Raw genomic sequence first — 144179 nt, forward strand, 5'->3', positions numbered from 1 at the left:
GTCCAGGGTTCAGTGTTCTCAGACCTCAGTGTTGCATAAGACTCACCTGGGTAGCTTGTGAAAAATGCTGATTCCTGATTCCATTCCAGCTCTCCTGATTTGGATCTGGGGTAGGGCCAGCTCTATCTCCAGGATTCTATGAAGTGTAGGGCTTAGGGGAGGCCATCTGGTTGGAAGAGGAAGCTGGGAGCTTTGCCACGAGGCTATGTTTGCAAAGCAAGCACACTCTTTTTAACTTAGTGTGTATGTTACAGAGCAATATCGATATTAAAGTTTCCCAAATACACTTCTAGTCACACTTTACATAAGAATGATTAAATTGGCCATATTAAAAATAATATTTGAATGGAGGGAGCTGATGGAGATCAAGGCAGCCACAGCCGAAGGTACTAGCAATGAATGGAGCCCAGGCATCTGAGTAGAGCCCAGGCATCTGCCTTTCTAGTCATCACCATGGAAGAGTCTTGTTTATTGATTAATTCATTCAACAAAATATTTACTGAATTACCAGTATGTACCAGGTATTGTTCTAGGTAAATTACTGGGATATAGTGATAAAAGTAATTAATAATAATGATTACTAAAAGTCCTTCCTTATGGATTATATTTTAATCAGGGAAACTAGGCAATAAACAATAAATATAAAATGTCAGATATTGCATGGTATATTAAAAGATATTTCTCATCTTTGAGAAACCTTAGCAAGTAACACATTTCTCAGTGAGACACCCCACCTCCTCATATATATACTTAGATCATTACTAGAGCATTTCCCTAGGAGGCCAAATTACTAGAACTACAGGCAAACAAAATGTGTCTCCCCAAGCTTCAAAATGACAAATACTAAGTGTGTGTGGTTTTGGAGGGGAGCATATGTGTGGGGGCGATAGGTGTAAGCTTGAACACCTTGTGGCGAACTATCAAATCTTACCTATATCTCTTTAGATTACAAATCCCACACCCTTTGCACTATACAATGCTGCCTTTCCAAGAAGTGAAGCAAGCCTTGTGGAATATTTGAAGGGACAATTATGAACTGAAGCAGTCCCAAGCCTAAACATTTATGCAGTTAACAATCACACACATACAATTGATGTAAGTATAAAGTAGCTCAATAATTCCTTTTTCTACAAAAAAAAAAGATGCGAAATTCATTTAGAAAGTTAAAGAGAAATCAATTGACTTTATACTAATTTCCTTAAATTAATCAGACCAAATGTCAGGACAATGTCATTTAAAGCCCTTTAATGATTTTAAAACAAATGGTCCCTGTAGCATGAAAAGAGTTAAACTAACATTGCTAAAATTAATTTAATTTCTTTGGAATTGAAATATTAAATGAACCCATTCGATCCCATTTACTTTTCAAATAGCGCCAGAAAATACCTGAGGACCTCTCAGCAAAAAATCTAACAGGATCCTTCAGTCTGTTCATCAGTTCAGTGGAACTGTAATTGTATGGGAATTTGGTCGTCAGTCAGTTCTATTTGGTACATAGGAAAGAGTCTATTATCACTATGTATGTCTCTCTACAACCTTCCTTTGTGAAAATTCCAGGCTCAATTTATCAACAGCAGAAACTTACTTAGCACGGTTGTGTATTCTATATATATTTTTTCCAACGTTAATGTGAGTCATCATAGCATATCTCCTTAACCATATGTGCTAGAGCTAAGGACAGACAGTTATTTTAATATTCCTGGCCTAGAATCCTTCCCACAACAAACACATTTGATGCTCATACATGGTCCCCTTCTTGCCGACACTCACGCCTGTCAAAATGGCATGGTGCCTACTCAACATATGGACTGCTAGCTTTTCGCACTGGGGCACAGTTGCCAAGGAAAGATGGGTTAAGCTGGGCGCCCTGTGCAGCAAAGCAGGTGGCAGCTCTCCCGTCCTCTGTCATGTAGCTGCAACTGCTCTAGCCACATGCCGCTCTCTAACCCCTCTTTCACGGTGAGGAGAAAAGGAGAGGGATCTTGAACAGTAGCAACCTCTTTCAGACAATTTCTACTTACTGCCTTTGGTCTCACTACCTTTTATTCAAAGTGAGGAGTCTCTCCTCTGCCAAAAACATGCTAAAATTTCAAAATCATTTGGAAGCACAAAGTTGTAAGAAAACTTGATAGCCAGCAAAGGCTCTAAGTAGATGTGTGTGCATGTATGCAGGCTCACACACACACACACACACACACACACACACACAGGAAATGTGTGTGCTTTCTTTCCCCCCTGTTTTTCATTTTCCACCTAGAAGAGAACAGAGCTGGGCAGCAATAGCATCACTAAATATTAAAGAAAGAACTGGGCGATTGTTTAAGTCTTGCACAAATAGAGCCTATCTAATTACGTTAATCCAGTGAATCATTTCCTCCTGAACCAGACTACATCCTGTTTGGTTTGCAATTTTTGTTTTAAAATTTCCAAATCAATTTTTATTTGTCCAAATGAGTTTGTCTTGGCAAAAACAGAAAAGTATCAAGTTTCCCCAAACAAAGGCTTTTCCTTCATGTGCCTTCGTCATTCCACAGGAAACCCAAATAAGGTATTTGATCTGAGCCCGACTTCTGAGGCCAGAGACCACAGGAACTTTTACCAGACAAGTCCATCTGGACTTAAAGATACCCGATTTAAATTGTAGCCTGGAGTTGGTGGCCATGGATTAGCCAATTAATAATCTTTAATGACTATTCTAATGTCAGGCACTTTTATAGGAACGATTTCATCTGTCCGTGTCCACATCTCTGCAAGGTAGGAGTCATTTTTTCCATTTTAGAGATGTATAGAAATCTGATCGATATTCTCTACATGGAAGCTGTTCGGCACTGTTCTCTAATAATAAAAATAGCCAACATTCATTAAAGTCTTACTGTGCACTGTTCTAGAAACCTTCTGTATATCAGCTCATCTACAAAGTTATGAAGTAATCCCTGTCAATGTCCATAATTTATAGATGAGGAAAAGACAGCAGTAAGAAGTTAACTGATTTATGCAAGGTTACAGCTAGTAAGCGGTGATGCCAGATTTCAAATTCAGTTAGTATTACTCTGGAATTATCGTTCTTAACCACTGCTCTAATTGTATTGGTGATACTAATATACATTCCTGACCATTCTTTAGTTTTGTGCCTTGTTAATATTTTAAGGTCTAAGGCTAATGTTTCCTTTCTTTAAAGTATAGATTTAATCTTGCTTCTCCGATCAGAACCTCCTATGGCTCTGTATCCCCCCCCAAAATAAAATCCAGATTGGCACCTTGGCATTCACAGGACTTCAAATATACCCTGGGCCCTCTGACACCCTCCACAATGAATTTTCCAATTTGGCTATATATGCTTTATTCTTGACAATTTTACACATTTACTCATGGGATTTGTTTTGTTCCTTAATCCAAGATGTCCTTGCTATTCCTCTCTATCCATGCAAAGCCTACTTTTCAAACCCTTTCAGGTTCACTTCCACGCTGAGTACCTCCCCTGTCCCTTCAGCCCACAGCAATTTCTCCAACCACTAACTGTCTGGGTTACTGGCCAATGGACCACTTATTCAGAATGCTTAGCCACAATGTCATCACAAGGCTAGCTCAGAATATTCATCACATACCACGTACTGTTTTTAGGTGTATATATGCAATCTCCCCAATTAGTACAAGGACTCTTCGAGGAGACGACTCATGTCTTGTATCTTAACAGTATGTTATAACGCCTACCATATCTCTTAAGTAACCTCCATTTTGATCAGTTTCCAATAATTCTTTTTTCTTTTGTCATTAGTATATTTTGTACTCCTTGTGAGTGACTCTTAAGACTGCAGACATGTAAGGTCCCATTACAGAGTTGGATGTGATTACCTTACAAAAGGTTGCCTTCTAACCAGTACCATTTGCATCACTGTGAAAGGTCAGTACCCACGTGAAGATAAAAGAATTCCATCACAATAAAAGATCTCTCAAAGGTGAATTCCTCCCAAACGTTTTGTTTTACAGAAGATGAAAAGTTGCTTTAATTTCTTAAGAGTTCAGTAACTTATGCCGGGAAATGGAAGACCATTATTAAACTTATTTCATCTTTTAATATTATAGTGCCTGTCATTTGCATGAATAAATACATCACCAAAAATGAAAACTTGCATTATTTTAAGCAGTTAAGATTGCACATTCAATGTTCAACTTTTAATAGCCAATTGTTGCTTAGAATCAATCTAAAAGTTGACTCAGTCATGTGTGAGTAAATGTTAGTGGTATTCCTGGACTGGCTTTTCTGCAATCCTGCCAAGAGTCCAGAAAATTGACTAGTTGACTTCTCAAGTCTGTTTCAACTGATTCTGGGAATCCAGGATTCTTTGCCTGTCTACCCGTTTCTGGTTAAAGGCAACCACTTTGGTCTCATTCTCTCTCAAACACTTTGGAAGGTCTCCAAGTGTAAAATGGTACAACATATGTAGCCTGCAAGCAGGGCAGGCATAAGAAACACCATAAGGATACACTGAAGCAAACTTCAAGCTGTGGGATGCTGGGAAACAATCACAGGCAATACACCAACTTGGCATAAAACAATCAGAGAATGAGGTGGCTCTTTTTGAGCAAAAGCATAATACTGGCTAAGATGCAAAGAAGACCACACAGATAGAAATATTGTACTGAGCCATCCATCCTGCCAGTTAAGGGTAATCTTTGGAGGTACTCAATGCCAAAGGCTGATGGTCATTCTTTCTTTCCATTGGCATTCACATGCCTGAAAACACTGCCCCAAGAGCAGCCTTTTTGACTATAACCACACATCCCTCCAACTAAATGAAACTTGTTCTCCTTTTTCAAGCTTTTTCCCTCTAGTAAATTTCTACTCATCCTTAAGAATGTAGCTCAAAAGCCAATCCCTCAGTAACTCCTGTCTACCCTCAGAAGAGTTAAAGCTCTGTATTCTGCAGTCTTTCAATATTTTATGTCATTTCATTTATTTCAATAGCATGTTAGGGCTTCCCAGGTCATGCTGTGATAAAGTATCCACCTGCCAATGCAGGAGACACAATAGATGCGATTCCTGGGTCAGGAGGATCTCCTGGAGGAGGAAATGGCAACCCACTCCAGTATTCTTGCCTGGAAAATCCTATGGACAGAGGAGCCTGGTGGGCTATAGTCCGTGGAATCACAAAAAGTCAGATGCAACTGAGCATGCACACATATCATTATGCAGTTTTTACTTATATGCTATATTTATATACTTATGCTATATTTATTGATGGACCTATCTTCTTGGATATACTGCACACTCCTTTAGAGCAGAATTCATGTCATTTTTCTCTATCATATCCCAGATAACCACTATGATAACTTGCACACAGAAAATACTGCCTAAATATTATTAGATGAACAAAGGAAATTACTTATTTTTCCATTCGTCATTTATTCAGTCAATAAATATTCGTCAAGTGCCTCCTCTGTGTGTCACTCCAGATAATAAAGACAGCAGCGAGTAAGAAGCACACACTCTTCCACCCTTGAGATTATATTATATTGGAAGAAGACAGAAAATATATATGAAAAATAGGAAGATGTTGATATTATATCACAATAAATACTGAGAGAAACAAAACAAGTAATGGGATAAGGAATTTAGAGAAAGGTTGTAACTTAAATAGGTTGATTAGAAGTGACTCACAGAGAGTATGTCATTTAGGTAAAAACTCAAGGAGATGAGGGATGGGGTCGTAAGAATATTAGAGAAAAGCAAAGCATAGAGGAAAGCATATGTGCAAAGGCCCTGGGGCAGGAAGCTTTATAAGCTCTTAATGTCTGTAAATCGTTCCTAGGATATGTATTCAGTCGCTTCAGTCATTGTCCGACTCTGCAACCCTATGGACTTTGCCCACCATGCTCCTCTCTCAATGGGACTTCCCAGGCAAGAATACTGGAGTGGCTTGCCATTTCGTTCTCCAGTGGATCTTCCCAACCCAGCAATCAAACACTCGGCTCCCGCAGCTCCTGCACTGCAGGCAAATTTTTTACCACTGAGCCACCATATACAAAGACTTGATCTAAAAGAGACTCAAACAAGAAAAATATTGGCATAATTTCGAATAAAGTCTCAAGAAATTCTGTGATTACATTTAAGGTAATTGTTAGAAAACGCCGCGGGAAGAAAGAGCCACCTCTAAGGACCGGTGGTAAAAGGCCTTTATTGGGCGGGCGCTCTCGGGCAGATCTCCCGGGGAGGGGCGGGTGAGCGAGGAGACAAAGGGAGTCTGCGAGGAAGGAGAGGTGGGGAGAGGTTTTATAGCCCGGGCCGGCGCCCAGGCCAGGTCTTTCTATATAAGGAAGAAAGCGCGGGCTACAGCGGCGGTGGGTGTCCAAGGGCTCTGTGTCGGTTCCTGATCGGACCAGACTGCAGGGGGGTCGGTCCCCGGAAGTTTAGCCAGCCTCCGGAACTTGTCTGCGGCACTTTTCCCGGGGCATGCCTCAACATACCCGACCTTTCAGTAATACAATTCCTAAGCATTTTCTATTTACCAATTTGGTCAAATCTAAATTCTGTGTTGCCTGGGTAAATGCAACAATCTCTCTCATGGCTGATACATGTATTCATAGTGGGGAGAATTTCTTTAACCTCAATCAGACCAAATAGGGAAGCCCTAGTTTTCTTCTCAGACAGACCTATCTCTGAACCAGTCTTCAGCATGATTTGGCTAATAGGACCCTTTCCAGGTCATGAGCTTTTTCCTAGTTCCAGATCTGTATAGGACTTTCCTTCCACTTTCCCATTTCTGACCTCAATGCCCTCAAATCTTGTGGCCCACCTATATCTTTACTACTATGGCAAATGTTCTCAACGGATCTTCAGAAATGCATAAGACTTGCAGCCCAGGTTCCAAACATCAAATTCTGAAATCCACCCTATGGTTTACAGAATTCTCTTGCCATTGTCCCTGACTCAGCCACCCACAAAGGTTGAAGCAGTCAATCATAATAGGGGAAAACTGCCACACATTTTGCTTAGTGTTACTGTTTTCTTAAGTCTGTTCTTTTAAGCTGTCTCGGACACACATCTATCATTTCAAGTTATGGGGGGAAAGTAGGCTTCACTTTATATATAAGTTAATAGGAATAATTTCCCTGGGACTTCACTGATGGCCCAGGGGCTAAGACCCTATGCTCCCAGTGCAGCAGGCCCAGGTTTGATCCCTGGTCAGAAAACCAGATCCCACCTGCTTCAATTAAGATGTGGTGTGGCCAAAAGCAATAATAGTAATTTTCCTATGAAGGGGTGTAAAAGAAGTTTTTATACTATAATCATACTAGAGGAAAGATCTTAACTTTAGTATTATTTGGTAAATAGTTGTATTTTCTAGGAGAGAGAGCCTATAGTTTTCATAAAATTCTCAAGAGTATCAATTATGTATTTTTTAATATTAAGAATAAAAAAAAGACATTTCCACATGTCAAAAATAACAGACCTATAAAATGATATTTGGAGGTGGAAGGCAATGTGTATGTGCCCAAGTTATAGGCAATGTTACAAAAGAGATTGTGTACAACATGAAGAATATAGACAACATTTTATGATAACTATAAATGGAATATAGGGCTTCCCAGGTGGCTCAGTAGTAACAAATCTGCCTAGCAATGTAAGAGATGCAGGAATGCAAGTTTAATCCTTGGGTCAGGAAGACCCCTTGGAGGAGAAAACGGCAACCCACTCCAGATTCTTGCTTGAAAAGTCCCATGGACAGAGGAGCCTGGTGGGTTACAGTCTGTGGGGTCCCAGAATCAGAAACAACTTAGCTACTAAGAATGAACAACAGAGTACAACCCTTAAGAATTGTTAATCACAGTATTATACACCTGTAACTTATACAATATTGTATAGAAACTATACTTCAACTTTCAAAAAGAGAGATCATTATTCTTACATTTTAGTCATTTAGTAAGATTACATTCTTACATTTTAGTCAGTGATCTGTCTCATTAAAATATCTAAAAATGCCAATTAGAGAAACAAAGATGCATTCCCATTCTTTTTTTTGAGAAATTATTTATTGGTTTATGACCAATTTATATCAATATATTATTTGATTTGTACATAAGTTTTGTTAGTAAATTATACAATATTTATCCCACACTAGGAGTTCAGTCATTCTTGACTAATCTAATATCTCTTTTTAATTTTATACTGGAGTACAGTTGATTAACTATGTTGTGTTAGTTTCAGGTGTATAGAAAAGTGATTAAGTTACACATATGTATGTATCTATTCTTTCTCAAAGTCTTTTCCCATCTTGGTTATTACAGAATATGAAGCAGAGTTCTCTGTGCTATACAGTAGGTCCTTGTTGCTAATCTATTTTAAATATAGCAGTGTGTACATTCTTGACAGTATAGTTCTTTGTGAAAAGTTATCTAAAGGGGGGGAATTTTGGACATATGTAATTTACATGGAAGCTACAACTAATGGCTTTCACGGATCGTAGCATATTATATTATTTTTAGAACTCCTGAATACACACATAAGATATAAGTGTATCCTCCAGTTGTGGCAATTATAAATATTAAAAGCTCCAAAGCAGTTTTTTCAGAACATGGGAGCTTGGGAAAATGCTCATATTTTCTTTTTCTACTTTTGTCTTGGGCTCACTTCACTGAATCTCAGGAAGACATCTTAGTCCTTTTAGATCCCTTTTCTCCCTATAACCTCTTGCAAATTATTTACTCAAGTCTATTCAGAGCAAATTTTTAATCTCAAGCTGGTTTTCTATTACTACTCAAGATATTCTATTAACTGCCCGACAAGTGTATACCCCATCAGGAGATATAAATTATTTTCAATATTATCTTAAGGACTGCTCAGTGAAGTCAAAGAATAAATCAGCAAGTCACACAATATATGTGTTATAAAAATGAAGTCACTCAGTCATATCCGACTCTTTGAGACCCCATGGACTGTAGCCTACCAGGCTCCTCTGTCCATGGGATTTTCCAGGCAAGAATACTGGAGTGAGTTGCCATTTCCTTCTCCAGGAGATCTTCCCAACCCAGGGACTGAACCCGGGTCTTCCGCATTGTAGGCAGATGCTTTACTGTCTGAGCCACCCGGGAAGCCCATAGACAGATATAAAATAATTTAAAATTATATTTTGTTTTAGTAACAATCTCATTAATGTTGTCTGCTAGAATAAGGCAATATTCAACAAAGGTGATGCACGAACCCCAGGATGTTTTTCAGTACAGTCTATTAGGTTTGGAAGGAAAAAAATCAGCCTTGTATTTATACTTACATTTTGTTTCTTATCATGCTCTTTGTTTTCTATATTTTGTGTACATAATAGAATATAAGGTGAACTGCAATATTTTATAATGTACTAGACACTAATTTGTATTAGGACTAGTTTTTAATATACTGTGCTAATGTTACCATTAATACATTATTGCTGTTGCTTTTGTGGCTCAGTGACTAAGTTCTGTCCGACTCTTTGCAACCCCGTGAGCTGTAGCATGGCAGGCTCCTCTGTCCTCTCATATCTCCAGGAGTTTCTCAAATTCAAATGCAAAGTCGGTGGTGCTATCTAACCACCTCATCTTCAGCCACCTCCCTTCTCCTTTTGCCTTCAATTTATCCTCTCATCAGGGTCTTTCCCTCTGAGTCACCTCTTCAAATCAGGTGGGTGAAATATTGGAGCTTCAGCTTCAGCAACAGTCCTTTCAGTGAATTTTCAGATTTGTTATTAATATAACATATACTATATTTTAAAGATAATATCAAATTTATAGTATAGTTCTATACACATATAAATTATCTACGAAATATATAAATATGCATAGTGTGTAAATGCATGTTCAAAAGCATGAATTTATTACTGATGGGGTAAAAAATTGAAATAATTTTAGAGACCACTGGTGCTGTAACGTGATGCCTAAGCATTCATTCAAAACACAAGCAAAAATCTAAATATATATAAAAAAAATCTAAATGTGGAGAAGCACAGTGGGTGAGGATAACGGTTGTTGCCATCACTGTTGACACCTGTGAAGTGGAATTTTAACAAAGCATATTGCAGGATGGTTAACACAGAGGATTATGCTGGAGGAAGCATATGGGGGAAAGATGTTTCTTTGAAAAGAGCATGGAACACTTGAATGTGTCTGGTTGAGAACGTGTCTGAACAGCAGAGATGTGTACACATCTCCCAGTGCCTTGTTGGCCTGCATCTCGGGAAGTCTATGATTAAGAGCCACAAGTTTCCAGTGAGCAAGGTAAAATGGATGGAAATTGGGACTGGGAAGCAAGCACGAAGAAACTATACATGAAATTCAACACAGTGCCTCTCGTTCTACAATGAGAAGGCAACATGAAAAAGAAAAAAGAAACAAACGGACTGGCAGACTAGTGAGATCTCCAGGACAGGACTTGCTACACACTGACCTTGACAATGGAGATTTGAAAGCCACTGCACCTTGTTCCCATCTCAGATATTTTTCAGAAAATAAATCAGAGGCATGACTAAAATACAAGCAGAAAACTATGCTGATGAAGCTACAAATATGCAAGTTATTCTTGAGTTGAAATAGAACAAAAATTTTAGTTTGTGTCTTAGAGGTCAAAGTGGTTAGGTTCAACAAATTTTAGTTGAGAAGGTAAACCATCTTGTGTCCACATCTGAGAAGCAATCTAACAGCTCAGTACTCTCCCAGTCACCCAAGATTGTAATAGAACATAGCAGAGAAAGACAGTGTCTACAAAGGACCCGGTGTTCCATGGCAGACAGGCACTGCTTGAATCCTGGTACTCCCTGACCCATGTTCCTGTTATTGCACTAATGTTCCAAAACTACAGCATTCCAAAAGGGGACAGGCATAATCAGGCCCAAGAACGATCTGAAACATAAATGTGGCTCGATATTTAGAAGATATCAGACGTGGAAATTAAGAGTTCTTTAGCTGTCTTCAACTTCCTGGAATTTTTAAAAATCTGAGTATTTGCTGGTGAGTCAGTCTGCACACTGCTCCTTGGCTCCCCACCCCTATGCTTCTTCAGAGGCTCTGGGGTGCTCTCTGATGCACGGTGACACCCCAGGAGATGTTTCCGGCTTGCCTTCATGCTTTTCCTCTCTCCTTCAGCTGTCATTCCTTCTCAGTTTATCATCATCATCGATAAAACCTAGAGGTAGCTTGTCTGCCATAAATACCTATCTTATAAAGAAGGGAAAAAGCCTTTTGGAACACATAAGTGGCCTGTCTTGCCCATTATTTGCCTGGGGAAGTGAGAATTTGTAATCCCTATTGCTAGAGATTTCTGGTCATTTTGAAGCACTATTAAAATGATTATCAAAGCTTTAAATTCAGCAGTGGAACACATGATTCTCTTAATGACAAGGTCAACTTAACTGGGTGTCCGTCCTATGTGAAATATTGCTCATAACTTGCATCCCCCAATGAAGTTTAATACAAAATAATTTAAGTTGGAAATTTTAAAAAATCAGTGGATAGGAAACGAAACTGAAGAATACACATCCAGGTCTGAGTTTTATAGCAGAGATTACATGAAAACATAACCAATCAACAATCTTGATCAATTAAGCATATTTTAATTAGTCCTGTGCTAATAGGGAGATCTGATTCATATCATTTCCAGTCCCATCTTTTAAGAAAGACTTGTTTAAAATTTGTTGACTTGATTTCTCATTTATTCTCATTATTAGTAAGGTGAAGCACAAGGTGAAGGCCTCTTCTTCTTTACTTTGTCCCTGTGTCCTTGCCTAGAATCACAGATAAAAGCTCAATTCTTGTGATTATATTTACCGATAAAATGTTAATGTCTTACCAAATTCTCAGCCCAGTCAGTGCATTCAATGCCCACTTGAGCTTCCCTGGTAGCTCAGCTGGTAAAGAATCCACCTGCAATGCAGGAGACCCCAGTTCGATTCCTGGGACAGGAAGATCTGATGGAGAAGGGAATGGCTACCTGCTTCAGTATTCTGGCCTGGAGAATTCCATGGACTGTATAGTCCATGGGGTCGCAAAGAGTTGGACATGACTGAGCAAATTTCACTTCACCTCAATGCTAACTTACAGATGTGCATTCATTTGTACCTAGTCCTAATTATTTTCCAGTACTCACTGGGCTAGAAAAATTTTAAATTGCTTAATGTGAAACCACATTTCCACCTACTCTTTTCCTAAAAATTGTAAATACATGGCACAGTGGAAGCCCTCACTCTATGACCTCAGGGAAACTGCATTAAACAGCACTTGGCACTGAGCATTCAATGTGTATAATAATTATGGCAGGCAGTGTGCCAATCCCAGTAATACACAACCCTCAGCATACAAGGAGCAACAAGTATGGCAGGCACCCCATTGAAGAATGAGTTAGTGGGCCTCCTAGCCTTATCAGATTGGTCAGTAATTAGCCTCTAACAAACTTCATGAGATTTTAGAAGAAAATGCCGTTTGAATTGATGTCACTGGTTTCAATTCATTATGTAAAATCTACCAGTGGCTACAATTTTATGTAGGACTTGAACGATGCCTCAGTGGGTGGTAAACTATTAATGTCATGTTCTCCTGCCTGTCACAGAAAACTAATCAAACTGATTGCATGGATCATAGTCTTGTCTAACTCAATGAAACTATGAGCCATGCCATGTAGGGCCACCAAAGACAGACAGGTCATGGTGGACAGTTCTGACAAAATGTGGTCTGCTGGAGAAGGGAATGGCAAACCACTTTAGTATTTTTGCCTTGAGAACCCCATAAACAGTATGAAAAGGCAAAAAGATAGGCCACTGAAAGTTGAACTCCTCAGGTCGGTAGATGGCCATTATGCTACTGGAGATCAGAGGAGAAATAACTCCAAAAAGAATGAAGAGATGGAGCCAAAGCAAAAACAACACCCATGTGGATGTGACTGGTGATGGAAGTACAGTCTGATGCTGTAAAGAGCAATACTGCATAGGAACCTGGAATGTTAGGTCCACAAATCAGGGCAAATGGAAGGGGTCAAACAGGAGATGGCAAGAGTGAACATCGACATTTTAGGAATCAGCAAACTAAAATGGACTGAAATGTGTGAATTTAACGCAGATGACCATTATATCTACTACTGTGGGCAAGAATCCCTTAGAAAAAATGGAGTAGCCATCATAGTCAACAAAAGAGTCCGAAATGCAGTACTTGGATGCAATCTCAAAAATGACGGAATGATCTCTGTTCATTTCCAAGGCAAACCATTCAATATCACAGTAATCCCAGCCTATGCCCAACCAGTAATGCTGAAGAAGCTGAAATTGAACGGTTCTATGAAGACCTACAAGACCTTCTAGAACTAACACCCAAAAAAGATGTCCTTTTCATTACAGGCCACTGAAATGCAAAAGTACGAAGTCAAGAAACACCTGGAGTAACAGGCAAATTTGACCTTGGAGTACAGAATGAAGTTGGGCAAAGACTGACAGAGTTTGCCAAGAGAAGTCACTGGTCATAGCAAACACCCTTTTCCAACTACACAAGAGAGGACTCTACACATGCACATCACCAGATGGTCAATACTTAAATCAGATTGATTATGTTCTTTGCAGCCAAAGATGGAGAAGTTTTATACAGTCAGCAAAACAAGACCTGGAGCTAACTGTGGCTCAGATCATGAACTCCTTATTGCCAAATTCAGACATAAATTGAACCATAAATTAGACCATTCAGGTATGGCCTAAATCAAATCCCTTAAGATTATACAGTGGACGTGACAAATAGATTTAAAGGATTGGATCTGATAAACAGAGTGCCTAAAGAACTATAGACAGAGGTTCATGATCTTGTTTGTACAGGAGGCAGTGATCAAGACCATTTCCAAGAAAAAGAAATGCAAAAAGGCAAAATGGTTGTCGGACGAGGCCTTAAAAATAGCTGAAAAAAGAAAGCTAAAGGCAAAGGAGAAAAGGAAAGATATAACCATTTTGAATGCAGAGTTCCATAGAACGGCAAGGAGAAATAAGAAAGCCTTCCTCAGTGATCAATGCAAAGAAATAGAAGAAAACTGTAGAATGGGAAAGACTAGAGATCTCTTCAAGAAGATTAGAGACACCGAGGGAACATTTCAATCAAAGATGGACACAATAAAGGACTGAAATGGCATGAACCTAACAGAAGTAAACGACATTAAGAAGATGTGGCAAGAATACACAGAAGAACTATACAAAAAAGATCGTCATTACCCAGATAACCACAAGGGTGTTATCATTCACCTAGAGCCAGACATCCTGGACTGTGATGTCAAGTGGGCCTTAGGAAGCATCACTAGGAACAAAGCTAGTGGAGGTGATGGAACTCCAGTTGAGCTATTTCAAGTCCTGAAAGATCATGCTGTGAAAGTGCTGCACTCATTATGCCAGCAGATTTGGAAAACTCAACAATGGCCACAGGACTGCAAAAGATTAGTTTTCATTCCAATCCCAACGAAAGGCAATGCCAAAGAATGCTCAAACTACCACACAATTGCACTCATCTCACATGCTAGGAAAGTAATGCTCAAAATTCTCCAAGCCAGGCTTCAGCAGTAGGTGAACTGTGATATTTCAGATGTTCAACCTGGATTAAGAAAAGGCAGAGGAACCAGAAATCAAATTGCCAACATCTGCTGTATCATTGAAAAAGCAAGAGAGCTCCAGAAAAACAACTACTTCTGCTTTATTGACTACACCAAAGCCTTTGACTGTGTGGATCACAACAGACTATAGAAAATTCTGAAAGAGAGGGGAATACCAGACCACCTGACCTGCCTCCTGAGAAATCTGTATGCAGGTCAGAAAGCAGCAGTTAGAACTGGACATGGAAAAACAGACTGGTTCCAAATAGGGAAAGGAGTACATCAAAGCTGTATATTGTTACCCTGCTTGTTTAACTTATATGCAGAGTACATCATGCAAAATGCTGGCTAGATGAAGCACAAGCTGGAATCAAGATTGCCAGGAGAAATATCAATAACCTCAAATATGCAGATGGCACCAGGCTTATGGCAGAAAGTGAAGAAGAACTAAAGAGCCTCTTGATGAAGGTAAAAGAGGAGAGTGAAACAGTTGGCTTAAGACTCAATATTCAGAAAACTAAGATCATGGCATCTGGTCCCATCACTTCATGGCAAATAGATGGGGAAATAATGGAAAAGTGAAAGACTTTATTTTGGGGGACTCCAAAATCACTACAGATGGTGATTGCAGCCATGAAATTAAAAGACTCCTTGGAAGGAAAGTTATGACCAACCTAGACAGCATATTAAAAAGCAGAGACATTACTTTGCCAACAAAAGTCCATCTAGTCAAAGCTATGGTTTTTCCAGTAGTCAAGTATGGATGTGAGAGCTGGACTATAAAGCTGAGCGCCCAAGAATTGATGATTTTGAACTGTGGAGAAGACTCTTGAGCATCGCTTAGACTGCAAGGAGATCCAACCGGTCCATCCTAAAGGAAATTGGTCCTGAATATTCATTGGAAGGACTGATGTTGAAACTGAAACTCCAATACTTTGGCCACCTGATGCAAAGAACTGACTCATTGGAACAGACTCTGATGCTGGGAAACATTGAAGGTGGAAGGAGAAGGGAACAGAGGATGAGGTGGTTAGATGGTATCACTGACTCAATGGACATGAGTTTGAGTAAACTCTGAGAGTTGGTGATGGACAGGGATCCCTGGCATGCTGCAGTCCACGGGGTTGCTAAGAATTGGACACAACTGAGCAACTGAACTGAACTCAACTCCTGCCTGTAGGCAACCCCAGTCATACCAACTTCTTCATCTTATCCCAGATACTAAGGGTAGTTTTTTTTTCTTTGACCTTAATCCCGGTACCACACTTTTGTGCCCAAGTGTTGGATTTATTCAACATACTGACCCCCCTTTTCAGTGTGATTTTAATCCTGTCTGTAACTTCAAATGCAAGAACTGTTCCTTATCATCTCTCCCCAGTCCTGACTCTGGAAGAGATTTCATACATGTTGTTTGTGAACACCTAAGGACTAGGCATTGGTCAAGTGATAATGCTTTGTCAAGTGATAATGCTTGAGACAGCATATTAAAAAACAGAGACATTACTTTGCCAACAAAGGTCCGTCTAGTCAAGGCTATGGTTTTTCCAGTAGTCTTGTATGGTTGTGAGAGTTGGACTATAAAGAAAGCTGAGTGCCAAAGAATTGATGATTTTGAACTGTGATGTTGGAGAAGACTCTTGGGAGTCCCTTGGACTGCAAGGAGATCCAACCAGTCCATCCTAAAGGAGATCAGTCCTGGGTGTTCATTGGAAGGATTGATGCTGAAGCTGAAACTCCAATACCTTGGCCCCCTGATGCAAAGAGCTGACTCATTTGAAAAGACCCTTATGCTAGAAAAGATTGAACAGGCAGGAGGAGAAGGGGACGACATAGGATGAGATGGTTGGATGGCATCACCGACTCAATGGACAGGAGTTTAAGTAAATTCTGGGAGTTGGTGATGGACAGTGAGGCCTGCCGTGCTGCAGTCTATGTGGTCGCAAAGAGTCAGACACGACTGATCAACTGAACTGAACTGAATGCTTGAGAACTAGATGACTGATAACTGGTTAATCTACCTAAGGTGGAGTCTGTGGGAAGGACTACCTGGACTTATTTCCTCTTCCGAGTTTTAAACTATAATAAGAAATGCAGTTCAACACCTTCCCCGATAGTAGGCTTCCATAAGTCTTACAAACCAGGAACTGAGCTACTTGAAGTGACTTAAGGGAGAAAAGTAAAAGCCAAGTATAGTTAGGACACTCTTTGATTTGAGAGAAAAACATTCAAAATACAGTAAGTTCAGGTGGTCTCATAGCTCAGAGTCACAGCAGAGCGTCATGGAATTGAGAACTGTAGGGGTGAGCTGGAGGTGGTACTGTACTCAGGATCACTCTCTTGCGCTCACAGGCACTTGAGCAGAAGACTGCAGTGTGGCATCCGTGGAAATCTGGCAGCATGTAGATCTTCCTTTCTCAACTTTGACAGAACAGTGAGTGTGGACCACTGGGAAGAGGAAAATCATCAGAGTTATTTTTGCCTCAGCAATGTGTGCCAAAGAATCCTTTTGTTCCCTCAAGTAGCTAGGCGTGGAAGGTCCCTGTCACTGATCTGTTAACCTGAGTATTTCATGCACTTCAGATATTACTGACCTGAGATGGAAGCAGATAACTTGTCAAGTTTCCTTGACTAACTTTCCTACAAAACATCCCTTTTTCACTGACAAGAGTGTGCTGATTGTTCGATCCTCTCTTAGGAGTAAAGACTTCAGGAAATAATGTACTCAAGACAGTGATAGTCACCCAGTCATCAGATGAAAGTAATCCCTGAGTCGGGAGTTGAAACTGTGTCGTCTCTCCTCCACTTTTAGATGACTAAGGACTTTTTATTCCTACACAGGAACCACATGCTTCAATACAATCTTAATATATAGCAACAGAAAAACCTGTCTCAACCCTCCACCCTGGGGAACAGGTAAATCAGTTGCTCAGTAGAGGCGGTCTTTAACAAAAGGTCAAACAAAATTGTTCTGGAGACTTTGGGAGACTTTAAGTAGCTGCTTAAGACAGGGAGCCACTTGCAAAGGTGAGTCCTTTATGCATTGATCTCCCTTCTGCTTCTATGTACGTTAGGTAACCCCACATTCTCCTCATTTGCCTGCCCTCTGCTTCAACCCAAACCCCACTCACACACAAAGCCTTGAAAGAAGTTGAGGTAAGCAAGAGGTTATCAATTTAGTGAAATTTTGTTTAAAAACATAAAATAATAATTCTTGATTAAAAAAAAAAAAGGACTATGCTTCACAGAATTGGCATTCATTTTTCTGTTCTGCCCCTGGGATCAAGCAAAAAGGTAGTCAGGTGGAACCAGGACCTTTTAAATGTTTTGAGGTTGAAATTTGAAGTTAAGTTGCAACTATGGTCCTGGATAAAACTCTGAATTGTTTTTATAATGGTAACTTGTTTCCTGAATGCTTCATGAAAAAAATTGGGTTGCAATAGCCCCCAAAACCCTGCCAGGTTGGTAGATGACGATTCTTTGCTCCAAAATAATTTGCTCCAGTGGCTTACATTTTAAATGGCAAGATATAGTAAAACTATGATATACTTGATCTTTATGAAAATCTCTTAAGGCAGGAAATCTAAAAGAAGGTTAGCAGATTAAAAGGGAAAAAGTGAGCAAAGCATTTCACAAAAAGAAAAAAAGTCTTTGCAGAAAGGTTTCTGTTAACAAAAAAACAGTTGGAAAATCAAGAGACAATATACAAAGAATGCTTTTTTTCAACTAAGAGACTGAATGAAGAATATTTACAGGCTTTTCAGCTTCCAGATCTTAAGATGGACATGATTGTCATGGGGAAGGAATAAACTCAATTTGGTACAAGCCGAGAAATCCTTTTAGAATAAAAAAAGCCAATGAAGAATGGAACAATGGCATCCATGCCAAAAAAAAAGTAAGACATCTTGTATATAAAACACAACAAGTTTATATTTAGAGGTCTCTTTTTACCTTCTTGCTTTCGAACCCAAACACAATAAGAGAACCACTTAATAAAACTGGCATTTCACAAACTCCTGTTTCAGCATCTTAATAAATAGGTCTATGACATGTTAGAGATTACATAATATACAGATGTTGGTTACGGGAAGGGACTCTCCTCAGTTTTGAAGAGAAGTAACAAACACTGAGTCACAAACCCTGCTTAAGAACAGAGAAAATGGATTGTCCCTGAGGATTAAAAAAATGCTTTTCATTTTCACCCTCGTATTAATATTTCTTACCCAAGGGTATGGGAAGGAGTGTGCTGTGGAAATGATAACAAGTGCTTTGAACTTTAATGATTCTTATAAAATTAAAGTCTTTTGTCAACAATTTTAAAGTTATTTCTGTGTTCTCAATGGACTTATAGAATACAAAAGCACCATCTTGTGGCTAAAAAGGAAAAGTACTTCAACACAAGCCAATGAATCACATTTTTTTTCACACATACTTTTTATGAAATATTTGTCAAGTTTAATTTTAAGCGCTTGGTAACTTTTTTCTAAAACAGATGGCTAACTGACTTAATACAATTTAGAAACGAATGTATCTTTAATACATTTGTATATGGATATGATTCAAGATAACAAATCCCAGTATGTGATAACCATATGAGATTGAAATTCCTTAGTCAAATTGAAACAAAAATAGAATTTAGGTTTAATAAACAGAAAATTTAGTCTTTGTGTTTTATTAATGAAACTTTTAATTGATAATTTTAACTTAGACGTATAGTCAGTTGTTTGTCCAGCAGGAAGTAGAAATTGCTCTCCCAGAATTATTACAAATAAAAAATTCTTAAATGTTAGCATTTGTATATGGTAAATTTCTTTCATAGGGAGAAGAAAAGTGATGAATAAGAAAGATTGAAACGGCAATAGATATTCTGACAGAATTTGACATAATCTGAGGTACAAAACCAGAGGATATTTTTTGTCTTTTAGCAATACTGAATATCATGTCTTCTTATACATTGCAATTTCATTACTATTTTACCACTGCTCTCACTTTAGAACTGGAATAGCCAAAGTACAGACAGATCAAGTGAACTGCCCAAGTTCCTAGTGCCAGGAAAAAGCAGGAGCAGAACTTGAATCAGTACCCCAGGATTCCCGTCTTCATTTTTCTAGTTCCCAAACCCTGTTCCTCAGTTGTGGCTGGACTGGCTGCACCAAAACCATCAGGAATGTTTTTCCAATTCTTAGAAATTCTGATTTAGTAGATAAGAACCTGAAGTCCAAATTTAAAAAATTCCCTGTAATTCTAGTGAGAAAAAGCTAAAAATAACAGGCAAGATAAATATTAAGCAAAGAAGGACAAAATTGAACATCAGTGAATTCTCTTCATTTTAGTTATGTCTTAGAGCATCGGGATTCATAATGCCACTTTCAAAATCTACCAAAAAAACACCTACTTTAAAAGTTTTTCCAGAGAAGTTGAACTCCTTTTGTCGATTACTCCTTTGTTCCATAGACATGCTTAAAAGTAACATCAACAACTACTACCTATTTAGAAGATATTAGGCTGGATGTTTTAGTTTATCACCTTTAAATAATGATAAAATATATAATAATCTTTATTACAAATCCCATAGCCAACTGATTCTCATAGAATACTTTTGTTGATTTTTGTCCATCTCTTTATCTGTAGCCAACCTATGATTGCATATGAGAAACAACTGTAGCGTCTGAATGTAAGTTGATAATTCTATTTAGGTTATTAAATAAGATAAAAGTGAAAAAAAGAAGACATGTGTTGGACTTCATTCATTCATTAATGAATGAGTGACTATTTTGCTGAATTGAATAACTGTTTTCAAATATTAGAAGACTATGTCCTCCGTTTTTTGTGCTATTGACAATGTGACAATTAAAAGCATGACACTTCTATATTTAATCCTTTAATATAACATGCATCATCATTTCCTTGAATATAGAAATCAACCAAAGGATAAATTAATCCCTAATTTATATGGTCAGCATTTGTGTACAGTATATACTATTGTATGTTATTTTCACCCTATGAATGTCATTGACATGCTGCTGCTGCTGCTGCTGCTGCTTCTAAGTCACTTCAGTCGTGTCCGACTCTGTGAGACCCCATAGACGGCAGCCCACCCTGCTCCCCCGTCCCTGGGATTCTCCAGGCAAGAACACTGGAGTGGGTTGCCACTTCCTTCTCCAATGCATGAAAGTGAAAAGTGAAAGTGAAGTCACTCAGTCGTGTCCAACTCTTAGTGACCTCACTGACTGCAGCCTACCAGGCTCCTCCGTCCATGGGATTTTCCAGACAAGAGTACTGGAGTGGGGTGCCATTGCCTTCTCTGATCATTGACATAATTAACTTCAAAAACATGTAATACTAAGGTGTAGCAAAATAATTAGGAGGTCATGAATTTTGAGTATATGTTACCTTTGATTGTAACATAATTTATTTAATTGAAAGTTTATATAATTTAATTTTTAATAATAACAATGTTTAATAATCAGATTTCCAAATCCCCGAAAATTTAGCAATTGGCTCTTGCAAGCCAGTGAGAGTAGATTCTAGCATACTTCTAACTATTCACACTTTATAGATGAGAAAACTAGGTAATCCAAGTGTGATCCATCCTATGTCTTAAAAACTATAAAACACAGATCATGATTAAAAACTCAGATCTCTTCAATTCCAGTTGGGACTTTTGCCCCGTCTCTGTACTATCTACCTACACGGTCCACCTGTACAACATTAGTCAGCTCTTGCTTATAGATTGCTTTAAAATATTTTCAAACATTTTTATGTGTGAATTTTTATTCTTGTAATTTGAATTTTGTGTCCTTTTTCTTCTAAAATCTCCCATCAAAATTTGATATATTTTTAGTGTCAGTAAACTCTCAAAATTTTGTTACTTGACAATTAAAATTCAACTATAAATTAATTTAAAGCTACCTGTTGTCAAATTTCAAGATAGCCTTTAGAAATTAAAGTTAGCATTAGGTCTAATACAGAATACTGTCTTCTTTTGGGAAGCATTTTATTTCTAGATTTCTTTTTTTTGAGTTATGTATTAACTGCTTTTCTTAAAGATCAGGACGCTTAAGAAATCTAGGACAGAAGTCACTTATAAAAAAATAGGGCCTATCATTACAAAATTCATTCCAGCAACGAGAGAGGTAAATAAGATAGTAAGAAAGATGATTTTTAAAGAAATCGATGTAAAAGAAAATTCGATTTTTTTCTCTATTGAGAATTTAATTTAAATGTTTCTAAAGTCCATGTAAATTTTAAATATAGTAATTTTTCAATAAAGGAGCATTTAAATTTTGTTTATATAACTTTGTTTCTTCCTTTCTCACTTATATGAAATGGAAAATAGAAACTTTCTGAATGTAATGCTAAGTGTAAAATTCTGTCTGCACTTTTAACTCACTGAGGAAAGTTACCTTGGTAAACATGTTGTACTTTGAAGTTAAAAGTTAATAATCAATATTTTGGCAGCTACTTTGGAGGAAACTAACCCAAAGTGATCCTCATCAATTTTTGATGAATAACAAAAGGAACACAGCAATATAACCACATGGATTATTTGAACTGTAATTTGATTATGTCTTACCCTTAAGATTTAAAATAATAATGGCTAAGCATTGATGTGAAAAATGACCCTAAATATTAGAAGATTAGGCTATATGTGATATTATGTGAGGAACACTAAGAGTTTTCCAGTCACTGTTTAAAATAGCCCTAGTCATCATTGGTCTGCTATGGCTGCCTAAGTTCCCATATTACTCTTTCAGATATTTCAAAAAGACAAGGCATGCAAACCAAGTTGTTACCAACCATTAACATCTCCACAGAAATTATACTGTCATATTAGCTAGTCACTCTGAAGAAACTACTCAGGAAAATCAAGTTGTGAAGTAACTGGAGTAAAGAAAATGGATGTCTATGAAGGTAAACATATAGAAATTTTCCAACACCTGCGAAAGGCCGCAGTGAGGGGAGATGGTTCTGCTACCCCTGGAACCATAATAAAGCGTCCAAATAGAAAAAAGGGCAACACGGAAATAGTGTTAAATTGCTAAAATACATAAGTTGGGAAGAAACAAATAAGAGGAAATAAAATTTTAGGTCTTTTATGCTTTATATTTTATTCAACTTAATTCATAAGCCAATTGATTAAGATTTTATTATTTCACTAGAAGTTATTTTATTTTTCTTAAATTTTGTTTTGCTAAACAAACCAAAGTCATTGTGTTTATAAAGAAATAGGTAAAACATTCCATCTGTCTTTTAAAGTAATAAAATGGGAATCAGTAATTCCTTTTGGTTTCAGCTTAATGATTAGCTACTCTTGATCTCAAGAGATAAGCTCATAAGCCTTTTGTCCCAACAGAAAAAAGATTTGTCCCAACAGAAAATGAACCTAAGATACATACTATTCTTCTCTCCCGCCCTTCTGGAATATCATAGGCAAATCCCACGCATAGTTTCACTTTCTTCGTAAATACTTCAGCATATGTTTCTAAAAAACAAGTTCTCAACATTGTCAAATATCCAGTTAATATATAAATTTCCCCTATTGTCTCATAATTTGTTTATAGTTTAGTTTTTCAAATTGAAATTCAATCAAGGACCACAGACTGCAATAGCTATTAAGTCCTTTTGAATCTATGCATTTCCCCCCTCTAGCTTCTTTATTGTCTTTTCCTGCAATGTACTCACTGAAGAAGCAGAGTTTTTGTTACTAGTATTTTTCACACTCTGGCTTTTGCTAATGGTATCCCCTTGTAGTCAACTAATAGTTTCTCCGTCTCCTCTTATATGAGTTGGTAGCAAGATCTTGAGGCTTGATAAGAATAATGTTCAATGTTTGGCAAGACTGCCTCACAGGTGGTGATGTGTGTCCCTTACCTCCTACTACACACAGTGTTTTGAGTGTTTTGGCTGTTAAGATTGATAAGAGTGTCAATTTGGCTCATCCACCTAAAAATTCCCATCAGCATCAGTTTTCACCTGTTTTAACAAACTTCAGTAATCATTCTCCAAATACATTGTTTTATTAAGGAAAGCAAAATGATGATATTTTGATTTTGTTATAGGGTGGAGTGGTGGCTTCTAAGCTTTTTCAAGCTGAACCAGAAACAGAATTTAGAAAGTTTTTCTTTAAAGAAGGAGTCTGCTCACGTTTTGTTTAAACCGTTAACCCGCTTTTAGACTTTTCCGCCTTAAGAGATTTTCATAAAGATCAAGTATTTCATACTTTTACCATACCTTGCCTTAAAAATGTAAGACACTAGAGCAAATTATTTTGGAGAAACAATTCTGCTCCATAAAAAAAAACAACATCAAGAGAATGAGGGAACAAACTACAGACTGGAAGGAAATACTTATAAAACACATATCTGATGAAGGATGGTTATACAAAGTACTCTTAAAACTCAATAATAAGAGAATGAACAACTCAAATAAAAACAGACAAGAAACCCTAAACAGATACCTCAACCTGAGATGTCATATATAAGTATATGGAAATATATTTAACACCACGTATTAAGGAAATGCAAATTGATAGTGAGACACCATAACATACCTATTAGAATGGCCAAAATGCAAAAAGGATATGGAGCAACAGGAACTCTCACTTCTTGCTGTAGGGAATACAAAATGATACAGCCACTTTGAAGATGGTTTGATAGTTTTCTTAGAAAACTAAACATACTCTTACCAAATGATCCATCAATCTTACTTCACATCTACCCAAAGTAGTTAAAAACTTGTGCACACACAAAAACCTGCACACAAATTTTTATAGTAATTTTATTCATAACTGCCAAACTTGAAGCAGCCAAGATGACTTTGGGTAGATAAATAAATTATGGTACATTTAATAAACAGTGAAATATTATTAAGCACTATAAGGAAATAAACTCTTAAGCAATGAGGAGACATGGAGGAAATTTAATTGCATATTACTAACTGAAAGAAGCCAATCTGAAAAGACCATACTGTATGATTCCAACTATGTGACATTTTGGAAAATGCAAAACTAGGGAGACAGTAAAAGATCAGTGATTGCCAGGGGCTAAAGGAGAAACAAGGATAAATGGGCAAAGAACAGAGGATTTTTTTAGGGCAATGAAAATTATTCTGTATAATACTACAATGCTGGTTATATGTCATTACACATTTGTCAAAACTCATAGACAGTACCATACCACGAGTGAACTCAAATGTAAACTGTGAACTTTGGGTGATGATGTGTCAATGTAGGTTCATCAATTGAAGTAAATGTACCCTGTGGTCTGGGATGCTGATAGTGGGGGAGGTTTGGGAGGGAGAGACAGGGTGGAGTGTAATGGGAATGCTGTACTTCCTGCTTAATTTTGTTGTGAGTCTAAAATTGCTCTAAAAATAATGTTTTTATTTTTTAAAAAGACACATATACAGAAAAAGAAAAACCTCCCTTTATCAACTATTCAGTTACCCTGAGATACAATTCATACAAAAAGTCAAGATAAACAAGCTATTTCCTGTTACTTATAAGAATAATGAGATATTCTCTTACATTTTCCAAACGTTCATAGATTTTTAAATACTTAAATAAAATAACTTGAATGATAGGAGAAATAATATATAATGTATATAGTCCATGTCTTTATTTGCAAACAGGCACATAAAACTTTTTCAAAGTCATACTTATCTTTCATTATTATATCTTTAGAAGAATTATGTATATTTGTTGCTATTCAATTGCTAAGTTGTGTCTGATTCTTTGTGACCCCATGGACTGCAGCATACTGGGCTCCTCTGTCCTCCATTACCTCCTAAAGTTTGCTCAAATTCATGTCCATTGAGTTGGTGATGCTATCTAACCATACAAAGCAGTTAATAGAAGTATACAGTGGATAGAACACATTAGGAGTCAAAACACCTGTAGTAAAAATGCTTAGTAATACCACCTGGTCAGGCAACCTTGAGACAATACCTTAAACTATCTTTACTTTACTTTCCCATACGTAAATAGGCATGATAATACCTAAGCATTACGAAGAGTAGACATAATGTATCTGAAATGTTGGTGCTTGACCAAAAAGAAAAAAAAAAGGATTATCAAAACAGACTTCCACTTATGAAATAAAAAGTCATGGGACAATCTACTTTATTTTCCCTGCCTCTTGAAAGACAACTTTTGGAACAACCTAAATAGGAAAACATCTATCTAATGTTAACAGAAAGTCAGGATGTCTAAATAAAACATTTTTGATAACCCTTGTCAAGTTAGATAGTTCTTAATTGGTTGGGAACATTCTATTATTATTATTAAATAGACCTAGACCATACTAGAACTTTACAGCAAAGAAAATTATCAGAGATCACTGATAAAGGGTTTTCAGCCTTGACCTAATGAGTACTATGAGCTTGATAGGTCTTTGCTTGGGGAGGGGACTTCACTAGTACGTTGTGCATGTGTGCAAAGTTCACTTCAGTCATGTTTGACTCTTTGGGACACTATGGACCTTAGCCTGCCAGGTTCCACCATGGGGATTCTCCAGGCAAGAATACTGGAGTGAATTGCCATGCCCTCCTCCAGGGGATCTTCCCCACCCAGGGATCTAACCCATGTCCCTTATGTCTCCTGCACTGGCAGGCAGGTTCTTTACTACTAGTGCCACCTGTGAAGCCCTTAGTACACTGTAGGATGTTTTTTCAACAACTTCAGATGGTAAATAATCTGTCTGCAATGCAGGAGACCTGGGTTCAATTCCTGGGTCAGGAAGATCCCCTGAGGCCCACTCCAGTATTCTTGCCTGGAGAGTTCCATGGACGGAAGAGCCTGGTGGGCTATAGTCCATGGGGTTCCAAAGAGTTGGACAGGACTGAGCAACTAACACTTTCACTTTCATCCCCTTTCTCTACCCACTAGATGCCGGTTACAAACCTCCCTACACATTTGTGACCACCGAGGAAGTCCTCCGGACATTGTCAACTGTCCCTAGGTGAGGGGAGGGGAGCTAAATCACTCCCAGCTGTAGAGTCATAGTGGCCTTCAGAATGTAAAAGATAAAACCATCTTGACCTTTTTCTAGAAAAATTGCCCTCATACTTTAAACTTTTCCTGCTTAAAGTATGACAGGCTTTTTTTTGACCAGAACTGTCTTTGTGGTTTTCCTCTGAAACTTACCCTAGTTTTCAATTGTATGGAAAGGCACGTAATAAAAGGCCAGGTATTAAATTCTTCTGAACCTTTATATTCACATTTAGTTTCACTATTGTTCTACTATTAGCAGTTTGCTATGGTGGTAGTGATACTGACTATGCAGAGTACACGCATGCTCTGCTGCCAGGCTGCATCTAATCTTCGTGGCTCCATGAACTGCAGCCCACCAGGTTCCTCTGTCTATGGGATTTTCCAGACAAGAATAATTGAGTGGGTTGTCATTTCCTCCTATGAGAGATCTTCCCCATCCAGGGATGTAGAGTAAGTATGTTCAAACAAATTCTCTCTCCACACATTGAATATAATCTTTAAAAATAAGATTATAAAATCTTTCAAAAAATCAGTTTAAATAGCAAATCATAAAGTTTTCATACTCTATTTTGACATATTTTCAATGGTAGTTGAAGATCACAAAAATTACTCCGTTTTCCATAAAAAATCAGCAAACATGCAGTCTTCAAACAAAGACTTTATAGGAGCCTTAAAAGTAAATACGCCCTTCTTTCAGTCTAACCTAGCCTCAAGACACCATGAAGACCTCTATCTATTGCCATCTCATGTACCAAGAATGACAAGCTTAGTCTGAATTAAAACTTGTTTTGATTAAGCCTACAGCAAGCTGTTCAGCAGAATTTCTAACAAATAAGCCCTTCTGTTCACTTGTTAGAGTCATAATCAACAAGAAGCCAAAATAAAAATGCTGTTAGTCCATTAGGTTCTTTAATCACTGAAAAAAGAAAGATTGAGAAGAATGAGTCACTGAGCTAGCAAAGAGTTAACCATTGGTTTAAGATGGGTCACATGACAAAAAACTAAAATATTTCTTCTCTAAAAGTCAATATTTAATACCATGCTATGTGGTTATACATTTTAATGTCCATGTTAAAGATAAACCTATTGTTCAAGACTTTCTCATAACAAAAGAATGACTTCTAGTGAGGAAAAAAACTATACATTTAAATTAGCATTCCCATAACTCTGCTTGTGAAACTTAGTATCCACTCCATAAAAATCAGTCCTTATTGACCAATTACAAGCCATCAAAGCAATATAAATCCATCCATTTGAGAAAATCTGGGAGAGGGAAGAAAAAACATGGAAAGAAGTAAAATTTCCTTTGACTCACTTTCCAGCGGCATCCCCCCACAAATGACTGTAGATAAAAAGGAGTAACAAGTTTAAGACTAAGTTCTAAGATAAATTTTCTCTTTTATCTTTGTGGGAAAAACTTAGATATTTGTAAATATTCCCTGTTAAAAAGATAAGGCTTTACAAGGGAGAAAATCCTTGAAGAGAATCATCTTGTATTAGCTGTCACTGTTAAAATAACTGCTAATAAAAGTAATAATTACAAAGATACCATAATTTGCACACATACTCTATGCTTTAAATATTTAATCTTCACCACAAACATGAATGTGGGATTACTATCTCTGTTTATAGTTAAGAAAAATGAATGCTATATTAAGCAAGAAATTTTTTTCAAAGACATGTAACCAGTATTATCCATTTGTTTTCCTTTCATAATTCACATTTTTATGCATATATGTGTGTCCTTCTGAGAAATCTCTTCCAAACATGAAGTAGAAAGATTTTTCCCTATGTTTTATTTTGGAAATTACTTTAGTTTTAGCTCTTACCTTTAGGTCTATAGTCCATTTTGAGTCTGATATGGGTTTTAAATTTCACTATTTTGCATCTAGATTCAAATTTTTCAATCTCATATGATCAATAAAAAATAATGAAAAAAAATACTATTCACTCTACATTAAATTACCTTGGCAACTTTATCAAAAATTAATTGACTGTATATGTGTAGGTCTGTTTCTAGACTTATTCTGTTCCATTGTTCAATGTATCTATCCTTAAATCAATACTACATTATTTAATTAGGATGACTTTATAAAAAGTTATGAAATTAGGTAGTGTGAGTCCCCTCCATTTTTGAATATTTTAAATTATTTTGGGTAATATAGGTCCCTTGGATTTCACAGTTTCTGTTAAAAAAACCCCACTGGAATTTTGATGAGAATTAACATTTTATCAATATTGAGTCTTCTAATCCATAAAAACATTATTTCTCCCAGTTATTTGCCTTCTTTGTTTTCTGTCAATAATATTCCATTGCTTCCAGTATAATGGTCTTTCATCTATATGTTTATATATACATTTAAAAAAAATTTTTACCAAGTATTTAATGGAAGATTATGCTATTATAAATGGTATTTTTAACTTCAATTTCCAGTGTTTTATAAATGGAAATGTAATTGATTCCTACATGTTGATTTTTATATGCTTTTCCATATGCATTATATAATGTTATGACCATTTCCTTATTTGGTCTTTTAACATAGAAAATTATAGTAACTGCTACTTAAATAATCAACCAACCTTGCATTCCTGGAATAAATCCAGGTTGGTAATTATGTGTTATTAGTTTTCTGTATTGATAGATTTAATTCATTAATTTTTTTGTTAATCATTTTTATGTCTTTACCTATGAGAAATACTGGTTTCTCATTTCTTATCTTGTAATGTCTTTGTCTAGTTTTTCTAACAAGTATCAGGGAAATACTAACCTGATGAGTTTAGAAGTCTGTCCTCTCTCTTGTTTTTCTGGCAAGAATTTGTAAAAAGTTGATAATGTACATCATTTCTTTCTTAAATGTTCAATAGAATTTACCAGTGAAGATAGTGGGATTGAAACTTTCTTTGTTGAAAGATTTCTAACTACAAATACTACAAATGTAATATCTTTAATAAATATAGGAGCTTTAGGTTATATGTTTCTTTTTCTCTTTTGTTTCAGTTTGAATGCTTTATATTGATCTAATTTTAAGTTAACCAACTCTTCCCACTGTTATATCCAGACTGCTGATAAGCCCATCAATTGAAATTTTCTTCTCTGTTAGCATGTTTTTCATTTCCAGCATTCTTATTGGATTCTTTTTTTATCTCCATATGCCTGCTGAAATTTCCCATCTGTTCATGCATGTGTTTCTCTTTTCCACTACACTCTTTAACATATTTAACATAGTTATTTCAAAGTACTTCATCTAATGTTCCATAATCAGGGTCACATCCTGATTTGATTCTGTTGATTGTCTCTTGCTAATGGGTTATTGTTGTTGCTGCTGCCACTTTTTTACTTATTATATAATATTTAATCAAATGCAGGCATTGTATATAAAAGAAAAATAGTGAGATAACTCTGCTCAATATTATGTAACAACCTAAATGGGAAAATAATTTGAAAAAGAATAGATATATGTATATGTATGACTGAAAAAGAAATGTATTACAATCCCAGGCAGGGAAATCATTGAATTGTACACTTTAAAATGGGAGAATTTTATGATATGTGAATTATATCTCAATAAAGCTGTTATTTTAAAAAGAAAAATAGAGAAATAGGTAAATTTAAAACAGCAAATGGACACATTTCTTTTTCTGCCAGTCCATGAGTGTGGAGGATGAGTCAATCTATACAACAGTGGAATTCGGTTTTTGTTGTTGCTCTAACTACCTTTGTGCCAAGTCACTTCAGTTGTGACTGACCCTTTGTGACCCCATGGACTGTAGCCCACCAGGTTCCTCTGTCCTTGGGATTTTCCAGGCAAGAATACTGGAATGGGTTGCCATTTCCTCCTCCCAGAAGATCTTCCTGACTCAGGGATTGAACCCAGGTCTCTTAGGTCTCCTGCATCAGCAGATGAGTTCTTTACCACTAGCGCCACCAGGGAAGCCCCTATTTACCTTTAGTTTACCATAGATTTCAAATTCCTCTGGTGGTATGCTGCTTCTACCTGGTGCTTAGCATGAGGACTATCTGCTGAAGGGTGCTTATCAATATTTCCATTCCATTCCCACCTTTCAACAGAGTCTGCATGCCCATCACAATGGAATCTCTCTCCAGAGTTTTCTCCCTCCCCAGAGATAGACCACCTGCTTTAGCTTGTTATTAAGTGCAAGGTTTATGTGAGTGCCTGGGAATTTTCAGTCTCTTGTTTAACCTTTTCAGGATTTCTTCTTCTCTCCCCATGGTAGCCCCAATATACCTTATATCAATGGAATATCTTATGCAAAGTTGAGTTGCATGGCCCTATCCTGTAACAGAACTCTGCTTGTTATCAGTGCAAGATCTTGGCCTCAACCAAGTTTTTCCACTCACTAGTGGCAGACAATTCTTTTCTTCTACTCCTAACTCAATGGCACCAAACTCTCCTTGCTATCAGGGCACATGGAGAGTTACCTACCCCTCCCCAGTGGCAGACATCTTTCGTTCATGGAAGAAAAGGATTCAGAAAAGCACCAGACGTTGTACCTTTCCATCGATAGCAGGCAGTCACCATCCACATGCTTGTACCACTGAAGAGTTCCTCTCAGGCTTCCTTGCTTGCCCCCAGTCCTGTTCATGAGCACCCAGGTGGGGCTCCTGGACAAGCATTGGTGAGCACCGGCAAGCTCCCTTTTGTGTGGGGTTTTTAAGGAATCTGAATTGTTATGCTCACTCAAATTTGACCTTTAAGAGTTTGTTAAATTTTTAGTTTGTATTAGTCACGGGTCTCCAGAGAAACAGACCAAACAGGATGTGTATGTGCATACACGCGCACGTGTGTGTGTGTGTGTGTATGTGTGTGTGTGTGTAAAGAATTTTATCATAAGGAATCGGCTTATATAATTAGAAGCTGAAAAGTCCAGATCCAAAGGAACTGATGGTATACTTCTAGCTTGGGTCTGAAGACCTGAGAAGCAAGAAATGATACAAGTTCCAGTCCAAATCTGAAGGCTGGAGAAGACCAATATCTGAGCTCCAAGTCAGGCAGAGAAAAAGAATACATTTTTATTCCGCCTTTTATTCTATGCAGGTCTTCACAAATTGGAAGAGGCCCACCCACATCAGGAAAGGTGACCTACTTTACTCAGTTTACCAATTCAAATACTAATCTCTCCAACTAATAAAATAAAATTAAAATAAATAAATAAATAAATAAAATAAAAAAATAAATACTAATCTCATTCAGAAACATCCTCACAGATACATTCAATAACAATGATAATAAAATCTAATGATAATAAACAATGTTTAATCAAGTATTTGGGCATCCAATGGCCCAGTCATGTTGACACAAAAAAATTAACATACACACACTGGTTTTCTTCTTATCTGATTTTATGGCTGACTCCTCTTTTTCACTGTATTCTATCAAAGGCAAATTTTGTGTGGCCCTTATCTCCTTGGGGGCTTTCCAGGAGGCTCAGCGGTAAAAAATCCACCTACCAAGGCAGACACAGGTTCTATCTCTGGGTTGGGAAGGTCCCCTGGTGAAGGAAATTGCAACCCACTCCAGTATTCTTGCCTGGAAAATCCCAAGGACAGAGAAGCCTTGGCAGGCTATAGTCCATGCAGTCACGAAAAAGTTGGACACAACTTAATGACTGAACAAAAATATCTCCTTGGAGGGGCTTTGTCATCCTTTGAAATTCAGTAACACTAATTGTCTCGAGTCTCTGATAAGCACAGACAAGTTATGACTTTGTAAATTATCCCATGTTTTTGTTGTTAGAGTAGGAGCAATTTATATTCAAAAATAGAAGTAGTATTCACTCCTAACATTCAGAGTAAAAAGCTTCTGAATCAAGACATGTTCATTGAACTCCTGTCAAGTTTTGTTTTTTATAACTGGAAAGATAAATAATAATGTAATGATTATTTATTACATAATAAATACGTATTCTCTACTCAATGCATCACTAACATAGTGCCTGAGAATGATGGGTGGTGTAACAACAAATAATACCAATATTAATAGTTCAGTGACAATAATTTAATAATAATATTCCTTACACTAAGAATCTAGGTCAGAGAAAATGGACCCATTTCTCACCATAAATATATTATTAAGAGCTCAGTAGAAAAAAAAAAAAAGCAATTAACTGTTTTATGAAATTGCTATTTGAAAATTGTTTTAGTTCCTCTGAGAATTATCCCAGAAATGTTCACTAAGAAGTAATAGCATCAAGGAAATTTTGTAGGCAGCAGCCAACTTCCACTTGCTTTTCTCCCCATTTTCCCTGTTACAGGCCATGGAAAGATGTCAGTGCAGTTGGAATCCTTAATAGAAAATTTTCACTGACTCTTAACAGTTTAGCCCACTCAGTGCAAAACAAACTAAGGGCCAGGGGTCAGTGCCAACAGTTCTTTGCTGTTAGTCTTGTTATTTTTTAAATATGATATATGACAACTGTCCCCTGAATTTCAGTTTCCTGAAGACAATATGATAAATTTATTTCAACTATTCTGATGCAGAAAGCTAATTAAGTAAACTAGTTTAGCAACTGATCACGTTTCACTAATTTCAACCATCTGCTTCAACATTTGTTCCTATGTGTACTAGCTTTCATAGCTTCTTTCCTCTAATAGCAATTAATGAAACTTTTAATAAGCTACATATATGATATGATGTGGCAACAATTTACCAAAGGATTACATTATGAGGCAAATTTGACAATTGTATAAAAATGACTCTGATTATCAAATGTTGTACAACAGCAACTAGTTTTCTTCTTAACTCATACTTCTCAATTAATCCTCTAATTAACACACATTTTATACATAATTCATAATTTTAAACTCATGGTCATATTTGCCACCCCTTTTTACATGCTAACTGCTAATATGAGACACATATTAATGAAACACAACCTCTGTGCAAATTCTGAGCCTTGATTTTGTTTTAATTCACTAAGCTTTTTCATAAGATTTCCTTTCAATTATTGTGGAATGCATAAAGAGGCAAGCTATGCCACTCTCCAGTTTCTATGCTATATTCAGAGAATAGTCTATGTACAAACATACACACACTTACATCATGATTTTAGTATTTTTAAAAGAGATTAACTTATAAAGACCTTGAAACATAAGTCCTATTGAACTACTTTAGCTTCCTACAATAGCTTGATACATTCAGTAACATTCATACTGATGAAAAATATGAAATACCATTAGGCTTTGCTAAGTATTTGGGCTTTATTTTCATGGCAATTTAAACAAATAAATATATTAACACCTCTTTAATATGTTTGCATGAAATACATGGTCAGTGCTAAAAGTTCGCTTCATCAATCCTGTCTCCCTCTTATTTTAGCCACTACTCTTGTCCAAATATAAGTGCCTATACAGTTGATCCTTGAACAACAGGAGTTTGAACTACTTGGGTCCACTTATACCAGGATTTTTTTCAATAGTTGATACTACAATACTACACAATGCATGATTGGTTGACTCTACAGAGGCAGAGGAACAATGCATATGGGGGAACCACTGATATGAAGGGCCAGCTATAAATTATATGCAGATCCAACTGCAGTAGGTTTCACCCCTAACCTTCTGGGTTGTTTATGGGTCAGCTGTGCATGCCCTCATCCATACTGAAAACTACTCCCTTCTCTCTGATGACCACCACCTTCTATTTCCATATCCTCAATCAAAATATTGTTATAGAGGGAGATAAAACTGGTTATTGTGAAATATTCAAAACATCTTTTCAAAGGTGCAAACTTTGTTTATAGATATGTATAGATGATCCTACACATTACTCTTCCAATAAGTTGTTTGGATAACAGACAAAAGTTAGGAATTTTTAAATGATTTTATCAATTTACAGTGAATGATATGAACAAGAAAATATATCTGAGATCACAATATAACAATGAAAATATATAACAAGTTTCCAAATGACTTGAAAATGCAATTTGGAGTCTCAATGAATCATAAAATGGATACAGTCATAGAATTATTCCCATCTTCCACCAAGCAGCGTTTATCCTATGACTCAGGTACATGAAGACTGGACACAACTGAAGGACTGATTAAGCAAATTTACAAAAATCTGTTTAAAAAAGGAGATTACAGCAACTCATTCTAAAGGAGGAGAGAAAAAGGCACCAATTTGGTTCAAGTTCAGAAACTCAGTATTGGTGAGGCCAAGCAAATGAGAAAATCCTCCATTCAGGGTATTGCTAGCTTAGTTCCATGAACATGTTTTTATCTCCTTTAACCCGTAAGGAGATTGAAGTTTAAAGAATTTTGGTCAACATCATAAAACTCAAAGTATAACCATTAAATTTATAGCAACTTGCCTAGAAACATAACTAGCATTAATCTGTATCCAGATCACTAATTATCCATCAATCATTCCCTTTTCCTCAATCAATTTGCAGATTATATTTGCCCTTCCCTGCCTAAAAAAATTAAAACCAAACTCTTGGGATCACCTATACATACTTCTCATAAAAAAACTTACTTCTCAGATTTTGCTTGATATTGTAATTTGTAGAGATAAGCAAGAATAGAGTATATTGATACCATTGCAGTTAAAGTAAGAATTGAAGAAATATAGTATGATACTAAGCAGTCTTGGTTCTCCTGTGTTTTACATGTTTTTGTATAATTTAGTGATTCTAATTTAAACTAATGCCATTTTACCATTGGTATATAGACATAATTTAAATAACTAAGAGAATAAAAATAATTCAAAACATAAGAACTACATCCTTAGAAGGAATTGGGAGCCATATTAGAAAGATTAAACTCAAAATGATAACATAGTCTGGTCTCCTTTCAATATGTCACTTTTTATGATGTAAGTAGCTTTCATTTTACAATGGATACTCCATGGCCTAATTAAAATAATCAGGTTGAAAATCCCCTGAAACAAAGAGGCAATAGAACTGAGAAACACTGTTTTCTTCAAATAGTGTGAGAAAAAACTGTTAATCTCTCAGTTGTGTCTGAATCTTTGTGACCCCATGGACTATAGCCCACCAGGCTCTTCTGTTCATGGAATTATCCAAACAAGAATACTGGAGTGGGTAACGATTCACTTCAGGGTATCTTCCCAACCCAGCAATCAAACCTGGATCTCCTGCTTTGCAGGCAGATTTCTTTACCATCTGAACCACCTGGGAAGCCCTGGTGTGAGAATAATAGGGAGAATAATTCCACCCCAATCTAGGATTTACTGAAATTGCTCAACAAAATGCTTCATCAGTTATGTCTATATCAGTTTCACCTCTTAAAAAGATTAAAGTCACAGTTTATATCTTATATTTCATCCTAAGCAACATTCACTCTTAAATCTAGTGTCCCCAATTTTGAGAGCACACTAATTATAATTCAACAGTTTCTCAGTAACTCAGGGACAGAACTAACATGTTATACTATGCCCCAGTGAAAAAGGAAGCTGTGCATGGACCATGAAAAAGAAAACGTCTTTTCCTTATATCAAAAGAAAAAAGGAAAGGAAGAGAGGGAGGAAAGAAAAAAAAAAATGTGTCATGATTACATAGTATGTACATATCACACCCTAAGTCATAAAACCCAATAAATCTGTATTTCACTAAGGACCAAGTCAATGATGAATGCGTGAGAAAATAAGTGTGCCCAGTTAAGGGCTTTGTCACCATAGATAAGGCATGACTGACTGTTATGACCCAGGGAAATTTGTTTTTTAATGGGTACAACTTGAGTGCCTTTTGATGTTTATTAAGCACCTATGAGAACTTCTAAGTTTCACTTGTCATTTTCTAACACTGTTTACAATCACAAATTTTCCATTGTCTGAAATATTCTACCCCTTTCTTTATTATTTTATAATTTTCTGACCTTTTTCCTTTCTATTCCAAGAAACCTAAGGAGTGGTTCAAGTTAGTTTTTTATCAATTTTACTATAGGAGCTGCATATCAGAAGACAAAGAACGAATTCATTAAGATCACAATAAAGAAAAAATAAACAATTTGGCAGAACCTGAAATAGTTATAATAAAACAAATGTGGTAAAATGTAGCTGCAATATTTAGGCACCAAATTTAATCTGTAAACCAATTTAAACTGAAGCCAAGGCCAAAAGAAGATTAAAATGTTGGTGTCTACTCCCCTAGCTATTCAGAGTCCTAAGAATGGAGCCTCCTGTCCCTACTGGTAAAGAACCCTCCTGACAAAGCAGGAGACATAAGAGACACAGGTTCAGTCCCTGGGTGGGGAAGATCCCCCGGAGGAGGGCATGGCAACCTACTCTAGTGTTTTTTTTTTTCATTTATTTTTATCCGTTGGAGGCTAATTACTTTACAATATTATAGTGGTTTTTGCCATACATTGACATGAATCAGCCATACCCTAGTGTTCATGCCTGGAGAATCCCGTGGACAGAGGAGCCTGGCAGGCTATCGTCCATGGGGTCGCAAAGAGTCAGACACGACAGAAGGGACTGAGCACTCAGCACATGGTGAGAAGCAGGATACAAGCGGCACCAGCAGCCACAGCAGAGGGCCCGACACAGCTCCTCTTCTAGGCAGAGACGCCTCCGGTCATCTCGCTCTGGCTCTGTTTCCCTTTCCTAAAATGACCTCTTAATCTCAAGGTTTGATAACCTTAAGATTTAATAACCTTAAGATTAAGGCTTATATTTTATAAGGTTATTTTATATTCATATATATATTTTATAAGGTTTATATATATATATTTTATAAGGTTTATATATATATATATTATAAGGTTATATTTATAAGGTTATTTTATAACCTTAAGATTTAATAACCTTAAGATTAATAACCTCTTAATCTTAATATGGAGGTTATGACCTCCATAACCTATGTGGTGGATAAAGATGGAGACACACACCACCAAACTGGACAAGTGTGCCCATTGGCGGGCAGTGGGAAAGCTGTTTCTAAAAGTTTCCTAGATCAGGGCTCTAACTCTGCAGGCTTTGAAGGAGGAAGCACTGAGACCACGCCTTCCCTTGACCACCGCTGCAAACACAGCCACTGGGCAGCCATAATTCATTGTGAGGGTGAGACAGAGGAGTTCCAAATTAACGGCTTTGTTCATTAATAATACGCCAATCATTTTCTATAATGAGCAAAAGCTAATATGTCTAGCAACGTCAGCAAAAGCAACTGTTTGGCCTTTTTTTTTTTTTTAACCATATAAGTGAAGCAAACTTTTAACAATGACATTTTTGAAAACTATCTTTTTGAGAATAGCATTTAACCTTCTGTAATGACAATTTCAGGGCTATCATTTTGATTATTAGTTACTGAATTGGGTATAGTAAAATAATACCCTAGGAAGACAGGTAGAGCTGCATAAATGATCCCCAGTCACTGTTCTTTTGCATGAAGAGTCTTGTGTCTTTCCTTTGAAACCTGCTATTATTTCTCATGACTGTCAATATGTTACCACTTTTCATCTGCTCCCTCACTCTCTATATGATTGTCTGGTAAGGTTTTGAAAGTGTGCCAACCTCTCCTCTGGAGTAAACTCTGGACTGTCATTTATCATTTAGAGAACTGTTTCACTTACTCCCTGGTTCACAATTTGATTTCAAATCATGGGCTAAAATCTGCCTTTTGGAGCCATTGAGGTTCACCATATTGTATATGTTATTGTTGTTTTCCCAGAGAGCATGATATGTTTAAACTAGATTGTCTCCTGCTACCATAAACAAGACATAAGAACTTGCCAAGAGTTTAATATATAGCCTAATAGCTCTAGAGAAATTCAGGGAACCTTGAAGTTTCATTCTCATAGGCGTCTTGGGTTTCCACCAAAAAATGTCACTTAAATAAGAAAAATATACCTATTTTCTTCATGGCTGGCTCTGGTTATTTAAATCAGCCCAACTCAAGTTATATATTTATATATATAAAACCTTAAAGCAAATCTTAAATATGCACCAACGTTTATAGCTTTCTTCATGAGCATCCTCTTACTTATTCCTAATATAGTCTTCTATTTCAACTTTACTGAACCCCAGTCTTCTGAATTTGTGACCCTTAACTTTTTTTCTTCTTCTGGCGTCTGAGCTTCAGGTTTTTTCAGTGACCCTGACTTGGATGTCCTTCTGGCTTTTGACTATGAATTACCTCTGGTAGAAATCTCTTGCTATAATAGCTCCAGGAAAGTAAGGAAGGAAGGAAGAGGAGGGAGGAAGAAAGGGAGAGAAAGAGGGAAAGAAAAGGAGGGAGGGAGAAAGAAGCAGCAAATAGATATCTAGTCACAGGAGCCTGGACATTCATCCTTTACGCTTTATATAGAGAGAGTATTTAGACTTCCAATTTCAAAGTCATTGTTAATTACAACAAGTTCAACTCCAGCTGATATTTTGTACAATAGGAAGCAAGTTACTTTCTATCTACCAACAATGTGAAAGACGCATGGAATAGGATAAATTATTTCATGACTTTTTTCTTTATAGTATGCATTTAACCACTTCATAGGATTAAGTGTGCATGTGAAAGATAGTGATTATTGAGCAAGAATATTTAACTCTTTTCAAAAACATGAAAATTGCCAGTCACAATTTCTAATAACTTGCTGACTTTTCTGTAAGGATTTCGAGGGGACTTTTCCTATTGTCTTAGAAATTCTGCTGAAGCTCCAATAATGAAAGTGGTAGGCAAGAAGTACATTTATCTTCTGAAAAATATACTACACACTGTGCTAGACCTAACTAAAAGATGGCAGAAACAATCTAATGATTTTATCTATTACAATGATCCACTTCCTACCTCTATAGAGTAGAAAATGAACTAGAAAGGGAAGTTGAAATGGTTCATCAAATAGCGTTGTGTCATTCATTTCCTTTGCCAACCTGTAAAGAAGAGAAAGAAATTACTTCCCAATCACAAGTGAAGAAAGTTTGGAGTGCCTACAATTCAAACAGGCATTTAACTTCCCGGTGAAATATTTGCTAAGCTAAGGAAATCTTGCAGAGCCAGAAGTAAATGAGATAATGATGTGATTGGAGAGTTTGTAAAGTGTCCCATGGAGACCAGCAACACAGTTGAATGAAGAGATTGACATCTACTTCCTGCTTAGAAAATGTTGAAGACAAAGGACCTGGAGAGATTGTCAGAGGAGACGATTCAGCTGCGAGATAAACCAGTCTTTTAAGCAGATGATGTGCTTAAAAAAAACATAAACCTCCTTATGTTAGGTTACTTAAAGTAGCTGGACTCAAGATAAGTCAATGGGATCTTTTCCAGGATGGCTGCCTTCTGGATTGAGGATCTCCAATGGAGTGGGGTGTTCCCCCGGAGTCACAAAGGACATCACACAGAACTCATTGTTATGTCAGGGAATGGGAGCAGGTTCTGAACAAACTAGGAGTTTGTTACACTATGAGCCTAATCTCCTGGCAAAATCATCATGTGTTTTGGACAATGGGCTAGTGGCCATTTGCCAAAGGAGTTTTAAAATTCCAAATAATAGTATGAATTAAAGATGATGGATTGGGACCAATTCTAAATTATGTCCTGAAAAAAATCTGTGATGGACTATGCTGCACAAACAGATCTGTGCTTAAAATGGCACCAAAAATCACATTAGAGCATTCTACCACATCTTGTACTATCAATATTCTACACCTGATGTGGCTCTAAAGGCTATGTAGTGAAAGAAAAGAACTATGAGAACAAAAGCCTGAAGTGGTTGTTAACTTAATGAAATAAGATGTTGATTTAACATTAAGTAGGGATATTTCAAGTAATAACTCGGACTTTTGTAAACAGATATTGAGGAGGTCTTCTAAAAAATAGTATGACAATACTCCCAAAGTGGTAGATTAGCACAACTTAAAAGGCAAAGTCCCAGCCCAAGTGGCTATGCTCATTCATCCACTGACAGGCAGGGAAAATCCTGGGATTTATGCCAGGGACAATCATAATACTACATGTGAATTTTACCCTCCTTTCTAAAAATAGCCCCCCAATTGCCTACAGTGAACCTAATGAATGAAATGACAGTCCAAATCTGACACTTTTAAACAAAAATTAAAGGCAATACTTCTGAAGCTAAAGTATGATTCAGTTCCAAATCTAAAAACAGGAAGAGATGATGTTTAGGAGAGGGGGAAGATTTTGGATTTAAATAAGTGATTTTGATCATGAGGTGAAATCTTTCATTGCGAACCACATACTTTCTATACTTTAAAAACCTATTGCTCCTTTTCTAGACACAATTCTGCCAAATTTTAGATCCTCCTCAAATGTCACAATTTTGATTTCTAAAATGATTTTGTTTTGATATGCCAAGTCACATCCTATTGTTTCCAAAGTCTTTTAAGTTTATTCAAACTACTAGAAATGACCTTTTGAAGGCAACACCTGGAATACCCAACAGGAAAAATCTCTAAATTTGAAATTCACCTTAAGTTCAACAATTTGGAAAAATTAAGAGGGAATAACTTGGAGTTTTTTTATTTTGTTTAACTCAAGGTTTAACTCAACTCAGGGGCTTTCCAAACACTAAATGTGGGGAGTTTTTTGCTCTTCTTCCTGGTAGAGTTTTTTTTTTTTAAGGAAACTTTTTATAATCATTCTCATTTTCTTATAGTTTTCATAAGTGTATTAAATATATAGAGGATTGCTAGGTAATTAAGATATCCTTATGTCTTTCTGAGTCCTAGAAGTCAGTTTCAAAATATTTCAGTTTTAGAGGTAAATAATGCCAAACACATTTTAAATTAATATAAGAGGAAATCAGGCTGCTCCAGTGACTCAGCAGTAAAGAGATGCAGGTTCGATCCCTGGGTTGGGAAAATCCCTTGGAGTAGAAAATGGTGAGCTATTCCAGTATTCCTGCCTGAAGAATCCTATGGACAGAGGAGCTGGCAGGTCAGAAAGAGTCAGACACAACTGAAGCGACTGAGCAAACATGCACAAAAGAGGGGAAGAAAGTGCTGTGTTAATAGATGAAGATTTCAGCCAGGCATCTTTTGTACCCCCTGCCCTTTTCGCTACTTTTAGTATATATATGGTAGGTCAGTGTGGCCCAGCTGTAGAAACATGTCGGGGCATGTGCAGACTTACTTGAGCTTCAGAATTTAAGGCTCCTATGATATCCTTCCTCTCCTGAGACCAGGCAGGACACATCGGGCAAGAGAGGGTTGGGAATAAGTGAACTCTCTCTCTGAATCCTTTGTAACTAAGGAATGACTGTTTTTCTAACATCATGTCCAAATGACAAAGAAAAAAACTCAAAAAAATAAAAAGTTTGCATCTGTTAGGTACCACCTACATCTGCCTACATATCTTCATGACGCAGACCAAGAACAACATGTGTATGTCACTAGAGAGGGGGCTGGAGTTCATAGCATGAATCCCATTGGCAAAGATGTATTTTGGTGGGTTGAATTACACCCATCTGATAAACAACATTTGGGTTCACCGCAGGGAGGGCTTGGAAAGAGAGAGGCTGCTCATGAGGAGATGCTGACACTTGGGAAGAAAGCAGGGAGGAAATGCAGCATAACAAAATCCCATTTAGCTACTGAGGATGACTTCTCCAGCATGAGAGTATGCTGATCATTACTATCTTGGAAGAAGTCACAGATATTGATATGCTCAACTTAAAAAAAATAAAAGGTTCGTTCTTCAAATAACTTCTTTTAGATGAAGTTATTTTCAAATAAATATACCTGTAGAATTATGCTGCAAAAAAAAAGACTATAAAAACCAAATATCAGAGAATTTTAAAGACATTTGTGAAAAATCCTCCCACAGATTCAAGTGGATTAAAACTAATTCCTCTTACCCTCCAACCTACTGAGAACTTGTGTATCCCCCAGCCTTGTCCTGCTCACTCCTCTCATAATAACCTATAATGGAAAAGAATCTAAAAAAGATATATACACACATGTATGTATATAATTGAATCACTTTGTTGTACACCTGAAAATAACACAATGTAAATCAACTATATTTCAATATAAATGAAACTAATTCCACTTCTGACTCTGTCTAAAATTTTGTGTTTGGCTAGGTGAGTTAGCGATCACTTATTTTTGAAGTTTATTTTTAGCTTTTAAAGTGTATATAGTGTGTAGTATATCTGAAAGCGATCAATATTTTTTCTATTGACCTCTTACATAGCAATGTTGCTAAATTGACTTAGAAATTCTAATGATTTAGTTATAGATGCTTCATAATTTTTTATGTAAGCAATCCTATTACCTGATATAAATACAATGACAATTCTATTTCTTTCTTCCCAATTCTCATAGCTCCATTTTCTTGACTCACCACACTGGTAGAGCCCTTCAAGAAAATGTTGAAAAACAGTGAATATTCAGTTAGATTTTTCAATTCCTTAAATCAAAAGTAAATCTTTCAGCATTCCTGGTTAAGGATAGTATTTCTGGATTTTTTTCCCTAGATATTCTTTATCAAATGGAGAGTCAATCCCTTTCTATTCACAGTTTGCTAAGACTTTTGATCATAAACAAGAAATTTATTCTATCACAAGCTTTTTCTCCATCTACTGAGATAGCCACATGTTTATTCCTTGTTAATTTGTAAATACATTGATTTTTTTTAATGGAAAACCAATTTTGCATTCCTTGAATAAACCCAGTTTAATCATGATGTATCATTTTTGGATATTGCTATATTGGGATTGCTGATACTTTGTTTAGGGTTTTTATATCTATTTTCATGAGTAAGGTTGGTCTGTACATTTTCTTTTGTATAATGCCCTCCTGAGGTTTTAGTGTCAAGGTTATATTTGCCACATAAAACAAGTTGATGAATGTTCCTTCTTTATTCTCTGGCAGCATTGATCTAAATTGATGCAGTTCCTTTAAACTGATAAAATTCATCAAAGATGACAAGTGGCTTGGGAATATTTTTTGTGGCAGAATTGGATTTTTTTCTCTTGGCTTAAGTTTATTTATCTTTTAAATTCAGGATTCAGTGTTTTTAATAGTCAAATTAATGTTCTTTTTGTGTTACTTTTGGTCAGTTTTATATTTTAGGGATCTTATCCATATTTAAATTTATTACTATGTAGTTCTTAATATCTTCTTTTAATATTTTTAATTGCTTAAAGATCTATAATGTCATTTCTTCCATTTTTATATTGATTATCTGTGCCTTTTAACTTTTTTTTCTTCATTCTTACCAAATGTTTATCTGTCTTAGTCTTTGCAAAAAACAAATTTTGGCTTTGTTTATCCCTATATTATGACTGATTTTATTATATTATTTTATGCTTTATTATTTACTTTCAGTGGATTTAACTTGCTTTGTTTAACTAAGTTGTTGAAATTGATGCTTGCTTTGTTGATGTTCAGTCATTCTTTTTTAACATATAGACATACAAATATATATCAGCTTCCTTGGTGGCTCAGATGGAAAAAGCCTGTAATGCAGGAGATCTGGGTTCAATCCCTGGGGGGGAAGATACCCTAGAGAAGAGAACAGCTACCCCCTCTAGTATTCTTGCTTGGGAAATCCCATGGACAGAGGAGTCTGGAGGGTTACAGTCCAGGGGGGTCATAGAGTCAGACACGACTGAATGACTAACATGTTCTTTCACTTTTTGTACATATATATATATATGTATGTATATATATATATATATCACAAGTTTGGATGTGTAGTGTTTTTGCAATCATTTATTTATACATTTTCCATTTTTTATTTTGATTTTTCCTTTGACTCATTGGTTACTTGGAAGTATGCTCCTTTAATTCCAAATACATGAGAATTTTATGGTTATCATGCTGACTAGTTTCTAGCTCAACTGCATTGTAGTCTAATAAGATACTCTGTTTTCATTCATTTAAAATATTTGAGACTTGATTTGCAGTCTAAAATAATGTGTCTCTTGTGAAGGGGTGGGGTGAAGATGGCAGAATGAAAAGATCTTGAAATCACTATCTCCCACAGATAGGGCAAAACTACCGCTATACCCAGGACAATTCTCTGAGAGCAACATGAAGACCAGCAGAACAGCCCTTCCACAATTAAGAATATTAAGGAAAAAACATGTTGAGATGGGGAGGAGGGGCAGAGATGCAACCTAGTCAGTATTCACACCCCCCACAGAGGACTCACAAGCAAAAGGGATATCACAAACTCCCAGTACTCCCTAAGGAGCAAGTGATTCAAGCCCCATACTAAGCACCCCCCAGGGCTGGGGTTTGGCACCAAGAAGATGAGCCCCCAGAACTGGCTTTGAGCATCAGCAAAACTTACCACCCAGAGAGGCAGAGGTTTGTAAGTAGCCAAGACTCTGCTCTTAAAAGACTCACACAAAAATTCACTGACTCTCAGAAAGAGAAAAACAAGTATCATGTACTAACATACATATATGGAATCTCGAAAAATGGTACCGTTGACTATATTTGCAGGATAGGAATGGGGACACAGACAGGGAACAACAGACTTGTGGACACACAGGGGAAAGAGAGGTTGGGTCAAATGGAGAGAGTAGCATTGGGGCATATACATTACAATGTGCAAAATGGATAGCTGGTGGGCATTTGGTGTATAACATGGAAAGCTCAACCCAGGGCTCTGTCACAACCTCGAGGGGTGGGGTGGGGTGGGCTGGGTGGTGGGAGAGAGGTTCAAGGTGGAGGAGATATATGCATACTTATGGCAGATTCACGTTGTATGGGAGAAACCAACACAGTATTGTAAAGTAATTATCTTCCAATTTAAAACAAAACAAAGCTCACTGACTCTGGATCAGTAGCCCTTACCTGACCTCCCCTGTGTTGACTCGCTCACAGTCTCCCGGCAGCCACAATGATCAGCCATTACAGTGGGCCGGATTCATCTAAAAGCCAACTCAGCATCTGCTGTTGGCCAGGCCCATCATCAATCCCTGAGAGAGAGAGGTGAAGACAGCAGAGATTTGTGAAATCATTGTTCAAACTTTCCATCAGTCACCAAGCTGAGTGTGGTATCTGCCTTAATATTGGTGAAGGGGCCCGAGACTTTATAGCAGTATGGAGACAGTGAGTTGATTGGTCTCCTGGAGGATTTATGGAAAAGGAGACTTTAGCAATGAGGAAAAGCTGGTGCCCTCTCACAGTAAGCAACACTAGGTCCTCCCATGTAGGGCTTGGCCTGCAGTAGCCTTGTGTCTGCCGGCTTCCAGAAAAGCCGATTGTGGGGCCATTTTGTCCTCATACTGGTCATATTGGCTTGGGCTGAGACCATTGCTAATCAGTAACCCAATCGAAAAACAACCTGGGTCACTGGTAAACCCATTACAGAGTTGCTGTGTGTGTGTGTGTGTGTGTGTGTGTGTGTGTGTGTTAGTTGCTCAGTCCTATCTGACTCTTTGCAACCCTATGGACCCAGGTTTCCTGCATTGCAGGCAGGTTCTAGACCATCAAGCCACCAGGGAAGCCCAAGAATTGCTGTTGAAACAAGCTTTTTTCCAGATTTGCAATGCACGAGACCTGGCTTCAACCCCTGGGTCAGGCCCTGGAGAAGGAAAAGGCAATCCAGTCCAGTATCCTTGCCTGGAGAATCCCATGGACAGAGGAGCGTGGTGGGCTACAGTCCATGGGTTCACAGACAGTTGGACACGACTGAGCAACTAACACAAACACAACCGCAAGAATACCTCTTAAATTGTATTAAATAAATAGTTGCAGCCTGATGAGTGTTGTAAATAGCTCTACTAAGTTGGGGGAAGCAAACCTCTATGTAGCAGATTGAAAAAGCATCTGACCTGCCAAGACTGCCCAGGCATGACTCTGGCCTTTACCCAACTTCAGCTTCAGCTCTCCCAGCAAAACTGCAGCCCTCAACATATACTCAAAAAATCACAGCTGTCCCTGGGCTCCAGGACACTCCAAGAAAAGCCTTGGTCTGTGCCCATGGCAATTTTAGCCCTACTACCAAATCTACCAAGCACACGCAGTCTGCACAAGGCCATGCTCCCAAGATGCACAAAGATAACTGTTCTAATTCACAGAAGTTCACAGAAAGTCAAACAAAATGAGAAGACAAAGGAGTTGATTCCAACTGAAAGAACAAAATATAACTCCAGAGGAAAACTCTAATGAGAAGTCATTTACCTAAAAAAGAATTTAAAGTAATAATCATAAGAATGCTCACCAAAGTTGGCAGAAGAACAGAGAAATACAATAAGAACTTCAGTAGAGTTAGAAAATATAAAATGAATGAATCAGAACTGAAGAATACAACAGCTCAAATGAAAAATACACTAGAGGGAATCTACAGCAAATTATTAATAGACGATCCAGAAGAACACATAAGCATTCCAGAAAATAAAATAATGGAAACCACCCCTCTTTCAGAGAACTTCCAGAGAGTTATTCCATTTTGATATTGCAAGCATTCAGCACCATACCAGGAAGATGGATACTGTGGATGAATAAATACAAAAAGAAGAAAAAGGAAGGACATTTCTCCAGATACTTGAGGATCATAAAAGGTTCTCCTGCTATGAAATTCTTTTCTTCTTGGGTGATGCAATACACCTGGACTAGAGGCTTCAAGCTATGTGCAGGATAACATCTGGAATATCCTGACAGTAAATAAAGTAGCTGCTGTTGTTCAGTTGTTAAGTCGTGTCTGACTCTTGACAATCTTATGGGACTGTAGCATTCCAGGCTCCTCTGTCCTCCACTATCATCAGGAATTTGCTCAAATTCAAGTCCATTGAATAAGTAATGCTCTCGTATCATCTCATCCTCTGTCACCCCCTTCTCCTCTTGCCTCAACCTTTCCCAGCATCAGGGTCTTTTCCAGTGGGTCAGCTCTTAACATCAGGTAGCCAAAGTATTAGAGTTTCTGCTTCAGCATCAGCCCTTCAAATGAATATTCAGAGTTGATTTCCTTTAGGATTGACTGGTTTGGTCTCATTGGTGTCCACAGGACTCTCAAGAGTCTTCTCCAGCACCACAATTCAAAAGCATCAATTCTTCAGTACTCATCTATTTTTATGGTCCAAATTTCACATTCGTACATGACTACTGAAAAAACCACAGTTTGGACTATATGGACCTTGGTTGGCAAAGTGATGTCTCTTGCTTTCTAACACTGTTTCTAACTTTGTCATACTTTTCCTTCCAAGGAGAAGGCATCTTTTAATTTCATGGCCACAATCACCATCCGCAATGATTTTGGCCCTCAAGGAAATAAAACTGTCACTGCTTCCACTTTTTCCCCTTCTATTTGCCATCTTGAAGTGATGGGACCAGATGCTATGATCTTAGTTTTTTGAATGTTGAGTTTTAAGCCAGCTTTTTCACTCTCTTCTTTCACCATTATCAAGAGGCTCTTTAGTTCCTCTTCACTTTCTGTCATTAGAGTAATATCATCTACATATCTGAGGTTGTTGATATTTTTACCTGCATTCTAGATTCCAGCTTGCAATTCGTCCATCCTGGCATTTCAAATAATGTACTCTTCATAGAAGCTACATAACCAGAGTGACAATATATAGCCTTGTATATTGTATATACATTCTTGTGTGCATGCGACATCGTTTCAGTCATGTCTGACTCTGTGCAACCCTATGGACTGTAGCCCACCAGGCTCCTCTGTCCATGGGATTCTCCAGGCAAGAATATGGGAGTGGATTGCCATGCTCTCCTCTAGGGGATCTTCCTGACTCAGGGATCAAACCCACATCCTTGTGGCTCCTGCATTGCCAGTGGATTCTTTACCTCTGAGCCACCAGGGACCTTTCCCAATTTTGAAGCACTATTTTGTTTCATGTCCAGTTCTAACTGTTGCTTCTTGACTAACATACAGGTTTCTCAGGAGACGGGTAAGATGGTCTGCTACTCCCATCTCTTTAAGAATTTTCCACAGTTTATTGTGATCCACAAAAAGGCTTTAGAGTAGTCAATGGAGCAGAAGTAGGTGTTTTTCTGAAATTCCAATATCTGGTTCCTCTGCCTCTTCAAAACCCAGATTGTACATCTGGAAGTTCTCAGTTCATTTACTGCTAAAGCTTAGTTTGAAGGATTTTTAGTATAACCTTGCTAGCTTGTGAAATGAGTGGAAATCTACAGTAGTTTGAACATTCTTTGGCATTGTCCTTCATTGGGATTGTAATGAAAATAAAGTAGATAATTCTATGTTAAAATGAAATAAGAAACTCTTTTTAAATAGAAGAGAAAAGAAAAAAAATCCTATTTCTTCCAATTATAAACAGATCTCTATGTTAAACTTTCAAAAGCAATTAGTTAACATGTCACTTTTTTTAATTAAAAAATTATCATTTTGAAAAAAGTAAAGGAAGGTAATTTTTTTAAAACAAAGTTTATTTGACAAAGCTCTGTTAGATAGCTGGTCATTCATAATTGCTCACCAGGAGTCCTGAAGACAACGCTTTATACTTTTAAATTTTCAGTTTTCGGCCTGAAGCCTGAAAATTATTTCTGTTAACATGACTAAACATTACCATGGCAAGCACTGTAGGCTGAATTTCTGAATAAAAGTTCCTGTCTTTTTGAACAGCATGTCCTTCCTTGAGAAAATAGTCACTGCTATGTAGATCAACTGATTAGTTAATTCCATACCACTCCAAATTTAAAATAGCATGAAGGGCTATATTTTCACACTCATCAGTAAGGAGTTTTTGATTTGTGTTGAGAGGTGCTTCAAAGTGTTAACAATAGCAGAATAAGACAAATCATTCTCTGTGACTAAGAAGCTTCTCTAGCTAATGACTGAGAGGAAATCAAAATGGTAACCCAATATTTTAGGGAACCTAAAGAGAACAAGCAAAGAGAGATCAAGGAAAGAGAGATCAGGTTTATCTGTTTGATAGTCTTGTGGTCTTTGGTGGTTATGCTAATAAACTACAAATGTCTGTGCACAACTTGTCTGACTGCAAAGAGGGTCTTTGAAAGACTTTAAAAGTAGCACAGGTAACTTCTATTCAAAACGTAAAATTTACTTTCGCCACAGAGTGGAAGCATGTAACCAGAACAAAATCATCAAAGAAGAAATAGTCACAGCACTCTCCACCCACCCAACTCAACCTCCTGGAAGCCAGCGTTGAGACTGGCCTTAGATCAAGAACAAGAAGCTCTCATTTTATTCTAATTAACATGGAGAAGATTATTGTGGTTTGTCAAAGAGAACTCTGAGCTGAACAAGGTGTGTAAGGGGATAGTGAAATGCACAGATTAAGGAAGATGGAGTAATAGTCAAGCCAAAAGTGTACTTACATGCAGTGTAAAGTTGCAGTATTACACAGCTCCAAGGGCACCGTTCTCAAAGAACAAATTACTGGTGGCTCCATAATCATGCAATTTATTTCCCCTAAGGACTTGGCCTGGTGAAGATACATGGAATCATGGTTGAGACAGTAAATGCTCCATCTGACAGGAGAAAGAGTGAATGGTGACAAAGTCAAGAGTTTAGTAACTACAGTTGCTGCTGTAGATAAACTTGAACATAGGAAGACTGCAGTAGGAGCTGCTGATTCTCCAGTGCAGTTGTGGCTCTTGTAATTCTTTTAAGTAAAGCCCAAAAGTCTAGAGCAAGCTCTGAAATTGAAGAGTGAGAAACACTAAATTTGAGTAAGGAAACTCCTTGATGTAACCAAATCAGGGGCCTCACTGGGCTGAATGATTTAAGGAGAGGCCAAAGGCCTGGTACACAATATGTCACCAAGGTCAGCCATTATATACCATTCCTCCTGTGTAGCCTATGTTCGGTTTTAACATTAAAGGGCCTTTGAAAGCTAAGGTACCCAGCAGCACCCTGAGTATCCCAATCATGCAACCGTGAAGATGACTGCTTGTTGGCTTTTCTTTCCAGGCTGGGCTCCCTCAGAGGCAGAAAGATAACAATTTAGTGAATGAAATTCTTCATAAAATCAAATTCTAGTAAGTGTTGAGATATACATGAGAGAAAAGAAATAATGTAAAATTTTGGTTTTACAGACCCTGAGTTCAGTTCAGTTAAGTTCAGTTGCTCAGTTGTGTCCAACTCTTTGTGACCCCATGGACTGCAGCACGTCAGGCCTCCCTGTCCATCACCAACGCCCGGAGTCCACCCAAACCCATGTCCATCGAGTCAGTGATGCCATCCAACCATCTCATCCTCTGTCGTCCCCTTCTCCTCCTGCCCTCAATCTTTCCCAGCATCAGGGTCTTTTCAAATGAGTCAACTCTTTGCAACAGGTGCCCCAAATATTGGAGTTTCAGCTTCAACATCAGTCCTTCTGATGAACACCCAGGACTGATCTCCTTTAGAACCCAATCTTAATCCCAAAAATATTTTGTAAGCACTTAATGTTCTTCACTGGTGGCTCAGATGGTAAAGAATCTGCCTGCAAACCTGCCTGTCCTAGGTTTGATACCTGGGTCTGGAAGATCCCCTGGAGAAGGGAATGGCTACCCACTCCAGTATTCTTGCCGGGAGAATTCCATGGACAGAGGAGCCTGTCTGAGTACAGTCCGTGGCGATGCAAGGAGTCACACATGACTGAGCAGCTATCACATAAACACACACAGAAAGCACTTAATGGACTTTACTTTTTAGGGAAATTTTATTTCCACACACAAAAAAAGAGGAAGTACAGAGAATTCCCACATATTCACTGCCCCACACATGCACAGCTTCCCCCACTATCAAGATCTTGCATCAGCGTGGTACATGGTGTACTCTTAACAAATTATAAGATATCTCCTCTTGATGAAAGTGAAAGTGAAAATGTTGGCTTAAAACTCAACATTCAGAAAACTAAGATCATGGCATCTGGTCCTATCACTTCATGGGAAATAGATGGGGAAATAGTGGAAACAGTGACAGACTTTATTTTGGGGGGTTCTAAAATCACTGCAGATTGTGACTGCAGCCATGAAATTAAAAGATACTTGCTCCTCGGAAGAAAAGTCATGACCAACCTAGACAGCGTATTAAAAAGCAGAGACATTACTTTGCCAACAAAGGTCTATCTAATCAAAGCTATGGTTTTTCCAGCAGTCTTGCATGGATGTGAGAGTTGGACTATAAAGAAAACTGAGCGCCCAAGAATTGATGCTTTTGAACTGTGGTGTTGGAGAAGACTCTTGAGCATCCTTTGGGCTGCAAGGAGATCTAACCAGTCCATCCTAAAGGAAACCAGTCCTGAATATTCACTGAAAGCACTGATGCTGAAGCTGAAATCCAGTACTTTGGCCACCTGATGTGAAGAACTGACTCATTTGAAAAGACCCTGATGCTTGGAACATGCCAAGGTTGATCATAAATGCATACATGAAAGGCAAGAAAAGTTGAACACTTCTCAGTACATATTCATAGAAAAATACAGTAGTCATATCATGAGGGAATAATACGATTCATTCCACATATTATCATATGTGCTTGTATTTCCCTTCAAAGAGTCAGTCAAAGTGGAAGAGAGATGGGACAAAATCATTGTAAGCAAATAGGAGACAATCAATTGAAAATGTTTATCATTCCAAAGTACACACTGTTATGAAGAATTTGATTGACTCTGTCTTCATAATACAGATCAAAAATGAAAAGTAATCAAATTAATGTCTGGGATTTTCTTAAAGCAATTTTTTGGCACTACAATGTTTTAATAGATTCTGCTTAATCAAGTGTGCCTTCTTAAATTGACTTTTAACAAAATTATCATAAAAATCCATGATTATAACCTTGGGATTAGTCAAATCTTGAAACACCTTCTGAGTCAGTCTTAAAAAGATAAAATAATCTTTAGTATCAGTGCAGGATTAAGAATGCTCTGTTGTATAAATCACAACATTTCCAACTTGAGGAATTGAAGAAAATTTTTTTCAAAATTCCATAGTCTTCTCATATAATGTAAATATATTTTTTGTATCCATTTATTGAGCAAATGCATAGGAACAAAATTCCTATGACTTTAAAGGAATTTTTTTATTTTGTTAATTACAATGCTATATTAGGAAAATGGTTGGGTATGTATTTACGTATATATGAAGAGGAGAAAGAAAGACAAAGTGGTGTTGTCATGTCAGTGCTTGCTGCACATATATCCATGGTGATACCATAGAAGCCTCACAACTTCAAAGGGTCCATAGGTCATACTTTTGTAAGTGTTGGTTCACTATGTTCTAGTTTCCTAAGAGCTAAAGTATATGGAAACTCTCATACATTCAACCTGTAAGATGAAGCCAAAAAGTCCATTCCCAGTCATTTCAGAGAAATCAAAATCATAGCTGACCCTTGTTGAATGTGTTTTATTGCCTATGCACCTCTAAGCACTCGAAATGTTAATTCATTTAATCTTCACAGCGGCACTGTGGGGAGGTGCTCTTACTACCCTTCATAATACAGATGAGGAAACAAAAATCCAGAGAGGTTAAACTGCCTGTCCCAGATCACAGAGCTAAAGAGGGTAGAACCAGAATTCAAACCCAGATTGTCTGTCTCCAAAATCTCCACCTCATCTACCTCAGTTGTGTAGATTTATTTGGGATGGCATAATTCTGGATCAGATGAGAGTGTTCCATACAGTGCAGGACATTCAGCTTTCTTTCCCTCCTCCCATTCAATGCCAGATACAGTCCCCAGTCATTGTGACAATCAAAAGTAGTTCCCAATCCCCAGCTCTTACAGGCATCCACTTGGAAGGGGACTCCTCTAGGTTAAAAATCAATAAGCCTTATTCTCTAGGCTCACTGAGGGTCTGCACACACACACACACACACACACACACACGCTACAGTATACATACATACATACATACATACATCAGTATGTTCACATACTGATACACAGCTAGGATCTTCCCTTCAGGGGAAAAAAAATTAACCAAGTTAAACACTTTCTTCCTCATGTTATTGTCTCAATGAACACTGCCTTCCTTCCATCTCTAATATCTAGAGGGTACAGGTAGGATGAAGGAAAGATAAGGAAAAGAGAACAGAAAACAAAAAACCTAAAAGCAAGAAAAAGAAGTATATGAAAACAGAAAGCAAATAGAAGACAGAAGAAATTGGTATGTGTAGTACCTATTGAGATTGGAGTTCACTGCTCATAAGTCACTGAATAAAATAAAAGCAGTCAGAAAACCAAAACCATTATCAGACTCAACTCCCCTTAAAAGGTGTTTATTCATACCCATAAAGGTATGAATATTTTAGAACCATTGAATTTCAGAATGGAGATGGCCCAGCAATAGCTACAGTGCAAACGCCTCACCAAATGGAAATATGCCCCCTGCAACTTCTGTAACAGATGGCCACGCAGCCTCTGCCACATGTCATTTCCAAGAGTAGGCAGATCATTATCTCCTTTTAGAAGGAATACATGTCTCTTTTGTGTAGTACTAATTGTTAGAAAGTTGTTCTCATTTAGAACAGAAATCTGCTACGCCTCGGCCTCATTTCTATCCTCTGGAACCATATGGAATGAGTTAAATCCTTCTTCCACATGCTATCTCTCCAAAATTTTGAAGCAGTTATTATGTTGCCCTGTGTCTCCTTTTACTCAAAATAAACATATGCACAACATAGAATCTGCCCTTCAAAAATCAGTATACCTGGTAGTATGACCAGTGTCCTCAAAAACCCTGTTTCATTTCCTTCTCAATAATAATCTTTTTTGGAGCACTCAAAATCAGCACATCTGGTGTGTATTTGTTTGGGAGTGCTCTGTGAACTCTGTACATACATATGTGTATAAATATGAATATGTACACACAAGCATAAACCACACATGGAGTTTGTGTGTTTGCACATAAATATATAGACACATATGTGTGCACACATGTAAAACATACACATTGCTCATCTTTCCTTTTCTCTCAAGTATTTCTTCTTTGCATGGCTCCCATCCAGTCCAAGTTCATGGACAGAGTTCACCTATTTCCAGGCTTATTTCATTCCCCTGGAAATAAGGTGGGGACTTTAGGGTTATATTTACATTCCTTAGTTCAACCACGAGCAGATGCTTGCATGTTCCTATCTCCTACGTGCCCAGCCTTGAGTAGCTAGCTAATCTTCAGCTTCCAAGGGGAAGGAAAACACTTAGAATTCTGTATCAGAGGAGCTGAGTAACTCTGAAGATGTGATCATGTAAACAAATTTCAGGTCCTGTGATAATTGCAAGCCTGACATTAATCTAAACCCACTTGTCTTTTCCTCTCTTAGTTTTATTTCCAGTTAAATATTTCTTCCTATCATTTCTGGTTAGTTCATCACTTGTCCATTACCTGTCCTATTTTCAGAAAGCAGAAAAATGAAATCCTCCTTCTTTGATATCAAGGAAAATGTCCAAAGGACCATGAGTTCAAATCGCTTTCATTCTTTGATATCAAGGAAAATGTCCAAAGGGCCATGAGTTCAAATCGCTTTCATTTCTCGTATTGTAATTTAAGTTTTACAGTTCAGTACTTCAGCAAACCTCCAATGCAAGGGTTGTTTCCAGGTTATGATAATGTAATTGGATCCAAAGTCATTGTCATCCTTTCATCCCACTGAAAGTTATTTTGATCTTGCTCCTGGGGGCAGAAATTGAGCTGGAGGTGGTGGGGAGAGATATGAAGAAGCCTCTAGCTCTTTTTCAAGGATTTCATTTCATCCTACTTCTTCACAGCACACGAAAACTGCCCTCAAGTGTCTGCCATAGCGCCTACCTTCTTCCCTCCCACAAGATTTCTGTCTCTACTCATTCTCCACTCTTCCTTCTCTACTCCTTGTTAAAATGGAGGCTACAGAGAGAACAGAATGGTTCCAGGGTGGCACAAATAAGAAGACAAAGTCAGGTGCTCACTTTGGCAGCTCATATACTGGAATTGGAATGATGCAGAGAAGATTAGCGTGGCCCCTGTGCAAGGATGACACGCAGATTCGTGAAGCATTCCATATTTTTAATACATGTGAACCCATGGCTGATTCATGTCAATGTATGACAAAAACCACTGCAATATTGTAGAGTAATTAGCCTCCAACTAATAAAAATAAATGGGAAAAAAAAAAAAAGACAAAGTCAGGACATATTCTGAGGGCATCTTTGGTACAGCACCTGGCATCGGGCAGAGGTGGTCCCAGCGGAGCACAGAGGGCTCCTCGGGGCTCAGCGCGGAGGGAGGGGACCACTCATTTCACTCCCCCTGACAGTTTTGCTCTGGCCAAGCCCTACAGAGACTCACCCAGGTCTTCGTTTCTTCAACTCAAGCCTTGCCTACGAGTCACTGAAACGTAAGTGGGTGATATCGGAGAGGAACTGAAGATGAATCCAATTTCTGCCAAAAGAGACAGAAGGGAAATTTTTAGATCATCAGTAACGTTTGTGATGGACAGGGAGGCCTGGCGTGCTGCGATTCATGGGGTCGCAAAGAGTCGGACACGACTGAGCGACTGAACTGAACTGAACTGAACAAGTGTTTGAAGGATAAAGTCCCTAACATGCCGGTGGTTATTAGAGAATATTTCCTTCCACCAAGAAAACAAAGAAACAGTCAACAAAACCCTATTATCTGTAGAAACTACTAATGCCTCAAGAGCCAACCCTTCCACCTCCTATTGGAAGCATCCCATGACATCCTCCTCGCCACCAAGCTGGTTAGACACCATCATTCCATAGCTGCTTCTCCATCACCCTTTGTCACTCTGTTCATGGACACTGTGGGACTGTCTACATCCCACTCAGTGTGTTTTCCCCTGGATTAGAGAGGCATTGGTTTAAAAGTCAGTGGGATGCTCAAAGCTCCCTGACTGTCGTTGCTCCTGTGGTGAGTTAGCTGCACTTCTCTCCCTTCCTAACAACTGATTCCAGCTTTCACCAAGTGCCTGGTACCCCGCCCACCAACTCCCAACTCCACTCTCTGTCTAGTGCTTATGTAAAATCACTGGAAGCCCATCGTGTACGAATTCCCTGAACTTTATTTCCTTCAAATCCTCTCATTTTTATCTGCCCTGGAACAGGTACAACTTCAAAATGAAACATGCCCCTAGTCATTTCTAAAATGAATTAAATAATCCACCTGTGTTCTTAACCCTATTTCCTGTCTCCTCTGGGACCTCACTTTAATCTGATAAGGCTTTACCTACTCTGTCTTCAACTTTCCCACTCTTATGCCCTAGTCTTCAAAAATATTCAAGTCTAGCTCATCTGAAAAATAAAAAGCAGTTCATCAAGCTACTTATTAAACCCCTTTTATTTCCCTATTGATAAAAATAATTATACTATAAATGCATTTATAAAATATATAATTTATTTATTAAAAAGTATTCTCTTATTTATAAAAAATTGTGTTACAAAAATTATGTGTTTAGAAGAGATATTACAGGGCAGGGTATGCAGTTTTCTCAATGAGGTGTTATCACCTTCAAGAGGCCAAAAATTAGTTCTTGGGGGATAAAAACATTCTACAATATTGCAATGGATTCTGGCCCTCCAAAGCTTAGGGTTAGGGTTAGGGTTAGAAATACAAAGTAGTATTTCCTGTATTTAAATTCTCTCTCTTTGGGGAGAGTTTTAAATTATTTTTTCTCCAAAGGAGTGGGCTCTGATAATGAGAAAGGGATTGAGAAACACTGATGCAGAGGATCTAGACCACATCCTGAGTTCACATCCTGAACCCACTACTACTTGGCTGGCTGTGTGACCTTTGACAGGTTCCTTAATCTCACTGTGTCTCAGTTTTCTTACCTATAAAGTGGAGATATCAGCACCTAAATCATAAAGTTGATTTTAAGTAGACTACGTGAGGTAATATAGGTAGTGCTATAAATGTAAGTCCACTCTTTCAACCAATTGAATCATACGCACAATAAATTAGCTAGGAAATCTGGACCCTGCCTACTTCTTCATCTCCTTCCACCCTCCTCACTCATTCTACTCTAGCTGCACTCACATTCTTATCAGTACCCAAAATGCCAGGCTTGCTTCCAATTTCAGATCTTGATTTTTGTTTTTACCATCTGGAATCTCTTCCCCCAGATTTTCTCATGGCTCACTCACTCTCTTACTTTATTCAGGTTACTGCTCAGATGTTACCTCTTAAAAGAGGTTTCCCTGATTTATATTTTCATTTTTCTTTCCCTATTTCCTTTCATTTTCTTTCTAGCATGCATGAGTACCTAAAATTACATATTTATGTCTGTTTACTTTGTTGTGTGTGAACTGCAAGATGATGGAACTTCTCTGGTTTAGTCACTTTTGTATTCTTGGTGCCCAGAACACTGTGAAAAGTAGTATTGATTGAGCAGCAGACTCTAAAGATACAGTGGTAAGTAAAAGAAATTCAGTCTTTGCTTTCATGGAACCTAAAATCTAGTGAGTGTCAGACATTAAACAAGAAAATGTACGTTAATGCTTAAAAAATAACCACAATTACACAAGAGCCTGCTTTCCCAGATAGTCCGAAGCAACACAGTACAAGTCATAGATTCTGCGTGACCCAGATGAGACCCTCTACCAGGACTGCAGATCCTTCTTAGGACAGAGAACTAGGACCTGATTTCTTGTAAAACTTCAGGCTATACTAATGGCTACTCCCATTTTTGTCCTATCTGAAGTGTTATGAAACTAAAATGCTTAACTTTTCTTGTTAAGAATTATTTTTATTCTTCATTTCTTAATGCTTTATAGAGATATAATAGACATACAGTGAAGTGCTTGTTTTAAGGTGTATGATTTGATAAGCTTTGATGTTGTGTTACACAGGAAACTATCACCAGGATCGCAATAATCTATCATCTTTAAAAGTGCCTTTGTGTCCCTAATAGATAGCAAAATTAAGTCATTAGAAATGGGCAAAAGGTATGAATAGGTCCATTATCAAAGAATTTATGCAGATGACCAACAAGCACATGAAGATTTGCTCGATATCATTAGTTATTGTTATTGTTATTTAGTGGCTAGGAAAACATAAATTTAAAACCACTAATTGATGCAACTGCATACCTAAAAGAAAGACAAAAGCCAAATGTTGAATTTGGAGCAACTGGACCTCTCATACAGTATTGATGGAAATATAAAACTGCTGATATAATTTTTTTGGAAAATATTTTGGCAGTTTCTTAAAAGTTAAACATACCCTAGGCTTTTAGAGATGGGGTAGAGGCATTCAGTTGGCTCAGTGGTAAAGAATCCACCCGTACATGCAGGAGACACAAGTGACACAGATTTGACCCCTGGATCAGGAAGATCCCCTAGAGTAGGAAATGGCAACCCACTCCAGTATTCTTGCCTGGAAAATTCCATGAACAGAGTGGCCTAGTGGGTTACAGTCCACGGGGTCACAAAGAATTAGACACAACTGAGCAACCGAGTGACTGAGATTACACACACATGCAGAGGCATTTATTGTGTGCTTTATCTGTATTTTAAGAGTTTGTGTATTTAATAAGGCCCATTCTTTTAATAGGAAATGATCCTGTGTATCTAGAAAAATATCTTTTAAACAGTCTAAACACCTACAATTAAAGTTTAGATTTTATTCCATGTCTGATTAGACTGATGGCAAGAAGGGCAGTGAAAGTGAATAGGGAGCATTCATTCTAACTAGGCTTTCAGCCCACACCTTACCTACTACCAATTCTCCATATAGCCACTAGTTTTCTATTAAAAAACATGAGTGTGTCACACTCCAACTTTAAAACAGCTCCAAATGCTTCTATTCCCTGAAAGAGAAAATTTCTAAACCCCAACTTAACCTAAGAGCATATCACAACCCAGGTGCAGCCAACAATCTGTGCCTCGTTGCTTGGCAATTCACTATAGAATCCAGTTATTTCAAACAGTTGTTCATCCCTGTCATTCTCAAGTATTTTTCCCTCAGTGCTTTGAGGCTGCTTTTTCCTCTGCTGGAATATTCTTCCTAAGTTTCCCCTTCACTATCTGTAAGGTGAATTCACACTCAATCATTACCACCAGGAAGCCTTCCTAACCACCCTGATAAATTATTAATAGCTGCTTGTTTCACCTTTCCCATTTTAATATAAATATTTTGCCTCTGCCACTGAACCAAGTGTAGGTTTTGATCCATTCATATCAAACTCATTTGATACCTAGTTAAGCATTTAGATTCCTGTGCCCTCTATCCAACCTCACAATTGTGAGAGTAGATGAGAATCTATATCCTTGACCATGAGATTTTTTGATGTGAAAAAAATTGAAAATAACTGCATTAAACTGTGAGTTTCAGCTTCTTAGTTTTCCTAGAGCCTAGTGCATGGTTGGTACTCAATAAATACTTGCTCACTATATACGTGGTTACATATTCCACATGCATTTCAATCCCAGCGTGTTACTATCTGAACTTCTTTTTTTTTTTCCAAACTATCATTGTTCTCCATACCTTTCCTGTCTGCATTAGTACAGCCTTTATCAGAGTCATCCTGAGCTATTTTCCTTTTTCCTCCAAATTTATAGTTAACCAATACCAATGGCTCTGTTAACTTAGTATTTGAGTTAAAAGTCTTGGGTTCATTCACAACCTGTTTCTTAGGCAATTTTTTCCCCTTCTGATAACTAGTACAGTTCTTTATCTAAGGTGGATACTTAATAGATGTCTTATTCTTAATTTATTAAATGTTTCTTAATCAAAATAAAATATTAAAAAATTAAAGTTGGTGACGGACCTATAAAGCACAAATGTTGGCTAGACTCCACTCTTCAAATATTAATGAAATCTAAGGTCTAAGCACAGTGTATTATCTTTCGATGGTGGAGGGCTTGCTTTCTTCAAACTCGGGCTAAATGGATTATGATTTACCATCACTAACATGGGAAAATTTTTCAAGGACATATGTTGGAGGGAAGATCACAGTAGTCTTCATTCTGTGGGCTTTAGACGGTGAGGCTGTTTGTTAACCAGCTTCCAAATCTTATAAAAAAGGATACATACACCAGTGCTTCTATGGCTGCCAGTTGTATTCATCCATCTTTACTGGAAGAATCAGTTAAATTGTAATAAATTTATCATTTTTATATTTATGTTATCTGTGGATTTTATAAAACTTCAGCTTTTAAATTATTATTTTCAACTTTCTATTTTTCATAAATTTTGTTCACAAGACCATATTATTTTTTTGAATACAATTTCTCTTTTTACCAAAAAAAAGAATTCTGAAGGAAAAAAATGATCATATTAAAATGAAAAAGCAAAATGATATTTAATATTTACTTAGGATTCCCATTCAAATTTCCCAAGTGAATAATTTCTTCATCCCATGTCTTTAACTGGAATCTCCAGATTTAAATCTAAATTCAAATTCAGTGATGCATCTGTAGATTCTCATTATTCTGTAAAGAATACACATTTAAATATATTTCCTTTTATATCTTTTATAATTAAGGGTAAGCAATTAAGTAAATATTATAAAAGTCTATAGCTATTGGTTATTCAGAATATACTTTACATAGTCAAAAAACTTCAAATATTCTGAGAGCATTACTTTAGATACAAGTCCAGGGAACTGAAACCAGCACTTCTAATATTCTGCATTCCAATTGGGGAAATTTGAGAAGAGAACTTTTTAAAAATGTTTATTGAACTCCTACTGATTATCAATAAAAATGATTCAGAGATATTCACCATGGAAGCAGAAGAAAGGTGCACAGATTCTACTCTAACTATGTGTAGAACTGTCCTGCTAAACAGTTCACAATTTGGTCTAGGAGAATCCAGTGTCAGGCACTCAGTAAATTCTCAATAAATGATAGCTATCAGCATGATAATTCCTATAGCAAACAAATAGAGTTTAAGGACAGATCCTTCTACTGATATACTCATTTTACAGAAGATGAAACTAAAATATGTATTTTTAATTTTTTACTACATAGGTGGACTCAAAATTAGAATTAGGGAACCCCCTTCAAAAGCCTCCCAAGGACCACTTCATAACCCTAGGGTTTTAGAATGATACCCACTTGAACTAAGTGTGTGCAGATCCTTATGAAATTTGAACAGGTAAGTCTACCATTGGGGATGACAACCAGGAGTACCTAACTCACCTATATATTTAGTTCTCTTCTGGTAATATGGAAATTATACAACTAAGCCAAAAAAGAATCTTTTATTTATATAAAAGTCCATCTGTTGGATAAACTCTATTTTGACTGCTCTTAAAGGTAAAAGTTGTTAATTTCTTTGTCTTCCATTCCTTTTTATTCCTACTTTGTTATTGCTGTGAACATCATGGGAGTCCAGCTGAAAGGGGAAGAAAAAGAGGAGAAATGTATAGGTGGTGGGGACCACCAGTAGAGATTTTTTATTTTTTTTTATTTTTTTATTTTTTATTTTTTATTTTTCAGTGGGTTTTGTCATACATTGATACGAATCAGCCATAGAGTGAGATTTTTTACTGAGTTCCTGAAAATACTTAGTATTGAGTCTATAGAGGGGCTTATAATCAACTTCTGTCATCCTTACACATTCTCACAGACTCACTGGACAAAAGATGTGGAAAATGCTGGGAATAAACCTTTAGAGAAGCTCTTTCAGGTGTGACATATCGGTGTTCATGTATATTAATGGTCAAATCAGTACTGGAGACAGGTCTATCATTCCACTCCTTCTTTTCTAGGAATTTTGGCAACATTTCTTTCCTCTCTTATATACTCTTCATGTCTTATCGTGAATTCTATGTCAGGAGGAGAGGAAGACTAAGCCACAGTTAATAAGGAGCTTTACTTAGGGTGGATAAGCCAAGAATTTCCTTTAATTTTCTTAACATTTTTCTCTCCTACTGCAAGTAATTTATGTTTCAATTAATATGGACAGACTAGAGAGAGAAAGAGGAATAAATCATTGTTCTTAGATCAAATGAATACAGAAGACATAGGATATTTTTTAAGCAGTGTTTTAAAGCTGTCAGACATAGTAAGGATGTAACAAGTGTTGACTTTTCAAATAGGAGTTTGAGCAATTCCAGCTTTCATTTGGGGTGGGGATATGGTTAGATAAGACTTAAATCTTGGAAAGTATTTTCAAAGCATTCTATATTCATAGTTTTTAAATATGTAATGCAAGCCACTTATCCATGACACTGAAAAAAAAAATTTCCTACTTTATTTGGGAAAGTGGATCCTAAAGAGCTGTGTTATGTTGCAAAGGTTCTATTCATGGTAGTTTTAAGGTCACTGGGGGCAGAAACAATGTCACCTCCTTCATGCTTTGAGCATGTAGAGAGTTAGTGAACAATTGTTTATTGATTCAATCCATAATAAAAGGAAAATAAGAACAGCAAGAAAAATAAAATAAAATGCTCAGATGTACTTCTTGTTCTATTGCCAAAGGCATGTTAGTCATCAGTCCCCTATTCAGTTTTTGTGAAGAACGGGTATGCTTTCTCCCACATGCACCCCACATTCCTATCACAACAAAGTATCAGCAACAGTATTAATTGAAGTGACTATCATTTAGAGAGTACATTCAAATGACAAGAACTTTAATTTTCTCTAGTCTTTGCATTCATCTGCAAAACAGAAATAATTTCCTTTTGTATAGCTAGGTAAACACATAAAATGAGCTACCTTGCAAGGTCATACAGCTAGAGAAGCAGTACTGGGTAGTATTTAAGCACAGGGACTGTAGCATCATATACTCATTCACTCCAAATCCAACTGCTGCCATTACTTTTTCACCTCTCTAAGTTTTTGTTTTTACTACAAAGTGATGACTAGAATCATATCTTTCCCATTGGATTGTTGTGAATATTGAATAAGATACTCAATGGAAAGAGCTTAGCAAAGAGTTTGGGGCATATGGGGTACACACATACACATAATCCTGATTTTCCAATCATGTTGTTGTTGTTTAGTCACTAAGACATGTCCAACTCTTTGCGACCCCATGGACTGTGGCCCACCAGGCTTCTCTGTCCATGGGATTATCCTCACAGGAATACTAGAGTGGGTTGCCATTCCCTTCTTCAGGGGATCTTCCCTACCTAGGGATCAAACCCATGTCTCCTGCACTACAGGCAGATTCTTTACCACTAAACCACCAGGGAAGCCCAATCATGTTGGTTCTTAGAAATGCATGCTTCCCATAAGTACTATGACCATAAGTACTCTCTCTTCACTTCTGTGTTTTTGCTAATTTATCTGTTTTTCACCATCCAGCTAATATTTCTTTTCCTGGAACACAATATGAACAGAGATAATTATGTTCGTATTTATCCTTCAAGTCTAAGGATAACTTTACCCAAAATCATCCCCAAAGAATCCAGGATATAGTTCTCTCATACAACTTATTCTGTGTTTCATGGTACTTATTACGTATCTGTCTATGTCCCCCACTAGACCATGAGAGCTCAAAGATAAGAACTAGATCGTTCTTACTCAATATCTTTCCACACCCAAAACAGGGCCTGAGTGATAGGACACACTCAACAAAATGTTGGAAGGATGGGTAAATGGAGGCATGGATGCATGGAGGAAATGACTAAGCCATCAACACTGCCATGGATGCATTCCAAACTGGAGGGTAGGCACTGAGTGAAAAGAAAAATTGGAGATTCAAGAAACACATTACCATGTGTGCATTTATCTGGGTTCCTTCCCATGGGGTAAAATACAAACTTATTTTGTCTATGAAAGACAATGTGTAAGTATAAAAAAATTCAAAATCTTTCCTTTCTGTAATCCCAAGTCTATGGGAGTCTAAGTATATCTCAAAGCAAGGACGCTATACTGCTACTAACACTGCAGTAATACGTGGCATCACTATCTGCGGATCACCCAGAGGCCCTTAGAGGACAGTGCTCCTGGGCAGTGCCTCTCAAATTTTAGGGACAGTATTTATTGCAGGTGAGGTTAAAATGCAGACTCTTGAAAAAGAACAGACATATGTATACGTAGAACTGAATCACTTCGCTGTATGCCTGAAACTAACCGAGCATTGTAAATCACCTGTACTCCAATATAAATCACCTATACTCTAATATAAAATATAAGTTAAACTTATAAAAAGGCAGATTCTGATTGAATGGTTCTGGGAATATATAGTTTTTATTAGGTTTTACTCTGTCTAGGAGAAAATTTCACAAAAATTATGGGCAGAGTTCAAAAACCCAAAAAACTACAGTGAGGCATTTTATTCTAGGGCATGGTAACCAGCTCCAGTAGTTTTTTCTGGAGAATCCCCAGGAACAGGGGAACCTGTCAGGCTATCGTCCATTGAGTCGCAAAGGGTCGGACCTGACTGAGTGACTAATCACAGCACGGCACAGTGTTTCTCAACTTTGGCTGTACTTTAGAAAGATGCGGGAAGCTTCTAAAAAGCATAGTGCAAACCAATGGTCATCTTTATTCCTTGCCCCCACCAATTGATCAGAATTTGGGAAGGTTTCTTCCATGAGATTCCGTTACAAAGCTGTGGGAACCAGGGTTCTACCTACCAGTCCTCCAGCGCCACTCAAGGGGCTGATCCAAATTTCTGATTAATGTTGCATCTGTGACAAGATAAGTACCCAAACCAAGTAAGAGTTTAGAAACTTTTACAGCAATGTGACAAATTAAGCTTCTGCTTACTGAATCTAGCAATAAAATAGATGAAATCATTTAAAACAAAAAGCTGACTTGCAAAGAAGCATTTTGATTACCCTGCCTCAAAGAGGCATTGTGAATAATCATACACCCATCTCTGGTATGGAGGATTGCCTGGACCCTTCTGTAAGCTGTTACCTCTCAAAGCTGAAGCATCGAGGCCCATAACTGCAGGGGCAAATTACTTGGAGACATGGGCACAAGAGGGTTAATAAACAGGACTGTGGTAGGTGGGGTTACAAACCAGGAACACATGCCCTCCGAGTTAGATAGCTTTCTTTAATTGCTCTGAAAACAAACACACTCTCACATAGCACGGAAGGTGAGAGCTGAATGAAGTTTTCTGGGTAATGGCTTGAAATGTTTTCCTTATGAGAAGTGGTGTTGAGTTACAGTGTGCAGACCGAGAACTGGGAGGAGAGAAGCCGCAGCCCCAGCCGGGCCCCCACCTTTCCTGGGGCTTGTAGGAAGGTGGACATGGGCTCGTGGAGATGAGATGAGTGATCTGCTGAACTGTCTGGTGGCTGGAATCGACTGCTCCCCGAGTGGCCATAGGGCAGTATCGAGCAGGGCTTCTCCAGGGGCCAGCTGAGCAGGCACGGATGCTCTGCCGTGGAATGCCACGCAGGCAGAGACTGACAAGCGGTAGGAGCTGAGCTCTCCCCTTGGACGGCTGCTTCCTGCTGTGTTCACGGGAGGGGGGCGCTTTCTGGCAACTCGGCTGCCGCCGCCGCTGCTACTGCTACTCCTTCAGCTCCCTCTCCACTCAAGGTAAGCAGGCGCAGAGGGAGGGCAGGCTGCAAGGGAAGCCTTTGTACCATGAACAAGATCCGCAAGTTTTTCCGAGGAAGTGGGCGAGTCCTGGCATTTATATTCGCAGCTTCTGTCATCTGGCTGCTCTTTGACATGGCAGCTCTCCGCCTCTCATTCAGCGAGACCAACACTCAGATCCTGAAGGCAGATGTTGTTCTGAGGGAGCGGGCAGGGTTCAGAGTTCAGTCAGACCAGGTGAAGAGCCTGGACAGCAGCAGGAGCGTGATGAAGGCCCCGCCGAAGGGACACGGGAAGGCCGTGTGGGGCAGAGAGAACTTTAGGAAGACTGAGGAGAGGAAGCTCAAGGTCGAGGACGATTTGGACCAAACCCAGAAGGAAAGAAAAGTACAGAACGCCCCGGGAAGAGGCAAGGTTGCGCCTTTGTGGCATCCGGCATCTAGGCAGACTCACCCAGTGACTTCTACCAAGAGGAAGACAGAGGGGCGAGACATCCGACCTGCAGTTTCCTCTCGCCCCATGACACCAAAGCAGACGCCAGCTCAGGGGCTTGAGAAAACTCCACTCACTGTAGCAAGGGGAACTCCACTGGCCAAAATATCTGTGCACACGGGACCTGTCGCTATAAAAAAGCAGGGCCCGAAGAGCCATGGTCTCAACAGTGACACATCAAAGCAAGCAGCTGAGAGGTACCCAGATGTGACCGTCAGTCTTGGTAATGACAGGTCACAGCAGCAGTACCATGCAGGAGGAAATGAAAGGACCTACCCTGCCAGCCCACCAGTGCCAAGACCCGGGGAAGCCATTGCCTTAAATAAAACTGAGACTCAGAGCGAAGAACTGAATGCAAATAAGCACAAAGTCAATAAGAACCTTACCTTTCCCAAGTTCATTGCCAATTCAGATCACTTAAAGAAGCAATCTATTAATGAGATACAGTGGGGAGGCTTGCTGAAGGATGACGGAGCCAAGGTGGCTGATGGGAAGAAACTCAATTTGTCTGGAAGCCATGTTGTAATTATAACCAAGGAGGAGAAGCTAAGGACAGACACCCAAGAGGTCCCCAGTTCCAACACCAAAACTATATCTCCTATAGTACTGGGCAAAAGCCGAGAGAAACTCACTGGCAGGAAGAGCGCTGAGGCATCTTTCTCTTCCCTTGCTCCACAGAGAGCAGCAGTGTATCAAACCAGTCAAGCCTCAACTGGGGGACGGGAGTTAGTAAGGATCAACTTAACTGCCAAGACCCAGCCTGCACGACTCAACCAAAGTCAGACCAAAGCCCTTTCATCTGAAGATGGCGGAATGCACCGTGTGTTAAGGATTGATGTGACACTTGCTCCAAGGGACCCCAAAGCTCCAGGTCAGTTTGGACGTCCAGTAGTTGTTCCCCACGGAAAGGAGAAGGAGGTGGAAAGAAGATGGAAAGAAGGAAACTTCAATGTCTACCTCAGTGACTTGATCCCAGTGGACAGAGCCATTGAAGACACAAGACCTGCTGGGTAAGACCCATTTCTCTTCTCCTTCCTCAGCCCCAGGTATTTCGGGTCTTATATAGAAAAGATTTATTTCTAGATAATTCTGTGTGATTTTTGGTTGCCTAGAGAATTAGAGAAACAGTAGTCACTAGGCAGACTTCAGATAGTCTACCATCCTCCCAGAGAAAATTTCTGCCATCAGTAGACCCAATGAACTCTCTTTACTCCTTTCTTCTCTGAGACTTTGGCTCTCATCCCTGTTAGCTCATGGTTCTGTTCCCTTTTCTGTATCAAAAACCCACTAAAATGATAAGAGGAGTTCAATTCCTAATAAGGTGTATATGAATGGTAGAGCTTAAAATATAATTTCATTAAAACAGTGACAATGAAGTGAATTCTCAATTTTGGAACTTTGTATTACTAGCAAGTTTGTCAGAAGTCTATTTGGAAAAGGAGCATGGAGAAGGAGACTTCTAGGCCTCTCTGGAATCATATTTTAAGCAGCAGAATTCTGCCTAATTGTGAGTAATGATTATCATAATAGCAAGTGAAGACGTGACGCTACTCCCTAGAATTTAATAGCCTTTAGAGATGAGGATGGTAGATAGCTCAGGAGCTCAGCAATGCAGGAATAATAATGTTGGAAAAAGTCAATCAGCTAATAAGTAGCAAACACCTGCAGGACACACAAGAATATATTTTATATTTCTAGAGTTTCACCATTTATGAAGCAACTGCATACAAATCACATGAACTTCATAAGAGCCCTGCAAAGGAGGTGGCAGATATTATGGGGTCAAATGAACAAGTGAGGACACTCAGAAACTATGTCACTTTCCCAAGGTAACCGAGTTCTACCGCTACCCAATGAGTCTTCGTGAACCATGTTTTAAAGAATTAAATTCCTGTAACTAAAAGGTAGATCACAGAACCTAATTTGATTCAAACATAGTTGGTTCCTGGCACATAAGTGAAGGTATGAGCCATATGTTGTAGCCACATGTTTAGTACCCATTAATTGTTAATACAGTTCCATATATGCCTTGATATTCGATTCCTGAGCCAAACAATGTCTGCCAAGAAGTTGAAATTAGGGAGTGTCAATGCAGACTTACAATATGTGGTATGTAAATAATGCCCTTGTTTGACCTCTGTAAAAGTAAACAACTGTTTATTTGTGATCTGGGTATCAGTGTTACTAGGAAGAAGGCAGATAGAGATATGCCTGTATTCATACTGGTAAGAAGGGCCTCTTCATTGTGATGTTAATCATTTGCAGCTCTTAGCCATTGGCAGATGTCTATCGGCCATGCATTAATCACCTGTTTAGAACAATCACTCTGCCATTCATGTTCCTCTCCCTGCTGAAACTCACAATCTTGAGGAGAACACACATATACCTAAAATTCCAAAATAAAAATGAAGAAACTGAGGCCCTGGTAGGCTGTATTGTCTGTATTCATAGAACTAGTAATTGTAGAGAAATGATTAAAACCCATGCTCAAAATTATGTTGTGCTATTGATCGCCCATCTCTTGCTAATTACTACAACAAAAAGTCCCCCAAATTATGTTGGACTAGCTCTGATCTGAAATCCCATATATCACATGTCAAATATATCACATATATTTATGATATACTATATCACTATATTGGGGCTTCCCATGCAGCACAGTGGTAAAGAATCTGCCTGCCAATGTAGGAGACACAGAAAAGGTGGGTTTGATCCCTAAGTCAGGAAGTCCCCTGTAGTAGGAAATGTCTACCCACTCCAGGATTCCTGCCTGGGAAATCTCATGGACAGAGGAGCCTGATGGGCTACAGTCCATGGGGCCCCAAGGAGTCGGACACAACTGAGCAACTGAACACACACACACTTATCACTATATTACTATATATATACACTACATATGGCATATTCAAATATGCCAGTATATAGCATATACTATATATGCCACTATGAATGGCATATTACTTTACATACCCTATGTAGCATATACTAAATGGCCATATACTATCCATGGCAACTTTGAATACAAAATGCCAGGGAGTGAAGTAGTAAAGTAGCTTTATTTTAATATCCCTTCTGTGGTCTGGCAGACTGCTATGGAGCTTGGGGGAAAAAAATAAGACACTGAACAGAAGTCCAGGCTTCAGTTCCAAACCAGAGAAAGGGCAATTGTATGAGAGCCAAAGCAAGCAATAATGATGTTATCGTCCGTGTGATTTATTGGAGGCTCAATGGCTTCCAGTGCTTGTTATTTTCTAAAATTTGATCTGTGGAAGCTAAGGGTTGCTGCCCAGGAAAGTCACAGTCAGGCTCTCTTTTCTGAAGGAGGCTGTCCCAACTGTAGGAGAAAGTGACACGTGTGCTTGAGAGCATGAGTCAGACAGCGTGTGGCCAGGGCCCCTCCCTCTTATCACACAACCCACCTTGGCTAAATATAGGTGCCCCTAGCAAGCTGCCTATCTGATGCTCTACTCTTCCAACAGGATGGAGGTGACACTAACAGGGATCCTATGTACAGAGCCCCTTTTGTGCCATTCTTACAGGAAGGAGAATAGATTATTTTTCTTTTCTTTTATCCAAACACTGACTACAAGTATGTGCAAATTATGTATTCAAATGGATAAAGGTTGGAAGAAAATACAAGTGAAAAACATTTGATTCTTCAGGTTGGCATGATTTAAAGTTTTCTTATTTTGATTTTCTTTTTTTCCAACTTTGCTCAAAAGGTATATGAGATGTAAATACATATACAAGTTGTAAGTACACACTTACAAGATTTTTTGAGATAATAATTTTTAAAAGTCTGCATGGGGGAAATTGCTATAGAATATAGTAAGAATATATATATATGTGTGTATGTGAAAGAGAAGGGGGGAGAAGAGAAAAGAAAGAAAAAGAAAGAAATCTATAAGAATGCAGAAGAACTGGGCTTAAAATTAGTTGCAGTAACAATCCACTGAAACCTTTAAACTTTAAGAGATCTGGGAACTATCTCACTGCTTCTTTCATTTCCCCCAAATTTGTATGATAACTGGCTATTGAATATACATTGAATCAAAACAGGGATTAAAAACCATAGGTTTGCTAGTATGTTTGTTTTGATTTAGTTCCCCCCCTGGTAAAGATAATAAGTAGTTTCTAGTTCTTAAGAATTGTGATTTAAGTGATACTCTAGGATGAAGGTAACATAGAGAAGAGAGAAGCAGGATTTCTAGGACAACTTCTCCTGCTCTTGTTCTAAAATCAGACTCTTTTTAAAACCTGCTCTTCCCTCCTTTTCTCTTGAGTCCCAAAGAACCGTTCTAAGGTGCTGAGATGCAGTAATGGCCTTTTTCAAAAGCACAAACCCCTTTCTGTCATCAGCATTATTTTACTGTCCTTTTTAGTGCCACCCAGATTTCTATCCCTTGCCCTGTGGCTATCACTTAGGGTGTATGCCAATCTCTCCAATGTGGGCCTTCAGCATAAGGATAGTTAGTCTCAAGATCTTTTTCTACACATCAAATTCAATACTACCCACTGATATTTTTCTTAACTGGTCCCTTCCCCCAACTTCCTACTATCCTCACCTTGCAGTCTTCACCCCCAAATGCTAACCTGACACTGCTTGACATCTAACTGTATCTCACCTCCACCTGTACTGTGATTTGACTGTAACCTCTGTGCTTCAATGACCCTTCATGCTCTTGTTGTTTCTAAAACACTCCTTACTGTGTGCTCTTCACTAACCAGAGCCTTGAGAATCTGTTTTACCTTGTCAGTGACATTCAAAGCTTCAGGAAGAAACTCTGTCATTTACTTCGTTTTGTATCCCCTTAGCACAGAGCATGAGTGGTGAAGAACCCACCTGTCAGTGCAGGAGATGGGGGTTTGATCCCTGTGTTGGGAAATCCCTCCAGGGAAGATCCCCTGGAGGAGGAAATGGCAATGCACTCCAGGATTCTTGCCTGGGAAATGCCATGGACAGAAGGAACCTGGAGGGCTCCATTCATGGGATTCCAAAAGAGTCAGACACAACTTCTTGACTAACCAACAACAGAACTGAGCACAGGGCCGGGCACTCAAAAGATTCGAGTTTATGCAATATGGTTTTAAAGACAAGTTTCTCTTAAATGATTTTTGAAAATTGATACTATTTTTAAAAAAACGAATGATAGATACCTATTCAAATTAGGTTTGTGAGAAGTCATTTTACAAATTAGTAATAATGACTTAATACTAACTTCCTAATTTTTCATTTTGGATATATAGAATATGTTAGTGTCTTGTTTAAGGTAAATATGTCCTCTTCTAACACTATGATCTATTCATTAAGTCATGTTTATTCACTAATTCATATTTCTGTTGTTGTTTGTCTTGCATTTTAATGTTTTGATTTTCAATAGATGAAAATCTCCTTGCTTCATTCATCAGAAAGTTTTCTGCCCATAAGTAAAATGTAATTTCATTTTTGCCTAGAATTTTTGCCTATAAAATATGCTTCAAATAAAATACTTTTTTGACAGTCATTTCACACTTCATATTTAACCCTTTCTTTATAAAAAGATAATCCTTGCAGTTCCTACTCGTATTGAAGCTTGATTTAGCCAGCAATAATCAATAAACCCACACAGGATTTACTAAGACAGAGTCCTGCCTACTGGAAATGCAAGCCAATTCTCCTTAGAGAGGTCTGTCCTATGGCCTGCAGCTAGAGGGAAGATGAAACTCCAAAAAGGAACCTATTTTAAGAATGCACTTCCTGAATCTGCATTTAGAGAAAAATGACTCAAGGACATGTTTGCTGCCAGCATTTAGGTTTTTAGAGGACAGTAAGAATTACAGCATGCTCCTCTAGCGCTGCTGCGTTGTCATGATGTTAGTCGATTGTTTAATTTAATGCTTTGCTTTTCCTACAGTATTCTGGCAAGCCCCTCAATAAAGCAATTAAAATGGGCCTATACTCTTAGCCCAGAGCTGGGACTGTCAACCAATAATTTGATTCCTTCCTACACAACTAAAGAGAGTTTTCTTTTGGCACATGTGAAAAGCAAAAGATAGCACCATGTATTTGCCACAAACCAGTCTAATTTACTGAGGGAAAAGAAAAACCTTTCTAGATCTTTAATTTCTGTCTCCCCTGTTCTTCCAATCCCAGTGAGGTCAAAAACCACAACTAATGAATTACTGGAGGAGGAGCTCGAAGAGAGAAAATAGACTGATCACATAGCTTTCCACACTTCAGGCTTCTAAATGTGTATACCAGGCTGAAAGAAAAAGAAACTTAACAGTGAAATGAAGCTCAATATCCTTAGTTTTACATTGGATTAATATTTCAGGTGGTGAAATGAGATAGCTTTTGTGATTTCAGTGATAGGAGAACATTATCTAAAACTGACTGGAAAAGCTATGAGATCTCCCCAAGAAACCAAACAAGGTCAGGGGGGAAAAATCTCAGAAGATGGATTTTAATAGGTTATTTCCTGCTTTTTCTTCTATAAATGTACACAAAGCAATGTTGCATGTTGCTCTTGAATTGTAGGTGTGTGACACGTTCATGCACATTTGTGTGTTTGTGCGTGTTAGAGGTCAGTGTGCCATTTCACTAAAAAGTTGTATCTGAAAGCTGGAAATACACTGCAGAATTTGTTTAAAAGGTGCAAGATAGACCATAACGAAACAAACGTTAGATGTGGCCAAAAGATGACTATAGAGTTTTTGATGTTTTTAGTTATCACACTCTCCTCACAATTAGGGGGGTGATAAGAAAAGAAATGATCAGAAGATATAAAACACACTTCTGCTACTGACTTGAAGAGAAGAAAACAGGTAAGAAATGACTAATTAATGTGAAACTGAGAAATAGTAAAGCAAATCAATGACTGTCTCCTAAATATAGCCAAAGACCCAGAAATATTTATGGGAGAAAGGAATTAGTAAATGCAGAAATTTGAATCTGTGTACACTTCTTTGTCCAGACCTCATCCAAGGCCCAATTTAACCATCATAAAATAATTTATCGAATTCTTACAGTGATGTTGTAGTGAGTACTCTTGTCCCATAAAATAGCTTTCTTTTGGGCTGTTCTGGGTGAACCATTCAGAGCAGAGTTTCCTAAGAAGAGAACAGTCAAGGCTCAGAAAATTGGGGAAAATAACAATGTTTAGAAGCTCTGTTTTGTTGTTTGCTTTCAGAAGAAAGGGAGATTTTGAGAATTTCCTCTTTGTTAAAAAACAATCTATATTATTCTATACTAAATACCTTTTAAATTGGTCCCACTTCTAAAGCATTAGTGTATGGATATGTGTGAGAAGGAGCTATAGAGAGAGAATCAGAGTATTCATAAAGGGCTTTACTACTTGCCTTGTCATTTGTTACTTAAAAGCATTCCTCAAGACAGGTACTGTCACCATCCCAGGTTCACCGAAAGAGAAGCTGAGACATAGAGAGGAGGCTGAGGTCTCAGATGGCGGTAGGTAAGGTGATTGGGGGCCGTTCATTCTATTCCACGTCTCTTTGCTCCCTGCTTGTCATAACCTGGGCAGCTGGGACCTTTCATCTTCCACGTACATCATCTCATCTGATCCTTAAAGCAGCCATACCAGATTGATAAAGTGATACAGATGAGCGAACAAAGCACAGGGAAAGATAACCTGCCCCGGGACTCACAGCTCGTGCGTGGCGAGGTTGGGATCCACCCCTTAGTCTTCCGGTTCTCCTCACTCAGCAATAATCCTATAGCCCAGGCTGCCTCTCACATCGACACCTGCTCTGCCCTCAGGGCGACCATCCTATCTCCACCTCTCCCGAGGTTGTCCAGGTCTCTCTCAATAAGGGAATCTCTCCCTTGCTGAGCCTCACCAAAATGGTGCCTATTTATGTTCCAGGTAGTGATTTTGTGTGTGTGTGTGTGCATGTGTGTGCATTTGTGTGTTTTATATGTGTGCGTTTATTCTAACCAATCCTCCCAGCAACACTATGAAAGATATACTTTCTTTTTTTTTTTTTTTTCTATTTTTTTTATTTTTCAGTGGGTTTTCTCATACATTGATATGAATCAGCCATAGAGCTACACGCATTCCCCATCCCCGTCCCCCATCCCACCTCCCTCTCCACCCGACCCCTCCGGGTCCTCCCAGCCCACCAGGCCCGGAAAGATATACTTTCATATGTGATTTACGGGTCAGAAAAGTGAGACTCTGAAAGAATAAATGATAGATCTGCTGTCCCAGCAACCTAATAGCAGATTCGCAGTTCAAAAGAAAGTTCTCTGTCTAATTCTAATGCTCTTTCCATTGGATACAGCTCCTCTCTCCTTTTGTTTCCTATAATCACATGACTTTAGCAGAAATTAAAACAGCTGTCTTCCTTATACTTGGGAGGGAGTGGGGAATAGAGTCAAAGGTATTTGAGGAGAATTAGTTTTGCACATCAGTTGTCTTGTCAGGGAGAAAATTTATAGGAAATCATCTTCTATTCGGCATTAAGCAAAGATGATTCTTTAAAACTGCCCAACAATCACAGCTTAGCAGTGAACAAATATCTCTGAGCTCCTTCCTACTCTGCAATCTCACATTTGAGTTTAGATCCTGCCTTCGAGGCAAATAGAACAAAATGTTCCTCGGAAGTAAAGTGATCTACTCCGGCAAGGACGAGAAAAGCTGAGCCTGGCCTGAGAGTGGGCACAAGTGTTTGAGCGGCAAATTGAAGGGAGATAAAGACATGGGGAGAAGGGTAAAAAGAGTGATCCATTGAGAAACAGAAAAATCTGACCTGAGCCTGGAGAGAGTACAGAGGGTGGAAATGAGACCACAGAAATAAGCATGAGTCCAGATCAAGTAGGACCTTGTTAAAGTGCTTCAAGGGCCAATGGGAAAATACCCAAAGACTTAAAACCCAAAACAACAATTTAATTTACCTTTTCTCAGATGTCTTCTGACCCAGACGGAAGCACTAATGGGTGAAAATGAGGCTAAAATTGCATAGAACATCACAGAATATTAACATTAGATAAAACTTCCCTCAAAAGATTTCTAATCCCACCCCTTACATTACAGAGAAGGCTGAGGAGGGAAGTGACTTGCCCAAGGTCCCAGGGCCCTCCAGGAGAGACAGAACTACCCTCAAGGTGCCCTAACCTCAACCTAGAACTATTTCTGTCACACCACGCCATCTCCTGCCCTCCCCTCTGCCATCCATCCCCACTCTGACAGCTGCCTGCTCAACAGACTGTTGTCAAAGTGGTGAATGCTGTGGCTGGTGGCTTCTATTTCTAAGCCTTAGTCCAGTAGCTTTGACAGGTAGACGGCTGCCTCAGGACTACAGATTCAGCCTTTGGAGTGTGACTAAAATCTTCTCACTTAGTAGTCACAGGCAATTCTGATTAAATGTCAGGGCTGGACTTCCCTGGTGGCTCAGATGGTAAAGAAACTGCCCGCAATATGGGAGACCTGGGTTCTATCCCTGGGTTGTGAAGATCCCCTGGAAGAGGGCATGGCAACCCACTCCAGTATTCTTGCCTGCAGAAACCCACAGACAGAGGAGCCTGGTGGGCTACAGATCATGGGGTCACAGAGAGTCGGACACAACCAAGTGACTAAGCACAGCACAGTCTACCTTTGAAAGAACAAAACATAAAAGTAAAAGTTTTGTAGAACAACTACACCCCCTTATCAGTGAGAAGAATAGAAGAAACCCAAATAATTCTAAGGTCTTACAGAAAAGAATATAATTCTGGACAGAGCTCCTCAGCTAGATGCTCTATTCTCTTTCTGATCCTCCCGAAGATACCAGAGGTTGGGGAGGGAAGGCCCCAGAACGCTCACACTGAGGCAGTAGTTGAATTGCAAATAGAAGCTGAGAGAATATTCTCTTCAACCTTCTGTTCAAACCTGCGAACCCTGAGACTTGACCCACATAGTCCGTTTTGACTGTTTTGGAATAAAAATGAAAAATTCATAGACATGAGGGAATATTATCGTCCTCTCAATCATCTGATTTAAAACCTTCTTTGTTCAATAGGATACATTCAAAGCAGGTTAGTGGCTGAGTCTTCGGCACACACGAGACAAGAAGGCAAAACACATCACTTTCTGAGTCTCTTGGTAAATGATGACTCCTCGATGGTTTTGAATTAAAGGACTGCCTGGGCAAAGGGCAGTGCGCCCAGTCAAAATGTGTGCATGTGTTTTGTGGCTAATCATATGACCTTGCCCGTTTTTGGTTTATTCTTTTTACCATGGAGTTTACAAAGTACTTTTATCTCCATTGTCTCATCAAATTTTTACAGACAGTCTGTGATGAAGGCACTGTAATTTCATCCTGAAAAATGAGGAAACTGAGGTTCTGAAAAGTTCTGACTTGCCCATAGTCATGCGGTCAGTAAGTATCAGAAAGGTCTAAATCCTGAGTTCCTTGTCATCCTTGTCAAGTTCAGGATGTGTCTGTCTCACCACAGCAGTGTATCCCCGTGGGCAGGACAGGGGAGTCCCCACATTAGTCTCCATTTGTTTTTAGTACTTGGATTGACTGTAGTCATCTTTGGGTTGATCTGTAAGTATAGCACAAGGTCTGCAGACTCTAAATACCTCACTTGTGCCATGCATGGGCATATAGGATACATAATATGATTTCTTAACCTCAAAAAAGATTTTGTACTCAAAAGTATCTCACATTAACTTAGACTTTACCTGAGCTGCAACTCCTCCTTCCAATATAGCAGAAAGGTTTCCAATGGGCAAATTGGAGGAAAGGAAATTTGCTTCAGTTGGGTCAGGATAACATTTAAATAGTTTCACCACCTATGGGAAGTTGATGACAGTTAGTATGTAAGAATGATGTAAGAGTTAAAAAGACCAAAAGACTTTCCAGTTTAACACACCGTACCTTTCAACAAAACAAGTATGCTGGGTTTTCTAGACACCTGGGAACATGTTTAACCTGTTTAGTGATGCAGAAAACCAGGTAGCTTTATATGCAGAGTGGCCAAGCCTCTCAGCCACCTGAACCAAGACACACGACAGAGCTTTGTATTTGAAGCCCCCCACATCTCTTTCTGTCTCCCTCTTCCCCATCTTTAATGTCACTCTCTTTTCCAGGCACCGTATGACCTGTAAACATAATCTTCCACGGGATCACCCTCAGTGTAATTCCCCAAATGCATCTAAAATATATACTTGTTCATTACTGGCAGGGGTGCCATCTCCTGGGATAGAAATCTACATATTCATCTGTGAAATTCTTCATGATATATTGAGTCCTGATGGGGAAATTAAAGCATCACCTAAGGTTGAGAAGTGAGGAGGGGCATATATTTGGTGAAGACTGCTCCCTTTCCCAAACCTCTCAAATTTCCCAGGGTTCTGTCGACCTCTAATTTCAGAATGGCTCACATTACCTCCTAGAACTTTCTTCTAAAAGAGACCAAAACACTACTGAATTATACTGTGAAAAGATCCATCGACTTCAGCCTGCTTGCTTAATTCTCCCCAATGTATTTTCATTTGTAACTAGATGTTTCTAAAGTCAACCACATTTTAATGATATAGCAACTTTGGGATTTCACAACTAAGGCTTGTTGATTCACATAGCTCAGGCAGATTTTATGCAGCTGACCCTTCCTTTTTAGAACTGATTTATTTTTTTCAGGGACAAATGTCGTAAAGAATATTTAGGTGTGAAATGTGCATTTCCCATTCATTTATACTATAAAATTAGAGATGAGGAAGTCACAGGAGGTCACTGATGTTTTCTATACTCTTCTTTCACTCAGGCTAATCAACTCCTTTTCGCTTTACTTCCTTTTGCCCAACTTAGAGCTGCAGGTGGACTCTTTAACCATACTACACTAGTACCTTCAAAATATTCTACCGCTTTTGTTTCTACCTCATTTTCTCTGATGATCCCCAGATCTGGATTAAACCATCTGTTCATATTTCCATACACAGCCTTCCTAATGAATGGTGTTGGATAGGTCATTTAACTTCTCAAGCTTCAGTCTGCTCTGTTTGAAGAAGACTATAATAGTATGCATTTCAAGTAGTTGTTAAAGAGATTGAATTTATGTACATAACAGTATTTTACCACCTGTAAAGTGCCATGCAAATGTGTTTTTTTCCTATGGTTTTTACTCATATATTTTTTTATTTGTGGACTAAGCACAGTGCCATTATGTTGTCTCGAAGAAATGCCTGCTTCCACAAAATGCCACATCTAGTTATTCTTGTGGATTTACGACTTCCTGAATAGCTATTACTGGAGCCAAACTGGACCAGACCTCGAGTCCCAACTTCACCATTTACTAGCAGTATAATCATGGCATAGTCTCCCCATGATTTCAATTATTCTTCTATAAAGAGGGAAGAAGAGATGCTGTTGGTTTGAGGTTTAAAATGAAATAATGCAGAAGGCTGATAATATTTATTTATGATCATCATAATTTAATTATTACATTACAGACAGTATGTGAGTTAGAAAAATGACAAATACTCTTTGTGCGTGTCCACTGGGTACCATCATGTGAAGAGTTACCCAGGCAGGAGATGGAAGACTGCCAGCAGTGAGGCTTGATGCACTTCAGGGTATGGAGGAAACCCAAGACCAATTACAACCCACCTGAATACCAACTCCCACTATAGCCATGTTCTCATTTCCATGCCAGCAAAATTATTTCAACATGGCTACCCTGGAGCACAAAGAGTCTCAGCAAGGACCCCTTAAATAGATATGGAAGCTATCTATTTAAGAGTTTAAGCAGTATATAATACATATCATATATATCTATAAATACATTCACATGCAGTGGGAAAGAATATTTTCTTTGGCACTTGGCAGAAGGCCAGTTGAGAAGGCAATCATAAACTGTTTTGTAGCATTAAGTGAATTAATGTTAATTAAGTAACATTAAATAAGAGAATAGGAATGTTCTCTTGTGGCCTATAACTTAATTAGGAAAGCAATAGCTACCATTTGGTGAATTCCTGGGCCCGGAAACCATGCTAGACATTTCACATGCATTCTAATTAAGCTGTAAATCTCTTTTCAATAAGACACGTAACCTCATTTTACAGATGAGGAAACTGAGGCACAGAAAGATTGAGTAAAGAATCTAGATGATAATTTGAAAAATTTTGGTGGTGAGCTTCAAAATAGTGTCTTCACCAACTATAACAGCAGTGTCTTTTCCACTACAGGGTGATGCCTTCACAGGAAGTTCTCATGTCTTGCATGGTTAGGCCTCTTAGCAACATTTGTCATTGAGCCAATGCAGGAAACAACAGGTTTGATCCCTCAGTCAGGAAGATCCCCTGAAGAAGGAAATGGCTACCCACTTCAGTATTCTTGCCTGAGAAATCCCATGGACATAGGAGCCTGGCGGGCTACAGTCCATGGGGTTGCCGAAAAGACAGAAATAACTTAGCAACTAAACAAAAACAAAAGTACTTCCTCTGCTCTTTATTTTATTTATAACTCTCTCCAGCAAAAGTGCACAAGAAAATCATCATATAGATAGATGGATACATAGAGAGATGATGTGTGCATGCTCAGTCACTTCAGTCATGTCAAACTTTTTGCAACCCTATGGACAGTGGCCAACCATGCTCCTCTGTCCATGGAATTCTCCAGGCAAGAATACTGGACTGGGTTGCCATGCCCTTCTCCACGATAGATGATAGAGAAACATAAAGAAATAGATAGATGATAGATGGATGGATAGGTAGGTAGATAGATGATTGATAGATAACTTGAGTGCATGTGTATTTACACACAGTTGCACCTCGTGGATTATTTTTAGAGGACTTACAACAAGAAACATTTATTTTCTCATAGTTCTAGAGCCTAGGAGGGCACCAGCAGCTTGGGTTTCTGTGAGGCCTCTTTCCTCATCTTATAGACAGTCACCTCTCTCTGTGTCCTCAGAGAGAGGGAGAGAGAGCTCCATTTCTGCTGTCTCTTCCTCTTAAACCTTGTGGATCTTGTTGGCACACCTTTTGTGCTCTGCTTGTATTCTGGCCCAGGTGTGCAGAGCAACTTGTTCACAATAACCTCCCAACCACCAGTGTCATCATGTGCTTTGTGGATGAGGTGTGGTCCACTCTCCTGAGGTCTGTACATAGCGTCCTCAACCGCTCTCCTCCCCACCTCATCGAGGAGATTCTACTGGTGGATGACTTCAGCACCAAAGGTAAGAAAACTACCCCCTGGAAAATCAGTTTGATGTGAGCCAATAACAGTTTGGATACAAAAATTACAGGATAATTTGATAAGGGATGAATGTTTTATAAATGTGCAATCATTATTTGATATTGTGGCTTAGAGGCCTAAGTCCAAACATCTGTGGATTACGGAAAGTCAGCTCAACCATCCATGGCCTTGTCCAGCTAGTCACCGCAGACTCTCCTTCAGTTATGACTTCTCTGCTGTGTAGGAGTGATTTTCTAATTACAGGTCTTTGGAGATGGGTACTTTGAGATCCTGAAGACCAGAAGATGTTCTTCACAATTGCATAAATACCTTTTTATGAAATCTAACAAGCAAAGATGCCACAATTAAGAGTTAGTTATAGAAGACAATGAAATGTAAGCCGTACGGCTTCTACTTTATTATATGTTCAGCAAAGAGTTGAGAAGACAAGTTGCCAATGGTACCAGAAAAATGAGGTTCCAACAGAGTTCAAAGGCAGAATTCACCACTGTCTTTACTTTTGTTTTGTTTATTACAGTGAAGAATCTCTCTCTTTGAGCTGTAAAAAACTGGGTATGTAAGAGGTTCCATGACTGCCAAAGGTCCTAGACCACATTACAAAAATCCCCAAGTGCAACCCACTTCAGAAAAATTTAAAAAGTAGCAAAGAGACAGCAACCTTAATAGAACACTTTAGCCTTGGTCATGACGTCAAGGACATGAGTCAGTTCTCAGTTCTGTCTCTTAGAATGCCTACCAGGGTCACACCGAGCTCCAGGAGCAGGGAGATATGTAAGGAAACAGGTTGAAAACTTTGAGAAGTGGTCTTGAAAGCATCAACAGAAATCGAATCTAGTTACCAAGCTGGTAACAGTCCCTTTAGGAATGGCCTATTCAGATTTTGTGGCCCTGAAGGATTCTGTGAGGTCCTCTTTAAGAGAAAGATGACACAATTAGTAGAAAAGTGAGCAGCAGAAGTATTCGCAGAAGCCATTCCTATCTGGGATATGTCAATAGCTTAATCATACACAGAAGTAACTGTAAGCTACAGAAATATACACCCCCCAAAAGAGCAAGAGAGCAGAGGTGTGATGGAGAGGGTGTCAGAGTAGGAAGTGACAATGGTCTTAGCCAATTGCAGCTGCAATATCTTTCTTTTGCAAATTTTTCAATTTGCATACAATGCATAGTCTCTCTCTTAGGTCTTAGAAGAGGACTTTACAAGGGGAAAAGTTTGTGCAGAAACTGAGCTTCATTTATTTCAAGGTAAATTTGTACCTGTCCTGACAAATCCTCAGAAAAAGTAAGCCCTCCTCTTGGTAACTCACCTACACTGAAAGGTGGATTTGAGTTTTAGAAAAATAGAAACTTGGAGTATTGAACCCAGACAAAAATCCATCTAAGAAAATGATATCATGGCTCAAAGAATAAAATATAGTGACTTTTACTTTTATATGGTAAATGTCATAGTTTTGGGGATTTGATCTGATCTTATCCAGATCTTATTTTAAAAGTATTGCCTTGTCTATTTTCTCCCTGATATAGACTACCTAAAAGATAACTTGGATAAGTACATGTCTCAGTTTCCAAAAGTTCGGATTCTTCGCCTCAAAGAGAGACATGGCTTAATAAGAGCCAGGCTGGCAGGGGCACAAAAGGCAACAGGTAAGAAGCTGCTAATTTTTTTATTCTGGCTACATCTTTATTTTAGTTTAATCTTTTCCAAATACACATCAAATTTGAAATAATAGAACAATGAGCACTCCTATGTCCATCATTTTATTCCGCCAGTTTCTAACTTTTTGCAATATGCATCCCACTAAATTGTTTTAATGAATCACTGAGGGGTCACAACTCTGAAAAACACCAGCTAGGTGCATTTTAATTACTTGTCACTATTCAGTAGAGGGCATATTCCCAAACTATCATAAAAGGACTTTATTTTTCTAATTAACATTGTTGTGGACCCCTTTATAAATGATAATAAAAATGAATTACCTAAAAAAGAAATGGGAAAAATATATAGCTATACATACAATTATATATACGTATATCTAGATATAAACATAATTGCATATATGTGGGTATGTGTCTATTTTAACACTCATATATACGAAGTAGACAACAAATTAACATATTACTCTGGCAAGGTGCTGTGAAGTTTCAAAGCATGTGTTCTCAATTTCTGTCCCTGTCTCCCTATGGATGGCAGTGTCTATGACCCACAGGTAGAGCAATATGGAGGGCTAATTTCTGAGTTTGGAAAGAAGCAGAAAGATCTATTTGAATTGTGTTAGTAATAGACTCATCTAAGGATAAATCCAGTGGCCCTAAAGTTCACCTGAACCCTGTGGGGGGTTTAAGGAAATTCAGGGTCCTGCACCAGCTTTACTTCAGTTCAGTTCAGTTGCTCAGTCCTATCCGATCTTTGCAATCCCATGAACCGCAGCACGCCAGGCCTCCCTGTCCATCACCAACTCCCGGAGTTCACCCAAACTCATGTCCATTGAATCAGTGATGCCATCCAACCATCTCATCCTCTGTCATCCCCTTCTCCTCCTGCCCTCAATCTTTCCCAGCATTAGGGTCTTTTCCAATGAGTCAGCTCTTCGCATCAGGTGGCCAAAGTATTGGAGTTTCAGCTTCAACATCTGTCTTTCCAATGGACACCCAGGACTGATCTCCTTTAGGATGGACTGGTTGGATCTCCTTGCAGTTCAAGGGACTCAAGAGTCTTCTCCAACACCACAGTTCAAAAGCATCAATTCTTCAGCACTCAGCTTTCTTCATAGTCCAACTCTCACATCGATACATGACTACTGGAAAAACCATAGCCTTGACTAGACGGACCTTTGTTGGCAAAGTAATGTCTCTGCTTTTTAATATGCTATCTAGGTTGGTCATAACTTTCCTTCCAAGGAACAAGCATCTTTTAATTTCATGGTTGCAGTCACCAACTGCAGTGGTTTTGGAGCACAGAAAAATAAAGTCTGACACTGTTTCCCCATCTATTTCCCATGAAGTAAAGGGACCAAACTCCATGATCTTAGTTTTCTGAATGTTGAGCTTTAAGCCAACTTTTTCACTCTCCTCTTTCACTTTCATCAAGAGGCTCTTTAGTTCTTCTTCACTTTCTACCATAAGGGTGGTGTCATCCGCATATCTAAGGTTACTGATATTTCTCCCAGCAATCTTGATTCCAGCTTGTGCTTCTTTCAGCCCAGCATTTCTCATGATGTACTCTGCATATAAGTTAAATAAGCAGGGTGACAATATACAACCTTGACGTACTCCTTTTCCTATTTGGAACCAGTCTGTTGTTCCATGTCCAGTTCTAACTATTGCTTCCTGACCTGCATATAGGTTTCTCAAAAGGCAGGTCAGGTGGTCTGGTATTCCCATCTCTTTCAGAATTTTCCACAGTTTATTGTGATCCACACAGTCAAAGGCTTTGGCATAGTCAATAAAGCAGAAATATATGTTTTTCTGGAACTCTCTTGCTTTTTTGATGATCCACCGAATCTTGACAATTTGGTCTCTGGTTCCTCTGTCTTCTCTAAAACCAGCTTGAACATCTACAAGTTCATGGTTCACATATTGCTGAAGCCTGGCTTGGAGAATTTTGAGCATTACTTTACTAGCGTGTGAGATGAGTACAATTGTGTGGTAGTTTGAGCATTCTTTGGCATTGTCTTTCTTTGGGAATGGAATGAAAACTGACCTTTTCCAGACCTGTGGACACTGCTGAGTTTTCCAAATTTGCTGACATATTGAGTGCAGTACTTTCATAGCATCATCTTTTAGAATCTGAAATAGCTCAACTGGAATTCTATCACCTCCACTAGCTTTGTTCATAGTGATGCTTCCTAAGGCCCACTTGACTTCACATTCCAGGATGTCTGGCTGTAGGTGAGTGATCATACCATCATGGTTATCTGGGTCATGAAGATCTTTTTTGTACAGTTCTTCTGTGTATTCTTGCCACCTCTTCTTAATATCTTCTGCTTCTGTTAGGTCCATACCATTTCTGTCCTTTATTGAGCCCATCTTTACATGAAATCTTCCCTTAGTGTCTCTAATTTTCTTGAAGAGATCTCTAGTCTTTCCCATTCTATTGTTTTCCTCTATTTCTTTTCATTGATCGCTGAGGAAGGCTTTCTTATCTCTCCTTGCTATTCTTTAGAACTCTGAATTCAGATGCTTATATCTTTCCTTTTCTCCTTTGCTTTTCATTTCTCTTCTTTTCTCTGCTATTTGTAAGGCCCCCTCAGACAGCCATTTTGCCTTTTTGCATTTCTTCTTCTTGGGGATGGTCTTGATTCGTGTCTCCTGTACAATGCTAGCCAAGGCTGTAATTCAGGGACCACTCAGGGCCCGCAAGGAGCAGGCTGACCAGCCTAGTGAGTGCTCCCAAGCTCCCCCGGGCACTCCCCAACCCTCACAGGTCAAGTACAGGGAGCAGGTGGCTCTGGATCTGAAGAGTGTCTGTAATCAGAGATCTGCATTGATGCCACTGCAGAATTTTTCTGGAATGCATAACCCAGCAAAGAGATCAAAGATAAGAATCTGAATCCAGAATCTGATAGGCCTTGAGCTACTGGTTTATCCTTTAGGATTCAGGGAAAAGAGAAGAGGAACCACAGGCACGGTTGAGATCAGCTAGTCAAGGACATGCAGAAGCAGAAGTCGAGTTGGCCCCGTTTTGGTCTCAGAGTACTATCAGGCTCTCTGAGAGTCTTTTAGGGTCTTCCACAAAGAAATAAGGGCAAATCTATAACTCTATAACTTCAAGCAATGTCTACATTCAGGCTCCAGGGCATGATAGATTCTCTTGATCTGATTCAGTCATCAGTTGTTTACTTTGAATGAGGAGTTAGGTCAAGCAGAATTTCAAAAATTAAAAGTGGGTCTCAAGGGAAAGTCTTTTACATAAAGGCAACAGAAGTTAAAAATAAACAAGGTAATTTGGATACAAAGAACAAGCCAGATATCATGATAGTGTTGAACACACCAAGCCATTTATAACCCTGATGAGAGCAGCCTGCAGGTAGGCAGGTTTAATAGTGCTGTGATTCTGGAGGGTCGGAGTAGAGACCAGATTCTCATTTCCTATATAACATGGAAGTTAGCAAAATAGCTGCAGTGCTGTGAGCATTCCTAAGAATCAGTTGGCTAATTTTAAATATGTGGACAACAAGTGACGTCTAACTTCTGGCCAATGCTGACATTCCCTGAAGAGCAACAGTCCTTTAATAAATTTCTACAACTCGTTTCTTCTGCAGGTCAAACAGGTAGCTTCCTTAGCATCACTTATAAATCATTCTTTAAAATTAAATGGGCAGCAGGTCCACATTCATTAAGGAACTCTAAACACAACACTATCACCAACTGTTGCTGGAGCAGTATCCTAAGCTAGTCAGCTAAATCTAAGGGGGTTCAGTGCTCAACAAGGAGCCACAGCTATTTGGCACATTGAATATGTCTGAGTTGACACAAAAAAATTGAAAACTAAGTTATGACCAAACCCATCTGCAAACAATCCAATATGCCTGGAATCTACTCTTAGAACAACATTCCAGGTAGTTATCAATATGGAGTTAGTTATTTTGAGCTCTATCCTGAACAACTGTTGAAAACCTGTCATCGTAGCAGCTATTAGGAATCTAGGTATTAGCTATACTTTAGAAATATCTCCATAAGGTAAAGCTCAAAGAGATTAAATAATTTATCCAATGAGGCCAAGAAAAGCAAAGCTACAATGAAGGTAGTTCTGGGGAAATTCAATCCTATGTCATTTCACCATGCCCACAAGTGGGGAAATAAATGCAGGTTTGAGGATCCATCTTGCTGCCACTGAGGACTGAAGAAGTAGATCCAGACCCTTTGACCCAGTAAACCTGCCATGGAGATAGGGAAAGGCAATTTAGCAGAGACTAGACTTTTTAAACCCCCAGACTGAATGGACCAGGAGTAGGAGTGGTGAGAGAAAGAAGACAGACTTTCATACATTCTATACCGCTAGACCATTTGTGCTTAGTTGCTCAATCATGTCTGACTCTTTGCAACCTCACGGACTGTAGCCCCTGCCAGGCTCCTCTGTCCATGGGGATTCTCCAGGCAAGAATACTAGAGTGGGTTGCCATGCCCTCCTCCAGGGGATCTCCTCAACCCAGGGATCAAACCCAGGTCTCCTGCATTGCAGGCAGATTCTTTACCATCTGAGCCACCAGGGAAGCCCAATAAGACTAAACAAACATACTTGTATACCCTATACACCTAGATGAACCCTAAAAGCCTTTCCAGGATAAGGAGAAGTCTATGCAAGAGGACACCCTTAGGAAACTATAGCTTCCATCATCAAGCAATCCATAACTCCTGGAAAATAGGACCCTCCCCCCACCCCAATCCCAGCATGATCAGGAGATGTATGCACCTCCAAGAGTAGTGGATGAGATGGGGAGGGGCTTCTGGCTAGCACAGCCTGTTCCTATCTAAACAGACATCTCAAGACCCCTTCCCATCAAGACTTTGGCTAGGGTTAGTCCCTTCACCTTTATGCAAAAATTCCATTGTTAATCAGGTAATTAGTAAGATCTCTTCATTAAGAAGTAGTTTAGACATTTCAGTAGATAATAATCTATCATCCAGGTATTTATTTGCACCTTTCTCTTTGCCTGTTGCTATCTTCTGCTTTTACTTTAAGCTTTCCAATACTCATAGCTCTGTCTCTTTCTCATTTGTGGGGGGTGGGAGGGGAGAGACAAGAGGGTGTACGCAGATATTTTCTAGTACCAGACTGCCACGTAGCTTTGCAAACTTGGCAAAGTTGCCTAAGTGTTTCATTCCTCTTAAATGCGGATAAAACTTAGACCTATACTTCAGGTTTGTCACAAGGATAAACCTTAAATAAGAAATAAGACAATCATTCAGAATGTTCAGAACAGTATCTGGCACAGAGTAAGCAACAAATCAAAAATCAGTGATGTTATTGTAGGTTTTTCAGATGCCGAGGGGTGCAGCTAAGAGTCAGAGTGGTCAATTAAAACAATAAACCAAAATAAAAGTAACTGTCAAGTCTTCAAGCATTTCCTGCAATCACATAAGTAAAAAGTATAGGTAGGAAGCCAGACAGAAGACAGCACTGACTCCCCCAGTGTTCAGTATTTTCCCAAGGAAGAATGGGCTGGTGGATCAGAGTAGATGTGTAGATCATCTTACTGACCAAAGAACCTGAAATAAGGTTCCTCCTGTTTTAGAGCCTGGGGGCCAGGATGAGAGAAAGGGGGAAGGGCTAGTAGTAAGAAAAAAATGTCCTGAAGATCTGCCCATCGCCCACAAGGTGAGAAAGAAGTCTTGGCCTGAGACAGTCTCCAACTGGGTGAACCTGGGTCAGGAATGCAGTTCTTTACAAGTGCATGTCCAGCTAAGGAGCCTGGAGGACCTGAGTCCTTGATTGTATCTTCCTTCAGAGACTCTAGGGCACAAACTATGAACCAAGTCTGGTGTGGAGATGGCAGCTTTCCCTCAAGAGGCCTGCCAGGTAAAGCTTTTGTAATATCCTTCGGCCTCGGCTTCCCAGGTGGCGCTAGTGGTAAAGAACCTGCCTACCAATGCAGGAGACAACAAGAGAAGTGAGTTCAGTCCCTGGGTCAGGAAGATTCCCTGGAGAAGGGCATAGCAACCCACTCCAGTATTCTTGCCTGAAGAATCCATGGACAGAGGAGCCTGGTGGGCTACAGTCCATAGGGTTGCACAGAGTTGGACACAACTGAAGCAACTTAGCATGCATGCATGCATGACTGGGTCTGAGATTACACATAGGATTCTGGCCAGGACCCAGATTCCTCTGGTTATTATTCACACACATACAATCCACTTGTACAGAATCATTTAGAATAATGTAGACCACTGCTAAAATTTTCATTGGAAAGAGAGTGTTACTTCACACAACTAATAGAACAAAAAGAATTCAAAATTATTCCTGTCCTCCAAGTTTCTTTTCTCTTTTCTCCTGTAACTCTTTTTTTAAATTATGATAAAATACATATATAAAATTTACTATCTGAGTCATTTTTCAAGTGTACAGTTCACTGTGAAGTACTTTCACATTGTTGAGCAACCAATCTCCAGCACTCCTTTCATCTTGTGAAGCTAAACTCTATACCCATTAAACAATTCCTTGTTCCCCCTCTGTAACACATTTAAAACTACCTCCTAGTCTTACTAGTTCCCCCACTTTAATTTCTTTTCGATGTTATAGTGTGGGACGATTTTTCCTCTTCATCATTTCTCAGGCTAAAGTTGGAATCTCAGATTCTTCCTCGTCTTCCGCAAAACAAAGTTTCAGACCTCCACCCCCAAGAGTTAATGGGATTTACCCTCCTTAAAAGGACAAAAGCAACTACCTTTAATACTAAATATTCCCTCCAGAGCCTTGACTCCTCATTCTAAGTGGTTTATCAATTGTTTTTCAACCACAAATGATACTTGCCCCAAAAGACTACTAGAAACCAACTTTTTTTTTCATTTCACTATAGAATGAAATTAGAGAGACAAAGAAATTCAGTAAGAAGAAAAGACTACTATGCTTACAACCACATTTATGGAGCAATCTTCAGGACCTATGAACACGAAGTACACACACTAAGTATATTGCATTTTCAAATTGTTTTTTTCTGGCTCTCTAGGTGATGTGTTGACATTCTTAGATTCTCATGTGGAATGTAACGTTGGCTGGTTGGAACCTCTCCTGGAAAGAGTTCACTTAAGTAGAAAGAAAGTAGCCTGTCCAGTAATTGAAGTCATCAATGATAAGGATATGAGGTAATACTTGTCATATTGCACAGGATACTTCTAAGTGACTTTTTAACCAGCAGCAGAAGGTAGTGGTCATACTTCTAAAATGTACAACTTTGCAAATCTAAGTAATACACAGTTTACCTGTTTAAATAAATTGAAATACTTGATATATATCATGAGATCAAAGCAGATCTATCCAATTGTTTATTTGATCATCACAAATTCTTAACCCTAAATGTCAATAAATACTAATATTCGGTGTCCAGGACTTTCCTCTTTCTATTCAGCTGAACACCCAAATATTTATTTTTAAGATTAGTTCTTCTTTTTGTGGTATGTATATATACATATATACATACACATGTATATTCTTAAGTAGGGTTTTTTCCCCTCAAAATGGCCAGAATATTATTAAAAGTATGTTAAAAGCAAGCAATTCAGCACTAATGCTAATTATATTCATATCCTTCATTGAAATGTTATTAAAAGCTTTGTGGTGATCTAAAATCATCTTCATAAGTGCTTGTTTCATTCACTTGCACAACACATGATGTCAGGTTGATTATGTGAATGATCTCAGGTAGCATTTTTTTTTTCCTTGACTAGTTACATGACAGTGGACAACTTTCAAAGAGGCATATTTGTGTGGCCAATGAACTTTGGTTGGAGAACAATTCCTCCAGATGTTGTTGCAAAAAACAAAATTAAAGAAACTGATATAATAAGGTAAGTATGTGAAATTTAAGACTAGGAAGGAGTCATGTATCTTCTTACAAAGACATAGGAAGCAATTCCACAAAACAAGCGTAAGCCATCATTTATAGAACACCAAGAATTACAGTTCTAGCCAACAGATGACCAAAAGCAAAAACTTCTCCTGGGATACTTTCCCACAGCCCAAACTCACCTTTTAGGTGGGTAGTTATATCTTATTCAGCTCTCAACACGAGAAATTCACTGACACTATTTCTGTTCTCTAAGATTTGCAAACAAAGAAACATAAGCCACTAAAACGTGCTGCATAAATTCTATATAAACACATGTAACACTGACGTAAACATGAGTGAAAATTAAGAATAAATAATAGTAGTAGAAATATCATTCTAATTCTTTTTTGAGTCTAATCCTATACTTTCCCTGGGAGGAGGGCCAAGTTCTGTGAATAAAGTGAGAAACAGACACAGAAGCTAGATGCAAATTAAAGTTGGGGCTTTATTGCTGGAGAAACTGGATTAAAGAACAGATTTTAGACCTGAAGCTAAAGTGGGGGCTTCCTAACGCCTCCCCCAAAGTCTAGACCTGTAGGACAAGCACTCTGCCAGACTCAAGCAGAGCAGCAGGAACCCTGGAGCTTTCCTTGAACTTGAGCAGACTTCAGCCAGAAAGTCCCAAAAGAAAGTCCGAGCCCAGCCTGTATACAATGCAGCATCCGTTCCCTGAACTCACCCCTCCAAACAGTGCCTTACATTCTTCCAAATGTGATGTTTCACAATTAATACTCCTAACCAGTGAAGGAAGAGTACGACCATTTATTAAGCACTGTGCAACCTCTCTATAACTCTAGGAAAGAGATTGTGGTTTTTTCCATTATAGAGATAAGGAAATAGAGACCTAAGAGAGTTAAGTAATTTTCTTGGGGATATTTGTTGCTATTGTTCAGTCACTAAGTTATATCCAACTCTTTGCAACCCCGTGGACTGCAGCACACCAGGCTTCCTTATTCATCACTATCTCCCGGAGTTTGCTCAAATTCACGTCCATTTAGTTGGTGATGCCGTCCAATCATCTCATCCTCTGCCACCTTCTTCTCCTTTTGCCTTCAATCTTTCCCAGCACTGGGGCCTTTTCCAATGTGTTGGCTCTTCACATCAAGTGGCCAAAGTATTGGAGCTTCCGCTTCAGCATCAGTCTTTCCAGTGAATATGCAGGGTTGATTGATCTCCCTGCAGTCCAAGTTATATACAGCTTGCAGAAGAAGAAATTGGGATTCAAACCCAAATCTGCCTGCATATAATATACTTGCTCTGATCTTACACTCTACACCTAAAGAACCTCTTTGCCTTTTTCAGAATCCAATTCTGAAAGTGAATGTAGTGACTGAGTTCAGATTTATTCAATATAATGTTAGAAAGGGAATGCATTCTGGATAGTCTGGAAAGGACATTTGGGATACAGATTAAAAAAATACACATAAATCATGGGGGAAGAGAGCTAGGTATGGGGCAAGGTTTACATTACCGTTGAGATTGCTACAGAGCTTCCACACAAACCTCTTTCAGCTGGCCCCATGGCAACCACCATGGGACGTGATTACTGCCTTTTCTAACTGCTGACTCAAGAGTAGTTTCTCTTCCCCATGATCAATAACGGCAGTGAAGACTCTAGAGTCAGACCCCTTGGGTTTAAATCTCAACTCTACTATATACTAGTGGTGTGAGCTTTAAAAAGTTACTTAACCTCTTTCTATCTCGGTTTCTTCATTTTTATATTAACACTAACAGAAGTAGCTACCTCTTGGATTGTTTTGAGAATTAAATCAGATAATACTTATATAAAGTGTTTTAAAAAGTATTTGCCAAGAACTTCCCTGATGGTCCAGTGGTTAAGGCTCCAAGCTCCCAGTGCGGGGTTCCATCCCTGGTCAGGGAACTAAGATGCCACAGCCCTGCAGCCCAGCCAAGGGGGGGGAAAGTATATATATATATATATTTGTATATATAAGTGTTGGCCACATAACAAGCTATTGTAACGTTTCTGTATTGTTGAGGCAGTATAGTGGAGAAGAGATCTTAGAGTCAAACCATACTCCCTAAATTTGAACCCCAGATGTACAGCCCACAGACTGGTGGGTCTGTGAACTTGAGAAATTTTCTGGCCTTTTGGGGCTGTAGTTTCTTAGGGATACATACTCACAGGATTTTTGTGAGGCCTGAGTTAATACATCTATAACACTTAAAACAGTGCCTGACTCTTCTTTCCTAAATAGTACTAGATAACTTATTGAAAATAACATCTCTGGAGAATTTGTGTTGAAGAGTCAAGGCCAAGTAAGAATCCTAGTTCCAGACCCTGTCTTTGCTGACTCTAATCAAGTTCTGCCACAAGAACCAGGGAACTTGTCACTTAGGTGCTCTTTGTGACTTTATCCAAGACCTCCCTACATGTGGTAACTAATCTAAAATGCTCTTGTTAGGGAACACTCCCTAAAAGTTGAGCTCCCCTGACATGCAAGATTTAAAAGCCAACTTTTCTTTTTGTAGATGTCCCGTCATGGCAGGTGGATTATTTTCTATTGATAAAAATTACTTTTTTGAACTTGGAACATATGATCCTGGGCTCGATGTTTGGGGTGGAGAAAATATGGAGCTCTCTTTCAAGGTACCGCTGAGTGTTTCTCAAATTATCTTTACAATTAAGAGTCTAGCACTTTTAAATGGTTTCATTTTACTAATACAATCAGATATGTGACTGCCTCTGGGAGGAAACTTCACAGAAATATTAGGGCCTCTGGATTAATGTCTTCATATCCCAGATTGAATTTGGAAGAATCAATAACTCTCATGAAATTTATTAGCATTCCCTCATATTTCACAACACAGTTTCTGCATCTGAATGTGAGGGAAATAATTGTCTGCCATTTAGTGTAAATGCTGTGAGATGAATATTTGATACAAATAACTCATATATTTTTCTAATATATTAGAAGTAATGAAATTATTTAGTAATAGGCCATCTTGGAGAGTACAAGACAGAAGAATAAAAAGAGCCAGTAGAGCAGGCCACCAAAAGGCCATACTACAGTAACTAAGGGAAGCTCAGATAATGCTGGATGTTTATATAACCATTTAATATCTGAGAAATCAGTGGTGGCAGCCACAGTGCAGAGTATCCACATTACCTGGTTTCCTGTGGAGTTGGGTGTATATAGTAATAGGGGTGTGACTTTGAACTCTTGATCAAGAAAGGAGGTCTTCAATTTGTGTTCCACAAGTCAGGCAGATCATCCCAAATGTGAGAAGGGGATATTGAGAAAATTGAAACATATACTCTTTACCTTGATTCTACTAAAGCAAGAACTTGTGTTACACATTTCATACTTTGGGATTCTGCGAGGATTTCTTTCGGGGGGAAGAAAAAGATTTACAATTCAGGAGAGGAAAAGAGAAAACATATCAATTAATAATCCTAAAATGGTTCACACCAATAGAATAAAATTAAATAAACCTGTTGAGTTTAATTTTCTGTTGAAAAGGATATTAGAAAAGTATTACTCCAACAGGGGGGAAATAGTCCCCAGGTGGTTTTTTTGTTATTGTTAATTGCCGATGATTTGTGGACAATCATTTGATAACTGATACATATTTTTAACCTGTTGCAGGTGTGGATGTGTGGTGGCGAAATTGAGATCATTCCCTGTTCCCGAGTGGGACACATATTCCGAAGTGAGAATCCCTACTCCTTCCCCAGAGACCGGATGAAGACGGTGGAGCGGAACCTGGTGCGGGTGGCTGAGGTCTGGCTCGATGAGTACAAGGAGCTCTTCTATGGCCACGGGGATCACCTCGTAGACCAAGGGCTAGACGTCGGAAACCTTACCCAACAGCGGGAACTTCGAAAGAAGCTAAAATGCGAAAGCTTCAAGTGGTACTTGGAGAATGTTTTTCCAGACTTGAAGGCTCCCATTGTGAGGGCGAGTGGTGTGGTAAGTTCAAGCAGCAACTTCAAATCCGACTTTGTGAAAATACAAGGTAAAAACCTTTTTGAAAATGTGTGGGAAAGGATGAATTATTACTTTATAAATAAGCACCAAGTGCGAGTGCAGAGGAGACACAGTGTGCCTTGTCTTGACTGCACATATTAGGTAAACTTGAGGAAGGCTTCCAGGAAGCCATGTTTGTTGATTAATTCAGCAAACACCAAGTGTCAAGAAACCAGGCATTATTTAAGAACTGGACTGTAGGGTAAAGAATAAAGTAGATTGATCCCGGCTCTGTGGGACTTAAAGCTGAGTAGGATAGAAAGATAATAAAGAAATAAACAAGAAAAGTGTAAATAAAAAAATATAGTAGCTTTTATTCAGGGAACTGGCCACAAGTGATGAATTTTTCTTAAGAGTGGTCAACTGTATGAAGACACTGAAGGCCAGGTCTAAAAGACCAAGAGTCCACCATGCTGTAAAGAAGAGAGCCCCGGGCAAAGGATGTCACTTATGCAAAAACTCTGACATGTGGCAGCTTGAGGCATTCGGGAACCAGAAAGAAGGTGGATGTTGTTATCAAGGTGTGAGGAGGTAGGAGGAATGGCGCCAGGTGAAGGTCAAGAGGGAGAAGGAGATGGACCCCACAGGTCCTTGTGGACAGAGTAAGGATTTTCTCTCCCTCGTCTTTTTCTGTCTCTTTCTTTTTTCAAAATGTGACTGGAAGTTACTGAGTAGGGTTAAGCAATGGGATGACATGGTTTATTTAGAGTTCTGTAGATTTCAAAGAGGGGTTGAAAATAACGGAAATTGTCAGACAACAGCAGAGAAAATTCCAGGGCACAAAATAACATACCAAAAGGAAAGAAATCAAACTTGATAGGTTGGAAAGAGTACAAAGCTAAGAAAAAAATAAGGAAGGAGAAAAACTCTCTTAAAAAGCATTTCAAACCCATTCTAGGAGCGGGGCTTAATTTGAAGAGGATGGCAAGAGATGAGGATCTTTACCATATAAGAAGTTTAGAGATGATTAGTCAAGCCTTGATCTAGAGGTCTTCCCTGGTCATGTAAATTTTTAATCTCTTTTACTATTTTATTTCTCATTTAATTTTTACTTACAGACATTCCCAGTGCTGTTTTCTTTTTCTTCTTGCAAAATGTTCAGACTTGGCCCTCAGTAAGCCTGCTCTTTTCACATCATTTTATTTTTTCAGTTCTCCCTAGCAAGTGGATTGTACAAACCAATCCTTCTCTGCCTACCAAATTTCCTGATGATAAGAACACTTAGGCCATTTCAGTGGTATAAGGGAGATTCTGGAAAAGTGGGAAAGAAAGAAAACCAGTCTAAGAATTTGTTCTGCCTTCATTAAATTCAACTGACACTTAAGTATATGTAACCAATTTGTATATAGCATAACTGCCTGTCTTTGTAGGTCAAAATGCCATAACTGCTACTTCAGAGGTTCAACTTGATTATTTTATCTTAGATAATTCTTTAGGAAGAATACCCTGAGTTTATACACTGTTCAAGTAATATGACTGTAAAATAAATTTACATTTTTTAAAACTCTATTTCTTAAGCAGGATAAAAGAAAAAGAAATTCTCATGATAGTAATTTTTTCCTGTCCTAAAAACTCAGAATCTCAGTAAGAGCATTACTGGACTTTAACCACCAGAGGGAACTAAAAAACTATCTTTTGCCTCCTCTTTGAGGTTAGCTTGTCTAATAGTTTCCATTCGAATTTTGAAGAGCTCGTCTAATGAAAGAGCTTTCTCTTGATGCCTGAGCTACAACAAAATGCAGAAATGATTTTAATAAATTCTTTCTTCCTGTTTTCCTCCTTATTTGTTGTGTTCCTGAAACAAATTTTAATAAAGATGATATTGGTTACCTCCAAAGCAACAAGTAAGGAGCATTATTACCATTAAAAAAAGGACCTTTCGCCAGGAAATTCAGAGGAAGTTTAACTAAATCATTATTTTGGATAGATAATCTTGTTAAGTTCTAAGAAACTAAAACCCACAACTTTTTGTTACTTGCTCCATATCATTCCTTCTTTCAACCTACACACCTAGGAAAGTTTGACTTTTTAAAAATAACAATAATTTTTTTTCTCACTGAACCAAAAATATTTGAAAATAATAAAAGAACCTCAGCAATAATTTGAACTCATATTGGATTTAACTCAGCAAACAGCTTCTAGTCTAGTGCTTACCAATTCTGGGATAAACCATAGAGAACTCAAACCTCCTAAATTGGAAAATGAAATAGCTCAAAATGGATAAATTAAAATTTATACATATTTCCTGATCTTAAAATAAGGTTGGTATGGTTCACAATAAAAGCATAGATGTATTTTTTAAGTGAGAGCCCAGTTTTCAGAACTATTCATAATGAGAGAAAGAATATCAATTCCTTACCACTTCATAAACCATTTCTATATGAATGAAGGAAAGCAGTTTCCCCAGTAATTTCCAAAAGGAGGAAAGAGAAAATATCTTCAAATGAAGTAGGGGAAAGGGAGGCAAAGGATAGAAAAGGTTTCTCTCCTTCTCGTGCCTTTTAGTGCTTGGAAGAAAGGATTGTGAGAAATAAATACAAAGCAATTAATTAGACCAGGGGTTCCCAAACACTGTTCTGGGCAAAGTTATGCTGTCAAAGAGGATTCTGTGGTCACATGTATTTGGCAGACTCTTATACCACATTCCCTCTGCACTCAGTACCGGAGATTCTGAGAGGTTCTGGAGTAGGGCATCCTAGTCAGCTGTCCTGAAGCCAGAGTTTTCCAAACTCAGTTGAAGATATTTTCTGCATAATCTATAGGTACAGGAGTTTTTGTTTGTTTTTTCTGTTAAGATCAACTGGGACATCATTTCCTTTCTTTCAACTCCAGGATTATTCTACCTCCACACATGACTGTTAACTCTCTTCCCTGAAGTTCATGGTGGTGGATTCCTCCTGTGTGTTCTGACTGTTCCCATTAATGATGGAGTGTGTGTGTGTGTGTGTGTGTGTGTGTGCACGCGTGTGTGCACACACTCAGTCACTCACTCGTCTCATCCTTTGCAACCCCATGGACTGTAGCCCACCAGGTTCCTCTGTCCGTGGACTTTTCCAGGCAAGCCTACTAGAGTGGGTTGCCATTTCCTTTTCCAGGGTATTTTCCCAACCCAGGGATTGAACTTGCATCTCTCGCGCCTCCTGCATTGGCAGGCTGATTCTTTACCACTGTGCCACCTGGGAAGCCAATTGTCTCCTCCCAAATCTGTCACTTTAAATTGTGAATGGAGTTTCCTTTGAAAATTTCTGTTGGAGAGTCTGTTCCAGAATTGTTTTGCATGTGGGTCACCCCAGAAACAACAAAACTGGTAGATTTTAATGTGCTTTTTTTCCCCAGTGCTTTGAGGGTTCTATCAGGGTTCCTAGTCAATGCAAGTGGTGTGTGCATCTCAAACTCAAATGAAGGTTGATGTAAGGTTTCAATTCCCTTGGGAGAAGCTTCCCCTTTGTCTTCCAGTGCTAATGGATAAATTGTTTTCCCCTGTATTCCATTCCACCGAGAGCCTAACGTTTTAGCTTTCCATCATGTGTGGAAGACCTCAACTCCAGGTTTTTTCATATTCAGTATCAGTCCCCTGCTTACCAGTATTTTCCCTTTTACCTCTTGTTTTTAGGTTTTGTTTTTCACTTTCTGGACCCTAAAGATGCCCCCTGCTTTCCTGTAGGAAAAATTAAGCATGTAAAAGTGCGAACGAACCCACTGAGCACTGTTATGAAATCTGACAACTCTGTGAGCACCCCAACTTGCGTCCTACAGTGCTCCCTAGCTAGAGCTCTTGGTTAGTTACCCTGGAACAGGAGGGGACATAAATAGTGTCCCTGGCCACAGAGACCACCCCACTTGCCAGCACAGGGCGCTTCCCTGAGTGTAGACTGAGCTCTACACAGCTCTTCCAGAAGTCTGAAAAGTTCAAGTTGTGTTATACTATTAACCCACCTTCTCTTTAGACCTGCCCGGAATGTCAGAGGGAGCAAGGGAATCAACATTTCTCTGCATTAAATGGTGACTTACAGACAGCTGCCTCCATATTGGACCCTGCAAATCCATTAAAAACCTGGGGGCCTGCCAGAAAGTGTCTTTAAGCTTGGCTCCATACTAGCGTTCGTGACTTCCCTGTAATGAATTGTAGCTTGCCTGAGTCATTAGGAAGATTCTGACCGGGAGTCAGCTGGAATCTGCTGTTTTTGAAAGACTCAATTTATCTATGATTCAGTGCCTAAGCAGTCAGATAGCTTGGAGGGGTCAGCCAGGGAACAGAGCCCATAACCACTGCTTTGATTAAATTGCAAGTATGTGCACTGACTTTTAATATATGCATCAGACAAACTTGAGACAAGAAAATAACTGCTTCTCATGCCACCTTTTGCTCTTTTCCTGTTCAGCATTCCAGGAAAGGGTTAATTAAAAGCTTCTGTGTGTTGGCTCTGTGGCTGAATCACAGGCCTAAATTGACAGATTGAAGCTGTACTTCAGCAAGATTACATTATGTCCCTGTTAGAGATAGCAACCAATAAAATCGTATAGTGCTAAGTAATGCTAAGCTATTAACTTAACTATCTTTAACCTTATTATTGTTTTATATTCTGTGTTTTCTGAATGTCTTGTTCTACTTTAAAATATTTTGTTCTTAATGTGTATTTTATGTTTTGCTTCCTAGCTTGTTAATGTGGCCTTGGGTAAATGCATTTCCATCAAAAACACCACAGCCATTCTGGAAGACTGTGATGGGAGCAGCAAGGTACCCTGAGCTGGGGTTTTCTCTCTCATAGTTGGTATAGCTGATGGTGCTAGTGCGGCTGATAGGTGAAGGGTATGACACATTCATCACTCACTCGAGATGTTCATAACTAATTTTCACATTTTTGTATCATCATAAGGTTGGTGACATTTAGGGTCTACCTCTAAATGTAAAAGACAGTGACAGAGGGAATAAAGGTGAATAGTGTAGTCAACCCACCATGGACCCAGTTCAGGTTCCACCATTTCTAAAAATGCATGAACTGCAAATTCCTTAACCCTTAGGTGAATGGCAATGATAATAGTGCTGGCCCCAAAGCAGTTGTGAGGATGGAATTACATACTACATAGGAAGCCTAAAAAGTAATATCGAACATTTGGTGCTCTATAAATATTCACTGCTATAGTAATAAAGGCAAAAATGAGAAAAGTAACACATTACATATAAAGACAAAATGATAAAAATGAAGTCATACAAATTCTTAAATAATTAATCTAAGGGAGCAGTTTTATTCTCTGATTCCACCCGTCCTTCCCCCTCCCCCACCCAGGTACTCCTAAGGGAGTAATGCAGATAGCACAATTCATGATCCATGGTGGAAAACTCTACAACCGAACTTCAACAGATCTGAGCACAGTATTTAGGGGAGGGAGTAGGGCCTGGGAAAGCAGAGCCATGACTCTGTAGAGCTCTGAGCGATGGCACCTCCCTCTCCAACATATGCTCCTACCCACTCTCATTCTGTTTGGACAGTTATCAGCTTGGCTGCTATATTGGACTCACAGGAACATGGATTCAGGAGTCGAACTCAGCCCCCTAAAACTGCAGATAACTCTCTGCCAGGGAGATTATTTTGTGATGGGATTCTAGGCTTGCTTTGCTTTGTGTTAGAGATATTGCTTTATTTTCAATCACATCCCATGTTTACTTCTTAATTCAAAGCTGCTGCTAGGAAAATAAAAAGATATTTTTGTCATCTCTGTTGATATAATTCAGCCATGGATTGTAAACTTGAAGTTAATGGAATTCTTTCTTAATTAGGAAAGAGGAGACAGAAGGGAAGAGAAAAGTGTCAAAAATTAATTGAAAGAAATAATTTTCATGCATTAACAATTCAAAGAGGAAATCAAGTCATAAAGTATAAGACAAAACCATAAATAGTCCAAATTATATGAAAGTAAAATATTAAATAATATGCAGTCCTTTAAGACTCATCATTATAGTGACTTTCTGTGTCTGATTAATCAGTATTTTACCTGAAAACCCAAATTCTCAATAACCATTGAATCTCTCAAAGGGATGCTAGGAGACAAAAAGTATGAATCATGTAGCCCCTGCATTCCACAAACGTCCATCTTCATTTTTTGTCTTGTCACTCATTTTTAGCTTCTGCTTCTTTAGGTTGGTTTGAGTAATTAAACGTAAAGGAACATGGAGGAAGTTGACTTATTTTTGACAGAATTAACGAGGCTTAATATTAAGCTGGTGACTGTAGGATTCATCCGTAAAAGCTCAAAAGGAATAAAACCCTAGTGCTGAACCATCAAGCCCTAGCTTCACCTTAAGATGTCTCCTTAGTTACTAACTTTTCAATCAGTTAAAATGTCCCTTTTCAATCAGTTAAAATGTCCCTTTTCAATAAATCCTTGTATTATGACACACATCCGTGCTTCTCTAATTCAATGTGCATTCAGGTCATCTGGGGAGTTTGTTACAATGCAGATTCTGATTCAATACATCCATAGTGGGGACTGAAATTCAGCATTTCTGAATAGCTCCCAGGAGATGCTAATGTTAATCCAGGGACTACTGTTTGAATGGAAATTTCTAACACAATAACATACTTGATAATCTAAGTTAAATCCCAATCACATTACAATGATGTGATTTTTTATTTTTTATCTAATGATGCATTAGATAAAAGTATTTAGGTAGATTTTAGCAGCAGTTTATTTTTTTTAATATATTTACATTGGTGTAAAACAACCTCAGATATGCAGATGACACCACCCTTATGGCAGAAAGTGAAGAAGACTAAAGACACTCTTGATGAAAGTGAAAGAGGAGAATGAAAAATTTGACTTAAAGCCCAACATTCAGAAAACTAAGATAATGGCATCCGGTCCCATCACTTCATGGCAAATAGATGGGGAAACAGTGGAAACAGTGGTTGACTTTATTTTGGGGGGGCTCCAAAATCACTGCAGATGGTGATTGCAGTCATGAAATTAAAAGACGCTTACTCCTTGGAGGGAAAGTTATGACTGACCTAGATAGCATATTAAAAAGCAGAGACATTACTTTGCCAACAAAGGTCTGTCTAGTCAAGGCTATGGTTTTTCCAGTAGTCATGTATGGATATGAGAGTTGGACTATAAAGAAAGCTGAGCACTGAAGAATTGATGCTTTTGAACTGTGATGTTGGAGAAGACTCTTGACAGTCCCTTGAACTGCAAGGAGATCCAACCAGTCCATCCTAAAGGAGATCAGTCCTGGGTGTTCACTGGAAGGACTGATGTTGAAGCGGAAACTCCAATACTTTGGCCACCTGATGCAAAGAGCTGACTCATTGGAAAAGACCCTGATGTTGGGAAAGATTGAGGGCAGGAGGAGAAGGGGACGACAGAGCATGAGATGGTTAGATGGTATCACTGACTCAATGGACATGAGTTTGGGTGAACTCCGGGAGTTGGTGATGGACAGGGAGGCCTGGCGTGCTGTGGTTCATGGGGTGGCAATGAATCATACATGACTGAAAGGCTGAACTGAACTGAAAACAACAAATTTCCTACAGACCCAGTGCTTTAGAGTATATTGACCAGGCAGATAGAACTAAGTTTAAAAAATTTATAAAAACTAAAAACACAGGCCCATTACCTAAAACAGTATTTATTTTAGACATTGGCAACTCCCCCAAACTGGACTTCTCCAAGAGGAGTTGCTGTGAACTGGGAGATATTAACACAATGCAACCTGGTGATTCTTTGTGCTATCAGTGAAGAAAGTTTTTTAACCTTTCCTATAATAGAACACAGCCTCTAGGAGTCCAATTTTCTAGTAATTCCCATCAAAGTCATTTAGGACTGGGACTTAGCTCTCCCTCTAGCCCCGGTGGCTAGGGGCCTGAATCGTGTGGTGGTTTGGATGCTCCAATACTTCAAGTACCAGGTTAGCCTGGCAACTCAGAACACCTAAAAGGGCACCCATTCACAGACATGTACTAATTGTACTAAATGATTGTTTTAATATTGCAGCTAACATTTATTGATGTCTTACTGTGTGCTCAACACTTGTCAGACATTACTCCATTGCTATCCAACTTAAAAATTATAAAAACGAGATTAGACAGGGTAAATAATACAGCCATACTATCAGAATTGAAAGTGGCAATACCAGGATTTTGAACATAAAACATCTGTCTGGAGTGCCTATATTCCTAAGCATTACTAATAAAAATGTTTAGCAAAGAGTTTGCTGCCAAAAGTCACCTTCTCCTTATACATTTTCCCCGCAGCTTCAACAATTTAATTACACCTGGTTAAGGCTTATTAAACACGGAGCGAGGTGCTTAGCTCCTGAGTCTGATAACGGGGCCCTGAGGCTGCACCTTTGTGATAACAGAAACAAAGGGCTAAGATGGCTGCATAAATCAACATCAGACTTCCGTCCAGAACTGGTAAGCAAAATATTTGCACCTCTTCCTTACCACAAATCCAACTTTCCATTAAATGCGACATAAACCCTCCTTGTCAGCTTCCTCAGTCAAAGGCTTTAAATGTGTAAGGGACAATAGAGGCAGTGTAAAAGTTCTTACACAGAGATAAGCAGATTTTTTTTTTTATAAATTGTTGAGTCCTTTTTTTATTCTTTTAACAGAATTTACTTCAAATCAGTTCTTTTGGTTACATTGCTGTTATCATCTTTGTTTCTGAAAGTCATTTGCTTCTGAAAATCAGTTAGCAATGCCAAAAGTCAGGCTTATGGCTTAGAACTGGTTCTCACTGATTACCAGAAAAGTTTATAGGGAGAGTAGATGGGGAAAGCAAGAAGCAGTGTGCTTCCCCAAGCCCTGTGCTTAGTATGAATCTGTCTCCACTTCCTGCCTCCTTTCCTTAGAAAGATTTTCTCATGTCCTCTCCTGAAGACTTAGGCTCTGGAGAGCACCTAAGGGTGCTGGAGTCTCTGGGTGCTGGAGTCAGTTCCAGCCAGCTTGCAGGCGCTGACCGTGTGCAGTTCTTGCCAACTTCACATTCAGTGATGTCACATTGGTGATTTGAAACCAACCATGACAGGAGTATTTACAAAACCCCATGCTAGAGATCAAGGGATGGTTTTCCAGAGGTCAAGTTGTGGATATTAACCAGAACAACCATGCCCTATCCTATTCACTGTCCAAGTACTCTGCTTTCTCCAATCATATTTTAGTAAGATACAAAGTCATAAGTTTTCTGTAGGATCTTGGAATGGCAGGAATAATTTCAGGCCTGCCTTCTCAAATTTTCGCCTGTCTCACTAGCTGGTAGCCACCAAGCCCACTGAATGAGTAATGAGTATGTGGAGACCATCATGTTGCTCAGGGGTGACCCCAAAGTATGCACACTTTTTTTCTTGGAGTGTCTCCATTCTTTCTGATGTCACAGCCAGTGATTGATCTCTTCATGACATTTTTTTTTCTTTGAAAATATGGTTTCTTTTATTTTTCTTTCATTTGTTTTTATTAGTTGGAGGCTAATTACTTTACAATATTGTATTACTTTTTTTTTTTCCTGCTCAGGATAAAATTAGGACCTAAGCGTCACACTCTCCAATCTTCCTTTCCATACCTCATCTCTATTATATTTGAAGGATCTCTTTACAACGCACCAGCAGATTATTATAGCTAATCCAGATCCTCTCAGTATCATCTTTTTTATAAATCCTTGAGGTTACTCAAGTATCATATTTGTAAAATTCTAAAAAAGGGTGACAATATTCTGGTTTTGTTTTGTTTTGTTTTTTGGCTGTGCTGGGTCTTCTCTGCTACAGGGGCTTTGTCTAGTTGCAGCAAGCAGGGGCCACTCTCTAGTTGCTGTGCATGGGCTTCTATTAAGGGGGCTTCTCTCGCTGGGGAGCGCAGGCTCTAGGGAATACACACTTCCACAGTTGTGGTACCTGGGCCTAGTTGCCCCACGGCATGTTGAATCTTCCCAGATCAAGGATCGAACCTGTGTCTCTTCCAATGGCAGGCAGATTCTCAGCCACTGCACCACCAGGGAAGTCCAAGGGTAACAATATTTTTGTAAGAGTATCTTTAAAATAAATTATTATAAAGTCACCTCTATTTGATAAAATTGTAGAGCATTTCAAAACCTGTGTGTGTGTGTGTTAGTGGTTCAGCTGTATTCAACTCTTTGCAACCCCATGGACTGTAGCCTAACAGGCTCCTCTATCTATAGAATTCTCCAGGCAAGAATGATTAAATTGACCTTTGTCACAGTTATGGATATTTGAGAGCATTGATAGGTGAAAAGGTTATAAACTCATGAGCAATTTGTAAGTAGGTTATTGACAATTTCTAGGATGTTTAATAAGTATTAATCAATAATAGAACCCTCTGAAATACCTGTGACTTCTTCTAGTTATACCTGGACTTTCTAGACATTGGGCATTATGTTCTATCAGAGAACATGGTAAGGGACTCATAAATAAAATACATCATTTCTAACACATTTTATTCTAAATTTGCTTTCTAAAGCATGAACTTAAGAAATTAACTAACTTATTTTTTGTGGTGTTTTTTTTTTTTTTTTCTTTACTACCATCAGTGAGGGAGCCAGTCACCATATACAGTAAACACCATCTGGAGTTGTTTCCTTTAAATAATACAGTTATCAACCATATCATCAGAAAATTCATCTTTTGCTTCATGAAGAACTAAAAGTTGTAACTTGGAGAGTGTGAGAATTTAGTTTAAGATAAAGACAAATTTAATACTGTCTAAAGTCTGGTTTATGTTATTAATTTATTTTGGGGGGATTCCTAAAAAATAAAAAAGGAAATCACCTTTTTTAAAAATTGGTTTTAATTTCTTTACATCACAGTTGTTAAATTCAGCCAATGGCTCATTATCAGATCCCCTTTCTCTCCAGGTGAACCACATTGTTTTTGGAAACTATCATCATTTGTTATGCATGGAAGGAAATTTTACTCAGAAGACCCTGAATGTTGCTCCTTGTGACCCAGCAAAGCCATATCAAAAGTGGAAATTTGAAAACTATTATGAAGACTGAAGAGGAACTGATATTTTTATCTAGTAAACCCACTAGACACTGTGAATTTGACAGTGAACTTGGTGACTACATTTCCCCATGCTAGTTTAAAATTTTCAAAATTAATAACATTTAAATGGAAGATTTTTTTTTTTAATCACAATATTTGAGATACCAAAATTTAACTCAGGGAGACAATCCAGCATTGGGTTGGAGTCCTTCTTCAGAGCTAGGTGGCCTTTTGAATTGCCTGCTTTCCACTCTGCTGGAAGAAAGCCTGCTAGTTTTCCCATACCATCTAACAGGTAACCAGAAATGAAGACAGAAGAACTTGGAGAAGCACAACGATATCCAATGATGGCTGATCATAACCAGCTCTTTTGACCCACAAGAACCTGGTCCTTTAACTGCCAAGTTTTCATCAAAAATAAAAGAGGTAGAAGGAAATACAGAAAGAAAGAAAATTACTTGAGTTCCTAGACTAAAAGACCTCAGAAACACACAGCTTTCACCTTGGTGAAATCTCTCCCAACCACATGCTTGTTTACCTAATGTTAGAAATAATATTAATATAATACTCCTTGATGGCAGGGTTTTGATCTAGATGACTGTATAATGTTTTTTCTACTCTGAGTCAGTGGAAAATTTCTAAGTGAGGAAGTCAAATGCTTATTCAATTCTAGACATGGATGTTTCCATTCATTTTGTGCTTTTAAACTGCACTTTAAAAAATGGCCATACAAGTAGCTTCTAGATTTATGTGGATATTAAACAAGAAAAAAATGCAAAGAAATACAGACTGCATCACTTCACACAGTAGTAACTGAAAATAAATTTCATCATTGAATCTACTCTAATATAGAACCAAATAAGAGGAGTTAAAATGAATAAAGCAGAAATAGAGCACTGAAAAATATTAAAGTTCTCTTATGTGAAAATACTACTTTGTATTCAGTAACATTCACACAGATGAAGTATGCTAAAATAGGCTTTACAAGATTTCAAGGTAGAAATAAAGTGAAGGAGATGTAAAGAAAGGGGAAGAGAATGATAACCACAGTGAGGAAGAGAGTTAAGAGAAAAATGTCCTAGATTTAGCCAAAATAAGGAAGAGAATCTTGCACCTCTGTGGGGGAGAAAAGAATAAATGCCTAGATGTAGACCTAAAGATAACAATGATAAATTTGGGGAAAGTTCCAATATTACTTTGATCCAAATTGAGTACCTAATCTTAGGTATGCCAAAACTTTACTGAAAGATGTCTTAGAAATCCTGATAACCTTCGCATTCATTTGGTAGAAATTTGATGTCCAGCAGACACATTACCTATCTAAAAATCCCAGGCCAGTTAGTAAGAGAATCAGGATTAGAATTAGAATCAGGATTAGATTAGATTAGATCTCTGGAATCAGGATCTCCAGAAATGGAGCCTCCAGCCTAAACAAAATTGCTCCATGACACTCTTAAAAAAAAAAAAAAGCACATAAATTTTTTTGGTTGAGGTTGGGTGTCTGGAGAATAATCATGCTACGTGCTTGTTAATATTTTTTAAAAAAGAAAGGAAGAAAGAAACCTGTGCAATTGAGTTGACAGTGAAACCTGGTGTCCTTAGTTCTGTTTTCCTATTAAAACTTTAATTTCCAATTAATTACACAAAAACAGAGCAATAACTAAGAACTGGAAGGGGAAATAATTTTGAACATTTGTATCATATTTAAGATATTTTATGTAAATAATTGATATTGCAGATGAGATGAAAATATGACTAGAAAATGAAATAATTCTTTTCAAAGCATTGCCATGTGGGGGATACAACACAGGTTAGTTGCAAGAGGACTGATTGAGTTGCTGACCAAAGTCAATGTGCTGGATGCCCTATGCAATTTTTTCTGTAAGTGAAAAGTTGTCGAAAGGTTTTCTGCCAGTCTAATGAATCTCTTTTTATTCAAAAACAGTTTCCACCAAAATTGTCAACTCTGTTCAGAAAAAGATGAGTTATGTTTTGGATAGGTTTCTCTTTGGGTGTACCAGCTGAAGAAATTCAAATGTTTTTGCTCAAAAGAACCCTCTGTGACCTGTTCAGTGTATTCTCCTCGTGGCTTTACCTTTACATACTTATTATGTGAAGCTATATTTGAATCTATATTGTCAGTATAACAAAGAACTATTTTCATACATCACATGTTTGTTCTTGGGTGGAATTTTTAAAACAGCTTTTACCATGTTTTTTTCCCACTTACTCTAAGAAGCAAGGCAATAATCAGTAGTTAGAAATCATATGGACCTCACCTTAAGAGTATTGACTAATTGTGAAATCTACTACCAACATTCTTTTAAGCAATGTGCTCTAAGTTTTTGTTTTCTGAAGACTGTAATAAAGGTATAAATGCCTCTAGATATTCTGGTACTTCTAATGATAAACCCTTGGATGAGACACATTAGGGTCTTAATCAGCCCTGAGTTCTTTAATAAGGGGTTCTGTTCTTAGGGCCCTTATAGAGTTTTCCCCAGTTTAGCTTAAGCTATTACCTTTTCCCCGAAAAATATATACACATCTTATTACCTTGAACACAAGCATAGTTGATAGTATTTTACAGATCTTATTGGCTCAAAAACTAACTTACCAAACCATTTGAGTACTTCTGAGCCTTCCAGTTTGCACGATTCTTTTCTAATTTTCAACCGCTACTCTCTTGAAGGATGACACAGCTGTTGTTGGTACAACTGTGTTTTATCACCAGCATCAAATTTACTCAGTTCTTCTTGCTAATATTCAATCAACTGTCATTCACAAGGGCAAAAACCACCATGCACCATGATCATAATGTATCATTAGCTTTCAACTAATTTGGAAATAGTTTCTTGAATATTAAAGCATCTTTCCTTTAGAATCACCTTAGAGATTGTAAAGGGGGAAATATAACCAGTTATAGTGTAGGGAATCAATTTTACCAGTCAATCTTGATTTTATGGATGACTTAGAATGATTTTCAAGAGGCTGTCATGCAAGAGAAGGGAGTTGAGGTACACCAGATGGTACCGTTTTTGTTTTAATATCTTTATCTTCCACATTCAAACACAGAAAACAAATTCCATCTCAAAAGAAATCCATGATCTTGAATAAAAACAAGAAAATTACAAGAAATAAAGAGAAAAGAGATGGGACTAATTACCTTGAGTACCTACTATGTGCTAGGCATTGTTTGTGCCTCATCTCAGTCTGTGCACAACTCAGTGAGGTGAGTCTCCTTCTCCTCATTATACAGACGAGGATGATTGAGAGGGATTGTCTAAAGTCATCACACTAGAAAGAGTTAAAATCCAGATTCCATTCTATCAGGCTCAAAAAAAATAAAAGAAAAAGTGAGCCTCTTTCACTAAATGATGCTTCTATGATTTTTTTTTTATTCCTTTTCCTCTTCTTCCTCTTCCTCTACCTCTTCTTTTTCTTCTTCTTCTCCTTTTCCTTCTATGTCTTCTTTTACAAGTAGGGCAGGCAACTCAGGTGGGCTCAGTTAAAATCCTTTGGTACAGAGTCACATCTTTTTGGTGATGAGATGTGATTTTTGGTGATTCGATGTGACATTTTGGTCAAATCTTTTCGGATGTTGAACCAACAGGAAATAGAGGCTTCACTCCTTTCTGTTAAACAACGGAAGTGTAGGCTTAAGGATAGTTATACTCACACACTTTACAGTGGTCTTATCTCCTGACTTCATGCAGGACATATTCCTTTCCATTTCCTAGAACAAGTATGAGCGAGAGAAATGGACATAGAGAGATTGCTTCTCTGTAAATGATACTACCAACTCTTTGTTCCCTTAACCATTAATCAAAGCTGACAGATTGTTCAGTTTGAGCGCGGGTGGGAAGTGGAAAATCAAAGTCCTTAAATTTAAAACAAAAACCAAGTCTTGTTACTTTCACTTCACTGTATAGATTGTTACCAACGTGCTTTTACAAAAACCTTTGAGTAAGTGTATTCAACAATTGCTAGAAGCCAAGATACCTTGACATGAGAAAAGGAACACTAGCCCCAGCTCATATACATAAATATTTATTTTGGACAAATAGTCATTCTACAGACAGCTTTGAATAAGTCATGTAAAAGAGTATCTCCAATCCTTTGGCCACCTGATGCAAAGAGCCAACTCATTGGAGAAGACCCTGAAGCTAGGAAAGATTGAAGGCAAAAGGAGAAGGGGACGACAGAGGATGAGATGGTTGGATAGCATCATCAACTCACTGGACATGAATCTGAGTAAACTTAGGGAGATAGTGAAGGACAGGGGAGCCTGGCATGGGGTAGTCTATGGAGTCATAAAGAATCAAACGTGACTTAACAACTGAACAACATCAAAAATATTATCTACTCCTGGTGAAGTTTAAAGGATGGAATTTCAAGTGTTTCTGGTATTTGTGTCTAAAATGAAGGGGAAAAAAAATACCACCACACTAAGTAGATTTAATGCCCCTGCTTTCAACCTAACGAGTCAACTGGTTGTTATCACTATGATTGGGGTCTTTTTGAAAGTTTATGTGAATCTTTGCTTTCCAAAAACACAAAATTCTTATTTTCCAACAAATAGAGCAACTTCTAATATACTGAGTTTCTAATGACAACGTTTGCCATCAAATAAGTAGTAATAAATAATTTCTTTGAAAGCGAGGCTTTCCTATTTTTTTATTGACGGATGGATTTTTCCTAGTCAAGGATATTAGTCCTAAATATCTATATAAAGTTTTTATATTAGATACTAAAACTAAAGATTTATATAAATGGCTGTATGCTTCTATATTTTATACTTTGAATTGACAGAAAGTAAAACCAAGAGTTTCTACAAACAAAGAAAAATTAAGAAATGTTTTGGGATATTTTTAAGTCTCTTTTAAGTACACAGCTTTGCCTGCATCTGGCCTTCTGTACGAAAGAATCTCATTTGGACTTTTACTCTGGGTATTATTTTCCAGACATGAGAAGAGTAACCAAACTAAATTATCAGGATCCTTGTTATTCAGTTTAGGTTTATACATATGTCTTAATTCTCCTTCAAACAACTGCCTGAATGTTGCTCAATTCAGTCACTCAGCCGTGTCTGACTCTGCGACCCCATGGACTGCAGCACGCCAAGCTTCTCTGCCCATCACCAACTCCCAGAGCTTCCTCAAACTCAAGTCCACTGAGTCAGTGATGCCATCCAACCTTCTCATCCTCTATCGTCCCCTTCTCCTCCTGCCCTTAATCCCTCCCAACATCAGGGTCTTTTCCAACAAGTCAGTTCTTCACATCAGGAGGCCAAAGTATTGGAGTTTCAGCTTCAGCATCAGTCCTTCCAATGAATATTCAGGACTGATTTCCTTTAGGATGGACTGGTTGGATCTCCTTTCAGTCCAAGGGACTCTCAAAAGTCTTCTCCAACACCATAGTTTAAAAGCATCAATTCTTCATTGCTCAGTTTTCTTTATAGTCCAACTCTCACATCCATACATGACAACTGTATGGAATGTTTCTAGTTTTATGTATATTAGCCATAAGAGGGGGGCATAAAAAAAGAGAAGGCAGAGGTTAAATTAGTGAATTTTGTTATTGATTACCTAAGTTTCTAAGTAAAAGTTCAATTACATTTCAAATTCATATCCAAAACTCTTTCAAACTGGTAGTTATTACAAAGCTCTTTGATTTTATAGTCTTGCATATATCTGGTGATTTCCACTGCTCATTACTACCCATGTGTTTATGTTGATTGCATGTTCTACTTATCTTGTGTTCTTCACACATTTTGGTATTCATATTTATTATGTTACTGTCTGATATTGTATAATATTAGCAAATGTTTGCTGTATTTTTGACATTACTTTTTATAGCCCTCTTACTTTTATGGAGCAGTGAAAGTTTAGGCTTTAAAAGAAGTAGTGCCTTTCTCATATGGTCAGATATATTTTTTCTTTATGATATGCTGGTGTTTCTTCTTTTTCTATAATTCTCTATTATTACTTATTTTAAATGTCTTTCTATCATTTTGAAAAACTTAAATGCCCATTCTCCATTTGAAAATGTTCCAAAAGTACTACACCATGTAAATACATAAAACAACTATAAAAAAAATCAGCATAGTTTACAGCAATGTTTTACCTTAGAGACTACAAAGGTATATGTGTGTATATATATATATATATATATATATATATATATATATGTATATATATATATATATATATGTTTCAAGTTGTTGGAATTAAGATGCATCTAAAACAATAGTTCAGTTCCTGTAAAAATAATAGAAATGTTTCATGAACATTACATATCTACCCATCAGAAATTCTTTTTGCAATTTCATATACAAGTATTTTGAGACCTTTTTGAAGTAAATAATGAAAATGAATTCAGGTGTTCTCTTGATTTTTGAAAAAGCATTTATTGATGGTCTTAATAGCTGCTGATGTGCAAGGCTTCTTCTAAATTTTAAAAGGCAACTAGAGAAAGTAAAATTTAGACACCAAAAAAACAAGGATACAAACTTTTATTGAGAACAAGCAAACACAGAAGTTCTTTGTTTAAACTGTTAATAGGTAGATCGATAGAGTCTGATATACTTGCTGTGTCTTTAAAGGTAGCATTATATGAAGGGTAAGTTTTATATTGACAGAGAAATAGAGCAGTTATTACTTCCTGTTCACCCAGCCTCTAAGGAAAATAAAAAGTCATGCAAGAAATATCAGCATTTTCATAATAAATCAGTTCTCCCTTCTAACAGCTACCAGAGTCCTTCTTCCATCCCTGAACCTTGAATCCCAAAGGCAGTAAGCCTTCACATGTAGCTCCCAATCTGTATTCTTAATGTGTCCCATATGCTTTTCAAATGTTAAATACCCACCCCCTACAATTGGAACCAGACCTTTGTCTTTCCTAAGTTAGAAAGAATCACAGAGCCACCTCTCACTGTTATGTACTTATGGTTACTTAATTCTGGGGTATACGGTAACAGGGCAATGAGCACTGATGCCAAATAATAGTTTCAATGTTCTTCTGCAACTACATATCCTCCTCTGTGAGCATTAAACATTTACTCATTGAACATACCCTGAAATAGTCTTGTTGACAAAATCTTTCACGGTTGGTTAATCATCTGGTAAGATATCACAAAGCTAAAGGGGCCAGAGTTACTATATTTTGGAGCTCAATTAGAGACAGTTGATTGGCCACATCAAATGACCACAGACCACACACCTCACTCAAGTTCCACTGGAATTCGCCACCTCTGCCGAAATAATTCAAAATACAGGCTCTGTTGATTGTAGGTTAACAATTGGTCCTGTCCTATGATGGATAATACAATACTGTGCTTTGAGGTTAAGTAGAAAATTATAGGGGTCACCAGTAATACAAAAAAGAAAATAGGTTGTCCAGGTAAAAAGATTTAAAGGCACTAAATAAACAGGTAATTGTCCTAGTGCATCAATCTTCTACTTAAATTTATCAATAAAAACCTAATTTTCCTGACTTTATTCTGAAAACACATTGTCAAGAATAAAATGTATAGTCTATAGATAGACTAAGCATGACAGACTTTGATATGGTCAGGTTATAAAGTATCTGCTTGAAAAAAATAAAAGGAAAAATTCAAAATTGAGGCTCATAAACACTAAATAGTAGTGCATGATACTATGGAAACATATTATATGACAATAGAGAATTAAAGAAAGTGCCTTTAGAATGTGTGGGATTTGTTACACATAAATAAGCAATAATCTGAGAAGGGCTAACCCAGTTTTTTTCACAAAATGAAAATAAATAAACAAAGGGTTGAATAGTACAATGAAGACTGTATTACATTCAGACAATAAGGAATTGTCTTTTTATTCCCAGGGCCAAAAAAATGTCTTTATCTGTGGTGACAGAAAGTTGAGGGTAATATATATAGAAGCATGAAATGAAAAATTATGGATCTAAGAATATAAATATAGATTCTCCCTTTTCATAAATATTCAATACATTATTTGACACATTGGTTTGAGTGAAGCTTCACAAGCACAGTTTTAAGCATCTTGACTTGGGCTGAGGTCCAGTAAATTATATATTCCCAACAACCATCAGAGCTTTCTCACTAAAAATACACACTCACACTCTACTTTGAAAATATTCTAAGATAATTATTTCCATTTTCATAGTAACTAGTACAGTTATGACTAGAGTTGTCTCAGGTTTCTAAGGAAAGAAAATTATTCTGAGATTCTGTTAATAAGAGAAAGTGTAGTAATAGAGAGGGGTATTTTCTTAAAATTGTGCTAAAGCTGTCATTTTCATGTTTAATGACTTTAACTGTGCTAGACAAGATTTTGTTTTCTGTTTCAGAAATAAACTATCTGATATAACTCTTTAGTCAATTGCCCACAAATCTTCCAACCCCTCCTTCTAGCAATCTCACAATGGGTTTAATTCATCTGGAGAGCATAAAGCCAACATTTAGTAAACAGAATTCTCCTGCTTGACAATTGCTCAGCCCCTCTAGTGAGAAAATTCAGTGAATGGTAACACCTAGGAAGGCAACCTATACAGAATTTCACTCTGTAGATGCCAAGAAAAACAACTTAAAATCTGAAGATAATAGGAAAGGCAAAGTATTTTGGAAAGTTTATTGCCAGAGTCTATAAAATCACATTTTAAATAAAGAGAGATTTGATACCAGACTTTCTATCCCCCTCAATGTATAGGAAGAGAGACATAAAAAGAACTACATTTCATTTCAAATAGTTCTCTTTCATTTGATGACTACGTTTCCCAGCATTGCTACTTTTAAAGCCAAACTTTTAAATGCTGGATTTCCCAGTGGTGCTCACTGTTTAGTGCTTAGCACATAAGGCTATATTAGTGAAGTTTTAAAAAACAAATGTCCAAGAACGAGCCTAAAGCTTTTTGATTTGAGATTACCAGACTGAATTTTTACTAGGGTTATTTCTCTACAGTGAAACAGAGATTACTCTACAGTGAAACAGAGATTCAGCTTCCACTTCTTTAAAGGGAGCAACTCAAATAAGGCAACAAAGATGCATATCAGGAAAATCGAATTAGCTTTTGCTTTAGTGGGCATGAGAACTTCTCAGTTCCAGTTAGTTTACCATAGACTCGAATTCATCGATTCTTTGCTTGGTGTTCCCCTTTCTGATTTTCCGATAGGATATCGTATTGTATCTTGAATAAGCATTTCTGGAGAAATCACCCTTCTTCCCGAAGGTTGGCTGCTCATCAGGTGTGACAGGTTGGGAACTGGGGCTGCTCAGTGGGGAGTCCTCACTTGCATCACCTTCCTCTTTTAATTGAGTATCCTCTTCATTTTTTTTCTTAAATTCTATCACACGAACTTCATCTTCATCATCTTTGCAATCATCATCATCATCATTATTAATTTCTTCATCCCAAACCTCTTGCTCCTCATCCTGCTTGGAATGTGACACATCAACCTGGCTAGGTTTCCGAAATCCTAACCATTCAATTTCAGTTGCCTGAAGAGCTGTGTTCTCTAGCTCCTCATCTTCTCTCTCCTCTAGAGGTTGTTCAGCAATCCTTTCCTTTTGTCTGCTTATTTCTTGGTTACTGCTGCTCAATGGAATCTTCTCCCACTGATGCCCTGTAGCAAAATCAATTGGTAGTTGATATGTGTAGAGATTTCGAAATACCCACATATTCTCCAGATTATATTTCTGTACAACCGTTTTCCAGCATATATTTTATGAGATATTGCTCTGTGGGTTATTAATGTGTTTTACACAATGGAATAGGCTACCCCATCAAATTATCTCAGAAAACACTGCGTTAAACACAAATAAGCTTCCTCAGAATTTATCTGAACCTTTAAAATGCTAATGAATATTAGGATCCAGCAACCCAACCTCAGTTGACTATGGAAATTTTTGTTATGGACTACTGTTGCAAGGTGATCAAACCAGTCAGTCCTAAAGGAAACCAACCCTGGATATTCTTTGGAAGGACTGTTGCTAAAACTGAAGCTCCAGTCCTTTGGCTACCTGATCCTAAGAGCAGACTCATTGGAAAAGACCCTGGTGCTGGGAAAGATTGAAGGCAAAAGAAGAACGGAGTGGCAAAGGATGAGATGGTTAGATAGCATTATTGGCTCAATGGACATGAACTCAAGCAAACTCGGGGAGATAGTGGAGGGCAGAGGAGCCTGGTGTGTCAGACACAGCAACTGAACAACAACTAGCGACTGAACAACAACTATATCTAGTGAGACTGGTATTCCATGAGACACACTTTTAAAAATCCTGTCTAGCTTATCATGACTGGGTATACGAATATGTTAAAAAGCACAGGGAACTATTTCCTAACCACACATGGATATTCCTTAAAGAAAATTAGAAAAATTAGAAAAATATCTCACAGTGAAAAAAGACCTCCAACAGCAAAAATAATGAAATAATGACTACCAATGACTGGTCTCATTCAGAGTAGCAAATTCAGTATTTGCCACCATGCTTCTCAGAGTTATCCTAAAGTACCAGGTGTGGAGAAGGGGCAGGCAGCCACAGATGGCCAAGAGACAGGTGCTGGGCTAATCATGGCGCCAAGTCCACCAAAGGACACACAGTATAGTCTAGGTTCTGCCACCAATTGCTAGCAAGTCAAAATTTAAAAATCACATTGAGGTCATATCTAGCTAATGCTAGATTAGCCTATTGTTTTAGACACGTCCTTAGCGGACAACTAATTAACTCAAGTGGTTTGGTACCATGTAGTGACTTTAAAAAGGCTCATTTAATTCACTGCAAATTTCACTTTTTCAAACAGATCCTATCAGCATATCCTCAATAACATTTATTGAGCATGCAAAAACCAATTAATAAGGAGAGAGTAGAGATTGTTTTCAGAGCTTTCACCCCTAAAGGACTTCAGTGGGAAGCTTCAGCCTGCAGTGTGCCTGACTCAGGGTTGTGTTCACTATTCTCTTTCAACACCATTGTTGTTGCTGTTATTTAGTTGCTAAGTCATGTCCGATTTCTTTACAACCCTATGAACTATATCCTGCCAGGCTCCTCTGTCCATGGGATTTCCCAGACAACAATACTAGAGTCTTTAAACAAAATGAGAGGCACTGTTTCTCTTTGCCTTTCTCCTCCACAGCTTCCTATTTTCACTGAAAGATGTTAACAAGTTCATTTCCATCAAAGATTTTTCATTCTCTTTTCATTTTATTTTTCTAACTATAATTGTAAAGTTACACAAACAGATAGAAGTGAAGATGGATCATCACTCCTCTTTACTTGTGCACATTTCCTATCAGGCCACTGGCATCCAGTCAGTATTCTTTACATTATAAATAAATACACATTATAATGTTTACTATAATCTTGTTTGGTTTTCCTTTTTTCACAAGAACCAAACAAACTGATCTATGACTCGGGCATAGAGTTGTCATGCTTGAAATTACTTCTGTCTTTAAAGTATAGTATTTTTCTCAGTATTTTTAACATTTTCCTATTTTTCAACCCAAGAGTATTCTCTCCAGAGACTTTTTAGCTGTTTGCCACTGCGAAAATAAAAGATACCAAAATGTGTCCTTCTAACCCTACAGCAGAAACATATGCTCCACCAAACACAAAAGGATTCATGCAGGGAAAAATTCACCCTGAGACTATCTGCTTTTAAAAATCCAGACTGCTTTTATTCTTTATTTAAAGAAAATGAAAGATCTTAGAGAACTATTGTCTCCAGCTGACCTTCTGGTCAGAAATTTGAAAGGGGCTCTAGATAAAAGTTGAGATCTCTGCCTTTGAGAGTTTGCTTGCTCATTGGCAGCAGAAGGGTTAGGGCAAGAGATTATTTAGTTCATTTCATAGGGTCTAGGTTTTACAAATTAACTGTGATCGTGTAAAAGCTTGACAATGACTGCTGCTTATGACATTATTCCTTGAGTGACTGTACAGTGGGCCACTGTTTGCAGTCAGCAGACGGTCTGAGAGGCGTCCAGACAAGGTGGACAAACTCAGGCAACTGCCAACAACCTTGGCATCTGCTATTCTATGTGATGTCCTAATATTTCAATCAATAATTCTTCAGTGTTTTGCTTGTTAAGAGCCTAAATAAGCTAAGTCACTTAGGTCTACAAATCTGGTTTCAATTTTGAGATAAGATGTTTATGCTTGCAAGAGAGGATATGAATAATTAACTAATAGATTTTTATCTTGCACTTTATTTGGAAAGTATTTGAATGTAAGTGTTTCCTTAGAAGTCTGAAACACTTTGTGTCTCTTAGACTCTTGAGTTTATTTGTAAAATAATATAATCATTTAAAAATCCATGTTCTTTTTACTCAGGCATTTTCTGAAAGGACGCAATTAGAATTAACTTCATTACTCAGAAGATTTCTTTGACAAGAATTAGGTAACCATTTTGTGATTACATCAGAGGCCTAGAATTTTCCTATAGATCAAATAAATTTATAAGATTATTTCAAACTGTATGCCAATGGTAAACTTTTAGGATAAATCAATTTTTGAAACATTTACAGTTTGCAAGGTGCCTGACACAGACTTGAAGACACTAAATCAAAAGGAAAGATTGATACAGTTGACTAACTTATTAAGACGCAGATGTCATATCATCAAGTCAAAGTGTGCCAAGCAATTATACAGATGCATGCAGTTTCAGTCTTAAAGAGTCTATAATGCTTTCTAAGGTAAAACCCACAGATAAGTCCAGACTCCCTTATCTGCCTAGAACAGCATGACTTCAAAAATGACTTCTGGATTCCTTTTTTAATATCACACTCACACAACATCCCATACAAAAACTGCCCTCCATATCCAGTCAAACAATTTCTGTGTACAAAATGGAAGTTCTTCTTACCTTCTCTCAATGCCATTTCATCAACACTTGTTTCTTGGAGAGAAAGATCTGTGATAGCCTTATGAAAAACATAGAGCTTCTCTTCTGGTTTTTCTGGAGGGAAAACCCCATAAGATAAATATTTTAACATTTAAGTAGTTTAAGATAAATAAATTACCAATTTAGACTCTAATAAGGTATTTTTTTTTTTTGGTCACTAAAATAACTATTTCACTCTTCGAACTCATTTCTTCACTGAGTTCTTATAATGATAATCTTTTCTTTAATGTCTGTATAAGGTATAGTACCATGAATTCTGATACTTTCAGGTATATTTAGAAAGAAAAATTGAATTTACAAATTCCCTTTAACCAAATAATAATGGAGCTATAATAATAATAAATAACAGAAGCTAACATTTAACAAACAATAATTTTCACAATAACTCTACAAATTCAGCACCATTATCCGCCTTCTTCTAATGAGACAACTAAGGCTTCAGGAGGCCAGGAAAGTTGTCCAGGATGACAGAACTCTCAAATAAATGAGTTTGGATTTGACCCAAGGCAGAGGTTTAGTCCTTATGCTCTGAAGCCCCAATAGGATAAGGGGCCACATTTGGGCAAGGACAAGAGTGGAAGGATGGGCCATTTACTCCTTCACAACAGTTTATCCAAAGACTCCTGAGTGAGTTCATAAATCAAATCAAAGCAAATTAGAGAGAAGGAAAATTCTTTACCTTTTAGAATCTTCTCATCCATGGACGAGCTGAGCAGTATGTCCTCTTGTAAGTTTTCACTTTTCTCCTGATTTCTTTCTGTGGGTACATCAAGTCTAGGTTCTACCCTGCAGTATGGCGGGGTGCCGTCCACGTCACTGGCTTCTTCTGTGATTTTAGTGATCTTTTGTTGACCGTTTTCAGGGGGTGTGTCCCCATTACACTCCACCTGACTGAATGTCACTGGTACGTCTGTCATAATGTACAGTTGATTCCCACGTTTAGAGAACTTTGGGGAAGATCCTTGATCCTTGATAAATTCTCTTGCCTTCAAATTCAACTCTTACTCTAAGAACACAAATTATTTACTTTCGTGCATAATAGCAAGCTTCTTTTCCTAAAGGTACCCAGATAGAGAGTAGAACACAAGTAATAGAATTTGTCAGATTTACACCAATCCATGAGCAAGAATCCAGCCAATCACCACCTAGTTTATTGCTCAGCAGTTCCACTTGCAGAATTAATGGCAGTCTTTTGATTTACATAAGCAAACAATCCAAGGCAATCAGGCTTTTGTGTTGGCATGTAGAGGGGGACTTTCAGCTTGTCAGTCCCCCTCTGGGAACAGAGATTTTTGTCCCTTTTCATAATGGCCCTTTGTCATTTTCCTTGTAACAGGAGCCACAATTGTTCCACAGCTTTAATCCAGAGAGAATGACCACCTTGAGGCATATTAGTTCTGTGTAACCAGCTTAACATTTCCAAACAGATTTTGTTCAAGTAAAACCTCAGCTATTTTGTAAAGGACAATGGCATCATTTCTTATTTATTAAAGAATAAAAACAGCTTATCAAAAACCTGTAAACAGGGCAACTTTATTGTACATCGCTCTGGCAGCAGATTCCACACTATGCTTTCAGGAACCCATGGAAATAGACCTAAGAAAAAACAAACACAAATTCTGCCATTTCACTAGTATCAAAAATTTTATGTTTCAGAGTAATTTATTTGGTCTATAGCTTCTTATTTTAGTTTATTCACTTCTATAACAGTTCAATTCATCCTGTAAAACCCTAGAATAATTGCCCCCATGAAATTTTCCCTTTCCCCAATCAGAATTACTTTCAATATCCCCTACTTATGTTGCATGATGCTTGTAAAATGGTAAGATACCAACACTGTCTGCCCTTGGGGGAAACAGGTGATTATATAAAACATCTGTCACCTACCACTCCTTCTTTCTTAAGGTAAGATATTAATTCTTTGTTTGTGTGTGGATTTCTTGTAGACAATCATCTGTCCTTATTTTTATTGTTGCTTTAATTCCACCATGGTGTTTTATTTTTTTAATTTTTACTGGAGAGTAGTTGATTTACAATGTTGTGTTAGTTTCTGCTATGCAGCAAAGTGAATCAGTATATGTATATTCACTCTTTTTTTAGATTCTTTCCCCATATAGGCCATTACAGGGTATTGAATAGAGTTTCTGGTGCTACCAGTAGGTCCTTATTAGTTATCTATTTTATATGTGAAAAGCCAGTTGCTCAGTCATGTCCAACTCTTTGCAACCTCAGGGACTATAACTGGCAAGTCTCCTCTGTCCATGGAGTTCTCCAGGTAAGAATACTGGAGTGGGTTGCCATGCCCTCCTCCAGGAGATCTTCCCAACCCAGGGATCAAACTTGGATCTCTGCATTGCAGGCAGATTCTTTACCTTCTGAGCCAATAGGGTTGCCTATTTTATATATAGTAGTGTATATATGTGAATCCCAATCTCCCAATTTTTCCCTTACTGCTTTCCCTTCTTTTAACCATAAGTTTGTTTTCTACATCTGTAACTCTATTTCTGTTTCATAAATAAGTTCATCTGTACTATTTTTATGTTAATTCTTTGTTCAATCTCATCTAATGCAAAATAATTCCAGAGCCTTTGTTCATGCTGCTCCCTCAGCTTGGAATGCCCTTCTCTTCCTCAAGGCCAAACCTCTGGCCTAACCAGCTCCTCTAAGTGCTCAACTCTCAGTTGAAATACATTTCTTTAAAGTCACTTTTCCTGACCCACAGGATTAGAATGGGACTCCTGTTACACATTATCTTGTCCTTCAGAATACTCTTCACAGTTGTGATTAAATAAGTAATTGCACAATTATCTGCTTAATGTCTCTTTCATCAAGTAGAATCTGAGCTTTATCTGGACAGGGACCGTGGTTAACTTCTTTATGTGTGTCCCCAACAAGTAGCATCTTCCTTTAAAAAAGTAGGTACCCAATAAAGAAAAAATTACCATTGAGTAAATGAATAAATGTTACCCCCTAGAGGATACATTTTGGATCTTTTCTAAAGGGAAGAAGAACAGAGGTTAGAGAGTGATTGTGCATATATCACCTTTAAAATTGCGTCTAGGGTTAAGTCCATTAGGGTCTACATCAGGGATGACAAATACAAGGCACTCTGGTCTCACCCTTTTCTCCCATGTACTTGGAGGACATCTCTGAGATTCTAGAAATCTCTCCCTTGTCATTTCCAGCTGCTCTGTAACACACTGTCACACAGTCTAACACACTGATTATTTGTTTCTGTACAGGTAGAAAATTAATTTCACTCTACCTGCTTCTGAAATCTTGTCTGAGATCAAGTAATCTATCAAAATAATCTATCTGTAATAAAGGATAGATTCATGAGAAAAGGGAATAGAGGTTTAAATATCTTGTTAAAAAGTAAATTGAGGAATTTTAAAAATTTTAAGAGGTTTTTCTGAGCAAAAATCAATTCTAATTGAGTAATGTTGAACTGGAAGTGGCAAGGAGCACTCCAAAGGACAGGAAATGTGGAGACTTTTACAGAGAAAAGGCAGAAGGGAAGTAAGGAAATTATTGATTGGTGGCTCAGATAGTATATTATCTGCCTGCAATGCAGGAGACCTGGGTTCAATCCCTGGTTTGGGAAGATCCTTTGGAGAAAGAATGGATACCCACTCCAGTATTCTTTTTTTTTTAATTTATTTATTTTTTATTGAAGGATAATTGCTTTACAGAATTATGCTGTTTTCTGTCAAACCTCAACATGAATCAGCCATAGGTATACATATATCCCCTTCCTTTTGAAACTCCCTCCCATCTCCCTCCCCATCCTACCCCTCTAGGTTGATACAGAGCCCCTGTTTGAGTTTCCTGAGCCATACAGCAATTCCATGGACAGACAAGACTGGCAGGCTACATTCCATTGGGTCTCAGAGTCAGACACAACTGAGCAACTAACACCTTCACACTTTCATAGCTTCAAACCTATTTGGCTGTTTGTGACTGGTTGTCCTTAACATTTTGATCTTGTAAGCTTGAAGCGTTTACATGCTTTTACTTTGGTTTGCTTATGTAGGCCACCAGACACTCAGTTCAGTTCAGTTGCTCAGTCGTGTCTGACTCTTTGCGACCCCATGAACCGCAGCACGCCAGGCCTCTCTTTCTATCACTAACTCCCAGAGTCCACCCAAACCCATGTCCATTGTGTCGGTGATGCCATCCAACCATCTCATCCTCTGTCATCCCCTTCTCCTGCCCTCAATCTTTCCCATCATCAGGTCTTTTCAAATGAGTCAGCTCTCCACCATCAGGTGGCCAAAGTTGGAGTTTCAGCTTCAACAACCAATAAACACCAGAACTGATCTCCTTTAGGATGGACTGGTTGGATCTCCTTGCAGTCCAAGGGACTCTCAAGAGTCTTCTCCAATACCACAGTTCAAAAGCATCAATTCTTTGGCTCTCACCTTTCTTTATAGTCCAACTCTCACATCCACACATGACCACTGGAAAAACCATAGCCTTGACTAGATGGACCTTTGTTGGCCAAGTAATGTCTCTGCTTTTTAATATGCTGTCCAGGTTGGTCATAACTTTCCTTCCAAGGAACAAGCATCTTTCAATTTCATCACTGCAATCACCATCTGCAGTGATTTTGGAGCCCCAAAAAATAAAGTCAGCCACTGTTTTCACTGTTTCCCCATCTATTTGCCATGAAGTGATGGGGCCAGATACTGTGATCTTAGTTTTCTGAATATTGAACTTTAAGCCAGCTTTTTCACTCTCCTCTTTCACTTTCATCAAGAGGGTTTTTAGTTCTTCTTCACTTTCTGCCATAAGGGTGGTGTCATCTGCGTCTCTGAGGTTATTGATATTTCTCCAGGCAATCTTGATTCCAGCTTGTGCTTCCTCCAGCCCAGCGTTTCTCATGATGTACTCTGCATGTAAGTTAAATAAGCAGGATGACAATGTACAGCCTTGATGTGCTCCTTTTCCTGTTTGGCACCAGCCTGCGGTTCCATGTCCAGACACTAGACCCACATTAGTCCAAGGGCCACCTTGTTTAATTACTTTAACAATGTATGTGTTGTGTGTGTAGCTCACCAGGTTCCTCTGTCCATAGGATTTCCCAGGCAAGAATACTGGAGTGGATTACCATTTCCTACTCCAGGGCATCTTCCCAACCAGGGATGGACCTGGTGTCTCTTGCATCTCCTCCATCGGCAGGCGGATTCTTTACCACTCTGCCACCTGGGAAGCCTTTTAACAACAATGCCTCATGTGGGCTTCCTAGGTGCTCAGGGGTAAAGAATCTGCCTGCCAGTGCAGAGACACAGGAGACACGGGTTTGATCCCTGGGTCGGGAAGATCTCCTGGAGGAGGAAATAGCAATCCACTCCAGTGTGCTTGCCTGGAGAATCCCATGGACAGAGGAGCCTGGTGGGCTACAGTCCATGGACTCACAAAGAGTCAGACATGACTGAGCACACATGCATGATGATCATGAAGACATATGGGAGAGACCCAAGGAAACCGAGTAACTCCCTAAGATGACCTAAATCACTCCCTTAATTGCCATCTCTAGCTGAAGTCAAAACAGAGAAAGGTGTGTGCTGGGGGTGGAACAGGGAGGCCAGTTAGAGGTTTCCAGCAAATGCACAGTAAAAAGGGGTATGATTTGTTGTTCAGATTTAAGTGGCTGCCTTCTCCATTGACAAAAGAGTCTGTTGTGATTTAGAGTCATTCTTCCTTTCCTGGTATAGAGACACCTTTTCAAAGGGAGATCTTCTTTATAAGTGTCAATTTCCCTTACAAAAGATAACATTCTGTTTTCTGAGTTTCTCCAGTGTCTGCTACTTCTCAAAAATAATTAGCTCAAAATAATCCTTATGTCAAAGAGACATATTTTGGGATGGCACATTCTAATGCTCTTTATCTGTTTGTTTTTAATATTTTTATTTACAAACTTTCACATAGCATTTATTATAAGTCAGGCACTGTTCAGCTGCTTCACAAATAGTAACACATTTGATCTTCAAAACAGCTCTGTAAGGGAGGTGCTATTATAAGCCTCATTAGGCAGAATAGAAAAATTCAGCCCAGAGAGATTAAGAAACTTGCTCAAGGTCACACAGCTCAAGTAAACCTACTGTTGAGAGTTTGCAACTTAGATGAAGCTGAGAACCGTCTCTGGTCTGGGTGCTGATTTTTCCATGGGCCCGCAAAGGGCTTTACCACTGGGCTCCACCAACCTGGTGAATTAACTGCGTAGGCTGCAGAAGCAGCTCTATCTCTCCTGGAAAGGGCAACAGACGACCTGAAGTAGAATCAAGATCTTCCCGAGACAGACACCCAGGCTCTGAGGATAGAGTTGGGAGGATCAGGAAATTTTCTCCCACCAGGTATGGTGGGTATGACAGAGCTGTTCTCTTAATTCAAGAATCAGAGTCCAGAGCTTCAGGACCAGATTTATCCACCCTCACTGATTTAGACAGAGCTGTTCTCTTAATTCAGGTATGACAGAGCTGTTCTCTTAATTCAAGAATCAGAGTCCAGAGCTTCAGGACCAGATTTATCCACCCTCACTGATTTAGAACAGTCCAGGGTCTAGGACAAGAAGAAAATATTGGGGGAATCAGATGAGGGGATGCAGAGATTAAGACCAATGCTAGGAATGTGTGGGTTCATATTAGATTGTGAGATCCTTAAGGGCAGCACTAATTCAACCTAATTCCCAGCAGTAAACACAGAAATGAAGAACCACTCATATTAGCCATAATGTCCTATCTCCAACATCTGTCAGTTCCAAGACCTCTAAGCACTTCAGTTCAGGGACACAGCAGATTTTGGTCTCTCTCTCTCTCTCTGTCTCTCTCTTAGATTTCAATGATCCTGTAACAACTTGCAATTTATAGCTTAGCTTTTACGGGGATTAAAATTTAGGGGTCAAGGATTATCTATTTTCTAAACCTTGTGTTTAATTCTTCTGGCATTAGAATTATTTTAGATTTATAAATACAGAAAAATGATCTTGAGTTCTATCAGCCTCAGCTAACCAGTGTGTTCACTTCTATAAAACGGAAGCTAAAATGTTTGGTAACGTGTAAGTTTTCCTACAAGAAGATGGCAACAGAAGAAACATTTAGCTCCAAGATAAATCTAGCTACCAAATAAAATATAGAGTATTTTATTCATCAAGATGCACGCTGTCACCATTGTTTGTAACAACCTATGATTTTTTTAAAAGTGTGTTAGAATTTGCATTAAGGGTTCTCAATTCAAATACTATTATATAATCTTCACTGCATGAAACATAACTTTTTTATTTTTTTAAAAGTCAAATGTGTTTATTAGTATCATTTCCAAGTATTTTAACTGGCTTACCTCTCTTTCCCCTTTAAGTCTAGTATATCCAACATTGCTTTATTAGATTGTGCATATATTGTAATAAGTAAAATCTTCTTGGTCTAGCCTGAACAGATTATAACTACAAACTAGTGAAGAAAAATAAATTCACTTCAGTCAGAATATAGTATGATTATGTCAAGCCTCAGTTAACATCAATATACCAATTTGACAGCTGGTCTAATAATCAGAAAAGTATATTTTTTTTTCAAGTACTTGTGAGATTTTTCCACGTACACGTTTTTCCATAATGCTTTTCCAAAATAAGTCTATATGGTTTTCCCAAGAAGATGTATAAGAGATACTATTCCAGTATGTTAGTGAGAACAAAGCCTAAAGCAATTCTGTATACTTCATAGTGCAAAATCACCTATTTTGAGTTTAAAAATATGGTCAAATTATCTTTTGCATTTGTATTTTTTTCCTTAGAAGGGAGACTCTTAGAAAACATATGTAAGCATTACTTTTTAAAAGATAATTTACTGGAGTATTTTTTTCTCTACTTATTCTTAGTAAAGGATGTCATACAAATGTAACCATTCTGAAATATATAATGAAATATGATAATAAAAGAATCTGCACATGGGAATGTAAAAAGTATCAAAATTACATTATGTAAATACCCACATTTCACTTGTCAAATGCCAAATGATTACTGTTAAGGCTATATTAGGTTCAGCTAAGGAGATAGGATAACCTAATTTGGTTCACTTAAGGGACCAATATTTCAAATTGAAGGGACAACCCAGCTAAAGTGAACTTCTGTAACACAGAAGTACAAAGTATCATAACATCATAAAATCAATCAGTAATCACATATATCACTTCAAAAAACAATTGTCTACTACCTAGCGTAAGTTAGATGAAGTTGACCATCTTGGGCCATCTTCATACCTACTGTTTATATTTAAGCTACTGTGAAGCATCAGCTGTTTATTTGGGCAATATAAGGTCTTATAGTAAAGGATGGTGTCTTCCAGGCTGCCAATAGTAAAGTAATGGGTGGTACTTGAGGTTTAAGAATTTAAAGTAACAAAATATGAAAATTCAACAGTGTCTGACTAACAGCATGTTTTCCAGTCTTGGTGGTGGGTCAGGTTGGAAGGGGTTGGTTAACTATTTAAGTCTTTTTTATGTCCCAGGAAAGATATATATGTTTTCAGCCATAGAATCTGGGGCTGGTCTTCCCAGTGAATCACTGTTTACCATTTTTTAAAAAGTACTGGAAGAAACAGGCTAGGAATTTGGTGAGGGTTAGAGGAGGGTGTATCCCTGAACAAAGAAGCCACAGAGTAAATCCCTGTGACCAAGGCAGGCAGGGTGGGGGTGAGGAGGGAGAGCACCAAATGAAGAATTGTAAATAAGGAAGCTTCCTTGGTGGCTCAGATGGTAAAGAATCCACCTGCAAGTCGGGAAACCTGGGTTTGATCCCTGGATTGGGAAGATCCCCTGGAGGAGGGCATGGCAACCCACTCCAGTATTCTGGCCTGGAGAATCCCCATGGACAGCAGAGCCTGGCGGGTTACAGTCCATGGGGTCACAAAGAGTCAGACGTGACTGAGTGACTATACACAGCACAGGACTCAAATGAAGGGCTAATGAGCATTATCATCAGCGACCCCTGTGTGATCAAGAGGATGGACCCTGGGCATCAAATGACCTGGCATGAAATCCTTGCTCTGCTGTTTTGTGATCCTGAGCAGGTGTACAAATCACACGTGTTCAAGTTGCAGATTAACAGAAATTCAATTCAAAGAATCTTCAACTTTGTGAATTTAGCAGACCAAGTCCAGAATTGGCTTTGTATTGAAACTTGTTTCAGTCTGAAGATTTAAACAATGTCACAGGTAACTTTTCTCTCTCCGTTCCAAGGAAGGGGTGACTATTAGGAGGTATTTAGGTGAAATTTTTTTCTAGGTCCCATAAGATCTCCATCTGAGTGCAATAGAATGGATGATGATCACCCCTCACTGGTGTCCAAGCCCTAATTCCCATACCCTGTGAATTGTTACTTTACAGGGTGAAAGGGACTTTGCAGAGGTGATTAAATTAAGGATCTTGAGATAAGGAGATTATCCTGGATTATCAGATTGAATCCAATGTAATAATCACAAGAAGAAGAAGAGGTGAAGTCACTCAGTCTTGTCCGACTCTTTGCGATCCCAGGGACTGTAGCCTACAAAGCTCCTCTGTCCATGGAATTTTCCAGGCAAGAGTACTGGAGTGGGTTGCCATTTCCTTCTCCAGGTCCTGCTAAAAGGGAGGCAATGCTGGATGACATAGGCTTAGGGGCTTCCCCGGTGGCACTGTTGGTAAAGAACCCATCTGCCAATGCAGATGACATAAGAGATGTGGGTTCAATTCCTGGTTTGGGAAGATACCCTGGAGGAGGGCCTGGCAACTCACTCCAGTATTCTGGCCTGGAGAATCCCATGAACAGAGGAGCCTGGAGAGCTATAGTCTATAGGGTTGCAAAGAGTCAGACACAACTGAAGCGATTTAGCACACAAGCACAAGAAGGTGACAGGAAAGCAAAAGGCTAGAGTTATAAAAGGAAAAGATCATGAGCTAAGAAACACGGATAGTCTCTAAAGGCTGAAATGGGCAGGGACAAGAAATACAAAGCCTCTGAAAGGAAAACAACCCTTGATTTAGACTTCCAACATCCAGAACCAAAAGAGAATAAATCTGTACTGTTTTTAGCTATTACACCTGTGGTAATTTGTTATAGCAGCAATAAGAAGCTAATGCATGGAGCTTCTTCTTTCTCTGCCTTCATTTTCATTGATTGAAATGAAAAATTGAGCAGAAAATTCATCTTTTCCAACTATTCATGGGATATATATTTTTGAATCTCAATTACCTTGGATTACTTCCTACTGGCTGAAAAAGACCTCTCATACTCTCATAATAAGATTGTATTTTCCTCTCTCTCATCTGTCCATCAGTACAGATTTTGTTGTTGTTTTTTTAAGCAGTTTTCTAAGAACTATCAGAAAATTACAAACTCCCCAGCATCTTTATATTTTTCTATCAAGTCTCCTAAAATTCAATCTTTAGTAGGAAATGGTCTGAATCAAGATTCAAGGGGAACAGTTTAAAGTGATAATGGTCAGTTGCCCAATCAGGACTGAGAAAATTCTCATTGCTTCTCATCACTCCTAGTGATCCAATCCCACATCTTAAGGTCTATAATCTGCCTTTCACTCTTGGTGTCCATTTCTTTGATATATAATGTTTCACTGGCTGAAAGTGAAAGAGATTCAACTGAAGACAATTTCCACAGAAAGGAGAATTATTCTAGCTTCCAGAAATATTCTCTCTCTATGTTTTTTATTGTTCTGCTTTCCTCTTTTTCCTCAGGTAAATACTCCCTAGGTCATAACAACTATTTCCCTGGCCACCCGAAGCTTGCATTATCAAAATAAATATTCATGTAAAACAAGGGAGCACTTCTTTTCCATAATTCCAACTCAAGTCCCTGGGATAGCCCTCACTGGGCCACTTTGGAATATAGGTTAATTCCTGAGCCAGTTGTTGTAACTTGGGGATAGAATCCTCCAATGGGCCATGTCTGTGTCAGGGGTCCACTCTTGAGCAGAAAAATTGGTAAAACCAATGAGAAGGACTATAGAACAAACAAAAGCCAGACACTAGCAAATGCCGATCTTTTGAAGAGATTCCTATCTTTCATCAGCAGAAGAGATTCTAATAAAATATTCATCTTAGAATTGTAAAAAGTAAATGGGTTAATTCAGTGAAACTGTTTAGCACAGTGTGGCATAGTAGATATTCATTCTTTTTTTTTTTTTAATTGTTTTACTGTTAGTTATGGTACTATTATTATGACTGCTAACCTTGTAGCTTTGGAAAAGCCACTTAATATACCTGAGCCTATTCCTTCATATTAATAGGACTGATGACACATTCCTTGTCATGTGACAATAAAAAGCAAGTTAATGTGTACAAGGTGCCTAGTACAAGGCTGGCACATGAGAGAGAATCATGAAGAGGAGATGTTGTTTTTATTGTTATCTGAGAAAGAAGGCCGATCTTACCTACACATGCACAGATTTTTTTTACAAACCAAACTCTGAAATTTGACTTTGGAGATAGGTAACATTAGATGATTGAAAGGCTCTTTTTCACTCAGTAGGAATGAATGCAGGGGCTGCTCCTGAGACGGACACACATATGTTGTTTAGATCTAATGTAACCTCAGTCCTGTCCCTTCCTAGAGTCCCTGGGAAAACTTCAGTCATCAACACCTTCAGAATGACTTGTTGGAGGGGAGGGGGGAGCGGTCATTGCAAACAGTAGTGGTTTCTGCTTCACATAATAATACACACCTGTATGAGTACCATGGTTTCATCCTTTCTGCCTTAAATTGGGATTACTGTGTGAACCACTATAGCCACTATATTGACTTGGTGAAAACTGACCCTGAAATGTATGAAATACCAGGTGACTATGAAAACCTTGATCCCAAGCTCTCTCTCTCTCTCACCGTCCTTGCACTAGAAAATGAATTATGTTTGAGACTTGCAGAGCAATCACACAAGGTGATGAAGGGGAAGCCCCATGAAATGAAATCATTTCACTCTATTGGCCTGTTCTAAGAGTATTCTCTCCTAGATGTGTGAAGAAGTGTACCCAGTGAGCTGGGCTCTTGAGAGCTTTTAGCCAGGCACTTATAATCCTGTCTTACTTACAGTGGGATTTTTTTATGCACTTTAATGGAAAGAATGGTTTCTCTATTCAATTTCTCTATTCACATACACTCCATATATGTTAGTGGGATAGAAAAGTAATTTGTGAAGGTGTTTATAAAACCACAGAAAGAGAACTTTAACTGTAGAGGTATACACATTCTTTGGTGGCTGGAAATCATTGTATCATCCTCCGGGGAATATGAAGCTCATATTACTGTCAGCAGCATCCCTCCTGAACTATTTTGAATGTCACTAGGAGTTTAAGGCAGCATGTCGTTTTGTTGTTGTTGTTGTTGCCGTTGTTTTCAGAGAAGAAAGGCAACAAAATAATTAAACACATTTTTTTCTTCAGGAAAAAGAAACACAAGTCATCTCTTCTTTTTGTACCAAGGTGCTATGATGTGACCATGAAAAAATGTAATTTCTCCTAAAATGCCACTGGTCATTTAGCTCATAAGACGCTATCTCAGGGTAAGCAGGAAAAATTCACACACTCTCAATGAGTGAAATACATCTGCAGAGAGATTAGAATTTCTTGTAAAGCCTTGTGCTGAATCCAGATGAGGATCACTGGACAGCTGTGAAGATTCTCCTGACCTTTAGGTGAGGAGGAAATAATTTGAAAGCTCTGTTTAGTAATTAGTACATTTACCCCCTAAAACTTGACGTCAAAAGGGAAATGCACTTCAGGAACCATACGTGGGAGAAGAATGGACACTTACTCTACAGGATCTACACAACCAAGTGATGTGGTCCATTGTAATTGTCTTCTAACTGGTCCCCAACTCCAGTTTTCAATCTTCTGTCTCCCACCTCCGAATGATAATATGATAAGTCCCAAATACATTATCTGGTTCATAGTAGAGGTTCAATAAAAACATGATTTAAAAGATTTTCTCTTTTCCATAATCACACACAAAGAAACTCAGCTTTTGCTCATTGTTCCATTTCATGTCATATGCATTACCAGTTCCTTGTAAAATAACACCACAACTTTTTGGATTAATCACCCCAGATTGTTGTTGTTTAGTTGCTAAATCATGTCCGACTCTTCGAAAGTCCATAGACTCTACCTGCCAAGTTCTGTCCATGGAATTTCCCAGGCAAGAATACTGGAGTGGGTTGCCATTTCCTTCTGCAAGGGATCTTAGCGACCCAGGGATCAAACCCGCATCCCCTGCATTGACTGGTGGATTCTCTACTGCTGAGCCACCAGGGAAGTCCCACCCAGATTGTCTCTTTTTTTTTCCTACACTTGCCACAGAGAAGTATTCCATGCTACCAAATGTGATTCCCATTTCCATTCTTAGTTTATTCTTTCCCCCCATGCCTGGAACTTTTAGAACTTCAGAACATCTGCAGAATGCCTATCTCATGGAGTTTTTGAGAAGATTAAATCATGTAACAAAATACATGTGGATCACCCAATACAGTGCTTGACATATGGTGAGAGCTGGATAATAGCAACATTGCTACTTATTAATAATACATTGTCAGATCTTGCACACCACCTGGTTCATGGTCTATGATATATACACAAGATATGAGTTGGCAATAGAAGTTTCTGGCATTAGAATGTCACAGTAAAAATTCATTTTAATATATGTCTGATCCCTTTTTTGTCTTTATTTTATAAATCTGTTTTTATCTATTTAAATTAAGTATTAGGGCTTCCCAGGTAGCTCAGTGGTAAAGAATCTGCCTGCCAATGCAGGAGACAAAAGTTTGACCCCTGGGTTGGGAAGATCTCCTGTAGGAGGAAATGGCAACCCACTCCAGTATTCTTGCTTGGGAAATCCCATGGACAGAGGAGTCTGGAAGGCTACAGTCCATAGGGTTGCAAAAGAGTTGACACGACTTAACGACTGAACAATAACAATCAGGGATGCAGGAGCTGGGTTTTCTGAGTCTGATTTTCTACCAGTGTCAGATTGTAGTGTTGCTTTAGAAGACGCCATCTACTGGCAAACAGGCAGAGTTTAAGTGAAAGTGAAATAAAAAGCTCAATGGTGCCACAAAAAACTGTTTCCTAAGCATTCTGGTCTTCACGCTCCTGGCTGTTCACTGGACAGAACCTCTCAGTAAAATACACGTTAGCTAATACAGTCTTCACATAGAGAGTTTTATAGATCAGCTCTGACTAGTTTGGGGGTAAATACTTTGGGTCAGATATCCCAGAGCAGAAAGCATCAACAGAGGAGGAGCATGTAATCAGACGGGATGTGACTGGTTTCACCTTTTTAGGAACCCTAGATTCTAGCCAAGTAGACCCCACCCCATCCCTCAGTGCGCCTCCTCACCCGCAGCTCTTGGACAAATCATTTAACCCATGAAAGTCACAATTCTGATCTGAAAAGCTAAGATCGTGACAGAATGTGCTCTCAGAGGCCTCTTGCGAGGGTTTAATAAGATCCTATCCAGTGATCTCAGTGACTGGTGTCTAATACATGCTCTCAAAATGGACCTGTTGCTGTGATTAAGGGAAAAAAAAGCCTTTACTTCTTTCACTTTACCATATCCCAATGTTGAATTCCCATTGTTAACATTCTTCAGTCTGGCGTTCATGGGTAGCCTTGCAACAATCTTTACACTTGTCTGCCTTTTTAACGAAAAAAAAAAAAACAAAAAAAAAACAAGCTAATAAAACCAACACATCCTTACTAAAAGTCAAGGTTCAGAAAGACTAAAGGGGTAGAAAAGTTCTAGCAACATCTATAAAAGGCTGGTTTTGAGGGAAAGAGCTAATGTATACTTAAAAGCCTAAAGATTATACTTAGTTTTACTATCTACAGTAAGAGACATAATTTAATGGGGAATGTCTCCCAGGCTATGTTCTCAGGAGACTATGGCTGAGAATAAAATTCATGCCTGAGGCTGACTTTTGCAACCAATTTTAAGAAGGAGCTTACCACTTTTTCCATCCCAAATCCTGAGAGAGAAATAAAAATTGAGTAAGAAAATGACAGGGCTCAGAACTCATAGTTATCCTTAAGGGGAAACTGGAAGAAATTCAACAGTGGTTTGTTTTCTTTCTCATGTCTAATCACTCACAGTCTCTGCACACAGGCTTTTGGATAACAAAAGTATGTGTATAGATAGAGAGGTCCAGTGTTCACAGTCTTCTACAACCATTCACTTTAACCCAGTGAGGAGTTCATTAAAGGTAATGTTGGTAGTCCGGGACAGTAGCTGTCTTGTCGCTCTCTTGATGTGGGCTCAGAGCACCTGAGGGTGAGCTGGGATGTGTGCCTTTGCATCACAAAGAACTAGTGCAATGCCTGCCACCAAGGACCTGCTTCATAAATGCTAGTAAAATGAATAAACAGAGTATCTTACCCAACCCATTCCATTTATAGAGGAAAAATGCAGACCTCCTAGAAGTGGATAGTTTCATGAAGCAGAAGTTGGGACATAAAGAGATGCAAAAGTGCCAGGCAAGTAGCCAAGCTTTAGACAAGCTTCTTAAAAATGAGCTGAACTCAGTTAGGTTTGAGTTGCTGTGTACACCTCTGTTTTTATTTGTCTCTCTTTGATTAGTATCCTTCAGGAGTAAAGAAGTTTTCAACCCATAGTCAAACTTAGCAGCAGCTTATCTCACTAGTTAACCTATGCAGTTCTCTGCTCTCATTTTATTTTTGGGGTTTAAGAGGGGAATAAATTTGGCATAATGTATGTAAGGAGTTCACAGAAATGGAAGAATTACCACTGACACTCCTGCCTCTTGGTCAGAGAATCAAAGTGACTCAGGGATGAAGGAATCTTTGAGTTGAACCTTTAACACTGACTGTCCAATAGTTGAATTTCCTTTTACAGCACCCACTCAAATCACTTGACTATTCTCTTTTTGAATATCTTTAAATAATGGAGACTTCAGCACTTCATGAAGGCAGCCATGCTTGAAGTGATCTGAGTTCTGAAAACGTATCCCTGTGTGGAGGTGAACTTTCATGCCCTAAAGCTTTCACACATCATTTGTGCTTGATTGAACTCTTTGGAACCACCCAGAACAAGTCTAGTCTGTCTTCCACCTGACAACCTTTCAGATATTTGAAGACAGCTTTCATGCCCGCCCCCATCACCCAAGTCTTCCCTTTTCTGGAATAAACTTTTCTAGTTCCTTTGGCTGTTCATCATGTAACATTGTACTGAGCAGCTTTACACGGTCAAACATTCTTCCCCGAACACACTGCTGTATGCTATATACAGGGCTGACAAGGGTCAGATACATACTAGTATAGACACACTGTCAACTAAAATATTAAAATAGTTGCATTACAATTAATAAAAAGCCATGGTTCTAAGTCTCTCCCTGAGTATTCACCACTGCACATGGCCTGGCACCCTCCTGATACTGGCATGACCAATATCCAAGGGCTGTTCCTAGAGCAATGTGTTGGTTAGTAAATGACTAAATCATATTATTTGCTAGATGTTCTAAATATGACCCATTTCTAAGTGTCTTTTTCAAGGTAATGGCGGAATTTTTTTTTAAACATAACTTAAAGGAAACTTGAAGGACTTCCCAGGTGTCTCAGTGGTAAAGAATCCACCTGCCAGTGCAGGAGACTCAGGTTCAGTCCCCGGGTCAGGAAGATCTTCTAGAGGAGGAAATAGTAGCACACTCCAGTATTCTTTCCTGGACAATCCCATGGACAGAGAAGTCTGGCAGGATATAGTTCATGGTGTCTCAAAGAGTTGGACATGACTGAGCATACACAAAGAAAACTTCCAGTGTTTATTCAGAATTTCTTATGTGCTCAGCAATAATGGCAAGCATTTTCAAACATTATTCTTATCTAAATGTCATAGCATCAACTGTGTAATAATCATCATTATTCTTATTCTAGAAGCAAAAATACTAAGATCTTTAGAGGTCACATGTCTTATTCAACATTTTACAACTATTCAATGCCAGGGCCAGAATTGAAAAACAAATCAATGGTCAAATAAATTTGGCAAATGCTACAGGTTCTCTATCCTCACGGAAAATCATGATGAACTTGAGCACATTAAAGATTCTGAAAAGATATTTTAGTAACGAAAGCAGTTTAGGGCATTTCCCTGGTAGTTCAGCAGTAAAGAATTCACCTACAAGACACCAGTTCGATCCCTGGTCCAGGAATATCCCACATGCCACAGAGGAGCTAAGTCCCCTGTACCACAACTAACGAGTCTGTGCTCTAGAGCACAAGAACTGAAACTACTGAAGTCCATGAGCCCTAGAACCTGTCTTCCACAACAAGAAAAGCCACCTCAATAAGGAATTTTCACACCCCAAATAGAGAGTCTCTCTTGTCACAACTAGAGAAAAGCCCAGGCGCAGCAACAGACTCAGCATAACCCAAAATAAATAGGTAGTAAAAACTATTTTTTAAAAAGCAAAGTAGTTTAACCCAATGTATTTGAAGTTTTATTCTTATGTAATACCCAAAGCAGTTAGATGAACCAGTGCTTTAATTACCTTGGAAACTGATCCTCTCTATTGATTCACAGTAATCTAAATGATGACTAAAGCTCCATGGATACCATTGTTAAAGATCAACTCTCTTTTCCTATCCTTGAAAACAGTGTTTTGAACCCAAGGGCAGAAACTAAAGTTTATCTCTTTTATATTACCTTTGGTTAAATTCATAACTTCTTTCAACTTGTCAATATCATGAATTGACATCTTATGTAGTCACTGTTCTTCTTGTTTAATTCATCCTTACACTGGCTGATCACATTCCCTACATTTAGACTCGGAATTATAAATGTTAAACATAGAAGAATTGAGGACGTTCAACTCTAACATGTAATGAGATCAGAAGTCATCACCTCCATCCTTGTGATTAAAAATCTTAGATAACCTTAAAAAAAACAAAAACAAAAAAAACACTGACTTTTCTTAGACCTATCAAAGAACTGAGGTTTCAGGGCAAAAACTTAACCCTCAAATCTGGAGAGAAAAGTTTATCCAGAGAGGCACAGTTGTTATCTGCTGACTTAGAGGAGAAGGTGCTGGAGCCATAAACTGTTAGGAACACTCACGTGATAACTTTGACAAATTGCTAGAAGCTGAATGGAGATTAGTATGAGAGGAGAAATTTCTGGTGGGTACAGTCTCAGAGGTGCCCTTACACATTTATGGGCTTTACCTCCACAAATCCACCCAGATTCCCAGGGTAAAGATCTGAGAAAGATCATCTACTGACTCTGGCAGAAAAAAAAGGGAAGAAAAATAACAGTGAAATATGCCCCAGAGTCTTCTTCATAACAAAGGCCTACCCTCCTGGGGAAGGACTTTCCCTGAGGTTTACTCTCACTTAGGAGGGCGTTCCTATCTCTCCAGTCCCCTCTAGCTGCCCTGTTTTACCTAGGGGAGAAATTATAAAGCTATGCTGCTGCAGAAACACTTGTGAAGGCGACAGCCCAGAGACACTGCTCCCGAAAGGACTGAGATTTAATCATAAAATTAGCGAATGTTTCTGCTCCCCTTATCTCCACCACAGCAATGAAACTCCAGTATAATAGTGGGTTGCCAATGAAGGATCTTCAAGACACATGTTCTTTCTGAGGAACACTACACAGGGAAGCCAAAAGGCAAGATGAGAGACAAAATTAAGGAAGAATTTGAAATCTCTGGCACTGTAATACTATAGTGAACACTAAACACAGACCCAACTACTAGCCAGATTAACATAAATCCTTATACTAAAAGCCTATTACCTATTTATATGACTAATTTTCAACCAAAAAATTACTAAGCATGCCAAAAGGAAATAAAAAAACATGCCCTGAAGAGAAAAATCAATCAGAACCATACTCAGGTATGACAGGCCAAACTGGTATTTTACAAAATAATAACTATGATTAATGTATTAAGGGCTTTAATTTAAAAAATTAGACAGCATTTAAGATCAGATAAATGATACAAGCAGAGATGAAAGTTTTAAAAAAGAATTAAAAGAGAGATGAAAAGTCTAAAAAATAATTATGAGAAAATTTTCCAAATAAAAAAAGCTCTAATTTATGGCGAACAGTACCTTAAAATTCTGAAAACAGAGCTGCCATTCAATCTCAGTCCTGAGCATATATCCAGAGAAAACTCTAATTTAAAAAGATATATTCTCCCCAGTGTTCATTGTAGCTCTATACATAACCAAGACATGGAAGCAACTTAAGCAACAACAGACGAATGGATGAAGATGTGGTATATATACACACAATGGAATACAACTCAGCCATAAAATAGAAGGTAATAATGCCACTTGCAGCAACTTGGATGGACCTAGGGATTATCTTACTAAGTGAAATAAGCTAGGCAGAGAAATATATGATATAGCATGAATGTGTAATATAAAAAAAATACAAATGAACTTATAAACAAAACAGAAATAGATCCACAGACTTCAAAAGCAAACACATGGTTACCAAAAGGGGAAGGAGGAGATAAATAAGGAGTTGAAATTAACATTTACACACTACTATGTATAAAACAGATAACTGAAAAGGACCTACATACCCGACTTGATGAACATGAGTTTGTGCAAGCTCCGGGAGTTGGTGATGGACAGGGAAGCCTAGCATGCTGCAGTCCATGGGGCTGCAGAGTCGGACACAACTGAGTGGCTGAACTTAACTGAACTGATAAGAGAAAAGGTTACCTCTTTAGACTGATAAAACATATTATGTATATACACACATATGTGTGTGTGTGTGTGTGTGTGTGTGTGTGTTTTAGTCACTCAGTTGTGTCTAACTCTTTGTGACCCCATGGACTGTAACCCGCCAAGCTCCTCTGTCCATGGGATTCTCCAGGCAAGAATATTGAAGTGGGTTGCCATGCCCTTTTCCAGAGGATCTTCCCAAGCCGCGTTGGGGATTGAACCCCTGTCTCTTACATCTCCTGCACTGGCAGGTGCGTTCTTTAACACTAGAGCCACCTGCGAAGCCTATGTATACATATGTATATACGTATATAAGTATACATATGAATCGCTTTGCTCTACAATTGAAACTAATGCAACATTGTAAACCAACTATATTTCCATTTAAAAAAAATGAGTCAATAGCAACCTCCAAAAATTCAAATGTAAGGAGAAAATAATAAGAAAAAACAACAGAACATTTAAGAAGCATGGGGCAGTTTCAAAAGGTATAGCGTGTAACTGGCATACTAGTACAAAAAAAAAGAGAGAGAGAGAATGAAGAAGGAATATTTAAAGTATAATGACCTCATATCAATGTATGACAAAACCCATTGAAAAAAATAAAAATTAAAAAAAACAGAATAAAATTAGGCAAGAGAGTAACATTATTAGTTATAAATGCCTAGGCTAAATTTTACACAAGATAAGCATGTTAAAAGCAAACACATCAGTAAAAAAAAATAATAATAATAAAGTATAATGACCAACAATTTTGCAAAATTAATATCAGACGCCAAACCAAGAAGATCAGAGAATACCAAGCAGAATAAATAAGAAAAACAAAGCAAAAATTTAACCATATCGTATTCAAAGATATGCAGAAAATTGAACCCAAAAAAAGAAAATCAAAGAAGAAGCCAGAAGGATGATTTTTTTAACCAAATATGTAGAGGAGAAAGAATAAGAATAGCCACAGACTTCTCATCAGAAACCGTGCAAGTAAGACAAAAGTGAAACACTTAAAGAGTGCTTAAAGAAAAAAATCCACTCACCTAGAATTCTACATCCTGTGAAATCATCCTTTGAAAATGAATGACAAATACTTTTCTCAGACAAACAGAAACTGAGGGAATTCATCACCAGCAGACCTATCCTGCAAGAAATGTTAAATGTGGAAGAGTCCTGCATTTAGAACTTCCTCTTTGAATGACACTATTCTGTTAAGCAGCCCTTGTTCAGACACATTTTCCAACAAGATATTTATCATTGCATTAAATCTATTCTTTCTCATCCTTTCCCCAGAAACTTTATGAAGGAACTTCCAATATGCCTGTGGAAGATCAGATACACTCGTACAATAAGCAATATTTCTTACTAAAAGAGGAAATGATGTTACTTTGTCATGAACTGATCTCAGTGAACTTCTGATGGATCTTCTAGGTTTCTCTGAATCATCTCTTTAATAATTCATTCTGGAACCTTGCCCAATTTTAACTTAAAGCTCCCTAATCCAGAATGGCAGAGCGTGTTCTTTTTATTCCTCTTTTTAAAATTTGAATCTGCATTTGCATTTTCCTCTCTTCAACTTTTCCTTTATCCTTCAAATCCCTTCACAAAGCACTCTCCTCGTTTGCACCCTAGGAAATTGTACTTCTGATTGCCACAGCAGGAAACTTGAACTCATTTTTAGTAGCAGGATTATCTTAGATAGTTTTATCTCATTTTTATCTCCTATTCTGCCTTACCAGTGTTTATTTTGTACAGTTTAATATAAAAGTCAGTCTATCTCACAGAAAGGACAATTAGGAATTAAAAAGGTCTACCCTCCTATCTCAGCCAGCAACTTTATACCCTTATCACAAAAAATTCCCTGTTCCTGAGTCCGTTCGCTCGATGATCTTATTCTCGTCCTAAATGTAACTAAGGTTGTTTGTTCATCCTTGACTTTCTCATAAGTTACAGGCCACTTTGGACCTTAGTCTTTTAAAAACTGATCTTCAGATCTTTGCTTCCCCCTTTGTTATTACCTTAAATTTTTCCAAAATCAGGAGCCCTTATTTTTACTGATCTAAATCTGAGGTCATTGAAGAGTGTGATACATTTTCTATATGGCAACTTAGGCCAAATCTCTTCCTTCTCTGTACATCTATTACACTATATATGAATGCAGATGAATGAAATTCACTTACTAACCTATATTCCTCTTAAAATAAATCACAAGCACAGGCTGAATGCCAGTTAATAAAATGTGTACCATCAAGGTATTGAAATAAAGAAAATCAGTTTTCTGTATCTTGATAACTTTTTTTAATAATTTCTCCTTTTACTTATTTGAAATATTTAATTATAAAAGAACTTAGTGAAATAAGTCAGACAGAGCAAACGAATACTGTATGACTTCACTTTTATGTAGAATTTTTAAATCTGGACACAGAAACAGGGACTAGAAATGGTGGTTACCAGGGGCTAGAGTGTAAAATAATGGGAGAGGTGTTCATCAAAGAATACAAACTTCCAGCTATAAGACAAGTAAATTCTGGGGACCTATTGACACAGCATGGGGATTATAATTAATGATACTATATTATATTCTTCAAAGTTGCTAAGAGACTAAATCCTAAATGCTTTCATTATGAAAAAGGAACAATGATTATGTGATGTGGTATGATGCTGGTGTTAGCTAACACTAGGGTGGTGATCATTTTATAACAATTAAGTGTATCAAATAAACACATTGTAAACTTTAAACTTGCACAATGTTGTCTATGTATTTATATCTCATTAAGCTAGGAAGAAAAAAGGAACAAAAAGCTTGAAATAGTTATATAATATATAACACAATAATAGTGTATAACATAATAAAATAATACGATGACTGTATAGTTGGAGAAAGTTTTGCTTCTAAAAGATCTGGAGTCCTGTCTGTATCTAACACTGGCTAAACACAAGGGCAGGGGTGGTCTTTTAACCTCTTTAATCTTTGTTTCCACATCTCTAGAGTTGGCCTAATAAATGAACACATTGCTAATTCCAACCTCATAAGGTTCTTATAAGGGTAAATGAAATAAAGTATATGGTCTTAACCTCGAAAGCCTCAAGGCAGTAAATTCAAAGTATGGGACATAAAGCATGATGTTTTATGGCTGCTGGACATGTAGTAAGTAACATTAAAGCACACAGTGAGAAAACCACTCTAATTTTTTTAATTATGTAAAGAAAACTCTGGTGATAGTATCATTTCACACTTTACTAGAACTTCTCTTTTTTAAACAAAGGGAAAGTAGATCACAGTCCACCCTTCAGCAGACAACATTTATCTAGAATTTAATTACATTATTTTGTTTTAATTGTACTTATTTTTATAGTTCGGTTTAGGTCAGTTGCTCAGTCATGTCTGACTCTTTGCGACCCCAACGACTACAGCACACTAGGCCTCCCTGATCACCAACTCCTGGAGCTTGCTCAAACTCATGTCCATCAAGTCAGTGATGCCATCCAACCATCTCATCCTCTGTCGTCCCCTTCTCCTCCTGCCCTCAATCTTTCCCAGCATCAGGGTCTTTTCCAATGAGTCAACTCTTCGCATCAGGTGGCCAAAGCTTCAACTTCAGCATGAGTCCTTACAATGAATATTCACGACTGATTTCCTTTAGGACTGACTGGTTTGATTGCCTTGCAGTCCAAGGGACTCTCAAGAGTCTTCTCCAACACCACAGTTGAAAAGCATTAATTCTTCAGCACTCAGCTTTTTTTATGGTCCAGCTCTCACATCCATACATGCCTACTGGAAAAACCATAGCTTTGACTAGACGGACCTTTGTCAGCAAAGTAATGTCTCTGCTTTTTAATATGCTGCCTAGGTTGATCATAGCTTTTCTTTCAGGGAGCATCTTTTAATTTCATGGCTGCAGTCACCGTCTGCAGTGATTTTGGAGCCCAAGAAAATAAAGTTTATCACTGTTTCCATTGTTTCTCCATCTATTTGCCATGAAGTGATGGGACTGGAGGCCATGATCTTAGTTTTTTTAATATTGAGTTTTAAGCCAGGTTTTTCACTCTCCTCTTTTAACTTCATCAAGAGGCTCCTCAGTTCCTCTTTGCTTTCTGTCATATGCATGGTGTCATCTGCATATCTGAGGTTATTGATATTTCTCCTGGCAACCTTGATCCCGGCTTGTGCTTCATACAGCCCGGCATTCCACATGATGTACTCTGCACATAAGTTAAATAGTAGCGTGACAATATACATCCTTGATGTACTCCTTTCCCAATTTGGAACCAGTCCTTTGTTCCTTGTCAGGTTCTAACTGTTGCTTCTTGACCTGCATACACATTTCTCAGGAGGCAGGTAAGGCAGTCTGGAATTCCCATCTCTTTAAGAACTTTCCACATTTTGTTGTAATTCACACAGTCAAAGGCTTTGGCGTAGTCAGTAAAGCAGAAGTAGATGTTTTTCTAGAACTCTCTTGCTTTATCTATCTTCCAACAGATGTTGGCAAACAGAGTTTAATGGCCAAGTCTGATTCCTCTGCCTTTTCTAAATCAAGCTTGGATATCTGGAAGTTCTTGGTTCACGTACTGTTGAAGCCTGGCTTGGAGAATTTTCAGGATTACTTTGCTAGTGTGTGAGATGAATGCAATTGTGTAGTAGTTTAAACACTGTTTGGCATTGCCTTTCTTTGGGATTGGAATGAAAACTGAATTTTTACAGTCTTGTGGCCACTGCTGAGTTTTCCGAATTTGCTGGCATATTGAGTGCAGCACTTTCACAGCATTATCTTTTAGGATTTGAAACAGTTCAGCTGGAATTCCATCACCTCCACTAGCTTTGTTCATAGTGATGCTTCCTAAGGCCCACTTGACTTCACATTCCAGCATGTCTAGTTCTAGGTGTGTGACCACACCATCATGGTTATCTGGGTCATTGATATCTTTTTTGGTATAGTACTTCTGTGTATTCTTGCCACCTTTTCTTAATATCTTCTGCTGTTAGATCCATACTGTTTTTGTCCTTTATTGTGCCCATCTTTGCATGAAATGTTCCCTTGGTATCTCTCATTTTCTTGAAGAGATCTCTAGTCTTTCCCATTCTATTGTTTCCCTCTATTTCTTTGCATTGATCACTGAGGAAGGCTTTCTTACCTCTCTTTGCTATTGTTTGGAACTCTGCATTCATATGGGTCTAGCTTTCCTCTTCTCCTTTGCCTTCCACTTCTCTTCTTTTCACAACTATTTGTAAGACCTCCTCAGACAACCATTTTGCCTTTTTGCATTTCTTTTTTTGGGGGATGGTCTTGATCACTGACTCGTGTACAATGTCACAAACCTCTGTCCATAGTTCTTCAGGCAGTCTGTCTATCAGATCTAATCCCTTGAATCTATTTGTCACTTCCACTGTATAATCATAAGAGATTTGATTTAGGTCATATCTGAATGATCTAGGGGTTTTCCCTACTTTATTCAATTTAAGTCTGAATTTTGCAATAAGGGGTTCATGATCTAAGCCACAGTCAGCTCCCGGTATTGTTTTTGCTGACTGTATACAGCTTCTCCATCTTTAGCTGTAAAGATTATAATCAATCTGATTTCAGCTATATTTGTTTCCAAATTCCATTTTTTTTCAAATAAATGAATTGAAATAAAAATAAAATTGACATTTTAAATGAATAAAAACTAGTACAGATGGTTTAAGGTTTGGAATAAATCATGAAGTTAGTATAAAAAGAAATAAGGAAATGTCCCATAATACAGTGTACACATTTTCATGTATCATACTGGTATCAAAAAATTATATTCTTGTTATTTATTACTAAAAACGATTCTTTGAAAAATCAGCATTTGGTACCCATTCCTACACCAGATTCCCAATACTTTTACACAGAACTTTAAAAGAATTCATCAATAAATAATAAAAATGCAAGTTGCATTTGACTTTTATCTCCTTTAAATTACGGATACCATCCTACTTCTTCTGTGTGTCCTACAATAACTGTCAGAGTGCTGAGTGCCCAAGTATTGCTAAGTAAATATTTCAATGTGTTAAACTGACATTTAAGGATATCAATTAAGACATCAGTACCTCCCCAGCTCTTCTCAAGGTATCACCTGATGTTAACTAGCAGGACAATTTCCCCACCCATCTCTTACTCTCGACTTTGAGGTTATAGCTCAGATAAGGTAGAGATGAAGGAAACCAGTCTGACTCACAGAACATTTCACTGTTTAGCATAATGTCTGTCAGGACCCTGGAAGCAGGCTGTGTGATGCCCAAGACTAGAGCAGGGAAGTGTGCATTTCTACAGAGTTTATATATACTACAATTACAGTCATATATCATTAAGTATAATTATAATGTCTTATCTAACCCCGTCCCAATTCAGTCCCTGTTCCCCATCACCATGACAACACATATCCTGTACAGAGAGTCTTTATCGGCAGTCATAAGGTGAGACCTTTTGACTTTTCTCTTCAGGGATCTCATCCAGATTTCATATTCTATTCATATGGGATCCTGACTTTCTAATGTCTGAAATACATAAATCCTTTATAACCAACAGGAAAAAGAAAATAACG

General features: G+C 38.2%; 2 protein-coding genes and 1 non-coding gene across 5 annotated transcripts; 2 read left to right on the top strand and 1 right to left on the bottom strand.

The window, feature by feature from the left end:
* The first annotated feature begins 2620 nt into the window (after positions 1-2620).
* Positions 2621-107520, top strand: GALNT5 (polypeptide N-acetylgalactosaminyltransferase 5). Of its 3 annotated transcripts, none has more exons than XM_065927857.1 (10): positions 2621-2754; positions 80297-80463; positions 82008-82127; positions 89150-89285; positions 89868-89987; positions 92522-92639; positions 93640-93963; positions 98678-98758; positions 102273-102434; positions 104887-107517. In XM_065927857.1, exons 1-10 carry the CDS (start codon positions 2687-2689, stop codon positions 105025-105027), a joined length of 1437 nt encoding a protein of 478 aa, XP_065783929.1. In that variant the 5' UTR covers positions 2621-2686; the 3' UTR covers positions 105028-107517. The 3 variants fall into 3 exon arrangements, with proteins under 3 accessions (XP_065783929.1, XP_065783927.1, XP_065783928.1); XM_065927855.1 differs by lacking the exon at positions 2621-2754 and adding an exon at positions 65437-67315 and having other exon boundaries at positions 104887-107520; XM_065927856.1 differs by lacking the exons at positions 2621-2754; positions 104887-107517 and adding exons at positions 65437-67315; positions 104563-104593.
* Positions 55306-55412, top strand: LOC136165688 (U6 spliceosomal RNA). Its single transcript, XR_010662690.1, has one exon. It is a non-coding gene; the product is annotated as a U6 spliceosomal RNA (small nuclear RNA).
* Positions 107521-114114: 6594 nt separating the features above from the next.
* ERMN (ermin) lies at positions 114115-118824 on the bottom strand. The gene is made up of 3 exons (XM_065927858.1): positions 118587-118824; positions 117869-117961; positions 114115-114632 (listed from the first exon to the last, which is right to left on the bottom strand). Exons 1-3 carry the CDS (start codon positions 118822-118824, stop codon positions 114115-114117), a joined length of 849 nt encoding a protein of 282 aa, XP_065783930.1.
* Between the last annotated feature and the right edge of the window lie 25355 nt (positions 118825-144179).

Source organism: Muntiacus reevesi, chromosome 3 (assembly GCF_963930625.1).
Source record: "Muntiacus reevesi chromosome 3, mMunRee1.1, whole genome shotgun sequence".
Lineage (NCBI taxonomy): Eukaryota > Metazoa > Chordata > Mammalia > Artiodactyla > Cervidae > Muntiacus > Muntiacus reevesi.

What these genes read in the sequence shown, in the direction of transcription:
- ERMN (XM_065927858.1), bottom strand. Translation starts at nt 118,824, where the DNA reads ATGACAGACGTACCAGTGACATTCAGTCAGGTGGAGTGTAATGGGGAC. An exon ending in GGATGAGAAGATTCTAAAAG is followed by an intron (nt 117,962 to 118,586) that starts GTAAAGAATTTT and finishes TTTTCCCTCCAG; the next exon opens with AAAAACCAGAAGAGAAGCTC. An exon ending in TGAAATGGCATTGAGAGAAG is followed by an intron (nt 114,633 to 117,868) that starts GTAAGAAGAACT and finishes ATTTTGCTACAG; the next exon opens with GGCATCAGTGGGAGAAGATT.
- GALNT5 (XM_065927855.1), top strand. Translation starts at nt 65,862, where the DNA reads ATGAACAAGATCCGCAAGTTTTTCCGAGGAAGTGGGCGAGTCCTGGCA. An exon ending in ATCAATGATAAGGATATGAG is followed by an intron (nt 89,286 to 89,867) that starts GTAATACTTGTC and finishes TTCCTTGACTAG; the next exon opens with TTACATGACAGTGGACAACT. An exon ending in TTGTGAGGGCGAGTGGTGTG is followed by an intron (nt 93,964 to 98,677) that starts GTAAGTTCAAGC and finishes TTTGCTTCCTAG; the next exon opens with CTTGTTAATGTGGCCTTGGG.